The sequence below is a fragment of the Aphelocoma coerulescens genome, chromosome 1 (genome assembly GCF_041296385.1).
Source record: "Aphelocoma coerulescens isolate FSJ_1873_10779 chromosome 1, UR_Acoe_1.0, whole genome shotgun sequence".
Classification (NCBI taxonomy): Eukaryota; Metazoa; Chordata; class Aves; order Passeriformes; family Corvidae; genus Aphelocoma; species Aphelocoma coerulescens.
In genome coordinates, this window is record NC_091013.1 from 13,466,032 (window position 1) to 13,574,490 (window position 108,459).

Below are 108,459 nucleotides of genomic sequence, written 5' to 3' on the forward strand. Positions count from 1 at the left end.
AAGTCATTGAGCATAGCAGAGAGACTATTTAATGGCACAGAGTCCACACCAAAACTCTCCCAGGTAATAAAAGGCTTATTACCTGAGATGGATTTGGACTGTTTTCAGCAGCACCTTGGTACCAGTTGGGAGAGCCATAAGAAACACCCCTGTGAGTGAGCTTACAGTGTGCAGCCCAGCCCAGAGGGGACCCTTGTTTTGGTTCATAGCAAACCCCTCGGGAACAAGGCAGCCCCTGAACACCGGGCCTGTCAGCTCAGCAGGAAGGAAGGGTTTGATGCTATTGTAGGTTTGCTTGTAAAAGGGTAACAAACCATCAGGGAGAGTCTCCTGTGTGATAGCACATAATTAAGCAGCAGATTCTCTGGAGTCTGGTGCAGAAGACCTGCAACCTTCTCATAAAACAGAACTGAAAATGGGGCAGAAAACGGACCCAGGGCTTTGCCTCTTGCATGGAGATCTTTCAAGCACCAAACTACCTTAAGAACTCCTCTTCTGATTGGATTTTGAAGAGGGATTCTTTTCCTCTCAAAACACGTGTCCCACAAGCACATGCACACAGGTATTTTCTGCCCTTTTGTTTCCAAAGGGAAGGCCCTTTCCTGGTGTAAGGAAGGGCAGCATTAGCATTTCTAATCCAAATGGAAATCAAGGCCACTGCCTCATGGCTCTGCCTGAAGGAGAGGAGACAGATACAGACTGAAATAACCGCAAGCCTTTGGACATGCACTTTCACTGTGCTAATTGGGGAATGTGGGACTGGACTCCAGCAATAACTGAGGTTCTTCCCAGAACAAGTGCATTTGCTGATCTCCTTGTGGAATCCCAGCAGGCTCCCATGTTACAACTAGTTCTTCAAATATGAGACCTGAATTCCCCTGCCCCAGCAGTTATTTATGGCCAGTTCAAACAGTTCTTTCACACCTGGTGTCTCCGTCCCCTTTTAGAGACTCTCCAGCATCAATCACTGCTTCAGCGACCAACAGGGAACTGCAAGTTCTGAGCCAGGTGAGGCAGTTCTGCCTTTTGCACAAACACAATTAATTAATTCATTTTTTTAATGCTTAACTGGATTAATCAAGACAAAAATGTTTCATTATCTCAAAACAATTATTCCTGTGCTTTACACGTGACAGCTGGAACACTCAAAGGGAAAAGCCTCCCTGGTGGCACCGACCAGGCTGTATGTGCACATCAAGTCTCACACATATTTCAAATTCTAGAAACAGCTTTAATAGAATTAATTATGTCCTCTTCAGCACATTGTAGTACTTTTTTTACAGTATTCCTGTGATTCTCTAATCATATTTCTCTACAAACCAACACTGGTTTTCCATAAAATAAAGAGACTGAACTGCAAAGGCATCATCTGCTTAGTAAGAGCAGATTAATTATAACTTGCTCTTTACAAGTGACCGGCTCTGAATACCAAGAGGAGATGTTATTTTAATGTTCTACACACCATGCTCGGCTCCAGCTTTTTCATTTCAAAACTAACACATCAACCAGTAGGGATCCAGTTACTTTGCTACTTGGCCATACTTAAGATAGTTTATATCATCAGTTTAAAAGTTAATGAGCTTCATTTTTACCAGTGTCCTGGTAAATGCATTTCTATGGTATGTCATTAAAAGCCAAATGCCACAACAAAATGGGAAACTAGCCCAGAGGGAAAATTTTCATTTGTTCCACTCATCCCCCATTGGTTATCTAAAAGGCCTCTCACAAATAAGGGTATTTATTCTAGAAAAGAACAAACCTAACATTTTAAATATTAATATTTTTCACATGCAAACAAAACTGCATAAAGCCATATCCTGTGTAAGAACTAACAAAATGCCCCTAGAACAGCGGTTCCAAATTAAACATAATCCAAACAGCCTCACAGATCTTGGGTGGCTTGTTCTAATTTCCTTTTTTCTCCTCAAGAGGACCTTTCCTCCAAATGATGCCACAGCACAAACTTGTATCACACGGAGAGAACATCAACTGTCAGAAAACACCAGCACACTCAGAGTCTTTATCTTTGAAAGAAATGGAAGAAAAAGTAATGCTATGAGATCAAACACCTCTATTCTGACACCTTTTAACTTCCACTTTGGGAAGTCAAATCAATTTGTCATTAAGAACGTAGAGCTAAACAACACAGGAGCTAATTAAAACCCAGCCATTATGCCATGAGTGGTGGTGCCATGCCATGCCATCAGCAGAACTGACTCCAGCCATTCTGACCTGAATGAAATTGCACCCACAGAGAACTACCCAAGATACCTTCTTGCATGTTTTACCCAACTGTTTAACCAAGAACCCAAAAGTTGAGATTAATTACGTATGTGAGCACTAACAGCAAGACAAAATGCATTTTAAAAGACCAGAATAAAGTATAACTCCAACCTTTTCACCCATCACAAAATAGCTGTTTGTGAAATAGTTTGTAAGTGGCAGCCTTGTCCGTTGTAACATGCAGGACCCAGCTGTTTTACACAGGCAGTGCTGCATCGCACTGACCACAGACACCCATTCACTGAAGGGACACCTGGATCTGAAAACCGAGAAGGAAAGAATTACTTCCTGGGGGGAAAACTTAACCTTTAGTGCAGAAACAACAGACAGAAATCCCCCCACAGCCATGACTTGCACCTGGCACACACAGCCAGGTTCCTTTACCTGAGTGCAAACCTGACCATGCCTTGAGTGCGGGTCCTCCACTGCCCCAACGATCTCATATCCAGCATTCCATGTCTACAAAGAGATTTATTAACCAAAGGATGAAGAGCCAAGTGGATCAGGCAAGGAGGTGCTCAGGGGCAGCCATACACACCCACAATGCCAAATCTGCCAGAACAGCTCTCATGGCACAACATGCAGCATCAGCTTCCACAACCACATTAATGAAACACCTCTGAAAGCTTCCCAATACCAAAACAGTCAACATGTGACCTTGGAAATGGGCAGAACTGAAGCTTTCTTCTGATCTCTTAAATCAGTGTTTGCAGGTACCTGCACATTTATTAATTTCAGGAAAAGAATCCACAGTGGCAGATCAAAACAGAAAATCGTTCTACAGTGTTCAAATGCTGGCTCCAGCTGTACACTAGTAGAAGCACAGTGACCTGCCTGTGCCTTTGGACTAGGAGACACGCGAGGGGAGTACCTTGGGCCAAAGAAATAAAAAAATTAAGCAAGTCACTAGGATGGAAAAGGGCTTTGGAATTGCTGTGACACAATTTCTAAATGGCTGATGCTCTTGAGACAACACACAGCAGGCATTATTTACTACACTCCATGTAACTCCCAGAGAAGATGGTACAAAAGCTTAAAGACAGCATCCGAATTAGATCACGAATATAAACAGATCTGACATTTTTTAAAAGTTTTTTCCCTACCAAGCATGCCTGACATGTTTTATATGTCTCACTTCATTTTAAAACTGTCTGCCGCAAGACTTCTTTCCACTGAGAACAACAAACTGAAGTATTAAGTCTTCAGCCATCTAAAAAAGGCATGAATTGTATAACCAGAAACCGATCCCTTATTACAAATTGTTCTCCCACATATGCCTGTGTCCTAAAGCCATAAATCTTCATTATACTGCTGCTGCAACTGTTTGCTTTATCTTCTACAGGCAGCTACTGTCAAATATGCGGTGCATGCTGACACATTTTGCAATTTTGAGTTACTTAATTAACTACTCAGCTCCTGTGAATACCCCATCATGGCAAATGGTAAGCAATGAGAAAGTACAACACACAGATTTCTTCTCAGCTGAAGTTTTAAAATAAATTCTTCATCTCAAAGAAAATTATCTCAGTTCTAGCAAAATTCTGGCCATCTGGAGCCTCATTTATTACTTTATAAGAAAGCTAACGAGCCAAGCAAGATGGGTCCCCAGGCATTTTCCTGCTCTGGAATTGCTTGGTAAGAAACTTTGGGGTTTTTTCATTTTCTTGAATAACTTACAAATGCATATAAAACTTTATGGAAAGCTGAAGAAATTTCAAGGTATAGAAGCCTTGGGTGTTATATATCTGTTTATAACAGATATATTGGCTGTCAAGAATAATCTGAGAATTAGCTTTAGGGAGGTTTATATAGCAGAGAAAACCCCAAACCCAAAAGCTGCTCAGCAGATCCTATGCTAAAATTACTCTTGAGCTCCAAAGTGAAGCTCTCTGAAATTGACCTTGGACTGCCAAATCACAAACTAAGCTCCATATTGTATGAAACCAAACTAGTCCCTTAAAAATGTCAGCATGTAGTTTTTACATCATTTTATTTGTCAACCACAGAAAGAAAAAGGAAAATAAGAGTATACACAAGTCAAATACACAGGCATTGGACTAGAAACATTTCCAAGACAAGTTACAGAAGATTCAAAAATAAATTTAAAACATCTCCAAGTAATCTCATGAAAAATTTCCTTGTCACTCCTCCATTACAGGTTTAATAGGTTCAAACGATGCCGCTTCAGAGGAAAGGCACCATGAGACCACTTTCCCTCGTGGATGCCAAGTGCAACACAGAGCAGCTCACCAGGAAGAGCTGTCCTGTACCTGACCTTGGGAACAAAGGGACTTCGTTTCCCCCACATGACAAACCCATCACACCCCCAGTGCATGGTCAGCACACTTTCCATGTGAGGTGAGCCAGTCTGCAGGTCCCTGAGGACAATCCCTGCTGCAGAGCCAAGAGCATCGAGGGTACTGTTCGGAAACTGCCTCTGCCTGATGTGATCTGCAGAGGGCAGGGATTTCAAAGGACTGTGTGCAACACCTCTTGGCAGTTTTCAATTCAAAGGAAAAATTCAATAAAGCAATTGACACCAGGGAGACAGTGTCAGAATTATCATACACTCATCAATCCTTCTGGTACTACATGAAAACCCCTCCAGATTTAAGAAGCAAACAAGTTCTCAATGCTGATTTCTGAGGACTTTTAAGGCAACATAATACTGCAATTAAAGCATGTCAGCTTTAAATTTTCGTATTTATTTTTAATTAGAAAGCCACTTCAATTACAGAAATCTTCATTGTTTCAGATTAATATCAACAGCCTGAGTCCTGATCCTGAGATCAGATTCATTTAAGTGGCATTCCTCTCATACACTGTTTACTTGTGCAAGTATTTGCAAGACTCAGCCCTGAAGTCACTACACAATTTATAGCTGTGTTCCTCATTTGTGTACAAACTCAGCCTCTGAAGTCAGTAACACATTGTTCTGTCATGTGCCATCATACTCTCTTAACTTCAGCAAAAACACATATATGTTAATTCACAGACAGGTGTGTATGCCAGGAAGAGGCAAGGAAGAGCTACCAGAAACCATGGCAACCCGGAAACAAGCAAGGAAAGGGAACACTGCACAATGGGACATGGTTGTCCTCAAGATAAATACTAACAGTAAACATTTAGGCTGTTTTCTACAGAATTATTTCCATGAATCTTGACCACTACTGCAGCACCTCACACGTAAGGATCTAGAAGTGCCTATTAAAGGTGAGGAGGGAGGAAACCTCTTCCATGTCAATGAGGTCAGGATACCACCCTAAATACCATGTCTGGGTGGAGGTGAACAGGAAATTGCACTAAAGATCACTCTTGCTCACTTCTTGGAGAAAGTGAACAGCTGTTTCAAAGCAAATGCTACTGAGGGCAAATAAAAGAATGCTACCCAGTTGCAGCAGCAAATGTAGCCATACATAGCCAAAAGTAGCCTGAGTTTTCCAAGAATTAATAGCTATATTTTTTAAGCATGTGCCAATGGACCTGCTTTAAACACTGCCCAAGAGGTAGCACAGATGCAGCAGGACAAAGACTTTCTCTGTGCTCTCCTAGGTCATCACAGTCAATTACACAGGCAAAGACTGCACCTGAGTTGCAAAAGAAGCATTTTGGTATCTTCTGAATATTTCTCATCAAATGCCGACTCTGAAAGACTCCTTGTTGCCTCGAAACAAAGCCTAGAAAAGCAAGGAGCACAAATATGTACATGATTTGGAGAGACTTCTGTATCTATTAATATAAACTAGGCAGGGGATTAATAAAATTACATCCAAGACATACACCAGAAAAATGCACAATGGACAAAAAAAGTAAACTATTTGTTACACTATGACATACAGAAGTTGTTTGTAAATTCTCAGGAAGAATCAAAGAGCAAACATCTCTTGTTCAGTTTGTTTCTGTTTCTGCTAATAACTAAACACAACAGGTAAGGAACATTTTCACTGAAAACATTTTTTTGTATTTATGTGTCCTGTAAGTCAAGACAAGCAGGTTGCAATGACATCAGCAGGCCATAACTCTGAAATTCATGGAAAGGAAATATACTTTTCTATCATCAGAAAGTTTGGAATTAACAGCCCCAAGATATTAAAACATAGTTATAAGATATTCCAATCAAAGATAGAAGTAACTGAAAAAAATTACTATCTATAGTTAAACCGGCCATATTAAAAACCCACCCATGCTCATTTTTCAGGCACAGCCACTGAAAAACCCTCTCCTAACTGAAGGTCTGCTGCTGCTTCCTGAAACAGTTTTCAGACTAATACCCCTATGTAGAAACACGGCATGAGGACAGTGAGTGGAGAACAATTGATGGCACACCTGGGATTGCCACTAAAGCACAGGCTGCCCAGACAAGGCTGGAGAAAAGAAAAGTTGCTTCTTGCTCATATCATCGTAACACCCACATAGAGACCTTGGGGAACGGAAAGAAAATGCATTCTTTGTGCTCTACCCTGCTGCTTTGAGGTGTTTGTATGAGCTCAGGGTTCTTGGAAATGGGTGCCATTTCAGGGGAGTTCGGTTTTCAAGTACTGGAGCACTCTAGTCCTGAAAGCCAGTCAGTTGTTTTTGTGGATCAAGAAGTGACATCACTAATACACCATAACGTCCTCCATGGTATCTTCAGCTGTTGTTCACAGTTTGCATGGTTTACATCCCATGGCTCCCATGGCTTACATTCACTTCATGAAAACAAGTCCAGTATGCCTGCATCCTTCCTTTGTTTTCTGTTCTCTCTCCTTGTCATGAATAAGGAGACAGCCAAAAACAAGTACCAGGTCAGGATTTACTACTTCAAAATACAATTTCTAACAAAAGTTGAAACTCGAGTTTCTTATGCAAACTACCTTATTCCCTGGAATGTTTTGGGTAATGTTCTAGAAAAAACTGACTACATGCAACTGAGAAAATATTAGTTTCATCACAAACTTCTATCTTTAAGCAAACTCTCCCCTGCAATTACTAGAAAACATATGCCACTTGAAATAATTTAAAAAACAGTACAAAGTTACAGGCAGGGGCAGAAGGTAAGTGACTAAACTTTAGTAGATGTGACTTGCAACCAGTGTTTTAGTCAAACCATTCCCTGGTTTCACCCCAGCAGCACAGCTGTATTGCTTGAATAACAATCTGCCTTCTCTGCAGGCACTGGGAAGTTGCTGCTCTGCAGGCCACATATGTCACACCCTCACCCTGCCCTGCCAAGATCCTCTGGCCAGGGCCAAATGAGCCCGTTTTGGGAACGGGACGGCCCCATCAGCCCACTCCCTCTTCCTGCCTGCTGGCAGACGAGGCTCTCGGGGGGCTCTGAGGGCAGCACTGACCAGCGGGGAGAGCCTTCAGCAGCTGCCCTGGTGCCACCTGATTGACAGGGAAGGGCAGCAGCCCTCTGAGACAAGGACCTGGTGCTCCCACGGGCCTGATGCCAGTCCCTGTGTGCGGGAACGCACACGGGACCTCAGCCCTGCGAGCTCATCCACTGCTGCCACGAGTTCTGGAACTCGCTGCGACAGGCAAAGCAAGAACTTCCGACTCCTCAGAAATGGGGCTCTATGGAGTTTATTGCTCAAAGCACTTTATAATCCTTCAGTGAAATGTGCTATGAAGTGCAAAGTACTATTGTTAAGTCAAACTAAGATTCTTTTTCTTTTTTTAAAATACCTACGAATTTCTCAGCATTTCCCTAATAAATCAGTTCTTTATAAAAATAAATACTGGGAGGACAAAAGGGACAGTTCCCCCACAATTTTAGTAAACAAGTTTCATTTTTCCATGCTAAAATCTCTATTAATCTTTCCAGAAAATATCAAAGCACCTAAGAGAAATTGAGGGTGCATCAGAGCTGCTTACAACTTATCTAGTTTATTGCCACAGCTAATGTATCACCAGAACTTCTAAATTTCACAGGTTTTTCTGAAAGGCCATAGTATCAGAAACAGCATTTGGCAAAGACTTTGAGAAGAACAGTTTTCTGATAGTCAGAAATTACCCTTACGATAAATTTATGGGGAAAATACTTGGATTATTTTTGTCTTTGATATTTTTTAACTTAAACCAGGTACCGGCCACATTTTGTCCCTCCCATTTCTACTGTATTTCCAGTTTCACGTACTTAGACCAATGACACGTTCCAAAAGCTGGTGTACATCATCTTTATATACACTACAAATTCAGATTACCAGACTGTAGTCAGACATTGAATGTATAAATAACTTTGCAAACTATTTACAGGTTTTAAACTAAACAGGTTTCAAGCAACCAACACTCTTAAGGCAAATTCATTTGTATGACTGGCTGTCTGGCCTCTCAGCATTTCTCTCCCCTCCCCAATTCCCCTAAAATGATAGGCAAATAGGAAATTTAATTACCCCCTGCCCCTGCATTGACAGAATTTCTTGTATGGAGAGATGATCTAACTACTTAGGAGCTTTCCTCAAAACAAGGAAAAATGCATAGAAATGCACTTCTGTGTCAAGAAAATCATTAAGGTGCATACCAAGAAGTGGAAGTCCTACCGTCTCACAAGAACACAACTTTTGTATGCACATGACAAATGGATTTGGGAATTTGGAGAAAGCATCAGTTTAAAGCTGCTCAAGCCTTTTTAGAACTATGCATTTATAAATCATTAGAGATAAGATCTGAAGAGCTCAAAGGGATTTTCTCTTAGAGGTGACACTGTGCAATACAAAATGCCGCAAACGGTGGATTTTCGAAGCACATGTTTAACTACATTAGAATTTTTCTCTTATACCATATTGCTGTGCAAGATACTATTCACCACTTTAAGGGATTCTGCACATCTTACCAATCCTTACATTGGAATAAGAATGGCCATTTCAAATAGTATCTTTCTGTTACAACATTGTATTCCTACGTGCAATCACAGTGCGATCCCTTTTGTCAATGCATGACTGAAGCAACCAAGCATATTCTGGTGAAGTACACAGGATTCACATACCAAACGTGCTCAGTGCCTTCCTTTAAGTCCCAATCATCACTTTGTTCTTAGTATTTTTCAATGCCCTGATTAGGTCTTTGTTTGGAAGTAATTAGCTACTGTGGTTTGAAGGATTTTGGAACAAAGCAGAGACTTTATACTGAATGCAGAGGTCATCTCCAACAGAGACAAAAGGTAGCAAATTATCGATTAGCTTTGTATTTAGAAGCATCCCTTGGTTCACTGCTGGGATTGCTCCAGTCATCTGCTTCAGGTGTGGTCTTGTAGTGCCGCCATGCTGACTTATTAAAAACGGGAAGTCTTTCAAATGATTCACTTGAAAGGGCCTATAGAAAAACAAAAGCAATGGTTAGGTATCACTAGAGATACAAGAGCAAGGTGATACTCTGGGGAGTTCTACAGTTACAACTTCTGTACCCAACAAGTGCTGCAATTATCCCAGAGTTACACACCACAGCACTACTTTGAAAATACTTGAGCTGTGACTAGTAGCTCTAGGTATACTCAAAGTCCTAGTCAAAGTTAAAAGAAAGTAATAGCACTAAAAAATATTTCCCTTCTTTCCACAGAGTGGTGTCTACTGAGATAGCAAGAAAAAGACTTTTGGTCAAAGATATTTTAGTGAGATTTGTCACTGACACAGAGCAGACAGTTCCTCAAACATTTCCCTTCCTGAATACACTTGGGCTCTGCCAGCACACTGATCTGTGGGGGCTGACCCAGTTCAGTCTCCTGGCCCACCTTTTTCCTCTGAGAAAGGCCAGACCTTTCTTCTCCACACACACATGCAGAGGATGAAACCCATCAGAAGCAGAGGATTCCACAGCTCACTTGCTATATACAGCAAGGCACAGTGACAGTGCTAAGCCAATAACCTACACGAGCTACACACTCTGTTCTTTTAAACTCCCTTGAGGAATTCAAGCAGTGTTAACCTTTAGCCCCTGAGTAGCCTGGGCTCTTCCAAAAAATGGTAACAGGATCAGTACAGTCTATTGCATCAAGAACTGCATAGAATAGAAGATATTTACTAGTTAGGAGTTGGCCAATGATCTTCTCATTTCTATTGTGGCCAAAACTTAGAAACAAAAAGCATTAACCAAAATTATCTCATATCACAGTTCTTGGAAGATTCACCACTTATAACAATCCAACTCGGGGACTGAAAAAAAATCAAAGCAAACTAACTAGTATTAATACCAGATTAATATATATAACCTTGGAGTTTAGGATTTTATGTAACTGATTTAGGTTAAAGTGTCAAAGACAGCAAAAAGAAATTTCAAAACAAGCTGAAGAGTTAAAAGAACTTGCTACAAACAACTTGCACTGCATTACTAGTTTATAAAAGGGTCAAATTCATACCTTCAAATAAATAACAGCATCTGAACCCACACCTTCCATTGAGTAGAGTTTAAGGTCACCTTGAAAGTACCTCGCATACAGACGAGAAATTGGCAATCCATAGCCAAACCCAGCCTGTCAAAAACAAAAGAACAAAAGGAAAAATATGATGACAAGTTAAAAAAAAATGCAACAGATCCTTGCATTAATTTATAAAAGTGAGGATATCTAAATATTAGATTTGTATCAAATTCTTTTTTAAGCTTTCCTTTATTTCTCAGTTTATACTTTAAGTCCATATTCAGTATTTGAGCAATCTCCTTTTTTCCTGTGCGTTAGTTTTTAGTACAAAAAAGGCTGAGTCCTTTGCTAGAACTCCCTTGTCCATTCTGCATTTTCTCAGAGGCAAGTAGGTGCAGCATACCATTCATGCTGCTTGCAACCAGCAAAGCAAACCAATGCTCTACACAGCCTCCTCGCTGTGATGACCATTGCTGTAGTATTGCATTGTTTCTTTGGTAAATACCAGAGTTTTGACAGCATGTTTTTTCTCCCCCAAGCCTGCAATTATTATTCTCGAGTGTCTCCACACTTAGGACATAAGAAAGCCAGAGACAACTCTGCTTCATCTAGGTCATACTATTAAGTGACTGCTAGTGCCACAGTGCCAGAGATCAGCAGAGTCCTGCAGAGGAATACACAAGCAATACAAGGCAAATTATGCTCTCTGGTTAACAAAAGATCAGGATTCCACAGCACTGAATGATCTCCTGAAGACTGAGACACACAATTTTTAAAGCATAATGGACTTGATGGGTACAAAGTTTAGATTTTACATTTACAAAACTAATATTCATAACCATGCCTGCAACAAGATCAATCACTAGGCACCTCTTCCAACCCTCTCTTGCCAGAAAAGTGACAAGAAAACCCTCCAAGTTTCTCTCACGGCAGCAAAGGAGTAAAATTTTGCTCTACACACCAACTCTTTCAGATGACTGGGTATGTGCTGAGAACCACAATGGCTATGCACCCAAATCCCACCTGAATTTTTCAGGACTATCCAGTGCAATAAAGGAATGATTCCAAACACAAAAGCATTTGGGAAAAAAAAAAAAAAAGAAACAAAAAAAAACCCTAAAAACCAAACACATATACAAGGCAATGTAGTAAGGGTGGACTACGAGAAAAATTAGACACCTGAAGCTTTCAGAAAACAATAAATTCATTCCACAATAATATTTCTACAAAAGCAACCTGACAGGTAAGTGATAAACATACCCATAATTTTAAAAACAAAGGCCTAAAATGATACAAAAAAGAGAAGGCTAAGAAGAAGGACTATGCAAGCACTATGCACAGCTAATAGTGATATCACTTTATAGGAAATCCCTTGAGGGAAAAGTGAACATTAAAGAACTTGTACTACAGTGTCCATCAAAAATTCTCTTGCTGTCATCTACTACAATATATCTTCTGGCCTTTTTTGCCTTGTTTTTACAGAATTCTAAATCTAGTATAAATTTGTTTACAGTTGCTCACTCAGCTCTTCTGAGCAAAATGAGAAACAGAAATGCCAAGTACGCCCTTTTCACGCTGCTTGTCATAGTTGTTAGTGTCCACTAGCAGAGTTAAAACAGTTGTTTAGCTGCACTTTTCCCAACATCTCCCATTAGAGACATGCATCACTTTCAAGCACCTGGTCTTGAAACTTGAGAGACTTCTTTCTTAACCTCTAAAAAATTGATTTGACTGCCTCAGAAAGAACTGAAAAAAAAAATGTCAAAAGCTGACTTTCTTTTCTGGAGATTGGACAATAAATACATTACAGAAATTATAAGGCACAGTGATCAAAAGGCAACTTGGGGACAGTACATATCCCAAGGACCAGCTCAAGTAAAGGGCAATATCAAACAATACTGAAAACACTTTATACTTTCCTCACTCCAGAATTACCCCTCCTTAAAACCCAACTTTTGCTTGTCTCCTGTTCCTTCATGCTCTGTGCTAGCCCACATCATTATTTCATACATCCCTCTTTCAAACATTTCCCGTCAGCCTCTTCTGTGCACTGCCTTTAGGGTGTTTTCCAAACCAGGTGACTTACAAGAAATATGAAGACAAGAGACCCCAGATGAGTACCTTGTTAAATCCTGGCCTTGCAAAGGGTCTATTTTGCAAAAGACAATTAACAAGAGGTGATTACTACACAGATCTGTGCTTGACCTAGAGGACAGAACAGTCCATGATGGCACATCTGCTTTGAGAAAGGAAAGCTCCTTAGAGAAAATTTACCATTAAATGCTACGGTCTGCATGAAACAAATAGGAAGTTATTACATTTCTGTGTTACTAGCATCTACAGATTTAAATTAAAACTAATTTAAGCCACGTTCCTCCTTCTTCTGTAAACAAACGCTATCAGAGAGAGAATCATTAAATTCCCTAAGAAAACCCACTACCACTAAACATGACCCTGTGTTTTTGTGTACTCTATGTGCAGTGCAGATGAACCTAAGACCTGCTAAAATCTGAATGCTGCCATGGTAACAAGGTTTCTCAGCAGTCTTTAAACAACATTTGCAGTGACAGGGAGCAAAACTTTTCCCTTATCAACAAGGATACCTCTCTTCCACTGCCCAATTCCATGAATGTTTCATAAACTAGACAGGGGATCATATAATGAGGGGAAGGAATGTTAGAACAGAAAAATATGTCTATTTACACTGCACCATAGCTTAGTTTAGAATATTACTTAAGTCAAGGATGACACACCACCAACCTTCTGCAGCACTGTAATTCTTAAGTGGTTTTGTCTTTGGCACTTAACAATAAAGAAACTCCTTCTGTATGGACATCAAAGAGGATTTATGTGGAACCTTTCTGCTAAAGGATTTTTATTTCCAGACTGACATGCAAGGCATAGCATAACTGGATCTGGGCCATAATACATAACATGTCAAACTTCACTGCTAAGTCCTTGTTCCTGTTAGTAGCAAGATATGGCACAGACTCACAGCTTGACTTTTTTCTTTCTGCACACACATATAAATAACAGAGCTGAACAACTATTCTTGACTTCCAGTCTTGTGCAGGCATTGGTCAGACTCACAGGGCACAAGCTGCTGGATTCACAAGACAGGAGAATCCTTTGTAGGTTTGACTACAGTGGCATAGACTGGGAAAGGAAAATAAAGCCTGAAAACGGGATACAGTAGAAGAATACGAAGGATAAATGCCACAAATCAAAGTAAGCAGTTTTGAAGATGAGGAAGTAAACACAGCAATGCATTGCTAAAGATGCACTGAAAAAAGAAAAAAGAATAATGTCAATCCTAAAATGAACACATTTTATAATCAGAGCTACAAAGGAAGAGACAGTTTAATAGTGAATACAACCGGTAATCAAGGTGTAAGTTTATCCTGAGAACAAGTTTCAGGAAGTCCTTGTAGACTGATACAGTAAATTGCTGATCAAAAGTGAGAACAAAGGCAGATTATGCATCAAGAGAGATTCTGCCATTTGTGACAAAGAAAAAAGCCTGTATTTGGATTAAGGCCTGTTCCCTCTCACCACATTCAAGAAGATTTTCTATGAAAAAGCAGAAGCCTGAAACATAAGACTGAGATGTGCTGTAGAGGTAGGAGCTGTGAAGGATCAGTTCCAAGTCAGTGCAGACAGAACTGGGCTTCACACCTCTCACAGTGCAAAGGGGTAAAACCAGTGCAATGCACTGCCGTGCCACAATGGTACCCACTGTGGACCAAGACAGCGCCATAAAGACTTTCTGCTCAAAAGCCAAAAGGAAATTTATTACCTCTGAGTGATGCCTTTTCCTGGTCTTAAAATCAAGAGTCAAACACTCTAGAAGGGAAAAAGGGATTTTACCTTGGTATTTATTTTAAGGATCCTTAGGTGCACTACGTCTATGTCGAATGCACCTCAATGCCCACGGCAACGCACACCCCCAAAAGATTGGGTATAACATTATAGGTTTTACTAATTAGCATATCTATCAAAGATTCCCCAATGAGAGGCTCAAGTGAGCCCCCCTCCCCAAGGAACGTTCCCCTGGATGGTTCTATCTTAGGTTACAGAATGCGTTCTGGAGAGGACCTTGGGCTCTGGGGCACACTATCCTCTACCTACAAAGCTTCTAAAATGTTTAGTCTCCCAGCTTGACAAACAAGTCCAAGAATGTAGGCAAAAAACCTTCATGGCATCATGAGTCACTGAACTGATTTTACCCTCACTTTACTGTTAAATATTTTATTTCCAAAATAGTCACATGGACAAGAGGGAACAGCCCCCAAGCTGTGCCAGGGAGGTTCAGGCTGGACATCAGGAAGAATTTCTTCACTGGAAGGATTGTCAGGAATTGAAACTGGCTGGCCAGGGAAGTACTGGAGTCAGTCATCATCCCTGGAAGTGTTCAGGAAACAAGTAGACACAGCACTTAGCGCTGTGGTTTAATTCCAAGCCTTTAGTTAATTTTAAAAAACTGCTTAGGAACATGCTAGATGAGAATGCTCCTAAGCAGGGAAAGGAAATTTCTCAAGAGAATCAACTCCTCAACAGGATTGCATCAGAAGGACAGAGAACAGAGATGAGAAGAGGCAAAATACAGTGTCTGTATTAGTCCACTTACTGAAAATCAGTCAAGTGCAACAGTAGCCATACAATTTTTATCATGAGTCAGTACACAATTTAATAAAACAATTTAGAAGCAGTATTTTAATAATATTTTTTTAAAATCATGCTTGCTAAAAGAATCTACACATTCAACACTGAAATAATTTCCCTGCCTAGAAGAAACTATGGGGAATTATTTTATTTGAAATCTGGCCCTGATGCATCTCAGAAAGGAGTATCACATGAGATATTTCCAATTAAACAGGAACATACCAAAAGTGTTCATACCACATGCAGGTTTGGGAATATTTTATAGATGTGTTTTTATAGTCTGTAACTTACAGAAAAATGATCCTCAAGCTTCAGTATAAGCTTGTGCATTGCCAGGAGGTGCTTCTCAAGTGCTGAGCAGTGTGGCTCACCTTTTAAATTCATTTATGATAGGAAACTTCGATAAACAGTAATTTATACACCAAAGAGGAGCTCATTAGGTGATCCACCTTCTCAGTAATATAGCACTAAAGATCCTGCCCATTAATCTGTGAAAATACTGTGCTTATGCAGTTTTTTTATGCTTGTTTCCAAGAACGTAATGTCAAGACAGAAGTAATTTTCTATTCCATAGACCAAGTGATGATAACACAACCCATTTTCTCCTGTTCTACCTGGATAGACTTGCTAATGATAAACCATTTCCTCAATGGAAAAAACTGATCCAGCAGATTGCAGTGACTGGAAATGTAAAATCAGAGTGGTGCAAAGGGATATTTAAACACATATTGCAACTGCTTACCAAAGGCACAGCCCTCGAGGGCTCCAGACTGGGCCTGGGTGCTGTTGAGTACATGTAGTTAAACAATCTGTCTATTTTTCTTAGAGGTACACCTCCACCTTGGTCACTTATCTAAGGAATGAAAATGGAAGAGTTTTAAACATTAGGTTCTGGAAAAAAAACCCACAAAATCTCAAGCAGCATTATCTAAATTACTTTATAAATATTAAAAGGAGCAGCTAGGGACTTCGGAGCTGTCTGGTTTGGAGAAAAGAAGGCTGGGAGTGACCTTGTCATGGTCTACAGCTTCCTGAGGAGGGGAACTGGGAAGGGAGGTGCTGATCTCATCTCCCTGGATCTAGTGACAAGACATGTGGGAACAGTTCAAAGCTGCAACATCAGCAGGGGCTTAGAGTGGACATCAGGAAGCATTTCTGTATGGGAAAGGTGGTCAAAGAGTGGAATGGGTTTCCTGCAGAGGTCGTCAATGGCCCACGTCTGTCAGTGACCAAGATACATTTGGACTCTGCCCCTAACAAACATGCTTTGACTTTTGGTCAGCCCTGAAGTGGTCAGGCAGTTGGACAAGATGTTCCTCATAGGTCCTTCCCAACTGAAAATATTCCATTCTAATGAATATGAAGCAGGTGATACAATAATTAATTTGCCTTTTCAAATTATATGTCATACTAATCTAAACCTAGCAGGTTTGCAAGCTGTGTATTATTTTTAGGCATTTACCTTAATAGATAGATCTTCTTTCCCCAAAGTGACTAAGGTTTTGATCGATGGATAGGCTTCTTTCTTACCTTCATGCAATTCCACTGTAGCTCTCATTGAATTCTGAAGATAAAAGAAAATAGTCTCTGTGATCCTAACTTTAACATACAAGCTTTTTGTGACAAGCTAGAACTTGCATTTATTTTGTTGCCTCTACTCTGTCCTACAGTTGTGTAAAAGGTAGAGAAGGCTGTATTTAACACAAATTCAAGTACCATCCAGTCAATGAATTGCCCAGTTGAATTTTTACATTACAACTTGTTATACATAACTTTTATTTACTTGGTATAGTCAGAGAAAAGAAAGCAAGACTTTTTTTTTTTTTCCTGTGTGAAATCAAGTAAATATATCCATGGGATGAGAACATCCTTCACCTCTACCATGCACAACACCAACAGTGATGTTCACCCACAGAAAGCTAGTTTTGATTTTCTCAGCCTGGGTCACACAATTTTTAAGATACCATCTGTCAATCTGACTTTATAATGCATGTTAACAGAGTTTCCACTGCCAGTTCTTTACAGCTACAACTTACTGCCTTCAACCTGCTTCATGACTTGTACCAAAAACATACCCACATGTAACGTACCAATTTTCACCTGTTCTGCCCTAGAACTAATGTTACAAATGGCAAAATGGGGAAAGACTTACATGAACATAGTTGACAAATGTCAGAAATCAAACCCCAAAACCCAGTACTTTGAAAAAGTTTCTCTCTGGCCAAACACAAGTTTTCCCCTCAATTTCTGGTGTTTGGTTGCACCACTCAGAGACCTCCTCTCTTCTCTCAAACAATGTAACAGCTCTCACATGTTCAGTTTTCACTGTTGTTCCAATTATTCAGAATACATAAACCCAAACAAAGCATGTCATCTACACTATTCAAAGACACAGGGCCTGTTTTCACAGTAAAGACACTGATCCTAACCAGTCCTCAAATATGCAATAAAGAAGGTAAGCTCATGAAAACTGCAAGGTTATGAATATTCCATCACTGCAAAACTAAACTATCTTGAGTGTTTTAAGTCAATCAAAAAAGCCACAAAAGCACAACAGGAGAAGTGGGAAACCGGCAGTTTTTAAGTACACAAGGTCATAAGAGAGGGGTTTAAATCTGGCTTTTAAACAAGTGAAGAGTGTTTGAAACTTAAGAATAAGCTTAAGAAAGGAAAACTGAAATAACATTTGAGAGCTGTAACTGGAAGGAATCTCAATTTCAACAGTAATAGGGTCACAAAACCCTCCCAAATATTAACAAGTGCAACCTACCTTGAATAATTCAAATAACATATGAAACAAATGAGAAGGTACATAGACTACTTGAATAGGCTTGTTTGGAGCTTTAGCTAAGAAAAAAAAGAGAAAAATGTCAAATCATTTTTCTTCAAAACAGTATTTTGTAGCATTGCCCTTTATCAGAATAACATGAACATGTAGGTAAAGACAAGCATGTAAGCATGTTCTAATTTTCCCAGTGCAAAATTAGTTTCATGAAGTAAAACCATAAATTTTAGTCACTGCTATCACCTGAAAGAACACATTACAATTACGATCTTCAAATCTATCCAGTCAGCAGACTTGTTTAGATAGGAAGCTTCACTAAGCAGTGGTTGGTTTCCTACCAACAGTGTATGTTAACCAAGGGAACTTTCCTACTTAAGTGGGAAACTTTCACATGCTCACATATTATTTAAGCATAATATTTGCTGCACAAAAAGATTCTTAAACTAAAGAAAAAACAACTGCTTAAATATTCTAAAAACAACTACATATTTTCCCCTTATTAAAACATACAAAATACAAGTATTCATAAAAAATTTCAAATATACTTCAAACAATAACACAGCTTCCATATTCCAAACCATGACTGAATTGTTTGCCCACTGCTGTCCCACTGTGAGTGTTTCAGCAGAGGGGTACGGCTTGGCACAGCTCTGAATGCCAGAATGCTCATTGACTGATTGGGCAGGAAATAATACAGCTGCATTTAATACATTCCAGGACAGTTTTGGTGCTGAAGATGAAGTCATCCCTGAACATTCAAATATCTACTGGCATTAAATTATGCAGTCACAGAAAGTCAGACTGAGCAGCAGTTCAGACTGAAGGGAAGTCTCGAACTGTCTGCTTCATAAATTCCAGGAAGATATAAATATGCACAAAGAACATGACTGGAGTGAACTTCACTCCTTCTGGCACTGAGGGCTGGTAATAATCCCAGTAATTATTTTATGAGACATGGTAGTGAAAAATCCTAGGAAAAGCAGAAGACTAAAACAATGCTCTGCAAGGCAACTTGATACTTCATCCTGTTAATTTTATCAGTCCATACTCCCATTCCCTTACTTCACCAAAACCAAGGCAAACTGACTCACACTTGTTTGAGGCACAGAGACAGAAGATGAGATATTGTTGCTCTTGTGAGGTAATTTGCCAAGTTCCTTTCCTCATATTGATAATAAGATGGTTTAAAGGGAATAGTTCATTCTTTATTCACTTCTTTTTTTTAGCTCCAGCAACTTGCTTTCTCTACTGTTGGATCTTTTTACTTATGCTGTCAGATGAATTTTGCATTGATTGATTCCTCTGCTGCAACACTCAGTACTTTTATCTCTAGAATCACTCAGTTTAAAAGGGGAAGGTTGGGTCCCTTGGTTTTGGGAGAGATGGGTGGTAATACCTCATTGCTGACAGTATCACTTGTGTAAAGAAATATTTCTATACTACTCAGTAGTACTTTGAGCAACACATATTCCATATATCACACTCTCCATCGAGTGTTACCTATTTTTGAGACTTTTGCAATTCTGCTGCTGAAGTCTGGAAACATCTTAGTCTTATGTTTGGCTGCTGTCCAAAATTTGGGAGAGGATCACTCAGGAATTTTTTTTTTTAACTGAAGAAAATAAGCTCCTTTTTGTCAATAAAATAATGAACAAAAAGCAGTCAATACGCTGACAAGGCCTGTCTCATCAGTTTTGTGTCATCCAATTACCATCTCTGCAATCAACTTGAAACAGATTTTCATGTGATAAGTTTATGATAGGATTTAAAGCGTAGACTACCTAATAAAAATTCCAATTTTGCCATCTTACACAGAAGGGCTCACCATGTGTCAAGAGTGCCAGTGGAATTCATTATAAGCATACTTTGGAATGAAACAAGTTTCAGTTCAGTTAGAAGATTAGAAAGCAGGCATGTTTCCTTCTCAGTTATGAGGAGCCTTGATTTATTTTCTTTAAAGTGATAGCGAGTTCAGCAGATAGAACTCCGCATTCAGCATAAAGAAGTACACATCATGATGATAAACTATAATTGAGGTGCCCATGTAGACACACTAGAACAAAAGCAACTGCATATAGGACTGCAGAGTTCAAATTACAACTTAAAATTAATTAACAAAACTAGAAATCACATATCAGAAATGCATTTTCTTACATACATCAATCAAATAATTTCATAATTACCATTGAATTCTTCAACTTCCAGATCAGGTGCCACTGTATAGTACTGTTCACATAACATCTTAGCTGTTTCATAAGCATCTACAAAACAACACAACAAACACTGATTTATCAAAATCTTCTAGAGACGACCAGCAGTGTTCATCCTCTCTGTGAAAGACCACAAACAGAATACTCATTTTGAGCACTAGTTTACAAGCATGAAGCTGGTATCCAATCTAATCCCTTTTTCTCTGTACACTCATAGCCCAGTTGTCAGGAAAGGGAAAACTCTATCTAAAGCTCTAAAAAGAAAAGCACAGTACTGGAGGGAAGCTATTTTTCATCCTTGTTCAGGGCTTGAAAACCAGAAGGATATAATCTTAGGATGACCATAAAATCTAGTTATTTTTCATTCCCTTATTACAATTTAATACTTGCTCTTTCCATCTCAAATAAAAAAGGATGATATTGCAGCCATAAATTCAAGTTTTCCAAACACAATACTGTTTACAATACTTAATTTTCAAGGTCTTTTGGGGGAAAAGCTGAAATCTTTAAGATTCTTCATTCCTTCCTACTGAACCAAAAAAATTACTCCCCCTGAAAATACCTCCCCATAGCCCAAATCAGGCTTTATGTACTGCTAAAATACCAGTAGAAAGTTTAAGTTAAGCTTTGTCACTAGAGGTGTCCCTCAAGGTTCAATACTGGGCCCAGTATCGTTTAACTTATTCATCAGTGACTTGGAGGAAGGGGCAGAGGCCTCCTCAGCGAGTTCACTGATGGCACAAAGCTGGGAGGAGTGGCCGATACCCCCGAGAGCGGTGCAGCCCTTCAGAAGGGCCTTGACAGGCTGGAGAGATGGGCAGAGGAACGCTCTGAAACTCAGCCAGGGCAAATGCAGGGTCCTGCACCTGGGCAAGAACAACCCCAGGCACCAGCACAGGCTGGGGGCCGACCTGCTGGAAAGCAGCTCTGAGGAGAGGGACCTGGGGCTCCTGGTGGACAACGAGCTGTCCACGAGCCAGCAGTGCCCTGGGGGCCAGGAACACCAATGAATCCTGGGGTGCATTAGGAACAGCATTGCCAGCAGGTCAGGGAGGGGATCCTGCCCTGCTACTCAGCCCCAATGAGGTGTGTTTGGAGTGCTGTGTCCAGTTCTGGGTTCCTCAGGACAAGAGAGACATGGAGATCCTGGAGTGGGTCCAGTGGAGAGCAGCAAATATGGATTAAGGCCTGCAGCATCTCTCTTACCAGGAGAGACTGAGGGATTTGAGCCTGTTCAGCCCTGAGGAGAGACAACTGAGAGGGGACCTCATCAATGCCTAAGAGTATCTGAGGAGGAGGTGCCAAGAGGATGGAGCCTTTTGGAGGTTCTTTTCTGTGATGCTGAGCAATAGGACCAGAGGCAGAAACTGATGCACAGGAAGTTCCACCTGAACATGGGGAAGAATTCCCCTGTGCAGTGACCAAGCACTGGCACAGATTGCCCAGAGAGGGTGTGGAGTCTCCCTCACTGGAGATGTTCAAGAACCATCTGGACACAATCCTGTGCCATGTGATCTGGGATGAGCAGGGAGGTTGGACCACATGATCCATTGTGCTCCTTTCCAACCTGACCCATTCTGGGATTCTATATTTGAAAGATTTCTTACTGGTTTCTTAGCAAATCTAGGTCAGTCTGAGTGCAGTCTAACATTTCATCTTCCTCTAAAACCCAACTCTTTGGCAGAGTGCTAAGACTGTGAAAGAGACTGTGAAGTTCAAAACATGCTTCATGGTGTGGATGGAGATAAAGTAGCAACAAGAGTGAGGGATCTGTTGGTAATCTAAAATCCTGGCTCCAGGAACAAACCTGAATTTGCCGTCAGCTCAAAAGTCTTAAGTGAGACAGAGACAGCCACTTCACGCAGCACAGACACAACACCTGGTGTAGCTGCTTGAAGCAAGAAGTGGCTAAATAATTTCTTCAATGTTTGAAGGGCATACAGAGCTTGTAGCTGCCACATATAATACCACATCAACATTTTAACTGATAAACAGCCCAGAATGCTGCCTGTGAACCAGAACATTTGGGAGCTAGCACAGCATACAGAACATAAATTAACCCCTCCACCATTCTACAAGGAAAGGCCTCAATCACCTTGACTCTTTGACAGGACTATACAACCCCTGTCTTTAAGGACATTTCATTTCTTTGAGGCAACACTGGACACTGTTGGCTACACCCTTGTTTGCTCAGTGCTGTGTAAGACCTATTTTAGCTACTTGCTTGAAAACTGGACTTAGCACCTTCTGACACTATGTACTCCCCTGTCCAAGGCAGCAAATATGAATCTGATGATCAAAATTGATTCAAATATTGCTATTGGTAGGAAAAGCTAAATAAACAACATGGCTGTAACATATACAATGCTGACACCAAAGTGGAGTACGGTCAATCAAAACAAAAAATAAGCTGCTGAAAAAGGCCACCTTAGGAGCCAAGAAGAGCTAGAAAAAAAGCTGTAAGAGAGCTGTAAAAAGCATTACAAAGTAAGCTATCATGCAGGTCAGACTTTGAGATAAGAAAGGTTTCCCTCTCCCTTCACCAAAGGCTGAGAGAAAGTGAAGGGGAGAAATGCATTCTTCCCCCCTTTCCAGCTGCACTAACAGCAGCAAAGGATAGAGCCTGGAATTCTCTCCTACAGCAAGACCTGCATTTGCAAACAGATACACCCAGAGTGTGAACCTCCCACAGAGAAATTCTTGAAGCAGCCAGCATTGCCTCATGCCTGCTTGTTAACATTCTGAAAGCATGTGAACATTCACAACTCAGAGCAAACAGGACTTCAGTGTGACTGTGCCAGATCAGTCAGGTGCAACCATCACATCCATGTCTTCTGCAGGAGACAGAACAGGCTGTGGTATGATCAGATGACAGAGGAATGAGGAGTTTCACCCGGATATCTGTACACCCGAGGACATTTACAGAAAGGCCTAGCTAAAGCAAACTAAACCAAATGGCAATTTCACTTACTCTCAGTTTTCTGTAGTAACAGCATGAGATACAAAGGCAGTACATGAGAACCTGCTTCTAAGTATTTCAGGAAAAAAACAACTAAAGTTTAACAAAACATTTAGACACTTCATCTGATATTTAAAAGTACAGATTAAAGCTATTAAAAATCAAATTGTTTTCTTAGTTCTGTTAACAGACCAAAAGTTTCTCTCTTCTCAATAATGAAGACATTAGAAAGCCTCAATAAGCCCAGGGCTTTATTGTGAGCAACTGCAGAGCTTTCATTTATTAAAATAAGAAAAGAGAAATGGATTTAAATCATCTTCAGTCTCTTGTATCTCAATAACATATTTCTGCATATTTTAAGTTGGGGGATTTCAGTCAACAAAAATATTAACTTCATCTTACCTTTAACCACCTCTGCCACATCACAATTAGGATCAATACTTCCAATATGTTTGGGATGAGCAGGATTAATATCTCCACCAAACAGAAGTGCTAAAATAAAAAAGAAATGGTAGTAAATTATTTATTACCCTTGAGGCAGCCCAGAAAGTTTCAATCTGATGGTATCAGAGGCTTCCTGGATACTGCATCATTTTGTAAAAAGATACTCTAGCAAATTGCTAGAATCCTCATTTGGGAAGACTACTTGTCTAACTGCTCATTTTCCCCTTTTTTTTCTAGTCTTTACAGTTAAGACTAGTTAAAACAGAATTTGTGATGTAGGAAGGTTAAGGTGAAAACCCACATTTCAAAGCAGATTATCAAAAATTAGATAAAATTTAAATGTAAAATGCCATTCTGCCAGAACAGAAGCACTCACAACAATGAAAACATTACAGTAAAAAGGACTGCAGAACTGTAAGGCATCATTAAAAGCCTTTTACACTCACCTAAGCTGCAATTTCACAGCTGGCACAGAGGTCTCACTCACTCACTCGACTTTCTCCCTGGATCTCAGCAGTATGATCCCCACTCCCTCTTTGCACAAGGGTCTGGTACTCACCAGACCCTTCACCAAGAGTTTAAAGAAGACTCCCAAAGAAGTAGAAAGGTTTTATACCTTATTTCAGGAGTGATTTTCTGCTATTTTAGCAAGTTAGTGAGCTCTGACATGAAGCAGGTGCAGCATGAGGTGAGCAAAAGTCCAGATCTGAAAGCTTTTCCTACCCTGGGCACAGCAAGCTCATACACTGGGTACTGTGTCCTTGCAGAATGGTGCTGAAAGAAACAGTCTGCCAGGAATGTAGGAACAGAAATGCAAACTACGTAAAAACTTGGGTTTGCATTCTGCTTTCCAATTATCTTTTTCTTCAGTGCTTCAAGATTAATATTTGCCATCACAGACAGACCACTAACACTGCTAACACACAGACATTAGACAAAGTTAACTAAACTTTAAGCACCTACAAGCATTTTTAAGCTCCAATCAGTTAAAGAAGAGGATCCATAGGAAAAGCTAGTTCAGTTCAATGAATCAAGTTTAATATTTTAGAATTAGTGCAAATTATGCTAGCACTCAGCCCAAGAATTCTATTAGGACAATGTTTGTTCTCTATTGCTAGAACTCTTCTATGAGAGCCTTTAAACTTGGTTTTACGTCTGTCATTTGTCTGCCCAGGTACAAGTAAGGAAAAAACTGTACATTTATCTCATTTTGTATGCTTTGCCACATTCAAGTTATCTGTGCACACACAGCAAGGCATTTGTTAGTCACACAAAAGGTTACTGGAAAGACACACAACTTGTAGTAAAACACCACATACTACAGTACTCCAGGGTCTGCATTTTCTGTAGCGTACAACAATTTCTAAGAGCTCAGAAAAGCAGAATACTGAGCAGAGAATGAAGCTCTAGAGCTAAAAGGCACAAGACACACTAAAACAGATCAGAAGACTGTCCTTAACTTCACACAGATCACTTTCTGCATGGTTGCACATACTAGTTAATAGGAGCTGTGCAAGTAACTCCCTTCACTCTGTAATATGAATATAAAAAAGTGAGTTTATTAGTAACAACAAATGAAACAGAACCTAATGACAAAGGATTTTCAGCATTTATCCATAAATAGGAAATAGGAAGTATGGGAAGATGAGATATAATCAGTTAGAAATACTCAATCTCTTTAGAAGGCAAGAAAGTCTAGATAACCTGCTGGAAAAAACAGTATGTATAGCACATAACCTATTCAAAATTTATGGCATCTTTGCATTTCACTGTGAAATAAATATGAGCTCTACAAACTATGTTGAAAGCTCTGTGAGCAGAAAGATACAGCTACTCTACTACTATCTAAAAATACTTCATGTATCACTTCACAAGCCATCTCAGCCAACAAGACCAAAAAGCGACAGCCACACTAACAAAGACTAACAATTCTAAAAGAAAGCACACGGGTGTTTTGGATTCATTTCTGATCACTGCAAAGTACCAAATTAACCAGTTGCCAGTATATCTTTTACCATAAGTAGCACAGAATAGTCATGAGTAAGGAAAAAAAAACAAAACAAAGCTTCAGGTTTACAAGCAGTAATGAATGAGTTTTCAAAGAAGAGAAAAGCAATTACTTACTGTGTTGGTTAATGAGCATACGGAAAGAGATGCGGTTGGTGTAGAATCTATCTAGAAAATACTGGATGTTACTGCTAACAAATGGGTCAAACCCATATTTTTCCTTGTATTCAATCACCCCTTGCGCCATGGTTGGAACCACATCATTGTGTCTGTTCCTGACTTTAATTAAAACATCTAAAAAGCTACAGGAAACAAAAATAGAAACAGATTGTTAGAAGTAAAATTAAACTTAACAACAGCATAACCATATTATCTGTTGACTACCCCTCCCAGTCAATAACAAAGTATCAGAGGAAAAATACAAAAACATAGTACCTCAATAAGCCTATTTAAAGAGAAGTATTTGAGCAACCTCTCACTCACAAGACCTGTGAAGCATTTAGAGCCCCAAATTAAGTTATTCCTCTCCCAAACATTCCTTGAAATTAAATCAATTTCTCTTCACCATTGATGGATAGCAAAAGATTCTCTTTCACCGTAATCACATGCAGTATGATAACTCTCATCCCCTGCAACTTCTAACAGTAGCTGGGAGATTGGAAAGGAAACTCAGGAAAAACAACCTGACCACCCTTTATAATGTCTTTAGAAAAATTCATGTTTTCTTCCCAACACCTAAACCCACACAGTTAACTTCGAATGCATTTCCTTCACCTGGCATCTCTTGGGCTAAGTTAGAATCTCAGGACAAGTAATTGTGTGACTCTTGTTCAATTTCCTCTCACACCACTGGATGGCAGAGCAAATACAACGGAGCTCTCCTCCGGAGCTCGGCAAATTTTGGGATAACACTAACACTCCCATTGCTTTTAGCAAGCATTTCCTTTGAAACAGCTTGGAGGATTTCTGTTTCTCCTGCCGAAGCAGCTCAACACCTATGATCTTCAATGTGCTCATCCTTTTTTCCCCCACATGGTAACTCATACATACTTGAAATATCAATTATTAATAGCTTTCTATTAAACATGGAAAATCAGTACTACTCAACACTGCTACATTCTCCAATATTAATGTTAACACCACAATGTTTATGTAATGCTGTTCTATAAAGTACAAATGGTGAAATGCAGCTTTCCAAAGAAAGCACAGCTGGAAGAGCTGTTCAGCTATGCCTGTATCTGCAACTCTACAGATCCTTTTTCAAAAAACAGCAGCAGCAGAACATACTTGGTAGATCTGTAATGAATACTGATTATAAACGTATTAATTATTTCTATCAGAAGTAGAATATACACCAGCTAAGGAAAGAATCACAGAAATTATTGAAAGGTCATCTACTCCAATGCCCCTGCAAATGAGCAGGGGAAAGAACAGACTATGTAAAGTAAAAAAGACCAGCCATTTAAATCTGATGCTTTCTTCCTTTTCAGCACCACTTAGTCAAGACAATTTTTTTATACCATTCTCAACAAGTGACATACTTCTGAAATAATTTCTCCTACTCTACACTGCCAGCTGCAAAGGAATGTAGGGTTCCTTATTACTACTTTTTTCATGATCTTAAGTCTAGCTATCAGTTTTTGCCTGTGTGTTAACAAACAGCTCAGCAGTCTTTCAACACTCCTCTGTTGCATAGGAAAGGGGAAGTTTCAGCTGCCTAATTCCCCATTCTAAATACTATCACAGTACAGAATGACTGCTTTCTTACTCACCGGTCTTGCTGACTGGGCAGCTTAGAACATTTAATGCTTAAAAGGTTTATCGACTTTTTATGTTTATTCAGTCTTGAATCTGTGTGATCTGTTGCCACTGAGAGGTGATGTTAGTTTTAGAGACTGGTGCCTGGCTGTACTTGTACTGCTTCTCTGTTTCTGAGCAACAAGACCCTAGTGAAGAGCAGAGCTGGAAGCAGCACTTACAGTCGTGTCTGAAACAGAACTGACAACACTGTCTCCTGACAGTTGCTCTGCTATTTGTTTTTAAATACCTCCACTATCCACGATATATACCTGATGCCAAGAGGGCAAATTGTTCACTGATATCCCACTACTGAAGTGCTTAAATGCACAGAGCATGCCAAAGGACAAAGGGCTTAGGTTTATCTGCTGCAGACCAGCAAAATCATAGCTGAAGCTTAATCAGCATATAAATAAATATATAATAAAGTAATTCCTTATTATTGCACTGATATGGCAAACTTCCTGTTCCATCTTCCAAGATAACCAAGTTCACTCATGTGTTTCCATCAAGCAGATGCTTTTAAAGGAGTGAACACAAGAAGCAAACACAAGAAGCATATAGACACATTTGGAGTAGCAGGGCAGAAATCAGAACACATCTCCTTAATCTTAACACTCATTCCTTACAGTCCTTCTACCCACTACACCCCTGAAAGACACAAAGCTTTTATTGTACTCAAACTGTGGGAGACCATATTAAGAAATTTTTAAACTGCTTATGGGATTTACTGGGAATAATCCAGAACAACTCTGAAAATTTTATTTGCCAATTACTTTTTTTCCCCCCACAATTCTGTTTTTTTTCCAAAACCATGAAGAATAAATGATGTAGCTGGTTCTACAAATGAGAAATTATTAATATGAAGTTACTTTAGTTAAGTGAGCTTCAGTGCTTTCTGTTAATATACAAGAACATTTAAGGCATTACCACAGGTGTTCAATAAATGAAGGCTAAAAAATTCTGCAAAGACAAAAATAACTTGTGTTGTGACATTCATTAATTAACTTCCTAATAACCTGTATATATTATTCTGTTTTGATCTATCATTATAGTGCAAGAAAACAAGCATAAGAAAGTCAGTATGAAGACAAAGGGAATTTTCTTTTTATGTCTCTTATGGATAGTATTATCTGAAAGATGAAAACCAAGAAAGTAATGAATAGAGTAAAAACCCTTTTAAATGCAACAGATGCAATGGCTTGGGGTTTTTTTTAAATGGCTGCTCTTTTTTGAAGCAGTGTTAGCTGGCAGCTGAGTATCACCAGAAACAGAGGTAAAAGTTCACACCGAAAGATTTCTCTACTAGAAAGTGTATCTACTTCCAAAGTTCAAAACTAACTAAAGTATCATTTCATCTTACATAAAAGTAACAAATGGCACCTTCGTAATCAAAAATAGAGCAGTATTTACTCAGGTTAAACTGCTTACAGAACCACTATTTTAACTGCAGTGCTGCAGAAAGGAAGGCTCCTTGTTTACTAAGCTCCTTGTGTGTGTTATCTCAGACATGTTGGCAGCTGATGGCCTCAGTGCCTCCCAGCTCCAGGACACTCCCCCGCACATCCTCCCTTGAGGGGGCCACAAAGAGAAAAATCAGCAAAGAAACTCGGGGGTGTAGAGGCTGCACTAAGTGTCCTTTGAGAGCACATGTGAACAGCATATTTTACAAACCCTTCAATTTTTGAAACACAGCTCCCACCTCGATGTGTTTACTGGAGGCATATTGACATCTTGGGAAATTTCCAACACTTCTGCCAGCTTACACCCTTCACCAAGCGTGGACACCTTATCTTAGGGCTCCTGTTATCACACTGTTTGGCAGAACTGCAGAAAAACTTCCACCTGACCTCTCTACAGCTCAAAAAAGATATTTGTGTTATCAAAAATGTAAAACTAACCTACCATTTGGCAAGTGCCCACACTACTGACAGTGACAGTAATGTGGCAATGTTGCAGTAAGGCTTCATAAGGTCTGCCAACCAACAGAAGGCAACAAACTGAAACGCATCAGAAAAACGCCGAGGCAAAAAAATCTCTTCAAAGGACTTTGTCCAACATTCACAAAAAGGTAATACTCATGAACATCCATCTGCCCTCAAATTCATTACATTAGGAGCAGAGAGAAGTTGGGCCACTCTGAAAAACATCAGCTTTAGTTTAGTCTCTGCATGTACTTCTATAACCACTCACCCTTTCCATTGCAGGGGCACTGCTGGCTGTCTTTGCTGGCCACACACTGTGACACTTCAGGGACCACAGAGCTAAAAGTGGGCTATTCTTCTATCTCCTTGGAGTCAGGCTCATAGCCCTCCACATTCTTCCACTACATCAATTTCCCAATTCACTTCACTGTGTGGCTTTACACACAGCTGTGCCAGTACATGGATGACATCTGCAATACTATAACACTAATACAGAAAATGGTTTCCTCAGAAAGAGAGCCCAGACTCTGAGAATACCAGAGCAGACTCCCAGACAAGCAGAGATGGTAACACAAATAGAGGACAATTTTCTGCTCAATTGATAAAAGCATTGCACCATTTTAGAAAGCAGTAATTGAAGAACTACTGGCAACATTGATAGAGCACATCTGTGGATACACAACCTCCATGAACGACCAGTTTAGCTCCCCTTCTCTCCTGCACTACTGTAACCCTGATTAGCCAGAACAGAAAGTGAAGCCACCTCAGCTGACAGGAAGTCTACCAGGGCACTCTTTAATTTCCAAAAATCAACTGCTCTGTTATGCTTCATGTTTTGAGTGTCTGAGGTCAACATGACATTCAGCTCCAAAAAGAAGCTGCTGGGATGGGTACTGGAACAGAGACACTTCCACCCGGGCAAGACTCACATCTTGTGACACTAATTAAGCTAAAGAGAGAAGAGATGGGCGCCATCATGAAATGCCTAAATCACCTGATGCCCCACAGGACTCTGACAAGGATGGGCATTCGATGACCAAAGAATGCAAGGTTGGGTCTTCTGTACTACAAGCCATATAATCTGTAACATTAATATGTAAAATGTGCTGTTCTACAGCATGTGCCACACAGGAACAGGACAGTGGAGAGGAGCCAAGACATAAAGCCTCCTCCCATCCCTTATTAAAGGCTGCTCTTGGCAAGGTACTCAGCGATACCCCACAGATACTGCCTGCACAAAAAAGGCTTTGGTCCAAAGGACCAGACATACCTTATAAACCTCCAGGTTTTTCTTTAAGCAAACCAATCTGGTTGAAAAAAAGAACTATTCCTATTCATGCATCCTTAAAGACACTTACACAATGTCCCAGATAATGGCTCAAATTCCATATGTAATGATATGTGCAATCAGAAAAGAACAGAAAACTTTTCTACAAACTTAAATGAACTCCGAGATGTGGGTTTTTTCCCCACTGAGAAGAAGCTCTTTACCTACCAGCATTCCTGATACTTTCTGACCATACTGACACACTTCTGACCACAAGACATAAAAGTAGGATAGGACTAGATAGCAGCAACATGGAATACTGACACAGGAGTTGAAAAATTTATTAGATTTATCTGTGGGTTATTATAAGATAAATATGGACATAATTATGAGTATTTTTGAAAGATGCAGTTTGTAACTAATATTAAAAAAATCCTAATTACAGTTCAATATGCAGTTAAATGGCTTAGCTTTCAGTAGGTTAGGAACAGATGACATCCCAGAGCAAGAAAGTAAATCTGACTTTCTAATCTTAGGTAGCCTATCCAATACTGCCAAAAAAAACCAAATCTGCTCTTTAATTGGATAATACGTTTTTAATATCTTTTCACAGGCCAAATGCAGTACAGAAGACAACTCTTACTGTCAAAGACCCTAGCTGGACTTCACTTCAATAGGTAGCAATAAATTCCAAGCATCCTTATTATATGCGCTTAATTACATAGAATACAATAATTGCAAGATTGCAAAGCTTTTAACAAACAGTTATACTGAATGATATTGATATTTGCTTCATTATGAAATATTTGTTCTACCATACTCATATAGAGCATCGCAAACAATGCTTGCAGTTGCCACGAAACAATATCAAGAATGCCATATCCATACGGCAGAATTAGATAATTCATGTGTTAATTATGAGACTCTCAAAATAGATCTCCAAGAGAACATCAGCCTTCATAAATATATGTATTTATTATATTGTGATCTACCTTGAACCTCTGAAGTTCCTAAAAAGCTGAAATTCAGTTGCCTAAATACAGAACACCAAAGATGGTTTCAGAAGCTACATAACCACCTTGCCTCAACCCACCCCCGGGACATTACAGGCTTAAGAGGACCTGTGTTACACTTGCCAGGCTCACATAGGTGTTTAGGACAGCTCAGGCCATCTCAAAGGGCAACAGACATCTAAGTTTTGGCAACTTCATCCCACAAAGGAAAGCCTGCTGATAAACTAGTCACAAACAGAAATTCCTGTGTCATCAGCAAACAGTAAATACAGAATCACAAAATCTAACAGATAGAGGTGGTTGAAAAATTGATTTATCCTCTACAGAATAAGCACACCTAGAATGCCACTAAAAACTATCTAATCTATTTATAAAAGCTTTTAAAATGGGATGCTCTATGGCCTTCAGTCTGTTCTCATTAATATTACAATCTTTACTTTTGCCCTGCACACATTCTCAACTTTAATAAAAACCAGTTCTTCAGTTCTCCAGTTCGAGCAACCAATTATCCTTTATTACAGTGGCCTTATTTTTTTGGCACACACAGACTTCCAGTGTCTCCAGTGTCTTTTTTTTGCCAGTCCAAACGAATGAGTTCAGCATTATTCAGAGTCTCTAAATCTTGTTCCTTTCACATCAATACTGTCCATGAGTGTTTTAATTTCTTAAAAGCTAGTACCCAGAACTGCAGGCAGCATTCCAGCTTAGGACTCACACTGAGTAAATGGTTACTTTCCCCTTGTTCAATAGCACTACAATTCAGTCAGTCAGTGATCCTTATGGCTCCTACAGCTCTGCCATGACAAGGAGCAACAAGTTAACTTGGTACTCCTGCACTTGAGCTTCTCCTACACATATTGGTTGGTACACAAAAGCTAAAGTGTCAAGACCTCAAATAACATGCCCACAATCAAAAGAGTGGAACATCTGAAACGCGCCACCTCCTAAAACCCTTATTTAACCTAATGTAACATCACAGTTAATGTATCTGAAGTTTGCTGAAGGCAAAGCACCATTTTTGCACAGCACAGGCCACATGGTGCACAAACAGAGCAAGATGTTTTATGAAACGCTCTATAAAGCGCTGCTTGATCATACAGGATTTCAGAGTTTAAAAAGAAATCCAAAAGACAAACTACCCTAAGAAAGCTAATTAATGGAACAAAAAACCTGCAAGAAGTAATACCCTGAAAGAAAGTTGACTGCTATAGGTACAGGGTAGCAACAGACTTCAGTGCTGGGCAGGTGTGTGTGTGTCTTTTGGTTGCTTTGTTTTCAAGTCTCTGATGCATATGTTGCACCTGCTGTTCTCACATGCGGGGTTCTTTTCTGTTTTATGTGTACACATTTCAGGGAAACATTCTAATGACAATTTCAATATGATTTTGTTGATAAAAAAAATTGCCTAAATTTTCCTTTCTTCTCAAGTAATGTTATTCAGTGAGCTAGGTGAACACCACTAACTGAAATCCATTAAAAAATCTTTTAGATAAAAACAATGACTGACACATTAGAATGCTTTCAAACTGAAAAAAAAATTAAACTATTAATGTGTTAACAGACTTTATACACAACAGAGCACTAAGCTCAATGTATACTAAAGTGACATTTTAGTCTTAAGTATCTGATATGCAAGTATAGTCTCACATCCACGTTCTTTTCTCAATACAGCCTTGGAGGAAGCATTTCATGCCATTTCTTAAACTACCATCTGCATAAATACAAAATGCATTGTTAAAAAGCACTTAGATACCTACATTCTACTCCAAATTACAATTTTAGCTTTTGCCATACCTATTCTACCTTACAAATAAGGTAACTGTTATCCTATAGTACAAAACCGCTTGGTATTTGAGACAGATTATTTTAAAATGAACTGTTATATCAATTACTCACTCATCCAGAACATGAGGATCCTCAGGACTTTTATTTTCATACTCTAAAAGCTCAAGGAAACTCTGCATGTACCTGAAATAACCAAAATTAGAAAGAGAGAATTAAAATACTTAAACCTAAAATACTTTTGAGTTTCTTTAATTTTAACACTACAAAGTCACATAGGATAATAGATGCGTAGTACACAGTTCTCTACAAAGGCTAAAAATAAGTGGGATGCTGCAACAAAGGGAAAGAAAGCAACCACAATATATTATATTGAGTTAAGAAGTATTACTTATGACCTTACAGTCTGCAATTCAGGAAAATTGCTATATAAATCAAACCAAAGTTAACAGGAGCAAAACCTCTCCACAGGTAGGTCTGTAATTTCAGGTAGTTTGTCTCTGGATCTTGATTTTTCTGCTCATCGACTCTGTACAGATGTTAGCTTGTTCCCATGTTCCTCAGAGAGCAATCCAACTTTTCCTTCAAAATAAAGCTCAGGGGAACACTCCCCAAAAGGCACACTAACAGGACTGCACCAAGCTGGTCCTCCCGGAGTACTCCAGAAGAGCAAACCCATTCACACACTTCCACAGCTCCTTTGTACCTCGGGCCATGCGACACAACCCTTGGTTTCGTAAAAACCTCTCTTACACAACACAGCTCTCTCCTGCTCAGACATTTGGGTCACATGAGATTAACTGAGGCTTAGAGTGTCCCAGAGGACCCAAATCTGAACCCCTCAACATGAACGTGGCCAGCCTGCTCTGTAGGACACTGGCCTAACACCAGTATAAATTCTGCCACCTCACAGCACTGGGCCCCAGGACCAGGTATCACCCCTGGAGTAGGTGCATTAGCAGTACGGATGGAGCTTTAAAGACTACAGAACCAGGAGCTATTTCCTGAAGTAAATCACACGCGGTATCAATCACACGCGGTATCAATCACACACATAAAAGGGAGGTTTTGACATTACCCTCCCTTCAGGTAAAGCACTGCCACTTATGCTATAATATCAACACTAAGCAGATGTTTGTGTCACCAGCTCCAACTCCCTGCAATGGTGAAACAGATTGATTAAAGAAAAACAAACAAACCTTTCTTGCACAGGAAAACAACTCACTGAAAGGTCTAAACAGCTAAAGCTAGCACACAAGAAAAGACAACCACAGAGCCTACAGAAGGAAAAAGCAAAACAAATTACTAAGCCTTTCCTTTTGAGTAGCAGCAACCCAGTAGATTAGGTCAGCTCAACAAAATGACCCATGCATAAGCTCTTTGAGTAGCAGTTCCATGTTAAGACCAGCTTAATCAGGCTATGAAACTCCACCCTGCATCTTCAAGCTACAGTGAAGCTTAATTCAGCACCGTTGTCTATGTGACTCCCTTCAGAACCACATACCGCTCACTCCACCCCATTTCAAGCTGCAGCCACAGGTCACTGCAACACTCCTCAGGGAGACTGACATTTTCAACATGGTCAGCACAGGAACACCAGCTCCTGTCCCTCAGTGCCTTTCTGCCCTCCTGCAAACATCAGGAACCATTACAGAAATCCCCCAAATATTTGTCACTTACAAGTAGGGCATGTAGCTGATACCTCTAATATTGCTTATTTTAAAAGATACTATTTTATGCTGCTAAGAGATGGCACCAGTTAACAACCATCGCTCTGAACTCGGCTGATTCACATGCAACTATTAACAAATCATGACCATACTCACTCTGAAGAGTGTTCTTCAATCCCCACCTGTCATCATATAATATTATGAAAGTTCTGTTTCTGAAGGACACCACCACACTTGAGAAGCAACACAACCGGCTGTTTTTAATGCAGACCTCCTACCATAAATGTCAAGCATCAGCAATCCTGTGCAGACACGAGGATAAAACAGCAGTGAATGCTGCTGGTACTGAAGGTAGCTGATACCTGATTTTTGTACTGTGTGGATTTGACTGGTTGCCTGCCATTACTGGAGAAATTATGGAAAATGGCAATGCTTTTCCTTTAGAGTTATCAACAATTTTTATATGTGTCTTTCTGATTCTAAAGAAATTTAGAAATAAAGTTCATTAGCAAAAACACTGTATCTAGCAAGTTAGAGGGACCAACTTAAAGAAAAGGTGAACTTCAAATCTAAGTTACTCAAATTTCTTCCAAGCCTGTGACAAGTTAGAAAAAAGTCACCTTATGTCAAACAACCCTAACCCACTGCTCAGTGTCTACCACTGTACATCAGCCAGTCTGGATGTTGTAAGAGACCCTGTGTCTTAAGTCTCTGAATACAAACTCGGAGCTGCAAATGCTGGTACATCTTTTTCTTTTATGCAGGTGTGATTTCCAGTTTGTACACCAAAATCAGCACTCCCTCCACCCCCTACCCCACTTCCTCTCTCCCAAACAGCTCAAAATTAAAGAAATTAAGAGAAAACATATTTAAAATTATATTCATAACTCTGGTCTTAATGACCACCACCATTACGCTCTGATGACAAGGGAGCACTCAGTAATACATTCCTATAAAAGTTGTGTGAAAAAGTCATTCCCTTTTCATACAATCCATCTACTGCCTTGCATTTTCTTTTGAATTATAGCTGCAGAGAGGGATAAATAAAGGTGGTAACTTACAGGATTTATCAAGCAATGAAAAGCAAGACCTTGTGATGTTTAAACATAATTCATACACAATTACAAGCCAGAAAGAACAAAAGAAAAAAGTACCAGAATAATGCATGACTTGCTGTGTCATTAATAAATCAATACAACTATACAGAATACAAATCCACAAAAAATAAAAAAATCCAGCATATATGAGAAAAAGAGAATGTCAGTTATATTTTGCAGTATTTGGTGAGTCACCAAAAACAGAAATCAAAGCCTATGCCCTTCAAACATATTGTCTTTCTGGTTTTTAATTTATCATCACAATACACTACAATTGGTCAAGCTCTTTGGTTTCAAGCACCCTTTTGCCTTGTTCTTCTGTTAATTACTGCCACGTAGATTGAATTCTTGTTAGTCTGCCAAACGCAATAATTTTAGAATGGCACATTGCATACATGAAAGCACTGCAAAATCCCATAATGTCAACTCTGGGTTTTCTTTTCTTTTTTTAATTCATGCAAGATACTTCTGCTTTTTCCCTGATGTGTATTTCACTAAGATTTTCCTTTACAATCATTCTAATACCAAAGCACTGAAAAGATAAAACAAATCTCCATGGTAACACAATCTTGATAGCATAGTCTCAATGAAGAAAATAAGAGAAAAAAACAATTATTAATCCCCAAACTGTATGTATTTCTTTAATGGGTCTTTCCCAAGAGAGAAATTTATAGCATATTCCAAGGAAAAGCACTAAAGAAAAATAGAGCAATTTGTCCAGGGCTAAATAAAATGTGAATTTTACATATAACTAACATACTGTGCAAACCTCACACTTACTTTAGGTATTTTATAAGCTTTAACCTTATCCATTGTAAGGTTTTATTGTAACTATTTTCCCTCATCACATTAGTGACCATATCCTTTATTATACAATTATGCCATATGTACTGTATCCTACCTGCACTTTAGCTATAGTGCCCTCTCAAAGCTGGCCTAAAAAAGGCCCACTTCTTTGGACCAAGCAAGTTGCTCATTAATTTTGAAAAGCTGAAAACAAGGTGCTGATTGATCTGTCTGCTGTTTGGAACCATTGCAGTTCACAGCCAAAACATAATAACAAGACAGCATTACTGTCTTGATTCACTTTATTCCTTCCCTACTCCACGCAAATGATACACAAAAACTAAGCTATGAACTTGAACTGGGACAGACCTGATGTTTTACCTTTACTGAAATGCAGAACTATTATTTTTGGTTTGTTCAGAGTTCACTCTTTGGGCAATGCCAGATTTATTCAGGAAGGTGCAGCTGAGCAGTAAAAAGGAAGGACAGTGGTCTTGTCTCTCCCTCAGTGCTGCACACATAAAGCTAAGGAGCCCAGAAAAGAAAGAGAAAAAACCAACAAGCACCTTTCCCAAGAGCAATCAAGCACTCAGTTGTAAAATCTGATAGGCAGCGAAGCACAGGAAGCAAAGTGCCTCCAGCATGGCCATGGAGATGGATTGGAGAAGGAAAGAACAGGCCTTGCCTGCAGCAGGGAGTGACAAAATGAGGCTGCCTCCCAAGGGAGCCATAAAGGGCAAGAAAACGGAAAAAATCCAGAATGTTTGATGACTGGAAGCACAGAGGATTGATGGGAAAGGATCCATGCTGTAGTGTAGGCAGGGTTAACTTGATTTCTTATTCCTCTATTTACAAAGCCACTTTAATTTAGAAGTCTAATAAAACCCATCTTAAAGATTAGGACCTTTTTGTTTTCTTTTTTGGCATGCTGGCATTAAGGAATAGATTGGGAACTCAAATGTTAAAGCTCCAGCTAATTGGAGTCTCACCAAAAGTACATAAAAAAATAAGTTTTCTAGTGGTAGCAAAAATAAAACAAACATGCTTGTGACTATATAAATTACTGAAAATTAGCAAATAAATATATTAAAGTGAATAATGCATTAAATGTCTTGCTCTCTTGTAGCAAATGTACAACAGATTTTTGTTTGCATATTAATGAACTGCCAAGCTTTCTCAACCTATAGCGTAGTTTTGAAGTGCATCAAAAAGAGGTTTTTTCATTTTACAAGCCCACAAAACAGCTGAACAGCTTAACTTATATTTATTTATTTTACTATGTAAATTCAGGAATCTCACTCTAGGTATCTCTAAACTTTAGATTAAGAAACTATAAATATGTTTCAAAATGTGCTATCACCCTAGCTGCATAATACTCAAGGTCATTCACACTGAAGTTAATAAAATCTTTGTTTTGGTCTTTTTAGAAGATAAATTTAGAAGTAAATTTTCCCCAAGGTTCATCATCAGGACTTACAAACTAGAGGTTTGATAAGCAATTAAAAACCTCCAAGCAGAAAATAAAAACTAAGCTCTTTAAATTCAACACCTATAATATCACAGGAAAAAAATGGTACAATTACTTTGACATACGATCATAAAAATATTCTCACACAATCTCTACAAAAATACTCCTTTCCACAAAAACTGTTAGTTAAGTGTGGATCAAAAATTAGAAGAAAATTACAGAAAACATTCTGATTTCAAGCTTCCATCTCTGGGCTTGATGTCCACTCCACCTTCTTCACCACATTACAGTTTGGTATTTTAGCCTATTCAGCAGATAACTATTGGTCTACAGGTGTGATAGTGCAAATCATATTGTCATATAACACTTGATACTGCTTTTTTCATTTGCAGTTTGGGGATTTTTTTCCTTTTTTAATCAGTAGTTTCTATTGTGACCATAGAAAGCATCACATGAGTCCTCAAACACCTTCAACAAAAATTCTGAAGGGTCCCTCCACTCTGAACACCCGCTCAGTTCCTTTGCCAGAGGGATCCAAATGTTGTTTAGTTCTGTGTTGGCAGGGCAGAAGCACAAGCCACAGCACAGACATTTGGACTAGAAGTATTATGCTGCTGCCACTACAGAAAAATTATTTCCTTTTTTTCATTCATCTATTTGTCCACATTTCATTAAAGACAGCTCTACAAGTCCACCAGATTAGAAACGCCTAAAAGGCCTGCATATTATCTACTCTTTTCTATGTACATAACAACTTCCGGTGACATCAGACAGACAAGCCTTCAAACCTTGCAAGCCACCACTTAACCACAAAGTGATTGTGTGGCTCCACAGCATTTACACTCACTTCAAGCACTTCATCACTATACTTGAAGTGGTCATCAAGACATCCAGTGTTAACCCTGCAAAGACAAACACAATACCACATATCCTAATTTACATTTTCTAAGTCTGAAGCTTGGTAAATATGACACCCAGTCAATGTACAGTCAGCACAAAACCTCTTGGCTCAATGCTATGACTGAACTTAACACAAGCCTACAACATTAGCTGCTTTTACAGTTAAATAAGCTGCTACTCACAAAGGGACTTCTGTTGCATACTGCAAAGATATTTTTACAACAAGTCTTTGGAAAAGTATTAACTGGTAAATGGACAATAAATACCCCATGAACAACAATTTTTTAGTGCTTAATACATCCAAGGCAGCAGTCTCTAAATCTCACCGAACATGCAATTAGGCTAGAAATTAATTACTGTGGAAAAGACGACAGGACCTTGAATCACTTTGGATCCACGCTGGTTATTACAATGGAGATTGTAGTTTACTGGATGACACCAGATTTTTGACCCATCCCATAACTTTCATGGAATACCAGGCTATGTTTTTAGACATTTAGCAGTGAGAAAAATAGCGGAGGTTTTAATTTTCTCTCAATATTTTTGACAAAGGAAGAATACAGAGAAAGAACAGCTATTTCAAGAAGCCATGAGTGCAATACAGTAAGGAATGTTAAAAAAGCTTGCTCTTGGAAGTTACAGACTCATTTTAATTAACTGGGAGACAACAGTATGTTTTTACTAACTCACAAGAGTAACTTACAAATCCTTAGCTAGGATCCAGATTAGGGTATATACTCAACATCAGACAGAAAAAAATGAAACCTCATTTGACACGACATACTATAAACAATTCAAGGCAGAAAACCAACCGATTCAGAAAAATTCAAAAATTCTCTGTTGCGAGCAAAACAACACATACAGCGTTAGTTTTGCAGTAACTTTTCAATCCACTTTTTTTTAAACTTACCAACTCTGCACCAGCCCAACCGAAGGCCTGTTCAGTAAATTATCAGGCAGCAAATTGACTTCCCTCATGGTGTTTGCCAGTCGCACAGGCAGTTCCTTCCGCAGGAACATGTATGAAGTCTTCTCGCAGGCATTATCACGACCTGTCAGTAAGAAGGAAAAACAGATGCCCATTGCAGCAGATCAAATTTTAGACTTCCTAATGTTAGAAGTTTAAAAAAAAAAAAAAACACTTGTGAAAATAAAAAGCTTTAAAGCAATTTCAGTACCCACCTTTACTTTCCTCTCACGAGACACATTTTAAACTTTTGCCTTCCTAGAGCTTAACCCTTTTTGTCTGACATTCTTGCACATTTCACATCATCTCATTTTCTCTCACATAAATCCCTCATCATAGAAATAAAATTCATCAAATATCAAATACTTGATATTACTTGGAAATATGACGCCAAAATACTAGCTTTCATCAGTACAACTTTTATAGTAATGAGCTTTTAAAAAGTAAACGCTGCACACGTAACAGAGGGTAAGGAGTGAAAACGAAAGCCCAAAACTGTGACAACAGTTTGCTGATGTTTCATGTCACAAGTTGTTCAAACTTAAGTACTTTAACATTTGAGCAGCACCTGGTGAGACCAGCACAGGCTGTCATCCCTCCTGGGATTGGCCTATAAGATTCTCACTAGAGACCTGGAAGGAAAGACCAGTGCTTATCACCACATTCCCATTTGGAAAGGCCTCAGCTAAGATTACCTTTAACTTTCACTTTTAAAACACATTTTTATCTAGGCTAGTATTTTGAAAATAAAACATTAACCCCCCCCCCCCGACCATACAGTCAGAAAGCAAATAAATGGATCCAGCAAAATAACAATACCTTCCTGCAGACCTAGTTGTAACAGTCTTCATTCTCTGAAGCCACCCTATACAAATTGAAAGACTGACATGACTAAGAGCAATCTTAAGCTAAAGTAGCTACTAAAGATACCTATAAAATTTTAGCTACAAATATTTAAAAGCACAAGGTATTAAGACACTTGCCCAAGTAGTTTAGATAGAAGATCAGACCTTACTTTACATAGTTTTTTGTATTTTGCAGCATTTAACAAGTGGGTAAAGTTCCCATCATAACTAATTTCTAAAGAGTCCAGGTAAGTTAAATTTTTTAAGAAGTCCATGTTTTACTTGTAATGAACAGCCAGTATTCTGCTTTCATCTAGCAAGACAGCAAATGTTCTTTTGTGATGATAACCAGTTCAACCATCTGCAAAATTTCTGAGTGGAGGCATAATGTAAGAGCCATAAATTATGTTCAAGCAAACCAGAAAGTGTTAAAAGCACTGCTAGGCCCATAATCACTGAGATTTGCAATTTGAAAGATTCGAGTACAGTGCAACCAGCACAATCAAGGAGATACTTTTAAAGACAGTCCCATTATAATCACAGAGTTTTCACCTTCTTTGCATAGGTAACACGCACTGATGGATTAGTTCCCAAACCCTGACATTATCTTGGGGAATATGCAGGAAGGATTAGCATTTCCCTTTCTTCTTGCTCATTTAGGTATCATCAATCTGGGGGTCATTAAATTCTGATAGTGCCATCAATTCCATTACAGTTCTTCCAGCAAACATTTGGACCTACTTTACTTGCTCGCATTTTCACATCTCAATTACAAATACACACATCCTGTCAAAATTAAGACAAAGGAAACAAGACATTACATTGTTTTCTGTGAAGCACAGTAATGATTCCAGAGCTCAATTCTTCAAGTAAGTCAGATACCAATTCACCTACAACAGAGGAGAGACACGAGGCTGAACAGCAGGAAAGACTCCCCGGCTTAGCTCAGCCTATACCTTCTGAGCTGGAAAACCCCTCAGAACAAAGACAACAACTGCTTCTTCCCAAGAGTGACTGACAGCAAGTTCAGTTATTCTCTAGGCAATAAAAAACAAAAGGAATGAAAGACAGCCCATACAGAAAATAAGAAAATTATGAAAAAGAACCCATAGCCCATGGATTTGTGCAAGGCAAACAACAAAAGCTGCTACAGGAAAGGAGGACTGGCTGAAAAGACCCACTTCCTCTGCTCCCACATGCAAGGGCATATCTCTATTCAACCTGTCTCACCCCAGCAGCTCTAAACCATCTCTTTAAGGAGCTGCCTTGCCCTGTTGTACAGTTACATTTTAGGTACAGAGCCCTTTGGGGTTCCCTTGCATGCTCAGTGCAGGAAAAGGAAAGGAAGCTCTGGTTTAAGCCTTCCCAGCTTACAGGCTTGCTTCAGCTTAAGTTCAGCTCATCTGTTTGGTTTGGGGCACATGGTCCTTGTATCAGCTGTTCAGCTAGTCAGTTTATCTGAGAGCCTCTACAGACCTGTTTCAGCATTTAGCATCAGGTCAGTTACCTGCCTGCCAGGCAGCACATGCAGGGCAAGAGAGAATGGTACCACCCACTAGGGTCAGCAGTAATTAGATACCCTCCAGCTTTCAAAGCAAAAGCAAACTGTGTCCTAACACTGCTCCTTGGCTGCTGTTCCTCACAGCAACACCTGTACAACCACATCCATCAAAAGAAGGGACATCAGACTAAGTAAAAAAACCCCTTAGTCTGTATGTTAGGTATTTTCTTAATATAATTGATCATAAATTATATGACAGTTGCATGTGTGATAAAGTAAGTTCTAAACATATTTCCAGAAACAGCATTCTAATAAGCTGCAATGAGACTTCTGCAGGTTTAGCCTATAGTCACATTTAATTGTTTTTCAAAGGCTGGCTTTAATTTTGATCTAGTCGTTCCATCTATTTTTCAAAATATATAGCAATCTTTCTTGATTTTGTTCTGACTCCAGCTGGGTCAATACACGTTGCCAGAATCAGGCTTTTGTTTTAAACACCAGAGGCTAAAATCAGTCCAAATCTATCAGTTTCAGTTGAAGAGAATTTGAAATCACACTCTCAGGGTTAAAGCGAAAGTTAAATTTGTGAATAATCCCTCCTTGATTTACACTGCAATCCTTAATACATTACTCAAGAATACAAATATATGCTTACCATTGTACAAATTCAAATGGAAGAATGAACAGTCATCCTATGCCCTAGTGGAAACCTAGTTTTATTTCCAAAAACTTGAAACTCTTTAAAAGTATGCTTTTAAAAATCTGAAAATGGAAATACTAGAAAACTCAAAGTGAAATATTTCTTATCCACAAAGCCAAGAAGAAAAGAAAGCAAGGAAAGCATCTCATGATATATAGGGTTCAGAATTTTGCACACACCACCACCATTTGTTTCCCGCTGTCTGTAAAACAGCAATATTTGATTGCAATTGAACAATAATGCAGTTTTGTGGCTTTAAGTGGAATAATTGTGCAGACCAAATTCTTAAGTCAGGCACTGAAACAAGTTTCTTTCAATAAGTATCACATTAAGGCAACAAAAAGAACAAACCAGAGAGATAAAACCTCTTTGTTACAAGTCTGCTCTACTGCAGGGAACAAAGCAATCCCATACTATTCTTCCTGGTAGAAAATAACCCTGTAAAGTAATTACATTTTCTAAGAGATGGTGTCAATTCAGAGTCAAGAGGCTAGATTATCTACAGATTTTTACTCATAATGAAGTTACATCTTCAAGGTGACTAAAAAACTCCAAAATCATAGCTACAATGCCTGCAACTTAAGAATTTGACCCAACAGGATAAAGGAAAAGCATGCATAAAAAATCCCACTCTATGGGTAAATTACATGAATTTCTGAGCATCTTCTAAAAACACAGACGGATGCAACAGAAATCAAGATAACAACAATAAAACAGTCTGTGACAGAGGAATGAGTGAATCTGATGGATTTACCTAAGAAGAAGTAGATAAAGAACACAGCAATGTTCTCCAAGGCCTCAACAGTTCACTACAGAGGAGGCACCAGTAACCTTGTCCTTCAAGAACCAAACAAGCATTAGACTCAAACTGCAGAAGACTCAAGTCTTAATATGCAGAAACTTCTTCATGGTAAACACTGTAAAAGAGAGCAACCTGATCTGATTTAGGCATCTCTTTTACATCTCTTTTAAAAAGGTAGGCATCTGCCAAAATTACACTAAGCTAGTTGATTCAGTCTCTGAAATGAGGCTAGACTGAACACTGCCTAACATTCTTTGTAGCCCTAATTCTCTCATGACCCAAGAGGAAGAAAGTGATCACTTCATATTTTGTCAATATGAAACCCACAAAGAGAAAGCAGTGCAATTTTGCACAGGGAAACAAGTAAAAAGTGGGAACTCTGAAGCAAGTCAGAGTTAGCAAAAACACAGCACAGACTGCATAAAGTTATACAATAATAGCTACTTTGACAGAAAAATGACAATGAAAAGCAAGGTATTTATGAAGGAACTAATCCTCAAGTTATTACTACTGAACGCATAGCTAGCACAAAAACTGAAAGAAATGTCAAGTGTCACCACAGGTTTAAAAAAGAAACTGTTTAATAAATGTTCTACCACCTTCAATCTTCTGAACAATCTTACCTGTCTGGGCTCATCAGTCACCCTATACAGAAGTCACATAGAAAAACTTATTTGTAGCTGCCTCTCTGCCACTTTCAAATCTTCAGTTCAAAACTAACACCAAAGAGAGACTGCAATGCCAATCTTGAGACTCCTTCATTTAAGAACAAGTCAATGTAATGGACTGTCAACACACACAGTCTTCAACATCGCAAAAATAAGAAAATACATCAGTAAAACAAAAATCTAAGCAGCAATCTTCTGGACTTTACATCAAAGCAAGGTCAGTGAAGAATATTCTACGGACAACCTTCAATGTAAAAGCCTTATGCATGACAGACACAGGGTTTGTAAAAATACAGTGGGAATGGTACCTGTACAAACACTGCTGCATTTGGAATGGTCACTGTTCACGAGAGTCAATGTTGGTGGATTTGCTTATGCAGTGAAATATGATACACCTGAAGAATGATGTGCCACTGCACAAGTTGAAAATATAAGTAGACTTATTTAAATAAGAGTAACACATTAAAATTTCAGAAAAAGCTCACCCAGAATACATTTAATATTAAATCAATTTTTCCAGATATGAAAAAGTGTTACATGTTTCCACCAAAAATGAGTCATGCCAATTATTCAACTAGATAGGTATCAGAGGGAGAAAAAAATTTAAGAAAAACATGTTAATAAAAGATGACCCAGAACCTCTGAGGTAGCACAGGTCACAAAAGCAGACTTGAATGCATTAGAACTTCTAAATGTAATGCCATCAGAAGGGAAAAGATTAAAAGTGGAATGTTTCAGGTTTATACATCAGTGTTATCACTGGTGGATCTTCCATTCAGAGGAAACTCAGGAAAGAGTTCTACTCTGTTTTCTCTACTACTCTCTTTTCTCCTCTCTGGATTCAACTCTTCTAACATTTACTCATCTCTTCTCCTTCTCACTTTTACCTTTTACTCCACAGTGCTAAGAAACAAAAAGCAAATTAGACAACTCTTGCAAAGCTGCACTTAGACCAAACTTTTGTTCTGGGTCCTGCAACAAGAGACACAAACAATACAGAGGCTTTTCACACACATGCAGCAGGCCCTGATCCAGTTCTGGCAAATTCTACAAACTGACAGAGCAATACTGTACTGTCCAAGATTCACTTTACAAAAGGATTAGTTCCATACAGAAGGCTCCACACAAACCTCCATTTTGCTGCAGAAGAGGGCAGAAATGCAGCATGAGATCATAAACTTCTCAGTTCAGCTGCCAGATTCCCACATTCATGAATACCTGCTTGAAAACAGACTCCAGCAACAGTCCTTCACAATGATGATCAAAGTCACCTAGCTCAGAAACCTAATACAGTTGCCACATCCCCAGGTTGTCACTGGGCTGCCAAGGTCACATCATAAAAGCATCAGTAGTTTCTGAATATTAACACTCATCTGTCAGAGGAGGCAGGATAAGAAGAGACAAAGTGCTCTTTTCAGTCTTTTCACTGCAGGCAGAGGTCTAGTTCTCTCCAATAACTACGTATTGAACACCAGAGACAGACACTGTACTACTTTAATACTCAAAGTCCCACCTGTTGCCTACCAGGGACAAGGGACTTTATCCAGAATCCATAGAAACAAGATCAGAAACTACTACTGTTGCTTTTAGATAGGGCAAAACAAAAGAAGAAAGACAGGAAAACAGGAGTGATCAACCACATATACTGTCTTCTCTTGAGCTTCCAGAATGTTTTATAGCTCCTGTATAGGCAAACAAAACAAAGTGAAGTAGAAGGATGAAGAAATCTTCAAAAGAATATGCAAAAAGATCAGTGCATCAGAGCAGACTGAGCAAAAGCTAAAACTAATAACTTGCTGCTGAACGTAGGAAAGCAGAACTTAAGAACAGTTGAATTTCAACGATTACACACCATTTCAGGAGCATGGGCTATTTAACAAAAGACAAACAAGTTATGTTTGCACAGTCCCAAGAAATATGACTACAAAACAAACTCAGCAAAACAAGCCCAAGTCCAAAATCATTCCTATTCCCCAATGGGAATGATTATATTTTCAGCATACCCTTTAGATATTTATCTCACCAAGCACTAAAAATACCAATCCCACAAAAAGTATACAGGGTTTGTTTGCTGGGTACCAGACAGGGCTTTGTAAACCCCAATGAAGATGATGAAGCAAGTGGAAAAAGAACATACAATGTAACAGGAGGTGTTGACTCTTGTTGACCCTCACTCCCTACCACAGACTGCATCCTAGAAACCTGCATTTTGAAACTGGACCTGCCACGCTGTGCAACAGAACAGCAACCACGGCCTGCACAGCTGTTCCGACATAGGTACCCTGCAGATGGAGGATCTGAAATTTAAGAATCCAACCCACACTTCCTCAGGTATTCAGCCTCTTTTTAGACACATCAGGATTAAGCTTCAGCCCAAGTTCCATTACTGCTCTCTAAGGCTAATTCCACCAACCCTTGCAATTGTTTCATGGAAGTGTCCTGTTTTATGGGCATGCTTCACTTGGCACACATGATGGGCACATTAAGAGACTGGTTCTATGTCAGAGAAATTCTGAAGTTTCAAAAAATGAAACTTGAAGAATTAAAAACAAAAAATATTTTTTACATATTACTGAACTATAATAAACATATCACTTTTATGAAGTCAATTAAGTTGTGTCAAACAACTACTGCCAGACAACCAGCCTAAAGCCAGAGGAACTGAAGTCTGCAAGTAATCTTTCCCAAATACTTGCTTATCTTCTTCAGTCCAATTCCCATGACTAGCTGAGCCTTTTCAGCCTAAGGGAAAGCACACTGATAGCGGTGCTTGAGTCTTCTCAATCTACATGGTTTATGTTCACAAATGAGAACTCAGTTGTTACCACTGTATGGCCATTGATTTGCACTCTGTGCCATTCCATTGCTAAGTGCAATCCAAACTAGGGAGCTCACATTATTTAGCCTTCCAGTTAAAACTTTCCAACAGTCACGTGTCACAGCATATGGATAAAGCAAGGGCTGAAGTACTGAAACAGTTGAGCTTAATAAACCATTTCCAATTCATGCAATTCAACTAACAACACATTCAAGCTTTGACTGGCAGGGCAACTGCAATGCTCACTTTCTGCTCTAAAAGAAAATTTCAGTACAGCATTCATCAGGAGAATACATTAGACTATATCCTGTTATCTGAATGACCAGACCAAATCTCATTCATAATCAAGGTCTAGACTTTTGAACTTAAGAAGTTAAAAAATAAATACAGCTGTTCTTGAATTTATACACAGAAAAACATACTTACCTCCACTTATTTCCAAAACCCCTAAGAGTGAGCTGGTTTATATCTTATGTGTATTAATTACTATGCCCATGTTAAGGAATACCACTGGCATCGAGAAAAAGTCATTTCATGTTTTCATATAAATGCAGGTAAAGAAAAAATGTCAGCTAGCTGTCCTTAGCACAGCAGGACAGCTCAACATGGAGTGAATCATTACATTTACACTCACATTAGCTATACACTAATTTAATAATAAATAATAATAGTATTAACAACAATATATGACTTGTGAACTCCAGTAAGCCTGTTTCAAGTAAATGGTGCTCTGAATGAAATCGACTGTGCTGGAAAGCAGCTTAACTTACTGCTGAACAGGAACAACAGAAGGAACTAACAGATGCACAATACACTGCAATCAATTTTAACTCCTAAAGCCACAGCCTTCCTGCCACAGAAAAGACCCAAGTGAAGACATATCTGTCCCTCTCAAGAGGAATGGATTATCAGATAACCACTTGTCAAAGCTGTAAACCAGCACCGTGTACTGTTAAACAGAACAACCCAAATTAAAATAAAAGAGTGAATTTTTAACATAAGCTTCCCTGATCTAAAACTAATGTTTAGCTGCTTACCACTCACTTCTAATGAAATAATTTTTTGAGTATTTTAATGCCTTTGCCAAGAGATAACACAGTAACCAAAAGTATCTATAAAGTTTAATGCAGAGGCACTCAACCAATTACCTGCAGGCTGTATTATTTTTGGACATATAGACCCAAGGCTGTCTTTCCTTTGAGCAATTTGGGAGTAGGCTGGAAGTCAGGTGAATCATTTTAGCACAAAAGCTTTGTCTTGCTGTATCATGGGCACTCCCCACAGAAAATGACAGGCAAAGAGCCAAAACATTCTCAGGAGAAACCATGGCCCTGATCAGGTTCTTGATCTTAGAACTATCTATGCAAACCACACTCCTTCCCTAGCCAGGCACAAGGGGCTTCTAAAACAGACAAAACCAAAACAACGTGTCTCTCTCTTCAGAGCGTATCAGCTCCTCTTCCACAAGCACTCCTGAGCCCTAAGCAGGGAGCAGCCAGTCAGAGCAGGTCAGAGGTGCACAGCAGCCCTGGCCTCCACTGCCAAGGGGCTCTGTGGCTTTCAAACAGGAGATCCTGGATGAAACAAATCTCACGTTTTGCTCTGGTGAGACTCAAAATTTTAAAACAAATCTAAAACTTGGTTTTTTAGATGTAGATGAGGCTTAAAGCACCAAACCAAAGAAACCTTATTCCCCTTTTGTTGCTCTGATCAGCTTCTGTTACAATAAACTGACCAGAAAAGACTGAGTTTTGCTTCTTGGGTGTTATAATCACCTTTTCCTCCCATAAGAGGTAAAAATCTGTTTCACCTTGAAGATTATAATTAGATGTTCCAAATTTTTAACACTCTCTATAAGCTCTCACAACTTTGACAACTTCCTTCCTAACCTTTATGAAAAACTTCCATAATTCTCTCTAACCATTCCAGAAAAATACAAATCCCTGCTTTATCCTTTAGTTCCTGTAAACCTGCCAAAGGAAAAGCTATTCCAAATCCCCAGCATAAATAAAATTAATGTTCATGAGCAAAGACTCACACAGTTAAAACCAATTACATAAAAATACTGCCAATACCACATGCTCCAGTTTCCCTTTAGTCTCACCGAGGTGAAACTCATTAGACTGTTAAACATCTTGTTTCAAAACACTTTTGATAATTAACAAACCACATTACAAAAAAGATTAGAGGATTCCTCTATGTCATTGCTAGTTATCAGTCGGAAGGTATTTTTGCAGTCTATAAAAATCTTGCAGAAAAGCATAAACAAGGACTAAAACAAACAAGCAGCAGTTAAAATGTAGATTAGTTTTAGCAAAAAAATTCTGCTTGTCGATTCACAGTCTTAAACCTAATTCTGAAAAACACCAATTGTAATTTGCACAAGCCTACTATTTTAATGAATTAAGTCAGTGAAAGTATTTATAATACTGTGTCACTTTTTTTATATTGACTACAAACTAACAGAAAATAATTTAAACAGAACAAAGAAATGTAAGAGAATGTCACATTTACATAGAAAGGTTTAAAGGAAACAGGAGCCAATAAAATAGCCTCTTATAACACAAAAAGCATCAGAAAAAGGAGAACTATGCCTCAAGAGTCACAGTTCAGTGCTCTAATTCATCCTTTCAACCTAACATTTCCAAAAAGAAAAATTACATTTACCTGACTCCGGAAAAACACAAAAAAACAAGTGTACTTTTTAAAGGGTAAGTAGTAGCCTCTAAAATACTTCAGCAGTTATGAGAAAAAGGTGGCTTTTAAAAAAGGCCATTATATTAAGCATAGCTGGCAACAAGAAAAGCTGTTCTAATATAGTAACTGTGGAATTAGATAAAACAATCCCTAAATCTATGCCTATGATGGATTATATTGATGGATTATTATGATGGCTTATACTGATTTGAGTTATGGGGGACTGGAGACATACCATTCACTCTTCACAACACAGTCCTGTGAAGATCAATGACTGCTAGTGCAACATACGTATTAATTGTTCTTCATAAACATTTGTACTGAGCTGGCTGCTGGAGCCAGTTTTCCTTTCCTCACAGTGCCCCAGAGGGGGCTGTGCCTTGGAGCTGTAACTCGAAGTGCTGGTGACACAGTCGTGTTTGGGCTCTGGCTGAACAGGCCCTGCACAGCATGAAGGGTTTCTCTCTTTCTCCTGCGCTCAGTCCCTATCCCAGCAAGTAGGATTGGGGGTGGGTAACAGGCTGGATGGGGAAAGAGCCAGGAGAGCTGACCTGAGCTGGACAAAGGGCTCTTCTATATGACATGATGCCATGCCCAGCAGTAACAAACTGGCTGGCTTTGTCACCCAAGATGTCCATCACACGGTGTCTGGCTGAGCACAGCTCTGCTCCTAGGGGTGGTGAGTGACTGCCCGTGCATCACTTGTTTCTCTTCCTCTTTGCTTTACTTCTTAAACTGTCTTGTTCTTAATCCGTAAATTCTCTCATTTCTGCCCTCCCTATTCTCTCCCCACGCCAGTGAGGGGCGGAAGGAGGGGAGCAAGCACCCAGCTACTGGATGGGGTCAACCTACCATAACACTGAACAGCTATGATACAACAACCTCACCTTGAAGTTAGTCCATTATTTTGTAATTGAGGGGGTTTTTGTTTGTTTTTAATTAAGAATGTCACATGGGGCTGTGCCAAAACTTCATAAAAGGCCAGATACAGCACCTACTGCTACTGCCTTAGCACACACCAAATTAACTTGGAAATTAGACCAGGCCAACACAATTTTTTGTCTCTTTACTACCTTATTATCTCTTGGTGCTTATCTATGTATTACTTCATTATCAGCTCCATTACTTTTTCAGTTACTTCAGTCAACCTGACTTAACTCTAATGTCCTCCTCTTCCTCTCCCCTGAAAGACAAACAGTGTTTTTTTCCCACTTCCACAATGCTGGGGCCATCCATTATTTCCATGAAACCCGTAAGCACCAGCTGTGCTGCACCAGGCCACATACATTTGCAGAAGAAAGTGTTCAGCTACTCACAACACACAGAACTGATTTACTTCTGCTGGAACCCACTAGGCCAAGAGGATCTAGACATATTTCAGCTTATCTAAAATTTGGGTCAGGGGAGAGTTGTGATTTCCTTTATGTTTCTGGATACAATTCATCTTTTTCTGAAGACCAAAGCAAAGATGAATTCAACAGTCTTTATCATTATGTACTTACTTTCATCAAGTAAATGTTTCACTTCTGCATTCTCCCCAATTACTTTAAACTATCTCAACATCTTTTTATCTGCTTTTCTATCCCATGACTTCTCACCTTGACTGTTATTTGTACTGCAACCCAAGACAGATGTCCTTGCTTCCCGCTTTCATACGATGTTTTTTAATCAACAGTATTTCTGGACTTCGTAACACTACTCTACTGCTCTCCTATCTTTTGTCTGCATCAGAATTGCTCTTTCTCAAACTGACAGATCATCTTATACTCCTCCTTATATCTTAGGAGAGACCCTACCAAACTGTTTTCTCGGCTTGTAGAAGTTACGCTAATTTAAAATCACTGGCTGTCAGTTCTTCCACTCCAGAGAAGGAATGCTATCAAATTCATGTCCATTTTAATCAAAGTTTAATCTCAGATTTTCAGGTGTCTCCTTTTTAGTTTTAATCTACTCTAAAGCAGGCATTTCAACAATTTCTACCAGTTGCTAGAAGAAAAACATGTCCCATTCATTCTTAGATCTTCAAGAGCTACAAATCCTATCTTTTTGTCCTTCCAGAAAGAAGCTTCCCAAGCCCACAACTTCTATCAGGCAGCATTCTCCATTGCTTCTGCTTCTTGCTAAAAATAAATAAACAAACTCACTGGCATTGTTTACTGCTTCATGCAGATGAGGAGTTCTTGTCCTCTCTCTATCACCCAAGACATTCAGCTTACATGCCATACATGTAGTTTACATGCTTACATGCCGTATCAGCTTCAGGGAAAAAAAAACCTCAAGCATGCAGACATGCACATGTGCAGGGAAACATCATCTCCCCTTCCCAGCATCCCAAGACAGACGACTGCACAGCTCCTCTGATCAGTCCACAGACAAAGAGAATACAGATTGAGAAATTTTTGGCTGTTTTGGGAAACCAAACTCAAGCAACTCCATCAGCTGAAGGATGCTCACTTGTAAACTACTAGGCTATGCTTACAGGCAAGAGTGGCCAGCCAAACCACCTACTGAAGGCAGAATTTCCAGTGCTTAGGTTTTATGAGGAAGAAAAAAAAATTACTTTGGTGATCCAGTTTGATCATCTACAGCAATTTATGGAATTTGTACTGTAACTATACTAGAATACTGAATTCAGAATATATATAAAATCTCAATTACTCTCAGAAATTAAGTATTCCTTTATTGAATGAACAGCCTGTAAAAGTGACTGATACAGATAATTCTGTAAACGAAATGCACGACAGTCTAGTATTACACAATACTCCCACACACAAATATCTCTATCATATCACAGTTTAGTAGTGGCTGCTGAACAAAGTTACCTAACCACAATGACTCTTCCAGACCTTCAAAACAATCAATATTAGGCCTTATAAAACCCTTCAATATTATATATAGTATTGGAACACCACTGCCTGCCAGCAGCTGGCAGTTGTAAATAGGAACAGGTTATAAATAACAGTTGCATCAAAAAGGCTTCCAGCTTACTTGCTGTGCTACAGCCCCTTCAGAGAAAACCCTTTTTAATGTTGTGAAATGCAAACTTTATCCATGCCCAGATCTAGGGAACGAAGGACTGAACATGGGAAGGTGATAACCACAAAAGAATTCAAGAAAAAAAGCAGGCAGACAATCCAGCTTGCACATCCAGCTGTCACTGTGACCAAAGGGTAGCCTTTCAAGGTAAAAACTAAACAGCAGTAAAACAATTTTATTCCAACGTTCCACAAAACTCCTAAAGGGATGCTATTTAAAGCTCTAAAAGACATATTTGAAGAACAATACTGAAAATTCTGGAAAAGCCACAGAAGTTAATTCCATGGTATTTTCATAAGGCTTGAAATAGCTCATTTAATGTATTTATCTTTACAAAATCAAGAAAGATACTCCACCACAATGTACATATACCACATAGTGAAAATATTCCAGGCATCAAAGGATCCCAACCTACCAACAAAAGCTCTAACAAAACTGCTGTATGGAAGCTGAAGCCAGTCAGATGAAAATGAAAGACAGTAATGCCTGACTAGCATTAATCTTCCTGATCCCACTCAGCGGTCAGCATTCCAATGGTTAACATTTGGGCTAAGAGGACTTTTTTTTTTTTTGAAGATGTATTTAAATCAAGCATAAGGTTTTAAGGACCATGCACAGAGAGCAGTAGAAAAAGCACAGCTGAAAGCAATAAATAGCAGGTAATCATTTAATATCTTTTAGCCCTGAACTTTTAAGTAAGTGCTGTAGATGCACAGTCTTTCCACTAATGTTCTATTAAAAAAAAAAAAAAAACAATCAAAATCTTCCAATATCTTTTTGTGTACAAAAATCTTCCAACAGCCATCTTCCATAAGAAGATTAGCAATTGTATTTGGAGACATAAGGCAGGTTTTGATCTGTACTTTCCTACCTTCACATGTTGTTGTTCAAATTGTATCTGCCAGCTACCTCTCCAGTGGCAGGCTGTCAGCTCAGATCCATGCCTCTACCAAGAAAGCGACATGAAGCATTAACACTCTTGCAAAACCCCAATCTCATACTGCTTGTACAACTGGCAGCCACCAACAGCAATGCCGATACCTGGTTTGCTCTTTATATCCCTTTGGAAGGGGCCTACATGTTTACCCAAGACAGGTAAATTTAATAGGTACCACATAAATGAAACTATTTCATATCAAAAACTGTATTTAAAAAATGAGAAGGATCTATTGATCATATTTTCCTCCAGATATGCCCCAGGGCACAACAGCTCCATGCACTCATTGTGATTATCTGCTGCATGCTCAGCTGTTCTCAGTACAGTAAAATTACTAAATTACAACCTTTGTGATATTTTTCAATGCCACTAACTGCAGCAGTCACCACAAATATTTTGATTATAACCTACAAAATCAGGATTTCCTAAGTCACATTCCACAACAAGAATTCACTGTGATTCACTATCTTCTGTCTTAAGCACAAGCACAGCCTTTTTATCCAAACCCATTAGTAACTCTGTAGTACATGAACACTAATATATGACATGTTCAAAGGGCTAACAAAAAACCAAGTGTAACCCCATAGGTACAAAATTCTTCCAAAGCATTTCATTTGAAACATGAAACAAAAAGGGCTAGGTACAGCTGGCCAAGAGAGCTTCAGTAGTAAACAAGCCCCAAAAGCAGATGGTTCGTGTTTCTGACAAAACACACCTCAGACTCATCGGTCTCAGACACTTGGTCAGCTGGGCACCAGCAACGAGAGGATTACATGAGTACAGTGTCCTGGCACACGTTCACAAGACAGCACTAGCACAGCTTCAAATGACTCTTTCATGCATAATCGAAGGATTACACCATTTACACTTCACTCATGTCTTCATTTGTGCTTAATTATATGTAACCTTTGCAGTACAACCATTCATTTGACAAAACATTTGTCAGTAACTTTACTGACAACTGAGGTACCCCGACGACATGAGCAAGCAGCTGTGTGGAGCTTGCCAGCTGGGGCAGGGTTCAGCACTAGTGCAGCTCTCCAGGGCTGGCTCACACCAAGGATAGGCTGCAGTGCAGGCACCAGGAGCTCAAGTCTCTGGGTGTCTTTTTTAAATACCAGGACACTCTCAGAAAAGCAACTCTGCTTTCCTCAGACAGGTTATTACTTCCCCAGGCAAGGGATTGGCCAACTGGTTACCCACGTGTGTGGTTGCTGGTTAAGAGTATTGGGTATTTTGGATTAACCTGTTACTCTCTAAGGCCCACCTTACATGCTGAATCGAATCTAAATTGAGATGCTCTATCAATATGAATCTCCAGAATGGGCTTTTTTTTTCCTCAAACAGTCTAGCCCCCAAAATGTACAAAGATCCATGGACCTGAATGTTAGATGACATCTCTACTTCCAAGTTCATTTCAGAGAAGATATTTTAGTAATTAATTTAGTCTGGGTCATAAAGGAACGCCTGCACTTGGAAATCTACCAAAGCAACTTTCAGAGGAGCTACACAAGTTTGGAACTACACAGCTGAATCCAATTGGTAGGTTTTGTATTTTTTTCCAGAGCAGAATAATTATTAAGGCCTGGATAAACCTGGAGTGACATACTAGCATTAAACAAGGTCAAAATTTGTTTATATTGAAACACACTTACAGAAGGTCACTCTTTTGCAAAGAAACGAGATTGCACAAGAATCTTGGGAAATACACTTCGTAAAAAAAGAAACTGCCTGAACAGAATTCAGGAGCATGCAAACAGAAAATGTACACACAAAAAAAAAGCAAAAAAACTGCACAGTGTGAACACTCAGATTTTCTGACACAGAGGTCCCAAGCCCATGGCACAGTAACCTCTGACACACTCATGGAAGCTACAAAGACAGCTGCAAGCTCAACAGAACATGGACACAAACAGGACTCAGCTACAAAAACCAAGCGAGTGTCACTGCTTTAACTGTCTTCTGGTTTGCTTCACAGGTTCTTAATACTAGCAAGCTACCTTAAACAGACAAACTGTCTCTTATAGTGGTTTAAATAGCTGAATTAAACAGAGAAAGTTTTAAAATAAACATCATTAATTTATATCACTGGAAAGGAACAGAGACTCTACAACCTCACTATACACACAACTGTGTTCCATACAACCCACACTGTTAGCCAGTAAGTAAAAAAGCCCAAGCTGTACCTCAATACACATTGCCACCAACCATCTTTGAAGAGACTCTTCAGCTCACAAGAAATACAAAGTTTCTCTCCCCCAGCTCACCACAGTTTTACAAATTTGTAAGTCAACTTAGTCTAAACCAGTATCACCAATACAAAAAAGAAAGACATAAGGAACGCACTGTAGTTTCATTATTGTCAGAAATTAAGTCAAAAAACTTTCTTCACATAAATCTGAATCACAGTAAGTGCAAATTCCATATGAGAAATGTACATCAGACAACAAAACCAGACTGCCATGAAAGGGTTATTCACACATTTCCTTTGGGCTTACTGTTCTTCAACATTTGTTGAAAATTCAGTCACGTTTTTGTAAAAGAAGCACTACATTCATGTAGCTCAATTAAAAACACTGTTTCTTTTGAAGCAAGACACTAAGTAGCCTCTATAAACTGACCACAAAACAGTGTCTTCTTCCCATCAAACATTCTTACAAATGAACAAACACAACTGAACTGCACCTTGAGTATCGTGCTCCTTTCTTTATGCTTGGCATATTTGCTCTCTTGACTACTTGTATCCTGTGCCACCAGCAAATTCTTTTTTGGCTAATTCAGACATAAGTAACACAGTTCCCTGACATGGTGCAAATTGTCCAGGCCTTCCACACCTCAAGTGGGAAAACTTTTGCATTATCACTTACATTTTGATATTGATTTTTCCTCTAGGCCTCTGAAGACTCCAGCTGAACTTGAAATTACCCAAAGCTGTAAACATTTAGGATCACATCAGTTAAGTAACTACATTGGGTTTAATGTATTTGCTTAAACTGCTGTAATTTTCCTACTTGAGTTTTCCCAAGTAAATACAGGCACTAAAGAGTAAGTGGAGATGTTAAGTGGCCCGTAAGACTTATTAAGATCAAGGTGATAGGTTTAACAACGTTGATACAACATAAAACTACTAATTTTAGAAACTCCTGGTGACCTTCCAAGACTAAACCATAGACTTTTTTTTCTTCAGAGGTTTGAAATGTCAATGACAAGATAGCTTCCCATCAGCCTTAAGACATGAAGAGCCTTAAATACACAGCCACACACACAAGAGTCCAATGACACATCCAGTGACAACTGGAGCACATCTAAAGAATAGGGCTGGCCAGGCCATAACGTCCTGTTCTCACTCTGTTCATTTCCAGTGACATAAGCCAGGCTTAGAACTGTGTAATAAAACTACCACTTTCTGCAGAATCACAAGACACTTTTCTAATCATAAAGTAATACAGACACTACAATGTTAAAACAAACACAGCATTATGAAAAGGCTCCCACAGAAAAGATGTCCAAAGGCAAACAGTCATGCAGGACAACACAGAACTGCAGAAGTCCTTACCAAAAAGCAAAGTTTTGTCAGAACATCCAAGGCATTAATGCAAACCGTGAAATCTTTACACCTCTCTAATCACAACTGAAAAGGCTCACAAAAAACAGTATTTCCCCAGCAACAATTTACAAACCCATTTCAAACAGGCAATGGTGACACAATTTGTTTAGTGCCAAGGCTAAAATAAAGATATTCTAAGTGTTAGGCCATTGCTCTTGCTGGTACAGAAAGATACAGCATAAGAATCACCAATACTAGAGAAGAAGCCCAGCAGCACAGGAAGGGGTGGGAAGAGATAACAAACTCAGGTGAGTGGAGACCAGAGAAAGAAAGCACAGCTTCTAGTCAGGTTCTCCTTTAAGTGAACACAAGGGGGTTTGGGTTTTTTTTTTTAATAGTACAAAACCCTGTTTCATTGAAACACTATATCAAGCCCATTACTGGCTTTCTGTACTTACAGCATTCTTTCACCAATACCATTGCCATAATTGTTCAATTGTATCCACTTTTAATCACTTTGTGGCTGAAATCTAGCTCATTTTTGTCCTTTTGTACCTTTACTGTAAGAGTGTAATGAAGGAACACTCTGTTAAGCTTCAAGGTGTTACACATGGCCTCTACATTTACCAGCAATATTATGCGATAATAAAATCTCAACAACTTATGTGTCAGAGAGCAGGAGTCAAATAACCTCCGATACAAATATGGGTTTATTGTTATCTAGATGGAAGCAGGTTTTTTAACAGCAACACAAAGCCACTCCTGGATTTCATTTCAGGGCTTCTGAGAAGAAGAATGCTATTTATCATCAGCAATATTTCCTGAAGTGTTCCTGAATTTTGCCCAAACAGGTCTCCTATACAAGTGCGGTTAAGAGCTCATGCCCGAGCTTTAAAGTAAGCCGATCTCTGCACGGTAGATTTAAATCTTCACGCTCAAGACCATTAACTTACTCTCTCCTTTACTCGCTAAGCTCACAAAACGTCAGGTCAGGAACCCTTATTTTGATCCCCATCCCCATGGTACCCGTGACAGGGGATAACGCAAGAAGGAGGGGCAAGCCCGCCCCTCCTGGCCCCTCGGCGAGGCGAGCAGCGGCTGTTTGCTGGCCACCGGCTACCGACAGCGCGCACGGCCGGGTGTCAGCGCGGGGCCCCGGGCCTGCGGGGCCGCCGGGCCGGGCCCCGGCCGCGCTCCCGATGCGGGCCGAGGAGCCGCGGCCGAGGAGCCGGGGCCTGCGCGCCAGCCGCCGCCGCCGCTCCCCGGGAAAGCCGCAGCCACCCCCACGCCCCCTCACCCCGCGGCCCCGGCACTCACCGAAGTCGAGGAACTGCTTGATGGAGAGGGGCGAGGGGGAGAAGCGCGAGTAGTACTCGATCTGCTTGGGGATGGGGCTCTTGAGCAGCGCCCCGCACAGCCGCATGGCGCGGCCCGCCCGGCTCCGCTGCGCTCCCGCCGGCAGCGGCTCCTGCCCGGGCGCGGCCGCTCCGCGCCGCCCGTCGCGCTCCGCGGCCTGGCCCGGCCCGGCGGGAGGGGCGAGCGCCGCGCCCGCTCCGCGCACGCGCACGTCGGCGCGGGGGGGCGGGGCGGGCGAGTGAGGGCCGCGGGAGCGGAGCGGGATCGTGTGGAGAGTGCCGGGTGCCGCAGCCGGTCCTTGGAGTCACAATCACTGGCTCAGACAGCTTGGAAAAGACCTCTTGGATCATCGAGTCCAGCCTATGACCGAACACCACCGTGGCAACTACACCATGGCACTGAGTGCCACGTCCAGTCTTTCCTTAAACACATCCAAGGACGGTGACTCCACCACCTCCCTCTGTTGTCCACAAAAATCGGATTCATCACCTGTTTTGTGACAAGCCAATAGTTATACGCTCAAGGCAGACATTAATTGCTCTATTTCAGAGTTGCACAATCTTGGGTGCTCAGTGGCATTCCATAAATCAGGCACACCAACTATCAAAAGTTTTTACTAATTATAGATTCTAGCTAATTTTTTAGCTAAATTTTTAACAAAAGATTAGTGGTCATTGGCTACAAGTTACATAGTTCTCTTATTAATTAGTATTCTTGTCTTCTATTGGTTAATGATTCTCTCTCCTGTCACGCTACTTAGCCCTCATGCTCATTCTCTCTTCTGCTGGTACAGTGAGTTTCCTGGGTCGGTGCTCAGTGAGTCAGTGGTCCCAATCTCCCCCTGCCAGAATTGCCTCTTACCCAGTTGGAGCTGATTTCAGCACAGTTGCTGAGTTGTCTTTATTAGTTTCTTCTTAATGTTGGGAGTTCTGCCAGATGTCCTTGTGGTGTGTAAATTCTGTGTTCTTTGTGCCAACTATCAGTGGGCATCCTTCTCCCCAAGGTTTGTTAACCTCCCTCTATGTCTGAAATCATCACAGCATGTCAAGCCCTAAACCATAACAAGGCAATTCTACCAACAAGTTATTTGTCATTCTGACACCTGGACATCACTTAGCGCTTGCTTGCTAGCTGCTATCTGTTTCACAGATTAAAACTCCCTTTTGTTGATAAAGCTTGAAAGTATACAAAGATCAAGCATCAAAGAACATCCTTTCTTGAGCAAATTTTACATATTCCACATTTTGCAACACCTTGGCAGTCCATTCTATTATCTAATCAGCCCTTCTGTGAAGAAATTCCTCCTGATGTCCAACCTAACCCTCCCCTGGCATCGTTTAAGACTATGTCCTTGTGTCCTGTCACTGGTTACCTGGGAGAAGAGCCTCACCCCCACCTGGCTATTCCCTCTGTTCAGGTTTCAGATGGACCAGTTAGTATGTCTCAGCTGGTCCATAAGATGGTGCCTGCACAGCCAGCTTCCGCCAAAAATTCAGCCCTCTGGTATCCAGCAGGTTGTACCACGGGTATGAGGCTGGCAGCACCAAGGTCACCACATGCAATAATACTTGAAATTTCCTGAAAAATTCCCATTTTTAGCTGAGAAAGCATGTGAATACAATTAAAATTAATTTTGATAACTAGAATTGAAAGTGAAGCCAGGTATTGGAGAATCCAAATGTATCACTAAATGCAGTCACTGACTGCTTTTTGCTATGATGTGGTTTAGGTACATTTAAGACAAATAACTTCGCAAATTCCTTATTTTTTCTCCAGTGAATTCAACGTAAACTTCAGGAGGTACAAGATAATATTGCTCTAATTTTATAACTGACTTGCCAAAGAAACCAGTACTCTTTAGTTACTGGAAGTCTCTCTCCATCCTTTCTGTCATGATTATAGAATTTGAGACTGAGAAATCCTGACCTAATGTACAAAATAACTGGAAAGCATTTCAAAATCACTTCAATTGCAGGTTGTAGGAATGACTGGCTTGAAGAGGCATGTCATGTAATCAAGACTGGCAAAATGAAACATCTACTGTAATTCTGAAGCTTTTTTGGCAGATGAGGAAAAGTGTTTTAAAACTTTTGTTATATACTCATCAGGATTTGATTGTGATTTATTTAGAGCATAACTCTGAAATGGGTTGCGGAATTATCTGGCAGAAAACAATACCTTTTTTTGTTAAAGACAGAGCATTTCCCAAATTAAGATGAAATTAGCAACTTCAAAGGATGACTCATTATCAACATTTAAGCCACTTGATTTTATGTATCTTTCACATTTTTAATTCTAGTGTGATTTCAGCTTCAAAAAGTAGCAGGACAACAGTTAACTATAGAGTTGTCTTTCTAAACACAAAATCATTTTTGCAATATAAAGCATCACAGTGTCATCTTTCTTGGAAATTTCTTAAACATATATTAGCCAACCCAATGAAATATTTTCCAATATGAAAAATTGGAATTATTTTTTGTCTCTGTTGATATAGACTAAAACCACAATGAGGACGCACACAAAGTCACTGCAAAAAAGAGGTGTGCTCTTCTCATCAAATACACTCCCTATAGCTTCTCTCAAGTCTGGAGAAATTGATGATGTAACCAACAGATCTAATTCTCCAAAAGCTGTTCAAACACACACTTTAGACACATTCAAATCCCAGACCCACCCAACAGCTCTTCATGGCCTTGTGCTTAAGAAGACTGCAAGACTTGCTTGAGAGAACATAAAATGCACATGGGTGATGCCTTAGGTTTTAACCTTCATATTTTTCAAATCCTGTGCTGCCCAGTGTGTAACTCTGAAGTTTCTTGTAGCCTGTTAATTTCTGCTCTCTCATGCTAGGTAGACATAACAAAGCCTCTCCAGGCCTGCTCTCCAAGGACACTCAGACCATCCTAGGCCCAAAAAGTATAAACCAAAAGCCTCTAAAGGGGGGGAAAGCTTGGGGAAATTACATCATTAACTGAAGCTTTAATTGGAGAATTAACCCTGATATGCAAATGAACCAAACCTATAAAAGTGTGAGGAACTTTTGGCTTGGGGTCCGTCTTGGGGTCCATTTTGGCAGTAGCCTCTGGCTCCCCAGGGGGTACCTTTGAAGGCCCTTCAAATAAATACCTACCTTTATTCCCTTGTTCTTATCTAGTCTCTGTTTTTAAGTGGCCACTTCAGGCATCATGGGAAAGGCTATGGTTTTACCAGTGCAAGACAGCAGGAAGCATACACCTAAACCTAGCTCTTAAACAATCTGCCTAAATAAAGAGAAGTTAGTGACATAATCAATGCAAAATACATGTCACTGGGATCAATAGGATTAAATGTTAAGCTGAATTTTGCCTTTTGCACCAGTTGGATTTCTCATACCTCATACCTGCCTTCTTTATGTATTTCAGAACATATCTGGTGCAGAAAAGCTTTCTGAGCTCATTCTGTGAGAACCTCCCTGAATCTTTCTTTATATGATAAAAAACCTCTACATGTGTACAGGAAATAAATTATTTACCCCTTAAGAAAATTTAATTTTAACATTGATAACACCTAACACTGCTGAATTTCTCAGGTGTCTAGCATCTCCCTTTTACTGGGGGTATTATTTTCATATTTTCCAGTTAGATTCAAATCTGGAATAACTAGAATTAACCAAGGGGTCAAAGATTTTTACATGGCCATTTAGTAGCCAGAAAAACTTAGTCCCTTGTTCAGTTAAAATCTGTTGAGCACACAGGCAACTGGAAACCTCAGCACCTGTAAGGGAATTAGGGTCTTGGTATAGACACTTGCCAGAACCCTGCACTGAGGACAAGATGCCCTTGGTGTCCTGGCCCAGGGAGCACCACCCAGCCCCACTGCCTCTGGCTTGCTCTCAGGGAGCCCCAGACACATCATAGAATCAGTTTTTGTTGGGCCATCACTGTGACAAAGGAGATGGATAATTAAATCTGAGAAAACAATCTTGCCTTAAACATTTTTCTTGGTTTTCTGTGTTGGAGAATTAATGCTTGTGACTCACAAACCACAGAAACTTTGAGAGGGAAAAGCAGTAGTAATCAGGTTTTGCTGCAGAGTGATTCCCTAAAATAGGGGATCTGATGTAGAGAATATTTGCAAAAGCAAAAGCTTTTTGGTATTTCCTACCCTCAGAAATATCAAGCACTGACTGTTGACCACAGGATTCAGTGCCAGTACTTAAAAATTGGCCTCCCCTGGGTTTGTGTTTTAGCTATGATGGGAGGGAGGGACTGTGTACCCTAATGATAGAGTATACATGGAAGAGCCTTTGCTGCTCCTTGTATGGCACTTGTCTTTAATTCAGTGGAGCCAGAGGGATACATAAGAAACCCTTCTATGACTAGTAATCAGAAAATTAAGTTACCAGAAAAGAAAGTTCTCCCTAAATTTGATTTTCTTAGCACATAGTTAAAATTAGAAATTCACTCCTACAGAAATTTGTAGCCAAATTTGGTATGGAGATTTTAAAAGATGCATTTTCAGGTCTTGCTCTTTCTGGACCTTTATATTACATGCACTTCTGTTTTCAGGGATCAAAGCTTTCACATGTAGTATTTCACCCAATTAACCCTTATTCACAGTGAATATTTCAGACCTTTAAAACACCAGAGCCATAATCTTCTTAACAAAGCTTGTTTTATTTCACTGCGGAACACGTAGTAGGTCTATAAGCTAGCTGCAGGGGATTCAGCATAATGAACTTCTTTGTATGGATGTCAGAGGAGGGGAAAGGAATGATAAACTGTAAACCAAGAAAACATGGTTATTAGTGTTTTCTAGACACATTGACTTTGTAGAATTCATAGTAATTTTTTTAACCAAAAAAATAAACCTATATTGAAGTTTATATAACCCCTATTTGTTAAAGTTCAGAAGCAGTCATTGAGAATGGGGATAATACAATTGAAACATGAACAATAGTAATAACCAATAACAGTTATTTGGAGAAAATTTACACAGGAAATTATAGTCCCAAAGTACTTCTTACAAGATGACAGAAGAATCAGCACAGAACAGGAAAAACTAGTATAGGGTGATGTTTCATACAAATTCCTCCTCTTCATAGTACTAATATTTCTCAATAACCCTACTGTATTTTCCTACCTGCCATTATATGCTTTCAAGGGTAGATTCAAGCAGTGGATGAAACCCACACTGGGAACACATGGAGTGAGAAAGGGATAAGGTTCCTTACCAAAGCTTTCCTGAACTTCAAAAAGGATCTGGTTTTATTTTTAATAATTTACTACTTCCTAGTATTTGTGCACTCAGGTGGGTAACTTTGGAGGGACTGTTACCCACAATGGTCAGAAGATTGATAGTTATTGCATTTGGGAATGTGCATGTAGTATTACATTCTATTGCTACCATAGTCTACATTTTCAGCCATTCTTGTCTATTACCCAAGAAAATAAAGGTTTTTTACCAAGTTTTTTGCCAGCAAAAGCTGATAGTCACTGCATTTGGGGTTCCTCAGCCTAGTTAGTTGACCAGCAAAGTTGAGCAGTCTCTAAATGAACCATCTGGGACTATCAAAGATTGCACTCAGCAAATCTAAGAGCTGGGAAGTTGAAGAAAATCTTTACTCTCTTTGCAACCAAAAATACCATGGCTTATAAAATTGTTTATAATTTCTGGGTCAGACATGTTAGGGTTTTTTAGAGTATGCACTCCACAGTTTCTTCAGTTACAGAGCTGTCCTCTGTAATTTGCTTTGAAGTAAAGCTGGTGCCACCATGTGAGGTGATGTTGGCTCTCTATCATGATGACACCATCTGTGTGCCCAGCATTAATGGACAGACCTACATTACTCTTTAATAGCAAAAACATATTTCATGTCTAAAGAGAAACAAATAGATTAATTTCTTTTCAAATTGTTAAGGCACACAGAAAATTCTTGCTACTGAGGGTAAATGCAGAGAGAAAGAATTTAGGAATATCCTTATTGCCATGGTATTTTGTCCTGGCTTTGCCATAAGGGAACCATTGGAACCAGTGAGGCAGAGCTATGACTGAGTGGCACAGAACTACACCAGAACAACCCCTTAAGACTGTCTTGGTGCTTCTTTTTCCATTCCAACATACAAAAAACCCCACAGCAAGGTCCTAACTTGTATCTAAAATGTGCAAAACTGAATCTAACCAGCAGTCAGGACACTTGTACCAAGGATTTACATTTAATCTTCTTTTCCAGAAACATCTTGAAAGAACACTAGCTGAGGAAGAGTCACTGGTACATAAAAAATACAACTTTGGGTTTTGTACTAGGTCCTTTAAAGTGGGATTGACAACGTACTTTGAGGAGAAGCACAGAACTAATTTGGCATTAGTAGGAGAGGAGTGCCTGAGTGCCTGTGAAAGAAATTATTTTTCTCTTTTTTTTTTTCTTTCCCACCCTTGCTAGGGAGTCTCCCAGGGAAAAACTGAAAACTTTATTTCAGATTGAATAGCCATAACCACACTGACATACCTTTATCTTTGGAGAATATCATCTCAGCACCTTTTTGTTTGCAAAATTGAAATTTGCAGGAGTCTTGTGAGGAAAAAGCTGAAAAGGAGTTGATCTTGCTACATGAAGTTTGCCATGCACCACGAGAAGTTCCTGTATCCTCAATAAATGGAATAAAATCTGCTGTTTAGGGGACCACAGTTGAGTCATCTTGGCTCTGAAAATTTTCACATGGAGAGAGAAATGCACTTTTTGTTCATTTTGCATAGAAGATTTGTTTTCCATGCATTCAAATTGTAGAGAAGAAACCACCATTTCTGTTCAAAACCACCGTAATCTCACAGGAAGTTGTTCCCATCTCTGCTGGTACTTGACACGCTATTTATCAGGCTGAAAGACTGGATAAGCAGATTTCCCAGGACTTTCACAGCTCTGCCATATAGACTGTCCTGAAACTTGGTTTTATGGTTTCACTGCAAGCCATGAGGTGAGTACTAAAGCTTCCAGGAAACACCACAGTTTTTATAGAAACATCAAAACATTCGTCTTTGAGAATCCACCCTTTTCATTGGATTCCTTAAATAAAACAGCACAAAAGTTCAGCTCCTGTAACAACTGGGAAGAAGAGCTGTCATGCTTGTCATTGTGGAGCTTTCTGAATGTTAAAAATCTTTCAGAGAGTAATTCCTGTTCCTGAGCTGCACTTTCCAGAGGAACCTGTGTTCCAAGAGACAAGTTAATAAAAAAAAATTCTGAGTCCAAATACACACTTTGTAATGAATCATCAGCCATTTTCCTCTCAAAAACCAACCAACCAAACAATATTAGGGAAGCACAAGTGCATTTTCTGATTGCCTCCTCTTCCAGATCTTGGCAGTAGAAAATGGATTGAGAAGAGCCCCTGTTCCAATAGCAACTCTGCCCTTAGAGAGCAGTGATGCGTCACTTTGTTCCTCTGCATTGATCAATCTCCTTTTCACCCCATTATATTTCCTTGTATCTCATGCACCAAATGCTAGGAGTTTTATAATTCAGTATCATATCAAGTGCTTTTCTGAAATCAATAAGCATTACATGCAGTAGAATACTTTTATATAACACACATGCAATTGCAGTGGGTTTGGGTATCACGTTTGTCTGACCTGATATGTTTTATTAACCTGCAGTACTTACTGTTCATTGGGTTTTTTCACTCTATAGATTTACACATGAATTGGTGAGTATTTTACTCTTAATATAAGCCCATGTAAAGTTTAAACCAATTATTGTAGTTTCTCCAATTTTTCTGTTAAAAACATTGTCCTGCACTTGTTCAACCAATAAGCTTTTATTATTCCCATTTTCATATATTCCTTTTATTTAATACTGATTTGAAAGTGCTCAGTAAAGAAACTGAAGTGGTTTACACAGCACAAGTTAAATATCATATTTAACCTTTTTTTTAATATCCTGGATTTCTAATATATATCTCCCTCTGATACTGCTTTTTGCTGGAATCTGGAGTTTCTCTTCCTGAAAACAGCAATACATATTTTGTTTGATTTTCTGTAATAGTGTGTACACTGTAGCTTGTAGACTGGCCTAGATGAGAAAATAGGCAAACACAGTTTTATGTCTATGTACACTCACATAGCAAATTAGCCCTAAGCAAAACAGAAAACTTCTCAGGGCTGTAATAGCACTAGTTTGGGTTAGAGATAAGTTTTTCTGGTAGGTATTGTACTGGAGTTTGCATCACGACCCTAATTTCCAGTTCCTCTTAACAAGGTGGAATCACATCAGGATGCAATTGTGGTTGCTCAAATCCGTGCCTGTAGTGGGGCTCAATACTGATGCCAAACAAGAATCTGTTTTAATTTGTCTTTACATACACAGTCCAAGGGAGAAGTTAATGCATCATGTTCATGTGGCATATCCAGGCACCTTATCCTGGTAAATGCAGTAGCCTCCATTTAGGCTTCCTCAAGCAGCCTTGAAGACCTGCTGGTAACAGCTGGTGACTTCTCCAGGAGCACCATTTGGGAAAATATCCTGTGTCTCTAGACAGTGCCTTCTCAAAGATGAGGACTGGGAAATAGAGTAATTTAGCAAGATAAACAAATAAGTAGTTTTTTCAACTGTTCTACCTACAAACCATAATGTGCAGCTTATTACTCACATTATTATGCAAATTATTTTGATGATCTGTTGGAAAGCATAGCACAAGAGCTTCATGGGTGGGAAGAAAACTTTTGCTCTGGTGTTTGCTTGCAGATGAGTGCTTTGAGATAACAGGAGTAATAAAATGCCCTTCTTAGGTGAAAAATGGATTCAGTGCAGATTCCTGACAACTTGGAAGTTCTACTTTCTCCGTGTTGCAACATTACTTAGGCCTACAAGTTTGTTGTAGGATGGATTAGCTTTAAAGATTAGATAAGTATATGGATGTGGATGTGGATAAGAATGGAATTACTGATGATCCAAAGTCATCTTTACACTTCATTAAGCAACTGAATGCTAAACAAGAGGTTGTCACACTCGAACGAGCAACAACATTTCCACATTCATGTAGTTTAATGCCTTTCTTCTCAGCTGAAGCTGGGAGTGGCGTGTAATGGACACACTGAAAAGCAGAATGAAGAGCACAGATCATTTTTATTACTAAGGTTGCTGAATGCTTGCCTTTAAAAGCCATTTCCAGTTGTGTTCAGCAGATGTTTGCCAGCTCTTAACCACTTGACAAGTATTGACTTCCGGTAGTTGGATGTTACACATGCATAATGAATGGGAATTAAATAAAACTTAATTCCCTCTGACTTTTCTAAGTGAGAGGAAAGGAAAAAAGGGTCCGTCAGGTGTACTCATGGCTGAACCTGCATCATAATCAAGCCTAGATATCTATACCCTTTACCTCAAAGGGACACTGTCTTGTGTGTGCTACAGCTGCTTGTGTGTGCTCTGGCGGAGCATAACTATTGAGTCTCACATTTCCAGGTAAAATAAAGTGTCAATTTGAGATGGACTCCTCTGCAGAAACACCTTCACCCCACACACACTCCCCTCTTCTTGATATCATCTTTACTCCCCAATTTTCTACCCTCCTCTCCAAGGTGCAAGGGGTCAGGGAATGGGGGTGGCAGTCAATTCATCACTCCTTCGTCCTCACACTCTTTCCCACTCCAGTTTGGGGTCAATCCCACAGGAAACAATCCTCCATGAATTTCTCCAGCATGAGAGGATGGGCTGCAGTTGCTCACCAACTGTTCCAGCATGGGTCTCTTCCAAAGGAACAGGCTGCTCCATTGTGGATCCTCCATGGGGTCACAAATCCTGCCAGCAAACCTGCTCCAGTGTGGGTTTTGCTCTCCACAGGTCCTGCCAGAATCTCCAGGGTCAGCTTCCCACAGGGTCACAGCCTTCTTTGGGCATCCACCTGCTCCGGCAAGAGGTCTTGCAGGTGGATCTCTGCTCCACCATGGCGTTCCATGGGCTAAAAGGGGATAGCTGACCCACCATGGTCTGCAGGGGAATCTCTGCACCAGTACCTGGAGCATCTCCTTTCCCTCCTTCACTGACCTCGGTGTGTGCAGGCTGTTTCTCTCATGTACTGTCACTGCTTCCTCCATCTGCTGTTGCTGCTGTTCCCAGAGCAGGTTTTTCCTCCTGTCCTCAAATATGTCACACGGTGACACTACCAGTGCCGCTGATGGGCTCAGCCTTGGCCAGCGGCAGGTCCATCCTGGAGCCTGCTGGCCTTGACTCTGCTGGACATGGGGGAAGCTTCTCATAGCCTCACAGAAGCCACCACTGGAGCCTCCTCGTTACAAAATCCTTGCCATGCAAACCCAATACACTGGCTGTATGTATGATATCACAGTGGCCTCTTTTAATTTTAGTAAAATACAGACATTCCACTCAATCTTTATGACTTGAGGTGGGTTCACATAGAGACAAAGACAAATGTGAGGCACGTCTGTATAAGGATGTGTGCTTGCAGTATGTGGGGGAATAGTGCACTTAAAACATTCGGCTCGATACAGCACTGTTATTCTGCCTTGCCACACTGAACAAATCAAAAGTAGTTCCTAAGAATAGCATTCATGGTATATAAAAACAGATTAACATATCTCTTGGGAAACAATTTCAAGGAAGCTAAGAAGCTGAGACAGCTCTGAGGGAGAGTCTACATCCTGGCCCCAGACAGAAGTCACTCAGCAGTCTTGCTAATGCTCAGGCTTAAGAATCGAAGGGCACCCAGTAGTTAATGGCTCTAGATAAGCCAGTCCTGAGTTGTCATGGTGTGCTCTCTGCAGTGGCTGGACTTTGCAATGCTGATGTCTGTATTAGGCTCACACCTTGCCACAAGCACTTCAGCTGCAGCAAGAGGCTGCCCAACCTCCCCCCATCCCTTTCCCAGGTATGTTTCCTTGCCCAGCTGAGAGCACTAACCCAGCCTCAGGCCGTGTCATCTTAAGGAGCTAATCTGCAGAAGCAGAGAAGTGGTTCTACTTCCCACTCCTTATCAAAACAATGGAGAGAAGAAGTTACAGATCCTCTCTAGAGCTGCAAAGGAACCAGAGGGGTAGCAGAGCCACTCCTTTTAGCATGAGACTTGTTCAGCCATGTTATAGGATCTCATCTACTGTAATTACAGCAGTAGCTTTCTGATTCTCTGTTGCAGACATTGAGTTCATTAAAATCAGCAAACTATAAAGCAGATTTAGGAATGTGACACCAGTTACTACTTCAAAGGACAGTCAGGGTGACTTCAACTGAAAAATGGCATGGTGTTTTCCACCAGCTACCACCTAAATTGCCTTCTCTTGAGAAGTTTACAGGTGTCTTATGATAAATCCTTTTGGGAGACACTACATCTCAATACAAGGCAGCACCAACACCAGTCTCGTACCAATCAAGATTTTCACTGAACTGATTAGAAAACCTTTAATTGCCCAGTAGAGCAATCAAGACAAGTACACATCCATCTTAAAAACAAACAAAAATAAACAACCTTTGACTGTAACCTTATGACTGTAACCACTTGTTTTATTGAGTGACTTACATTCCCTCTATGGAGCAAAGCAGCTATTGCATTGAAGAGTCAGTCATTTTGTCAGAAAGGCAAACACTGGCATTGCCAGGAGAAAGAAGAGTTTTATAGCCTTTAAAGCAGCCTAATATAACTGCACCTCCTGCTACCTTTCCAACTGACACAACTGGATTTTAGCCACCACTCTCTGGTATTGCAGTGGGAACATCCAGTTGCTACAGAGCTCGGACTTGTGTTACTGCATAAGAGGAAGACAGTGGTTACCCCAAACAAAGAAGAGAACTAAAACCAGAACATCCCCGTGTTATTGTCAAATGCAATGTTGTTTTACAAATAATGTGAATGCAATTGCAAATAAAAGCAGGCTGGGTGAGGCAGGGAGCATCTTACCAAGTGATATTTGCAGGACTTGGCTTGAGAGCAGCCCAGAGTGGTCCAGCTCTGGTGTCTTGACACCAGAGCAGACTTACTGCAAGCTCTGTTCTTTGCTAACAGAGGCACTTAGAACCAGCTACAATGGTTTTGCTTTGCTTTAATCATTAATCAGAGACAATTTGAATGCAATGAAGGAACAATTTGCAATGATATTGCAAATGTGTACTCCATCACACAAATACAAGCAGGTATTTGAAAAGCAGGCCAGGTTACCATGGCTAATTTGGGCAAATGGAGATGGGGAAGAGGGAGGAGAGGATTTTGGAAGGCAAAATTTTGGTTTAATTGGGGAATTTCATTCACAGCAGAGATTCCTGAGTTTTTACTTCACATGAGCAGAAAATGTCATAGTCTCTGCTGAAAGTGGCTTGACTTTTTGCAGTATGGGATTAGGTTGTTTGAGCTGTGAGGTTTAAGTCACCCTGGTGCTGGAAACATTCCTGAAACTACCTCCCCAAGTCTCTTCCCTTTAGCAGCACTAATTCTCCTGTGTCACTGCAGTCTAACTTCCTCAGCAATATAGTGCTGCAAGCCTGTCTTATTTGCAAGGAGTACATCAGCACTGAAGGCAAACCTCTCTAGCACCCCTCTGAAAAAAAAGGATTTGATGAGGAAGGAGAGAATCCAGGCTGGTCTCCCATTCACATTCCTACTTTGCAAGTGTTTTCATAACCATCAGTCCTGGAAACTGAAAGTGAGATCCAAAAGAAAAATTAGGAAGGGGGAGAGAAAACAGGTTGTTTCATTGATTGCTAGATTTGTAGATTATGGCTATTAGTAAAAATGACAGCACCTCTAGTCAATGGGGTACAGGCTCAAAGCCTATTAATGCACTACAAGTAACATGATTTGGGGATCTGAAAAGAGAAAAAATCACAGTGTGAGATTTAAATCCTACTTTGTACTTTGAAAGCCGTGGTTTCAAGAGGGAGAAGTCCAATACGCCCCATTCACATGTTAATTCACTTGTTTCAACAAACTGGTATTCTCCTTCACCTCTTCACATTAGCATAAAATGAGAAGCTTGAATCTGCATTTTTCAAAAGACAACCAGGTTTCAAAATTTCCAAAATGCAACTATTCAGCGGTGGTTCATACATGCTAAATGCCAGAGTATTGTAAATGCAATACTCATTTGCCTCCTGCATCCAGAATGTAATTTCCATTTTTATTTTAATCGCTAGTGATCCATTGTTCCAAGTTTCTTTAAATAAATGTCCCCCACTGCTGCCCATAGCTTCTGCAGAAACAATTTTGAATATTTTGCAGGCAAAAATAGCAGATGTGTTGAAATTTATGCCATTCCTCTCCAGAGTAGATGACTGATGAAATGCATATATCCAGGCCTGTGGAAATATGAGCCAGAAATAAATAGCAAATGAGATTATCCTTAAATTGATTTCTCTGCAGTACATTCTGATTAACCAGCAAATCAAAGATTTTTTTTCCCAGCTGCTCCACAAAGATCACATTCTTCATTCTCTGCATGTGTGGCTTCTGGTATATAAGTGCCTCTTTCAGTTATCAGATATCTGAGGACTTTTCTGCTCTGCTGTCCAAAAAGCTTGGTCTTCTTCCTTTCTGTCTGAACTTTCAAAGGGTAGATTCAAATATTCTGTTTGTTCTCCTCAAAAGACTCCAACACAAAATCTGTTGTTCAGATCTGTTACAGCCTATTTCCAAACCAGCAGTCTTGCTGAAAGCATTCTGGCGCACTTGGTCTTTCTTAAGGTATGAACACAACCCCCAGGACAATGTCTGAGCCAGCAAGATGTTTTCTATCACTAGAAGATTTTTTTCAGAAATCAAAACCAGTGTGTTTATCTGATAGACCACCTATGATACAATCCGTGGTTACCTCAAGGACTCTGCTGCTGGTGTCATGATGAGCTGTCCAGCCTGGACTTCATAATGGTACCAAAATATCCAGAGCCATGTTCTGACCTGCCCTAATCATGATTTAAGCCCCCTCATTGTTAATGATCAGTATGACACCAGTCTAGGTGTCACAACAAAGAGCAATATTATGCTTTTGCCTTTGTTCTGGTGTAAATGTGCAGCTAACTTTCAGATGCTAAACAGCAGCCCAGATGTTCAGCTGCCTGTGACCCAAGACTTGCTTTTGCAGTGGCACGGCTGTGATGCTTTGGCTGAGTCTTCCTTAGAACATTCTTGTCCAGCTGCAAGAAAGAGTGTAGGCTAAAGCCATGTGGAAGTAAGTTCACAGGCAGAAGTGAAATTGTAAAGGCAGTAACAGTTAACTGGAAAATGCTGAGGAGGGGTGAAAGTAGCAGAAAGAAGGCAGAGACTCAGCAAACAGCAGCTTGGCCAGACGAGGGATCATGGTCCTCTCCAAAGAGTCATGGAAATGAAAACTTCCCCCCCAACCAACAGCTGCCTACCTGCCTGGTAATACTTGTACTAATTAGCTGAAGTAGCCTGTATTTAAGAACTTAAGTCATAGTTAATACTTGAGTAATAATTAGCTGAGTAGCTTCTTCGTACCTGTGTAATGTATGTCTTAGCTGATACAAATATTTGCTGTGTGTTTCTAAACCTGGCAATCTTTTAGCATAGGAGAAGGTGCCCAAGAAAAAATGACCCATTGAGAAAAGGGGGCAGGTGTGAGCACTAGTCCTGGCTCTCTCCCTCCTCTCCCTCTGCCCCTGCTTCACTTCTTGCCACACAGTCACACTTCAATACCTAAAGTTACCAGATACCACCAACTAAAATGGAGATGGATAACATGCATCACTAGATAGTATTGCTGTCTAGCAGAAGGGGTTGCTGTGAAGAACTTTTTTCCATGACTAAGTGGTATCAACAGGCCCTCTGTATCCATATTTAAAGAGAGATTAAACTAGCACATTAAATTCTGACAGTGCTTCTGTAATCAGAAGGAAGGAATAGGCTCTCACTAGAGGGCACATTGAGCTTGGATTTTATACATACTGTTCCAAACCAGAGTCATAAGGTGAAAGGTGAAAACCAGCAAGGTTGAAAACAGCTACCCTGTGCAACTGAATCCTAAATCCAAATTGCAGCATGCCTTTAAAATGCTTCCACCCCTTGGCATCATAGAGTATGGGGTAGGGCAGGGGGTTCTGTTAATTCTCTGTATGTAATAGAATTTTTCCTGTGTCTGGTACCATGTCCATCAACACTGCAGAAGAACAAATCCCTGGGACAGTCCTGACTGATAGTTCATAGAGGGGCAAGGAGAAAGGAGGAAAGAAAAGTGTCACACAGGAGGCATGTTCTTGCTGATCGATTGCAAAATTCTCCACAAGCTTTATTTTAAAGGAAACAACATACAGTATAGAGATCACTGAGAGACAAATTCAAGAACTGGTCCTACACGAAGACTGGGAGAAATTTCACATTAAGCATCAGGAACAGTATCTCCACATGCCCTTGGCCACTTGAGTTGCACCATAGGGCTATCTATGTCCGTACAGTGCAGAGATTTGCTTTGAGGACTTGGTATTCCAATTGTTCGCATTTCGGACTAGCTCTAGGCTCGTCCCGTGGGCAGGGACAGCCTGCTGGCAGCTGGGGAGCTCTACGCGCACTCCTGGAGCACATCTCCCCCTGTAGTTTCCCACAGCAGGCATCCTGCTGGAGTGCTCGGAGGTCAGCGCCTCTGGGCAGCCCGAGGCATCATTAGAAATACGATTAGGAGATTTGCTTCACACACGCTAATCCAATTTAAAATGTTACTGTAGACTCAATGAGACTGAAAAGCTGTGCAAATGCATCCCTGAGGAGTTGTTTGCTTTGAGCTAGGCGGGGAGTGGACTTCAACACAAGCTGGAGAACCAGCCCAAGGTCCCAGCACCGTGTCTCCACATGGAGGGCAGGGTTCAGGAGTTGCATGTGTATTTAGCCTCACATCCCGTTAACTTTCTTGTGTTGACAAGGATGAAATTCAAAGCCAAAAGTACAATAGGAGTAATTTCACGGAATTTGTGATTATTGCAACACACAGGAGTACTGTATGCTAAAGGAGATGGAGTGTCCACCTAGCAGGACTAATAGAGTAGGATATGAGCAAGAACTGAGAATGGAACCCACCACCTGCTTCGATCTGCATTTTTCCTCTACAGGGACGGTTAAGAGGCAAACAAGCCTTGATTCCTACTGTTTATGGTACTGGTGACAGCAATGGTAAGTCCTGTTGGGGACTGTAAATCAAAGGATGGAAGTGGTACAAATATTCTGTAAAAATTGTTCTTTCAAATCAGTACCCAGCAGGGGCTGCACCATGCATTATTTTCCCCCCAGATAAATCACAGATCCCCCTAACCTTCCAGGTGTGTGACTGCTTCTGGAGTGGAAGCCAGGGTTGCATCACTGCTTGCAGACATTCCTTAGAACAGACAAAACAACATTTCCTCCAAAATTAAAGATGGCAATATTGCTTAACTATAACTGAGGGCAGAGAAATTGAGCTTTGTGTGCTAATAATAAATTGTAAGCCTACCAAAGAAGACAGGAAACTGCAATAAAGATAGGGAGCCAGCCTGCGCGCGGAGGCATTCCGCGTCCCGCGGGGAAGGCGCCGGGCGCCCGGAGCGCAGTGCGCGGTCCAAGTGTGCCATCTAGTGACTGAGGGCCGCCCGCGGGCACCTCGCCTCTCCGGTCTGCAGAACATCTGGGCGTCCCAGATGTTAGGCCGAATGCCTCAGCCTGCAGTTGCTGGTTATGTGGTTGTTGGAGAAGGTAAGAGGGAGTGGGTTCAGCCTGTAGAGACCACTTATGCTTAGGTGAAGTCCCTGAGCATTCAACAGGGAGATTCATTCTGTAATCTGTGACATAACTTACCCTGTGGCTGCTACAGTAAAATTCTTATCTGGGAAGAAATGTGGAAACAGGAGGCAGGGGTGTGGAGATGTGACACACAATTATTTTTTCAAGTACAGTGATTTTGACTTCATTAGCAGAATTAAGTTTCTTCTCATGGTATAGTATTGAAGTCCCTGGAGAAACTGTGGAATAAAAACAAATTAAATGAGGATTAACTGTATTTCCCATCATGGCACAAACAAACTTCAGCCTCTTTTGCTATCCCAGTGACAGTGTGCTGGAAACTTAGAGGCTGATGATACTAATCATCTCTCACTGCAATTTTTTAGTGCAACACGATTGCAAGGGTTCTTCATCCAGCTTCAGGTGGCAGAAGCATTCAGAAAGAAGATAAGAAAACTTTAAAGTAATTAATCATATGATTTTAAAGAAAAAACAAACAGCCAGCTGACAGTTAGTCACACTTTTCTCACCTCTCTTTAGGAGAGAGTTTCAACAGGATTGCTTACTCATGTGGAGGGAAAGCACTGATAACAAGTCTGAGCTACAACTGTTTACAGGGAGGATTTGCCATAGCATCAGGGAAATCTGTTTAGTCTGCTGGTGGAAATCCTGCTTGAGGATGGGATAAGGTCAGTAATATTAGCCAAATCCTATTAAACTAATAAAGGATTCAGATCACTTCCTCAGAAAGAGCCATTCAAAGAGAGGGTTTAAGTCTAGAAAACTAAGAATTATAAATCCAAATAAAATCCTTTTAAACTCTCTCCATTTATCAGCATTCTTTTCCTTCAGGGAGAGACAGGCTAAAATTGATGACGGGTTGCTGGCAAAAGACTAGTGTTGTCTCTTTTTTAATGTTACAAAAGCAATTCAAAATCCCAATAAAATCATTACAAGAACAATTTTAATTCATTCCTTTGCAAGGGATTTGTGAATGCAGCTCTACTGAAGAAGCTGTGGCACAGGGCACAAGCAAGGCTCACCTGAGCGCTGGCTCCTTGTGGCACCTGGCTGCTGCTGGTTGCTGCCTTGCGACGTGACAAGCTACTTTGGCTGTTCAGGGTCTGAACAAAACACTCCCTGTGGCCTTCCAAGGGACGCTGTCTGCTGGGCCAGCACTAAACAACAGGGCAATTGATATTAAAAGCAGAGAATGGCTTAAGAGACAGCTATCACCTTCCAGAAGCCATCTGGTTTTCTGACACATCATTAGACTGACAGCAAAGACCATCTTAACCTCACAGTTACCTGTGGGTTCAGAGCTGCCTTGGGCCCTCAGCAGGCAGCCAAACAAGGTAGCATCTCACAAGGGGACTTTGGCAGGCATCCCCCATTTCAGTAAGGGCCATTTTCCCCACGTGGTCTGGGGCAGGAGACTGTGATCTTTGGGCCTCCAATAAGAGAATTTCAAAGGGAGGAAGGAGCATGAAAGAAGAGTTTGCCTAGTAGAAAACAGCATGTAACCAAAAGGATAAGAGAAGAAAACTATTGGTTAAGCTTTATCTCCTTAACATCATTCCCTGACAGGCAACAAGCAGGACTTGGTCTGCCAGATGATCTAAAGGCTTTGATCTTCCTTGCTTATACAGTGTGGGCTCTTCAGCAACTCCCAAGGCAGCTGGCACTGCAGAAAAAATTATCCCCAATTGCCTGGTGTGTCCTTTGTAACACAATAGCTGCTCTGTAAGAACCAGAGTTAAACAGCCAATGTTACCCCACCAGAACTTGAAACTCGATCTTTTTTAAAAGCAGAAGACAAGGTACAAAGGGAAAACAAATAGCTTCAGGAAAATAAGGAATCTTCTCTAATCTAAATCATGAATGTTAATGTATTAGCCCCTCTCACTCAATTGACCATATTCTCTTTTCCACATTAAATATGAGCAGTGAGGGGGGATGCTCCACACAAGAGGGGGAAGAGAAGATGGTCTCACAGCTCTGAGTATTTGACTTAGGAGATATTGCCCATAGCCAAAGCAACCAGACCAGAGGTGAACACTTTCTTTTGAAGCACAGAAGCTGCAGCAGCTGATGTCATGAACAAAAGTAGGCAGGTGAACAAAAACTGAGCAATAGAAAAAGCAATATGAGACTTGCAGCCCAGAATTTCACAAGCAACAGTAGTTCATAAGCAATGAGCTATTAAAAGAAAAACTGACCCAGAAAGGGAGTCATCATCAGCTTGCATGAAAATGCAAATCCTTACCACCTCTGTGTAGCATTTCTGGCAGTGTGAATGAGCACGGACACAAATCACAAATGCTTCCTCTGTGAAAGAAGAAAAGCAAGCTCTATTTACTTTCATCCAAAAATACATTGAGAAGAGAAAGCTCCAAACAATAATCGTACTAGGAATGTTCAAAACAGGTTACCTAAGTCAGGGATGCTAATCCAGTAACGGAATTCCCAAGAGCTGATTCACAAGTACCTGGAACACAATTCCTATCTCGGTGCAAACAGTTGCCAGAGATATCTGAGCACAAGCAAGAAGACGGAGCTGCCCAGAAAGAACAGTGTTTCTGTCCCAGGGCTTCTCAGGGCAGCCTTTCTGCCTAAAGAACGCTGCTTGACAAAGCTTTAGTAGATCAGGTGCCATTTAAACCTTCCCTACCTTTGATGGCTTTCTTTTTTGTGGGAGGTTCTGCTTGGAAGTCTTAGGAGTTTAAAGGCAATGCTGTGAGAAAAGACAAAGCAAAGCCCATGTGCCAGTCATGGGCAAGCAGAGCTTATGTAGCACACTCGATGTCACTGCTCCTGTGGCTGAAACTGGACCTCTGTTAGGCTGCCTGCTCACGTGGAGGGCTCTTCTCCTTGTCAAGTCACACCCTGCTCGTCAATAACCACAACACATTCACACCGGGACTAACACTTGGGTGGAGTTGGCTACTAGAGATTAAAGTCACTCCTCTCCTTTTCAAGCCCTGCGGTGACAGGTCACTAATGCACTGAGCTTTACTAGTACTGTGCTCTAAGCTACGAGGGTAGCATCATTTACCAGAAAAAATGCCTGATTTATACCAGCTACTGTTTATCCAATAATACAGAATCACAGAATATTCTAAGTTGAAAGGGACCCACAAAGATCATCAAGTCCAATGTTGACGTGAATGGCCCATACACGCATCAAAGCCATAACTTTGACATTACTAGCACCATGCTCTGACCAGCTGAGCTGTGTCAGGATGTTAGAATTGGTGATGATCAGGGTTTTGTCAATAGCTGAAACTAAGGTAGGAAATTCGTTTGTGTTTTCCAGCTACATTTGTTTCACCCCTGTACATGGGTATCTGTTTCCTAATTAATTGTCCTACTTGGATATAATTTCTTTCTAAGTGCCACAGGGCATTCACATTCCTAGGAATGATTTTGATGCCATGATGATTTTTTGCCTTTTCTTTTATACCCCTTTTATACCTTTTTATGACTTCTGTATTCTTAGTGCTTTTGCCTACATTCTTGGACTTGTTTGTCAAGCTGGGAGACTAAACATTTTAGAAGCTTCGTAGGTAGAGGATAGCGTGCCCCAGAGCCCAAGGTCCTCTCCAGAACACATTCTGTAACCTAAGATAGAACCATCCAGGGGAAGGTTCCTTGGGGAGGGGGGCTCACTTGAGCCTCTCATTGGGGAATCTTTGATAGATATGCTAATTAGTAAAACCTATAATGCTATACCAGATCCTTTGAGGGTGTGCATGGCAGCGTGCATTAAGGTGCATTTGACGTAGACATAGTGCACCTAAAGATCCTTAAAATAAATACCAAGATAAAACCCCTTTTTCCCTTCTAGAGTGTTTGACTCTTAAGACCAGGAAAAGGCATCACTCTGAAGGATCTGAACATGGGTCTCCTGAGAAGGTGCATTTTAAAGTTTGCAGAACTCAGGCTAAAGCCCTAATCAGTTTATTGTCTTCTCTTAGGGATAATAGAAACAAGTAATTCTAGAGAAGTCTGCATTAATAGGAGGAAGAAGAAAGAAAGACAGCACATTTAAAAATAAAAAAAACATACAACCCTGGAAGTTAATGGTTTAATTTTTCAAAATGATCATTAAAAAGTATAACTCTTTGGAGAAACAGTCTAAATAAATACAAGAACACTTTACATGGCAGATACCAATACTGAAAGGATAGTAATAGAGCTCCAGGGAAACCAACACACCACTTTTATGCCAAGGAAATTAGTCCTACCATTAGCCTTTACATACATTTTTATGTTATACCATGTGTTAATTATTTCCAAATCACAAGTGCAAACACTCACCCTGATTGGAAAATTAGCAGATTTCAAACTCAGGTAATTTCACCCTAATGAGGAACTTGTTGAACTGAATTTAACAATTAGCTCACACCCTTTGCTGGCTGGGTATGACAAGGCTACAGAGAGACACTGAAACTCAAAACTCACCTTTCTCAGTAACTGGCAATAAAGGATTAATATCAATTCAGAAGTTGTTGCCATGCTCCTTCTAGTTTCTGGTTTGGCTCTTAAGGCAGGGATTTGCCAAGGGTGATAGATGAGGAGGTGCTGCCTATACTGAACAGCTCTCCCTTTTGCTAGTTACCAAGCCTCAGCAAAATGGATTTCACAGCTTAAAAGAGTTAAACTCCTGATTTATCGGTCAATATGCACAACGCGTGGGTAGAGCTAACAAGCTAAGGTGCTTGCCACCCTTGATAAGGCACCTGAGCAGCCAGGGCTGGCTGGGTGGCTTCAGCCAAGAGGGGAAGGGTTGGTTTCTGTGACTGCCTGGAAAGGGCTGATCCTTGACATTGCTCAGCTGATATTCTTGGGCTACTTGGTTTTGTTTCTATAGAGTTTTATATGCTTTTTCTGTTGTTTTTTCTCATTGAGAACCCTTGAGCTGCTAATTGTCTCTGTGTCAATACTCTACCCCTTGCCAGCAACCTTACCTTTCTCCCTGTGGCTCTGCTCTGCAGAACGTCTTGCAGCGCCTTCTCACAGCTTAGCAGTTTTCCAAAATGTCTGCACCAATTTCACCTTATATGGAAACTGTTCCTTAGTTCCAGATGACATCTGTGATCTGATGCTTGAATCTCTAGAGGGGAAACTGACACTTTTCAGTTCCTAAATTTCATTAAAGGAAACAAAAGTACTTTTTTCCTACCACTAGTTCTCTACATACGCTGTGACCCTACCTGCATACGGGATTTTGGGCAGCTAGGTCTTAGAGATTGGGGCCTATGTGTAGTTGTGAAGGGAAAAGACATCTGCCAATGAAAAGGAAATTGCCTTTGGACAATTCTCTCTCATTAGAACTGACAAAAACTGTCGAAAATATTGTCAAAATTTTTCTGATTTCTCCCACAAAAATGTAAAGGTTAATAAAATCTTCTTCCCATTTTTCAATGCAGTAGGGATTTCTTTTCCTTGTTTGAAGAAAAATATAGATTATTCTGAGACTTCAAGCAGCACACTAACTGCTCAATTATTTGTCAGTAAGTGGAATCAGTATAGGTGTAACAAACTTCTTTTGCATGCAAAGAAACCACAACAAATTGAGAAATGGGGTCGAGGGGTTGGGGAAGAAAGAAAAATAGTATTCTGCAAAAATAGGTTTTGAGCTCTTTCAATGTACTGCTTTGATTGTCTTCAAATTGTCATCCAGCACAATGTAGAGACATAGCCCTCTAGATTTCCCTGCTTTGGTTCCCTTTTGCTAAAACAAAGATGATCATGCTGATTCAGTCAACTGTAACAATCACCTAGCTAACACTTTTTAAGGGATCTAAAGCAGTTAAGAGGTCAGTATGTTATCTAACCCTCTTCTTATTCTTCCCCTCACAAGGAAGTTGTGACTGCAATGAGGTCTCCCCTCAGTCTCCTCTTCCTTCTCCAGGCTGAACAGACCAAGTGTCCTCAGCCCCTCCTCATACAGTTTCCCCTCAAGGCCCTTCACCATCCTCGTGGCCTCCTTTGGACACTCTCTAACAGCCTAATAGTGTTATAGTGTTACCCAAATTCTCCCCCCTGCCCCAGTTCTGGAAACCATGGGATCACAACTATTGCTGTGGGTATTTTTTCTTGGCTTTTCTTTGGAAACAGACATTGCACAGAAAGCAGGCTCTAGCTGTCCTGGGTCCGCAGGCATGAGCCTACATCCTTGCGCATCCTCGCTGAGGGGCACCCACATGATTTTTTTCTCAAGCAGGAAGAACAAGGCAGGGCCAAGTGTGAGGGTGCAGGAGCAGACAGGACAATTGGAGGGTGGGATGTGGGGATAGAAAGTTCTTATAGCCGGCAGAGCACTCTCTTAACTCCTGAAACACATCCTTTGGGTATTAAGCCATGAGGCCTGAGACATGAGAGACACAGCGCTTGCCTAGCAAGGAGGTCTGCTGAGGGAACCTCTTCAAGGTTCCAGTACTGCCCATGCTGCAGCCACCAAGAGCCCACACCATGGTCTTCTGAAACAGGAGGGATTCAGTTAGTGTTGCTTTAAAATTAATAGCTTGAAGGACAGGTGGAAAAGAGGAGCACAGAGCAGCTTCTGTTTGGCAACCCACTCCTGTAACATTACAAGGTGTTAGAGATTTTCCCCCCTTGTGTGTGGGCTGTATTCCCCTACATGACACTCCAGGAGATTTCATGGCCAGTGTTCACCCTCCTGCCCTCATCTTTAGTGCATGGACACACAAAACATGTGACTCATCTTTTCCCATGTTCTAATGAATTACTTCCACGTACCTGAAGCCTCTTAACCCTCAATCACACACCTCTGGGTATGCTTATCTCTGTTTAATGTTGTTAATCACAGAAAACACTGATAAAATTACCCTTCCTCACACGATAATCCCAGGCAAACAGGGCATAAAGGTTATGCACTCACCCTAACACTCATTACTTTACTACAGCTGTAGAAAATGAGCTGTGAAATTTATCTTCTAGTCTTGTCAACTGTTTTCAAATACTTCAATCACAAATACATAGTTGAAAGTGATCTGAAAGGGATGGTTATCAGAACTGAGACTGGAGGAATTTCTGGCTCTCTGTTCTGTGTTTCCATCCTCAGACTGACTAAGGTCCATCCTGGAGGTGATGACTTGCAATGTTTTCATTTCAAGAGTGCCTGAATGAAGGCCCTGCAATGGAGGCCTGCTTCCAGGTACCTGGATTAGGCAGGACACAGCTGTTGGTCTGAGCCAGAGGAGGGCAAGAAAGTCTTAATTAAAAAAAAAAAGGAAAACAAAATTTGTAACAATAAGGCCCACACATTCTGCTACAGTCACATAAGCTGTAACTCAGGAAGCTCTTAGGTGTGTATTTAAGAAAATAAATCTCTAATTTTCCTCTGAAAAGGCTTCTGTGTAAGTAAGTGATGTTTGGAATGAGATCTCCATGACTGTACACAGTAAACAGATTTGCTGCCAAATCCGAAGTCTCCTTGACTATCACCACAGTACATCTTACTGCTGAAGTATGTCAGATGAAGGTCACAAGAAGTATTAAATAACTATCCAAAAACATAACAGCTAGCAATACCTGTGGCTAAATCAGGGCCACGCTGATGTTTACAAGATATATTTAACAGGCACTGCAGAGACAAGGCAGATACCAGCCCAGCAGCAATGAGTGGAGGCTCTTGCTGTGCCCCAGCAGCCTTCTCTGGACCTACAGACACCACTTCTTACACACTCCATCTGTTTTCAAATGCACTCTCCATGCTACAGCACATGGATCTGCTTTTCCAGGCCACAGATCCCACCTGACACTGACTGTGCTGTAATTATGCCTCCCCTGATGGGGGAGAATTTTAGAGTCTTTGCCAGGAGTCCGAGAGACAAACGGGACCTTCAGCCTTCTCTGCTTTCAGATAGTTGTTTATTAAGTCTTATCAGAGAAATAGAGCCACTTAATGTGACCCAGACATAGCACAAAGCAGAGAATCCAGGAGAATGCCAAATTATCAAGATTACACAGCTTTTTAAAAGATAAATTAACCAATGGTCACTAAAAGCTTACATTATTTTTACTTTTCCACCAATGTATAATAAATCATCTAGTCATGCAGACAGGAACTGCGGAATTCTTTATCCAATCATCCCAAACTACTTCTACTGCAGAATATGGAGTAGCAGAAGAAGAAGAAGAAGGTCTGGAGAACAACAACAATCCTTCATTTTGAAGTTTTTTGCTTTTATCTATTTACTACATTAACAAACCCAGATCCTCTAAATTTTTCACCCTGTGACAATCTTACATAGTATTCTATCACCTAGTTCACACAGTGTCGTTTCTAATTCTTCCCAGAGAGTGGGCAATTTTCTCCAAGGATGAAGGTCAAAACCGGTGTTGTCCAGGGGGGTAGAACCCTTCAAAACAGGCAGAGAAATATTCTCTGCACTCTGGGCTCCCACACCACCCATCAAGGCATTCCCTTGCAGAATCGCTACAGAAAACACAAAGAAGCCTTACCAACTCAAAATATTTTATTTTCCAGTCTTGAAGCTGATTGAACTTGCAGCCAACCATCCCCAATGCTGTTATGAAATTCAGTATTGCTCCTCAAGCCTATGTATGTACCTGTGGCCTAGATTACACTGATATAAAGCAACATTAGGAATATGCTAATAGTCATAATGTTAAAAAACATTAAGAAGATTTCTCATGTTAAGAATAAGTTAGCTGATCCCAGTTAATTTTAATGCAGACTCTAATGCAGAGTAAAAATTTTCACATAAATTATTTTTTGAGGGAAAAGAGCAGATTCTCTCAAATTAATGCAGTTCAAGAGCCTGTATTCATTTCCCAGGCTGCCTACTTAGAAAAAAAGATTAAATATAAAAATTGCTTCAGCCATTTCAAAACAAAAATAATTCAAGTTTTCTACTATAATGGGATCCTTCAGCTGTTAAAGAAAATATTGTTTCTGACCTCAATCAGAAAGAAGAAAATATTTTAAGTCAGCCCCAATTTCTACTTCAGGTGGTTCACTAGTTGTCTTCAGAATATTTCATTTCCCAACAATTACCAAACTGAATGCAATGTTTTGAGTCAATGTAAGACATAAATAAAGCCCCACTGTGTGTTGGAGTGTGTCCAGAGAGGGGCCACAGAAATTATGAGAGGGCTGGAGCACTTCAACCTATGAAGACAGGCTGAGGGAGATGGGACTGTTCAGCCTGGAGAATAGAAGGCTCTGGGAAGAGGCCACCTTACTGTGACCTTCTAATACCTAAAGGGGACTACCAGCAAGATGGAGACACCCTTTTTAGCAGGGCCTGTTGAAATAGGACAAGGGATAATGGTTTTAAACTACAAGAGGGCAGATTTAGACTAGATATAAGGAAGAAATTTTTTTAAATAATGGAATGGGTGGCCCAGAGAGGTGGCAGGAACTCTGTCCCTGGAAACATTCAAGGTCAGGTTGGATGGGGCTCTGAGCAACCTGATCTAGGTGAAAATGTCCCTGCTCACTGCAGGGGGCTTGGACTAAATGACCTTTAAAGGTCTCTTCCAACACAAAGTATACTGTGACTCTATCTGCCTAGCTTTGTTCTCTTGCCCTTCTCTGGACACACTCCAGCACCTCAATGCCCTTTTTGTCATGAGGGCCCCAAAACTGAACAAAAGATTCAAGGTGTGGCCTCTGCAGTGGGACAATCCTGCCCAGGTCCTGCTGGCCACACTATTGCTGATACAAGCCAGGTGCCACTGGCCTTCTGGGGACACACTGGCTCATGTTCAGCTGGCTGGTGACCAGCACCCCCAATAGTCCTTTCAATCACTTCCATCCTCAGAGACACTGTCAGTGCAAGGATCCTGAGTATCGTTATCCCCATTTTCCAAGCAGAGAACCAAAGCACCATGTAACATCACAGACCAGTGGCAGAAGACATCCCAGACTCTAACTCCTACTTTCTTTTTCCAGGCCAGTGACAGAGAACCTGCTATCCATAGGAAGAACATCTGACATATTTGCAAACAGTAATTGTGTATTTACCAACTTAGGAGGTGAATTGCCAAGGAATGTAAGAAGTCTTGCCCTAAAGAGATCATTGTTTCAGTAGGTGGAGAGCCCACACGGGTATGGGGATTTCAGAACAAACATATGAGATTGTATTTACTAATCAGAATTAGCTATGGTGAGCTCACAGCACAGAGTGAGACATGATTTATTGTAACGGAGGAAGCACGGAAAAATGCCATGTTGGACATATGACAGCAATCCAGGGTGAAATAAGATTCTAAAAAGTCAAAAAAGATGAAAAAGAATTACTCTGAATTAACTCTCAATCATAGCCATTCCAATAGGTAAAAAATGAAAATAAAATCATATTGTGAGACAGTTTGGCACCATCAAGTGCTCAGTAACAGCATAAAATGGTATAAAATCTTAGTAAATTACACGGTATGAAAACACTCACACCATGCATACATCACCGGAGAATCAACAGGGTTATCTTCACTCGTCCTTTCAGTACTACAGCTCACAGGCATTTATGCCAGAAGTTGTTCCGACATGGACAGTGGCTATTTTTGGTGCAAGAATATACAGGTTCCTGAAGCTGAGCTTACAGCTCCTGCAGAACAGGAGCACATGAGTCTTCTAAACCTTTGGCAATCCATCTTCAACAACTGCACCATTCAGGATAATCTTAGGAGGCTGCTTCTTTTCCCCAGGTTCTTCAGCCGCACACTCCAGAGGCTCTAGGTCATGGTATTTTCTCCGATAGACTACCCTTGAGATTACAGTTATCAGAAACATTTCCATGATGAGCAGCTGCTGGGCTATATCTGCCAAAAAAAAAGAAAAAGGGAGGCAAAGAAAAGCCCCCAGAAGGGGGAAATTACTACCAGACAAAAAAAAAGAATAATTGGCTTATTAATTTTCACCTGTGTGAAAGGAACAAACTCTACCATCCTGTCCCCGTCTCTCACACTCAGCAATGAAATCAGTTACAAAATTCAAATATTGCCCATCAATAAGCATGCAATAAATTATGCATCCAAAACACAAGAGATTTAACAGTAATTATGCATGCTGATTTCTTTTCTTCTCATTTATGATTCCAGCTCTTCTCATTATCAAGTTCTTCTCTACAGCCATGACAGCTATAAAACTTCTGTTCTTATTTTTAAGGTAACAACGGAGATTCTCCAAAAGCTAGTGATCCCAGGAAATTAGTATTTTGGGGAAACATCAGAGATTGCCATTAGTAACGCTGAACTGGTACCTTTATGAGTAAATGAAGAACATTCCTCTCCCAAAAAACTTACATGATCCTCTTGCTGTAGAGGAGAGTGGTGGAGCACAGGGAATGATTTTTTGTGTAGCGAATATGTTGATAATAGTGGTCTGCAGTTGGTTCAGAATGACAATAAACTGCACCAGAAAGGGAAAACAAATGCCTTAGCTAACAGAAAGGGGTTTATAGTTCACATAACAATTCTGCTTTGATAACAGAACCTCTTTTGCCTCATTCCTCCTTGTTTGGCCTCCCTTCCTCCCATCTACCAGCAGGGTGCCTGCCATTCTGCAGAATTCATCTTAAGGTCAGGATGATATTGCTTTGAATAGGAGTATTGAATTAATCCTGGACTTGAAAAGTGTTTCTTCTCAGCCCTTCATTTGGGAGGTACATTATAGACAGACCTCCCAGCAGGGATTTCAAATAATACTGATCTCTGAATAATAGGCAACAGTGTTTTAAAAATGCCAGTTAATTTGACCCATGAGCTTATGTTCCTCCTTAATAGGAAGAAAAGACTCAAAGGACATTTTTCCTGTCGTCTCCTCTTTTTGCTATAGCAGAGAGATGTTGTGGTCCCCAAATTGTATGAGACTGGCTTCTTTGCCAGAAGGTATGAGGGACTCTTCACAGCTTGAGTTCAGGAACCACCACTTGTGCATCACATTACTGATGCCTTCACTGCCATGGAGTTATCCAAGTGTCTCTGTAGCTGCTGGTGGAACTGCCTGAGTCTAGACCCTCACATTAACAGAGTTTGCCATCCTAAACCTGAATTCACCCTAGCACAGCTTTGCAGGTGTGACCATCCTGTTTACTGCCTTTATAAGTGCTTAATCATTTACTTAACCTTAGTGCACCAGCCTTGATGTATGTCCTGTTCAAGAAGGACACATATCCAAGGATTCTGCTGGACTCTATTCAGAGTGATGTGGAAGAGGGTGGCCTTGTCCCTGTGCTTTTTCAATCTAACCTCTGTGGTTCTGTTCCTTACTATTTAATGATTCTCAGACAGTATTTTCATTATTATCTAATTCTAAAGTGCAGAATGGTCAAGAAAAATACCATTAACACAGAATATTGTGGAATGCTGAAACAGTTCAAACAACAGCCACCCACACAATGCTACATATCCTCTCCACACCAGCATTTTAACATTGCATTTCAGGATACCAAAACTACAGAGCTTCCTTCAGGCCCCACAGAAAGCGCTGTTGTGATTTCAGTGGTCTAAAGATAAATAGGTTTTACATGGCTTTCACATCTCCAGCACTCCTGAGAGACTAGAAGTAAATTGGCTCAAAGTGAAACTGAACAGCAGCCAAGGAGAGTGCTTCAAAGGGATACAGCTTTAATCAGGTAAAAAATATGGCTTTTCACAGTGTACTTAGTGGAAAAATACTACAAATTTTCAACAAAGGAGCAAGAACTAGAGAGACAGAGTTGTGTCAGCAGTTAATTCTTACCAGAAATATTAAAGTTCTCACCTGATAAAGAGCAAACTTTGGGATAATGTTCTTACACTTAAGGAGAATCCTAACTTTTCGAAACATGATTCCAACTGCCCACAGAGCAAAAAGGGTGAGGGCACCAATGAAGCAGCTAATCCATAGCGCAGGTCCTTTGGGAGACACCTGAGAAACAAATCACACAGCCTTATAGAACCTTACTTTACTGTTTCCAGGAAGAAGTTGTGAACTGGATGATGTTAAAATGCTTGTTTCTATCTCCATGAAAGCTGGTGGCAGCAGCAATTGCTGGGTTTTGCATGGGGAAACTGCCCAGTACCAACTGGAGTGTTGGAACAGCCTCTCCCCTGCAGGCACCAGCATGGAATTGTTCAGCCTGGGGAGGTGCCAAGTGACACAACTCCTCAATGCTGCAATTGCCAGCCATGCAGTGTGTGCCTTTTCAAAGACCCCAGCAGCACCTGGCAATGCTCAACAGCTCATGAGAGCATATTCAGCCTGATATCTCAGATGGGTCATTCCTTTTATACCATGAAACAACAACAAGAACTATTACTTTTAGTCTGAATTATCCAAGAGGTACCAAATTATTATCAGATACTGATTTCTCCATCATTTTGCAGGTTACATGGTACAAAGCAGAAGTACAGTACTATCTTTTCATTTTACACAGATATAAAAATTACCATGATTTGCTGGAAAACATAGAATTAGGCTTCCTATTAACATGCCAGTACATACACTTGTTTCTTAAGGCTATACCTTACAAACACAGGGCAGATACATCCCACAGGGCAACTTGCAGTCCTGCTATTCTAACCATACAAACTGAGAAATGTATTGGAGCATAATCTGATGCCCAACCGCCCGATGCCCAATTTCTTTACAAGAGAGTTGGGGAAGGCAGAAATTATATGCTTCAGGTCTCATAAGAAAATACAGTAAGGACTCACTTGGAAGTGCTCCCAGATTTCACAGTTTACTTGTAGGCTAAGATAGTTACACCAACCTTAAAACCTATAGGTTTTGTGGAGCATCTCTGATTAAAATATTTACTTACATTGTAAAGGACATAATTGCCATTAGTCCAAAGCACTATTGACAAAAATATGAGCACGGGCCGAAAGACAGCAAACTGAAAGGTGCTCAGCTTCAGCCAAAAGAGGGCTTGCCTGGCCAAAAAAAAGAATGAAAAAAAAATTAGATAGGCCAAGATCTTATTAGCAACCTTAATAACATTTTATGGATACTGTCATCTGCAGAACTTTTCCACTCCTGTAGCTTGTGGCTAAAATCTGGGGGAGGAACAGCTTCAAGATTAGAAAATCTTTCCAAGAATTTCCCAATGTTTATTTAATAAAGTCTCTACAAAAATAGTACTTTTTCTGCTCTGCATCAAGTACATACTAACCAAAGCTGGGCAAAACATATCTTTCTCTGCCCTGAAGCCAACCAGGGAGACAGTAGCTGCATAACCGGTTTCTGAACAATGATGCCATTTGCTCTTGCCTTGTTGCCTTATTATTTCAGTTCTCCCATGAAATTGGGCAAATCAGCCTGTTCAGTCTCTTCCTAGTCCTGTGGTAGATCAAGAAAGGGAATCACACAGACCTAGATGAAAGGACTGGTAGTTTTTCAGTGCATCATGAAGAGTATCGTGTAAGCATCTGGGTTTGCTCCTCTGTAGTCGAACAGAAGACAAGAACTGTCTCTCACTTGGTAAATTGCACAAGGCCAGCAGGACAGCTCAGGATTCCTTCACTTCTGTCAGTATAAAGTGGGTCCAGAACACAGCCTGTAACCTGGCCAGCCAGCACTAAAGGCCACCAGGAAAGGGGCAGATGAACTTTCTAACAGAGGGTATGAAAGCTGACTGACCTGAATCCTCCTTCAGTCTCCACAGGACAAGCTGTAGCTGCTACAGCTGCCCATGTTTTAGTCTGTCACCATGCATTATTTCCCATCCTTTCAGTGCTCTTTTCACTGGAGTTCCTTGGGCCCTTGACACTGCCATCAGAGATGTCTCACAGACAACAGGCTGCCATTTAGTGTGCTAAAGGATATAGCCATGAACCAGGAATTATAGGAGTTGCTCAATGAACATAGCAAATAGCCACAGGATTATCAACAGCACAAACCCATGTGGAAAGACCTGCAAAGGGCCAGCCATTCAGTGTGTGTCTTTTCAAAGATTTATTATTCCCAGAGGGCTTTAAAGAATAATAGATATGAACAAACAGTGCAGTCACTGCAATGCCACGAGTTGTTTCCCTTGTTAATGTGGGCCCATCTTTATTGATCACCAGATTTCTTCTGCCACATCTCTCCCTATTGCATGGATTGTTACATTGCCTCATCTGTACCTTGTTATTTTCCCCAGAACTGCAGATATATATGTTTTTTTAAAAGAATTATTCCCTCCCTTGGGGTAGCTCCCTGTTTCCCCATAAGGTACCTATGGAAGGAACACGACACTGACTTTTCTCTCATAGAGCTTGCCAATATTTTTTTAAAAAAGGTACCCTGCAATGGGAAAAGGCTAGAGGTTAGAAGCAGAGAGCTGATGGGTCCCAGTGTACAGACACTGGAGAAGGAGGCCTGAGCCCTCTGCAGAGCAAAAAGCCTTTTTTTTTAAACAGACAGCTGTCCTTCCTGCCAGCAGCAGTAGGCACTGTCTAGATCCTGAAATGAGTCCGTATTAGCTGCCAGCATCCTGCATAAGCTGCCACTGGGCCAAACAACAGCAAGGCAGAGTAGGAGATCCTCTCCCAAGCTCCCAGTTACTACAACCTGTACAGAGGGTAACAGACATGGGAAAAAAAACCAAACAAATAAAGGTACATTTTTGATGGGTTTTACTACCTCTTCTTCTTGGTACCCCCTCCATGTAAATATTTAGTGTTACTCTACTAAAATTATGGAAACAAAAGTTTAAATTCTAATACCAAATGAGACAGTTTAATGAAGAATTATTACAATAAAAAATCAGGTTTTTTAAAAAAGCATCAGAAACCACTATGCTGTGTTCTGTTTGATGCTTTCCTTTAAATAGATCATAAAGTTCCAAGGTCCCTCTGACACTAAAGTCCACACCCTCACAGAAAACTCTCCTTTGTACATTCAGTCCCTCAGATTTTGCTTATAATGAGAGAAACAGTCTCATGCTCTGTGCCAATAGCACAGCCCCAGGAAATACACGAGGCTTCCAGGCTGTGGAGTGGTGTGTAAATGACAGGGTGACACTAACCAGAGGAGGAACTCCACCAGGCAGTGCTCAGAGGAGGACAGGTTTATGTTACAGTATATTGGCTCCTGTAGCTCTCCGTCCTTACCCCACTTCTCAAAGATGCTTTAATACTAAGTTTAGAAGAAGAAAACATCTGCTTTTGCCTCACCAGACAATGCCATTTCATTGAGAACAAAGCTTTACAAACACTATATCTACTTTTTGTTCTAAAAATTATTTTAATCTCAAGTAGTTTTAAAGTCAAAATCAGAGTGAAACATTTCAATTTTAGCAAAGTGAGAGAAATTTTCTATCAAGAGAGCCTCCATTTGATAATTCTGCTTGTGAAAAATACCCAATCTCAAGACATTTGTTCCCTTCTGGAATGAAAAGAAACTGAAATGTCAATTATTGGGTTTTCTAGAGTAGAAATTTCTCCTCCCACACATCTCTGCATTACAAAAATGAAATAAATTAGTGGTGGTGTACAGTTGCAAAGTGATGATGCTGTTTAAAAGAGACAGCTTGAGATGGCTTGAGACTGACTTTTGGGAAGCTTTGCTGTAAGCCTGGCCCTGCCAAGCTGGCTGAATTCCAGCAGCTGTTCCCAAGCTGGGAAATCTTAAAGGGCTGACTGACCTGGTGATGGGTACACGAGGGAGGCAGAGGCAACAGCAGCAGCAGGGGCCGGTGCTGAGGGTGAAGCGACCATTTTCAAACCTCCTGAGGAGCATCTCCTGGCCTCCACACTCTTTAATCATCATCATCAGGAACTTGTGGATAACTATGGCAAAAAATCTAAGAGAGAGGAAGAAAATTCCAGCTTAAACTTGCGTGTGTGTCTCTTGCATGCCTGCACCAGCCAGTGCCACCTTCTGTACAGGGTTTTTACAGCCCATGCTTTGCAATCAACAAAAATTCCAGCTCTATCTTTGAGACACCTTTTGTTTGCCATCACCTTGGAGGACCAGAACAACCCTAACTTCACTGAAAGAGGAATAAACCAAGGCACAGAGCAGATGTGGAATTTCCCGAAGCCGCTCTGGTGGCTGGTGGCAGAGTCGGTATTAAAGCACAGGCTTTCCTGGCCCCAGTCATTATGGCTGTATTTTTCCATAAGTTATCTAGTTCTGACTAGTCCAAACTCTTTAGAACAAGTCCTCTTCCTCCTCAAATATGGCTTTCAACCAACAAACATGGCTAGGTTCATGTAAATAGCTATCATCGAATGTGCTGGCCCAGGCAGGGTGTGGTTCCTCTGCAGACAAAGCACCAACTGCTGCAACCCCACCTCTCCCTCCTTCTCCAGCTGCACATTCTCAACCCTACCCAGGAACTACAGATTGCGCCACCAAACATGGAAATCCAGTCAATAAAAGAGGTCCTCTTCTGCACTGCCTGCAGCTTGGGCAAAGGAGAAGGGGGAACGTAAACATGCTTCAAGTGCCACAGCACTGGATTGTTGGAAGTTTCTGGCACTACCTGCACGCACTGCTGCGTGCCAACAGTGCTCCCTGCTACTGTGTTGTCCCTGCTCTTTTACTCTATGCTTTTAGTGAATGCAGTGTGACACGAGGTGAGGCAGCTCCTGAGTGTTTGTGATACTATGCTGCAGTGCATTCCAAAATCATCTCCAAATATGAAGTGCTCAGGGCCACAGCATACCCCTACTTGGTCCTGCCCACCAGGGCTGTGCCATCATCTCCAGAAAGCAGGGACCACATTTCTCCCTTCTTCTCTGTGCATGCCAGAGCTGTCATGCTCGCACATAAAGTGCTTTTATCAGGACAACCGTGGAACATTTTTACATTGATATACTCATCAGGGGCTCACTTGGCACCATTAATAATAGACCTCCACAGCTCATCATTAGTAGAAGTGCAGGGAAGAAGTCACAGGCCAGAGTCTCATTCCACGTGACATGCAGAGAGAGGAAAGACAGACTGCTGCTCCAAAGCAACTGTCAATCCAAGGAATCAATTACATGTGACTCACAGATCCTTCATACTGACGTTCCCACACTAGGGGACTGTAGCACTGGGAACTGTTTCAACATTTTCCACCTCCCAGAAAAGAGCTGCCAAGAGATTTCAACTCAAACAAAAAATTACTGAATTGTTAAATTTACAAAATGACTGTGTTACCAAGGGCAGCAGATGTTTAAAGGGAAGAAATTCGGGGTTTGGAGCAACATCTAGAAACAGGAAGAATACTCACATTCCTGCTGTGAAATCTGTAAACATTGTTGAGCGAGGAACCCACATGCCAATGCATGAAGTAGTAGAGATCACCTACAGAGAAAGGGAGGAAGGTTGTATGAAGGGCAGAGATAAAGCTCATGTGGCTCCTGTGGATTTTCAGGGAAGCCCTATTTTCAACTGTGAACTTTATATTGTTTCCATGCTAACTTACTGGAGCGGCAGCATTAATCCAAATAATGATTGATCCTTTGGAGGAAGGGATTTTCCTGTAGATGTAGACTGCTTCCTCTATAAACACCAGAATGGCAATGAGTGTCATCAGAGTCAAGGTTGCAAAGAGAAACCTCCCTGGTAGGTCAAGGCCTGCAGAGAGAGAAGAGAGACAGTTCTGATTTATTTAATAAGCATTTCAAACATTAATGTAACAACACTGTCTCTGAGGGGCTTCTTTGCCCTATTCCTGCAAATACTTGCACTCATCCCTAGTTACACAGGCAGTTCCATAGAACAGTTCAAATTACTGAAGTTCATGACTAAATCTTTCCAGGATCCACAGACAGTACACGGGAGGGATACGCCTTCACCTTCTCAAAGCATTGTGCAATAGTCCCTTTCAGAAAGGTGGGGTTCCAGGGCAAATATCCTTAGGTGAATGTAAATATGTAGCAGAAATAAATACATAATACAGAATACAAATAAATGCAGTAAATACATGATCTGGGAACTTTTCCAGGCAGGCTACAAGCAAATATGTATTCACTCAGTTCTCTGCTTCCATCATATGTTCATAGGCATGTTACATGTAACTTTCTTAGGTAGGCAAATTTACTAGAAGCTCGGTGGAATTTTTTAGGGCACATGAGGAATGTAAGGAAAATTACATTGATACACCTAGCCTGAGATAAAACTTGCTGTCTTCTCCAAAATCTTTTCTGCATCTCCCTTAAAGCTGCCTACGAATATCAACATTTACCCGCGCGTGATAGGTTTTATGTCTCCATGGACACTGGGTACGGATAACAACTTTGACCCACAACTAACGGTTGAAGTGCGTTTTCTCCCAAGGGATGTGTTTCCAGAGACAGAAGAAAACACCGCGGTGGAGTCATGCTTAATTTAGGAGAAGTTCGTGCTTATAATCAATACTAACTCCTGCCGGACCTGCAGCCTATCTGAAGGCAAAGCAGAGCCTCTGCCCCAGCCTCTGCCCCAGCCTCTTTAACCTAACCTGCTTCAAAAAACCCTTGGTTGCAGGCGGGGCAGCGCACGTCTTAGTGGGCATCTCTACTCCTCACCAGGGAGAGCCTGGGACCCGGGGCAGCTCCAGGGGCCGGTTCAGCGCCCGGTTCCGCAGGTCCAGGGCGGCCCCGGCGCTCCCGCCCACGCGCCCGGTTCTGTGACATCCCCACCCGCGTCCCTGGGCTGGGGCCGTGCTGTGCTCTCGCCCTGCCCTGAAGCCAGAGGCAGCTCGGCCCCCAGACAGGCGGAGGATGGGCCGGGACAGCAGGATGCCGGCCTCCGCTCGGGGATTTCCTCGCCGGGAAAGAACGGCGAAGGGGCAGACAGGGACAGGGCAAGGACAGGGACAGTGACAGAGGTACGGGCAGGGACAGGAGGACAGGCAGAAGCAGGGACAGGGACGGGGACGGGGGTACGGCCGGGGCAGGGACAGGGACAGGGACAGGGACAGGGACAGGGACAGGGACAGGGACAGGGACGGGGACGGGAACAGGGATAGGGACAGCCCCCGCCATCCCGCCGCGGGTTGGTGCCGAGGGCGCTGCCGGGCAGGGGCCGCTCCCGTGTGTCCGGCAGCGGGCAGCCCCCTCTCCTCCGCCCCCACACTTACTCCGGAGAAGCTCCTCCGAGTAGGGCGGCTCGCTGGCGCCGCAGGACGGGTGCAGGGTCCCGTTCGCCTCGCCCTCCATGGTTGGGGGGGTGCCGGAGGCTGGGGACGGGCGGCGGGGTCGGTGCGTGCCCGGCCGCCGGTCCCTGGCGAGTGCGGGCGGCGATGCGCGGCGCGGTGCCGGCGGCCGGGCCCGGTTAATGATTACCCCGAGCCGGGAAGGGCGGGCGGGCGGCGCAGGGACCGAGCCCGCGCTGCCTCCTGGCGCCCGGCGGCCCCCGCACGGCGGGACGGGCAGCGCCGAGCCCGGGGCAGCGCGCCCACCCCGCCGGCCACGGGCCACGGCTGTGTCCGGCTGCTCTCCGCGGCTCTGCCCGGCCTCGGTGGAGCTGCTGCGGAACCCAGCCGGCCCTCCCCGGGCCCATAGTCACAGCCCCAGGGCACGGGCGCAAAGCTGCTCCGTCAAGTTTGAGGGACTTTCCATGGAGCCCTTCACAAAAGGCTTCCCGATCATCTTGGCTGCAAAGAGGTGAGACGCTGAAGGAGCGCTCAGTGAGGGTGGGAATGTACCGAGAGATTGTCCACTTTCCCACGTTTCCTCTGCTGGAAGGATTCCCTCTGCAGCCTGAGCATTTTCAGGCTGTTTCCAGAAAAAGGGAATGAGTACTGAAATGTTGGAATTTGGTGACCCACCAAGTTGTCCAGGATACTCGGGCTGAAAGCTGGCTATCCCTAACCCTAATGGTTACAGCGCTGGGTGACAAAACGACAGGGACACACTGTAACAATGAGCACAGAATGGTGTCCGGGGTGGGGAGGACAGTCCTAATTACCTATGCAGTGGTAAGCTATTGCCGCTAAGGAAAAAGATCCTGCGTGCAGGGTGGATAGTCCTCAAAAATGACAGCCGATGAACCAGCATGGGACAAAATGCAAAGGACTGCGAGGAATTTGTGGATAAAATAGGAAAGACACAAAACAGCTAAAATGTGTATGGAGGCCTCCCTTCCCCATGGTGGTGTTCTAGAAAGTTGAACAAATTGAAGAAGGGAGGTGAGGATTTTAGGGACGTTTTTAGGCACCAAGGGCCCTTGTGGTAAAAGCTGCCATCTTGCAGTTTTCACAGGATTCCCAAGGGTTTTACTGGAAGGACAGGCCAGACATTGAAACTCTGCCAGCAAGAACACAGGGATGCAGGGGAGAACTGGACTGCTTACTGTCTAACACCAGCAGATACTCAACTGAGAGAAGGCAGGTTCCTTCCAGGGTGGCAGGATTTGGGAGCAAGACAGACGAAGTTACTGACAGCCTGTTCTGGTACTGTCAGGAGAGATTGGTTACAGACCAAAGTCATTTATTTTGAGTCCTCCTCGGCATTGCTGTCATTGTTTTCACTGCATTGAGAGGTGAGGAGGAGAACCTTCCAGTTTCACAAGAAGGGATGTGACAGTAACTGGCTGTTGGAATGTGGTATCTGCCCAATTGTCACAGTCTGCACAGAGCATGTTCCATCCAGCACATCTGCTGCTGCCCAGCTGCAGAAAGATACAGGCAAAATCCATGAAACGCTATTCCAGCCTATTTTCTATTTGAAAGTCTGTTTTCTCATCCTGAAGAAACAGTTGCTAGTAGAGATGGAAACGACCTTAACAGACCATGCATTTTCTACACAGTTTGCCTGATTTTTTTTTATCCAGCTATTTTCAGGTGATCACATATTCCAAAATGTGACCAAAAGCTCATTAGGATTGCTAAGATTTAAAGATGGCTCAAGGCCTTTGAATGTTCTTCCTGAGCAGACACAACAGGATTCCCATCTGTTGCTAATTTGGTTGCCAAGTCCTTATATTCCCTAAAACCTAAAAATAAAAATCCCTTACCTGTGAATTCCTTTTTCTGAATGAGGCAGGTTTGGCAATGCATGTGTTAAAGACATTCTTACACTAAGTATAAGAGACTCAAGAATTCCTTGAACTCAATAACAGTTTTGGATTTGACAGTCATATTTAAGCCATTCAGAAATACCAGTTTGGAACAAATATTGCAGCATACACTGAACTGAGTTTCTTGTCTTAAACCTATAGAAAATTAACAGGTTGGGGGTTAGAGGTTAAGGATTAATTCCCACCTGCTGTTGTAGGGATCCATCCTACTCTCCTCTACTAGAGCCTCTCACGCTCTAAAAAGAGTCTAAAAAGAGAACCACAGACCTACTGTGATTCCTTTTTGTTAAAAACACCATTTGCCATTTTTGGGTCAAACATTGGATCCACTTCCTTAAAAGCTGCCATATGTCCTGGGGGGAATATGCATCACCTCTTCCTCACATTCTGGACTATATCTTGGCAACAATATTTGCCTGACACTGCTTAAATGTAATGAATCAAACTGAAGAATATGCCATGATCCCTCAGTTACCACAGCTGGAGGTCTGCTGCTCTGTGCACACTTCTTAGCTCAGGCTCTTCAGCAGTGGCTCTCTGTATTGTCCTCTAAGCCAAATGCTGTCTCTACAGCAAAACCTTCAAATTCCCATGAGCCCAAGTACGTTTTCCTACCAGCTTCACTATGCCAGGTTTTAGCTCAATGTATTGTATTTTCCATGAAAAACCGACCAACCAAACAAACCCCCAAAACACCATCAGCTATAGAAGAGTATTTATAAATACATCCATTTAGATGCATCAAGAGATTGTCACAGCTCCTCAGAATAAAAAACACCCCTGAACACAGTTCCCTGCCTCTGTTGACCAGGAGATTTTGAGTGCTTTGTGGTTGTATTGGTTTGGCACAGCCTGGTTTTAGGTAGCAGGGGGTCCACAAAGCTGGCTCCTGTGAGGAAGCTGCTGGAAGCTTCCCACCATGTCCGGCAGAGCCAATGGCTGATGGCTCTGAAGATGGACATGCTGCTGGCCAAAACTGGGCCAATGAGAGAGGTTGGTGACGCCTCTGTGATGACATATTTAGGAATAAAATCACAACAAAGTCACAAGATTTTGGGATTCTAGCCAAGAAGAGGAGGAGGTGAGAACACGTGAGCAAAAACCACATGGTGACACCAAGGTCAGTGAAGAAGGAGGGGCAGGAGGTGCTCTAGGTGACGGAGCTGAGATTCCTCTGCAGGCCGTAGTGAAGACCATGGTGAAGCAGGTTGTCCCCCTACAGCCCATGGGTCCACGGGGGATGCAGAGATCCACCCACAGCCCGTGGGGGAGGTGCCCACGCTGGAGCAGGTGGATGCCTGGAGGAGGCTGTGATCCAGGGGAAGACCTGGTGGAGAGAGGGGGCCCTGCTTCCAGGCTGGAGCAGCCTGTCCTTGAGGCACCGCACCCCGTGGAAGGAGAGACCCACAGTGCAGCAGTTTTGGGAGGACTGTGTGCCTGTGGGAGGGGCTCACGCTGCAGCAGGGGCGGTGGGGCTGCTACTCCTGAGAGTGGACCCACATCAGAGAGGTTCATGGAGAACTGTCTCCCCTGGCAGGGACCCCACAGGCTCACAGGGGAAGACTCCTCTCCTGGAGCAGCAGAAAGAAATCTCAGTGATGAACTGGCCAAACCCCCACGCCCTGTCTCCCTGCGCTGTCGGTGGGAAGGAGAGAGGGGCTGGGGGGGAAGGTGTTCTAAGGGCTTATTTTATTTCCCATTATCCTACTCTGATTCTTTTAGTAATAAATTCATTTCACAACTTAAGTTTAGCCTGTTTCACTCTTGAAGTGTTTCTCCCAGTCCTTATCTCACTCATGAGGCATTCATTAATTTTTTTCCTTTTCCCTCCTCTGCCCAGCTGTGGCAGGGGAGGGTGAGTGAGCGGCTCTCGCGGGTGCCTGGCGCTGGGCCGGTGTCAAACCACAATGGTGGTTCAGCCCCCTTCCAGACACTGCACAACTCAGATTTGTTTCTTCTGAAGAAACCTTTGCTTTCACTTTGCCCCTTTGCTTCTACTTGTGTTTGTCTTTGAAGAGCACTGCAGGTGCTTATCTTTCTTCCGTTTTTATGATGACTTTCGTTTTCACCTGCCTCACTGCAGGGATTACTGGCTCTTCTTAGCTCTGTGGAACAGGATGCCTGTTGTGATCACTGGCCCACGGCATGTGGTCCAGAGGAGCTGATGCCATCTGTGGTGTCTCCCTGAAGGAGGAATACTGGCCTTCACAAGGTGACACAGCCCCTCTACCCCATGTTGGTGGGCCAAGCCTATAGACGGGAAACCTGATGTCAGCCCTGGCTCAGAAACTGAACAGTGGGAGATCCTGCAGGTTATCTCACAGGACAAACTCAAAGCTCCATTATACAGGACACATAGGATAGACTATTGCATTTTGGTTGTGGGAAGTCCAGCAGACATCAGCATCATCAGTGCAGACCGGAGAGATGGGAAATCCCTTTCAGAGAGTCATTCAGTTTGGGACAGACCTTTAAGATGGTTGAGTCCAACCACAAACCTAACGCTGCAAACAGTTCTGGGGCAAGGTTAACTCACCTCCTAGTAGGGTACACAAACTTCAAGACCTTTACATTCCTTTAGTCAGTGAAAATGTACATTACCTGGAGAGGGTTCCAGCTGATTCTGAAAGGGTCCCACCAACTTTGAACTCCAGGGACAGAAAACAATATGTGGAGCAGCTGCATTTGCTAAGTAAGGGTAAAAAACAAGGTAGGCATTTCAGGTTCTGTTGTAAAAGTAAAGCATTTAAGTTGTAGATGAACATACTCCAGAGGTGGCAGAAGGAAAGGTTACTGCACCTATCTGATTCTCTTCTGCTGACCGTTCTGGTCATGGACCTCCAATCACACAGATAAATCAGCCAGTTTGACAGAGACAAATTATTTGAACTGTTTAACCTCCTCCCACTGCATTTGCCTAAGACAATGTGGAGACTAACTGATACAGTGGTAAACTGAATCATGCCAGAAGGATCTTAACACTCATTAATGGGAGAGATAATTATCCTTTTAAATGCTGTTGCTGGATTTGAAATGCTGCATTTATACACCAATTTCATGGAAAAGGAGGTAGAACTTCAACAGTACCTCTGCTACAGTGTGGACACAGGGAGTTCTATAAAAGTACCTGCAACTATGTTTATATGACAGGATGTGATCTATACTGATGCAAGAAACTCATCATGTCAGCAAAAACTTGTGTAAAGGAGTCTTTAAACTTGGCTTAAAATTTCAATACAAATGCAAGCTACTGGTTTTTAATTCATTTTTCCCTGTGATGGACAGAATGCAAAGAGAAATAAATATAAGGAAAAGGAACATTCACTGAAAGGAAAGAAAAATGAAAGATGAGTGGAAAAATAATACTAACTGATGATTTAAAATAATGCCAAAACCTAGACTTAATTCATTCCTTCTCAGGAAGAGAGGTATCTCCAATTCCCTTTAGAAGAAATTTAGATTCCCTCTGTGTGCTCTGCCAAAACAAAGCTATGCTTTAGTCAAGCATGAAGCACTAGATGAAAATTCAGAGGAACTGGGTGAAATTACAGGGAAGGAAAATCAACTTTTGGAGTTTTGTCCTGGGGGCAGAAATTATGTTCAGCAGAGTTCAAGCTAACAGGACAGATTTGTGTTAGAAAAACAAGTCATCGATTTTCAGTGCGACTGGGGACTGCACATCATATTTTTCACAGGTTTGGATACCCAGATAAGAACCAGATAAGAAAAGTCAGCTAAAATTGTTCAGATTTCAAAGGCATGTACATGTTTAATAATTAAATTAAATCCTGTTTTTCAGCGATAGCATAATATACAGTTGGACCTGCATACAAGTCAGCCTTTTCCACTATAAATCTGTTGATTTTTCACCCACCAGCAGCAATACACTACCCATTCCAGGAAAGGTGGCTCATTAATGTAAGAAAAGGAATATCTATATCACTGCAATAGAAATTAATGAGAGGATTTGCTTGTTATCTGCATCATGACAGCAACTATAAAAATAAATAAATACAGTCACTACAATGAAATAAATTAAGATGACAAAACTGAATCATAATTTTAGTGCTTATTCAGGTGGACAAATTTCTACATTAAAAAGACTACCAGGTGTGCCAGAAGCTTTTGTGCTCTTAAGAGGAAAGCTTAGACAAAGACTCTTATCAGTAGAGAAGCAATAAAAGAGAAAAGAGGGAGGTTTTCATTAAATCTGAAGCTAACAGGTTTGATTTTATCTTACTTCCAAAGAAGCAGATCAGTTTCTGGCAGTCATGAAGAGGAGAAATACAGAGACAGAATCAAACTATTAATTTTTTGATGTATTGTTACACTTTCCTCCAGTTACGACTAATTATTTGCCCTATCTTACCCTTTTTAAGTAACTTAGGAGCAATTGCATGTGTCAGTAGAACAACAGAAAGGAAATTCACAATACTTCATAGTAGAACAAAGAGCTGAAAGAACCTTATAAAATGAGGACCCCAAACTGGTGGTGAGGGGGGTTGCCAACAATCAGCATCCTGAGGAAGAGTAGAGGCAGGGAGTGCATTTTCCCTGCCATTGCTCTGATAAAGTACACATATTTGATTGCAGAGCTTTTCAGCAATGGAAGAAGTTTTTCCCCAAAGGTGTGTTGATGAGCAGTAAGACAAATATGCCTTAAGGACCAAGTAAATGCCACTCTGAGAGCATCTCATGTGTGTCCAAGAGCACTGATGGGCAAAGACAAACCTCACAGATCTTAAGCATCAAAAGGAATAGATAAGGATTAAGAAATTCTGTCTCTAGGGTGAATTTCTGTAGACTTTTCCTTTTCAATCCTGATTTATAACCCCCAGCTTCTAGAGGAGGGCTGTCAAGAATTTTGAGGTTTTGTGTCAAAAATCCCAGTTCATCTGAAGGGAGGCTTCTGATAAGAGGGGTGATTTTTAAAAGATTTATTGTCAGGAAGCTATTTTGTAACTTTGGTTTATATAAAAACATTTCAGCTTAACATTTCCTACAGGAGTTGTTTTGCATCTGCTGTTCAAAGCAAATTTTGAAATATGAAACACTTTGAAAATCATTAAAATAAAAAAGTAATGTAAATAAAATCACAAATGCTTCAGAGTGATGAAATTAGACACAAATTCATTGGGTTGGTTTTTTGGTTTTTTTTTTGGTTGGTTGGTTGGTTTTTGGTTTTTTTCTATGGAAGTTCCTGCTTTTCAGCTTAATTCAGGACATTTTAAGAAAAGCTGAAGAACTCTTTATGGAATAGGGATTACAGAGCCAAAACCATGCTTGAGGTCATGTTTTACAGCAGGTTCCTGGAGGGGAGAGCAGGGGTCTCCAGAAGTTACTGATGTTAATCTGACTGGGGCATCTCAGGCATTCTGCCCCTAATGACTCAGATTGCTTTTTTCACAACAGTCAGGTGCTGGGCAGGACACATCATGCATTTCTTCCAACAGGTCATAACACAACAGAAATGTTTTCTGCTCCCTTTGTATTGCTATTACTGGGAAGAAGAAAAAAAACCCGAACCCAAAACCAGAACATGCCCACAGAACAGCAAAACTGTAATATAATAATATACTTAAAATATAGTAATGTAATTTAAAACCCAAAACACAACATGGTCCAAAACTAGGGGTATACTGTTTTGTGGAGCAAGCAGAGCACCCACCAGAAAGCAAGGACAAAAGAGCATACATATATGAATGCAAAACACTTTAGTCACCATGGCAGTGAGACTGCCTGTGCCAACAGCCTGGGCACGGGTGAAATCCTGCACTACCTACAAAATCAATGCTACAGCCTGAAACTGTACTTTTTACCTTTATGTAAACACAGCTTGTGAAAAAAATGAAGCTCCTACTTTTTTTTGTTTAGATTTAGGGGTTTTTTCCCTCTAAGTAATTAATAGAAATTTTATTTTGAAAGTTACAGTCAGGAAAAAGGATGTTTTCAGTTTGTTGCTCTTTGAAAGCTACCTCAATGCTATAGCTCTTGCTACATGCATGGTTTAGAAAACACTGAAAAGCCACAGGCACTGTCTGAGTTCATAGTGAATTGTGAAGATGAAAGAAGAGCACAAACATCCGCATTCAATTTCGGATTTTTGTCCTGTAGTTCACACACAAATCGAACCAAATGGAAAGGTGAATAGGTTTGGTAGAGAAGCAAGAGCATCTGGAGCAGAGTTTGGCTGGAGAGAAAACACAAAATTATGCTTCAAATAAACACATTAGGCACACATTTGTGAGCACACATTGCTCAAAGATGCACTGTCTGCAGATGAAAACTGGAAGCTGGGCTTCAGACAAACACCTAAAGTGTGCAGGGGTAGCTGCAGGTCTAGGATGTTATGAAATAATACACAGGTCACAGTAAACCAGAAAATTATGAAACTTGTTAACAAGAGAAAGGCTGCATGGCTCTCTCTAGTGCATCTCTCTCTGTGCAAATGGTACCTGTGCCTCTGGTCCACATGTGTTGAGGAAATGTGCCCCAGACACAAAACTGCAAACCCAGGGGCAGCTCTTGTCTTGAGGCTGGGGGTACCCCTGCCCGAGGATTTACAAACCTTGCTAAATTGTTTGTGGTTCTGCAGAAAAGGAAAAAAACCCTGAAACACTAACTTGCAAAATACCCTGTAGCCTTTTCTATGCACCCCTGGACGTTTCTGCAGCCTCTGACCAAGTGTGGAGACCCATGAGGGGTTTTCCCATCTGGAATTGGTGTGTCTGGTGTACTTGCACTGTCACCCCCAGGGTCCCACTTACTCTCCCCTAGCTCAAAGAGACAGGCAAGGGCAGCTCAGGCTGCCAGAGAGAAACAAGGCATTGAAGAAAGCAATTAGGTTCTTCCCAAGGGAATGGCCATTTTTTGTGATTTCCAGTATAAAACAGCTAAATACTCACATTGTGCTGATATTGCCTTGATAATGAATAACCTGTATCACTCTGGGGCTTTATGGTACTGTTCTCTTAAAATGTTTTGTTTCCATTGTATCTTCTTTTGGACAGAAATAGGGATCTTGTGAAAACAGTGAAGGAGATTATAGCTGTGGTATCTGTTTAGTTTTGGCAAGAACTACTTTAGAAGTCAAGCAGCCTGAGTTTGAGCTTTTTCATCTGTGCAATGGCAGAAGTGCACTTGCCTGAAGGAAAGGGTCCCTCCAGAGGTGGATGCAGGAGGACAAGAAACATTAATGTGTTTCTCAATCATCACAAAAATAGACAAGGGAATTCTTCTGGTGCTTATCCTATTTGGAATTGTATCATTTTTCAATAATACTTTAAAAAATAGGAACCAAATTCAAATGTTTGACTTTTTTGGGGAGAACTGTTATGATTTATTCCAAAGTATAAGGTTAAAGGCCTTGTTTGCAGAGAGGGTCTGGATAGTTCTATTATCTGGCATTTGCATTAGCCAAAAGATCAGTTCAGATCAGCTTACTCCTTGAGCATAAGAAGCCATAAATTACTATAAATAATCACATCCTATCAGCAGCTGTCACATCATCTTAGCAGCTGTCAGGGGGTACAGCTCAAAATTTGTGACTGTCCAAAGAGCAAAATGGAATCTGGAGTAATATAAAAAGTCATCACCAAATAAATTTAAGAAAAAGTTCACATCCGCCTTAAAAAATAAACAAAGAGCATCATATAGTGAACATACATTTATATTTAGAAGTTTCATTTTCTTTGCACTTCTGCCTCCTCAAACATTTGAATGAAATCTGATAGCCATGCTTTATTTATTATGCTTCAAGCAAATATGCTGCAGAAATGCCACCTTCTCCTAGTGCAGCTCTGCCTAAGCAGCACTGACATACTCCTGACAGTGTTAATTCTCATGATCCATTGATATGGAAGATTACAAATTAAGAAAATTTGCAAAAGACCTGCCAGAGATGAAAAGCAATTTGAAGTGGAATAGGGTTCTAATGAGTACTGTCGTCTACTATGTACATATCTTGATTTTATCTGAGTGCAGTTTCCTTCTACTCCTGGCACACATTGATCCTACTTACTTCAAAGTGTTAATCTGTCATCCTCTTCCATCTGGAGTAAACACGTAGGCACACACCACAGTCATCCTGAATGGAGACACAAGCTCCTGAGTGGCTGTGGATTCGGGCTCCTGTTCGCAGAAGTCTGCAGAGCAGGACTTTCAGGACATCATACCTGGCATAACTCAGGAGGGGTTTCTTTGGCAAAGGCTCAAATGCCCATTTCATTAGGTGAACTCAGAGCCTGTCTTCCCATAAGGAAGCAAAAGCAGTATCTTTCAGTAGACAGATACTCAGAAGGTCCTAATTGTGTCTTTCAAGCTGAAATAGAAATTCTAGCTCCAGATGTCTGATTTTTGGCAGTCCTGCATTTCCAGAAGGTCCACACTGACCTGCTGGAAGACTGGGGCAACAAAGACACATTGAGGTGACTCAACTTTGGCTCGGGTACACCTTGCACATCCCACTTCTGCTCCCTCTGTAAGGAGGGCTGGGGCTGAGGAAGGAGAGATCCGTAGGATATTTCTAGTGAGGATTGGGACCTCGAGCCTGCAGGACTTGCTTTGGGCTCTCACCCACAGCCAGCAGCTGACATTTAGTAGGAGACCAACCCCGTCTCTACAGGCTACTCTGAAGCCAGCAAGCTGACTTCCATGGCATTTCTGCAGGAGTGAGGACAGCTGCAGCAGCCCATCCCAGATGCCCACCCTGTTTGAGTACCTGCAAAGCCTCTTTCCATGCCTGTCTCAGGACACTACTCTCCCAATGCAAATGCACAGACTGGATCAAGGTGAATTTCGTCAGCATCTGTTTCAGGAAGGAAGGAGATGATTTAGGGCCACTAGGAACCACACTGCAGGGCACTTCCTCCTTATTTCTTGAACCATTTTCAAAACAGCTGTTACTTATTCCTCTTACGTTTCATCATCTCAGGACATGCAATAGATATATTCCAGATTTCTTGAGGGGACAAAGATCATTATAAAGAGATTGTTAAGAAAAACAGGAAAGAGAAAGAAAAACAGATGTTTTGCATGCTAGTGAGGTAAAGTTGTAGGAAGAGATAATTTTATTAGCTTGAGGAAACTGGGAAAAAAACAGGAAAGCTTTCAGATGTGAGAACCATCAGAGACAGTGGTGTGTCAGTGATATGGCTCTGTAACCTTAGGCAGCTTTGTAACCCCAACTAAGCTGAAAAGGCAGAAGCAATTTCAACATACTATGAGCTAAACCATAGAGAGACTTTTCAACACATCTTTCTCTTGTCTTGACAAATTCATTAAATATTTCCAGATGCTTCTTGCATTCCTGATAGCCTATTTCTCTCATCCCCTCATCATTTTGTTATTTTCTTAGAATATATTTTTGTTTTACAAAATACGTTGTTTATGTTAATGTGTAAGCTGCAGGGTGTGTGGTCTATCTGAGACCCAAGCCAGCTTTTCTACTCTTGCCTGGCAGTTCCCATGGCAGCATCTGTTCTCTCCCTTAGTCTAACATCCCTCTGATTTATCTCCACTTGCCTCTTCTATTATCTGCTCTTGCCACCAATTTCCTCTTTTCTAGCATCTGACGAGTTGACTAGCACCTTCATACAGCAGCTATCACAGCTCCCTCAGCATCCTTCAGCCCTTGCTGACAGCTGAACAGTATGGTATCTGTCCTGGTTCAGAACTGTCATTCCTACATAATAATTTTCAGAAAAAAAATTTCTCTGATGCCCTTTGTTTCTTTTCCTTCTCTCTCTCTCTCAGTTCTACCCAGTTTACAGTTTCCCTGATATTTACTCCCCATCAATTCATTCTCACTTTGTAAGTGGAAGCAAGAATTTGAGTAAGTTCCACCCAAATGTTGAGCTGTGTATTTGGAGGTAGGGAGGAGGTGTTTGAGTCTCACAACAGAAAATGGTTACCTTGTCTGACTGACAGGTAATACTTAGGAACCAATTTCTGCAGTGCAAACATTTGCATGTCCAGAAAGTAATTTGTATAAACATCAGACAACAATTGCTTGGAGTTCACTATGACTGAAAACATTCATGACAGTAAAACTAATTCAGTGAAATGCTTGCAAAAAGCCACACTGTTATCTCTGCAGAAAAAAAAGAAGCCTCACAATACTTGGTATTTAAGTATTAAATATTTTAATAATTCAAATTTTTCTTGAAGTCTTTATTTTCTGAAAAAATCTCAGCTTTCACTCAAAATAAAAGTCCAATTTTAAAATACATTTTTATCCAAAAAATATTGAAAATGTGATCTATATCCTAAAGATAAAAACCCTCCACACCACCAAAATAATTAAAAGAATACAGTAAAAGGGGCATATATACATATATATACACACATATATATATGTATGTATTTAAATCTCAGAGTTGTCTGAACTAGGCTTTTATCAGCTTAGTCCAATAAACTAGAATACTGGAGAAAATGTATTCAAACCATAAGCATATTTTTAATAATTCTTGGCTATTTTTGTAACACTTGACAAACCTGTTTCCTTTCTAAAAGTCAGGTATAATGCCTCATGTTTAAAAACAGGCATAGAGCACAGCATTGTTAC

The 108,459-nt window shown here is 40.9% G+C and overlaps 2 protein-coding genes and 1 long non-coding RNA gene across 5 annotated transcripts; all 3 read right to left on the reverse strand.

Annotated features, from left to right (window-relative positions):
- Window positions 1-4,256: 4,256 nt before the first annotated feature.
- Window positions 4,257-59,415, reverse strand: PDK3 (pyruvate dehydrogenase kinase 3). 2 transcript variants are annotated; one of them, XM_069035263.1, is made up of 12 exons: window positions 59,223-59,282; window positions 41,174-41,219; window positions 40,298-40,439; window positions 33,581-33,652; window positions 25,800-25,984; window positions 23,634-23,723; window positions 20,246-20,323; window positions 18,048-18,124; window positions 16,740-16,841; window positions 16,020-16,130; window positions 10,616-10,729; window positions 4,257-9,576 (listed from the first exon to the last, which is right to left on the reverse strand). In XM_069035263.1, the coding sequence occupies exons 3-12, from the start codon at window positions 40,405-40,407 to the stop codon at window positions 9,433-9,435; spliced, it is 1,083 nt and encodes a 360-aa protein (XP_068891364.1). In that variant the 5' UTR covers window positions 40,408-40,439; window positions 41,174-41,219; window positions 59,223-59,282; the 3' UTR covers window positions 4,257-9,432. The 2 variants fall into 2 exon arrangements, with proteins under 2 accessions (XP_068891364.1, XP_068891281.1); XM_069035180.1 differs by lacking the exon at window positions 41,174-41,219 and having other exon boundaries at window positions 59,223-59,415.
- A 15,063-nt stretch (window positions 59,416-74,478) lies between these two features.
- On the reverse strand, window positions 74,479-80,546 carry LOC138117904 (uncharacterized). Of its 2 annotated transcripts, XR_011154912.1 has the most exons (5): window positions 78,612-78,771; window positions 78,373-78,473; window positions 78,207-78,268; window positions 76,984-77,118; window positions 74,479-76,179 (listed from the first exon to the last, which is right to left on the reverse strand). It is a non-coding gene; the product is annotated as an uncharacterized lncRNA (long non-coding RNA). The 2 variants fall into 2 exon arrangements; XR_011154911.1 differs by lacking the exons at window positions 78,373-78,473; window positions 78,612-78,771 and adding an exon at window positions 80,405-80,546.
- A 3,883-nt stretch (window positions 80,547-84,429) lies between these two features.
- LOC138117909 (organic solute transporter subunit alpha-like) lies at window positions 84,430-96,088 on the reverse strand. The gene is made up of 8 exons (XM_069028569.1): window positions 95,956-96,088; window positions 94,318-94,469; window positions 94,123-94,196; window positions 92,545-92,703; window positions 89,740-89,851; window positions 88,698-88,844; window positions 87,239-87,344; window positions 84,430-86,755 (listed from the first exon to the last, which is right to left on the reverse strand). Exons 1-8 carry the CDS (start codon window positions 96,032-96,034, stop codon window positions 86,568-86,570), a joined length of 1,017 nt encoding a protein of 338 aa, XP_068884670.1. The 5' UTR covers window positions 96,035-96,088; the 3' UTR covers window positions 84,430-86,567.
- Window positions 96,089-108,459: the final 12,371 nt, after the last annotated feature.

Coding starts and splice junctions, on each gene's coding strand:
- LOC138117909 (XM_069028569.1), bottom strand. CDS start 96,034: ATGGAGGGCGAGGCGAACGGGACCCTGCACCCGTCCTGCGGCGCCAGC. Junction 94,470..95,955: donor CTCGGAGGAGCTTCTCCGGA/GTAAGTGTGGGG, acceptor CTCTCTCTGCAG/GCCTTGACCTACCAGGGAGG. Junction 94,197..94,317: donor GGATTAATGCTGCCGCTCCA/GTAAGTTAGCAT, acceptor CTTTCTCTGTAG/GTGATCTCTACTACTTCATG.
- PDK3 (XM_069035180.1), bottom strand. CDS start 59,328: ATGCGGCTGTGCGGGGCGCTGCTCAAGAGCCCCATCCCCAAGCAGATC. Junction 33,653..40,297: donor GTTGGGCTGGTGCAGAGTTG/GTAAGTTTAAAA, acceptor TGGTTATTTCAG/GTACATGCAGAGTTTCCTTG. Junction 23,724..25,799: donor TATGCTCATTAACCAACACA/GTAAGTAATTGC, acceptor TTTTTATTTTAG/CACTTCTGTTTGGTGGAGAT.